Source organism: Rhincodon typus, chromosome 31 (assembly GCF_021869965.1).
Source record: "Rhincodon typus isolate 14 chromosome 31, sRhiTyp1.1, whole genome shotgun sequence".
NCBI classification, from domain to species: Eukaryota; Metazoa; Chordata; class Chondrichthyes; order Orectolobiformes; family Rhincodontidae; genus Rhincodon; species Rhincodon typus.
In genome coordinates, this window is record NC_063362.1 from 25,454,122 (window position 1) to 25,556,359 (window position 102,238).

General features: G+C 40.8%; 2 protein-coding genes across 2 annotated transcripts; one reads left to right on the forward strand and one right to left on the reverse strand.

The window, feature by feature from the left end:
* Positions 1–41,044: 41,044 nt before the first annotated feature.
* rcc2 (regulator of chromosome condensation 2) lies at positions 41,045–73,543 on the forward strand. The gene is made up of 13 exons (XM_020515746.2): positions 41,045–41,243; positions 41,771–41,932; positions 52,085–52,178; positions 54,620–54,763; positions 55,738–55,869; positions 58,819–58,907; positions 60,316–60,430; positions 64,264–64,430; positions 65,705–65,885; positions 66,876–66,981; positions 68,725–68,797; positions 70,965–71,042; positions 72,252–73,543. Exons 2-13 carry the CDS (start codon positions 41,771–41,773, stop codon positions 72,354–72,356), a joined length of 1,446 nt encoding a protein of 481 aa, XP_020371335.1. The 5' UTR covers positions 41,045–41,243; the 3' UTR covers positions 72,357–73,543.
* Positions 73,544–79,508: 5,965 nt separating this feature from the next.
* Positions 79,509–95,937, reverse strand: LOC109916045 (chymotrypsin-C-like). Its single transcript, XM_020515748.2, has 8 exons — positions 95,831–95,937; positions 94,623–94,711; positions 89,623–89,720; positions 87,143–87,277; positions 84,478–84,614; positions 83,168–83,313; positions 82,142–82,294; positions 79,509–79,638 (listed from the first exon to the last, which is right to left on the reverse strand). Exons 1-8 carry the CDS (start codon positions 95,871–95,873, stop codon positions 79,621–79,623), a joined length of 819 nt encoding a protein of 272 aa, XP_020371337.2. The 5' UTR covers positions 95,874–95,937; the 3' UTR covers positions 79,509–79,620.
* Positions 95,938–102,238: the final 6,301 nt, after the last annotated feature.

The window sequence follows — 102,238 nt, forward strand, 5'->3', positions numbered from 1 at the left end:
ACCCTTCTTCATTTCTGAAGAAGGGTCCAGACCCAAAACATCAGCTTTCCTGCTCCTCTGATGCTGCTTGGCCTGCTGTGTTCATCCAGCTCTACACCTCATTATCTCAGATTCTCCAGCATCAGCAGTTCCCACCATCTCGGAATCAAAAACTCTAAAGAGCTTTAAACTACAACTGCCTTTACCTTCCTGTCTGAGCTGGATACCGCACCCTCACCTTGTTTTGTAAGATCATTACCACACCCCAAACCCCAGCTTCTTTGTGTGCTCATTATCTGCGTTTTGTGCATTGTTGTGATTTTTTTTTGACAGTAGTATTAGGTAATAAAACTGCTCTCCCTTTCAGTCAGGAAAACCTTGGAATTAATTCTCCTTCATTTTTAACCTGGTTAACTCACTTTCATTGAAATCTGGCAGCTACGTGCTAAAAATGAATTCAAAAATTTGTTGCGACTGACCAAGTGGAGGTTAAAAAAGACAGGAACCATAATCCTCCTTACCTGCACAGAAAAATTAATAAATTGTCATGGGGACTGATGTCATTCAGAGCTGTGTAAAGTTGAGCAGCTCCAACAGAGACAGAAGAATGAACAAGTTGTATTTAATTGAAAGAAATGAAATTGTTGAAGAAAGTTTATTCTTCAATAGATTAGGAATGAAGTCTTAATAACATGAATAATTCCTTACTCTATCCTGGCATCCAACTCTCCATCTGGCCTTGTCCATTTAAGTTGTGCTTTTCTTTCTTTCATATCATGTACAGATGGGAGTCATAGCAATGGTTTGCTAGTCAGGCCAGAAACAGCTGTCTTCTTTCACGTTGCTCCTGCATTCCTGAACTCCTCTAGTCACTATTTGGCTACCACTCTTGACCCTTTAGGAAATTAACCCCTCAATGAAATAACACCATGAAGGCCATCACCATCTCATCACCAAGTCACCCTTTATTTATACGTGCATAGTATATGACGCTGACCAAGCTAGCACAGAGCTGGCCCCTAGAGTGAGCAAAACCCCTGACACTCCTGTTTATATCTGTCAGCCAGGACTCCCTGATTGGATTATGTTAACAGCCTCAGTCAGAGAACTCATATTCTATGGATCCACCTGGCCTACATCGTTCCAATCACTACGCTCCCATTGCCAAAATTGTAAAGTCTGTCTACTTCTCAGTGAAGGCTGGATCACAAACAAGAAATGAACTCACTCAAAATTGGAGAGTCAAGTTTGCTCCTTTACACAACTACAAGTATATTTTGGATTTGATTTTGATTTGTGGAAGGCTTTTAAGGTATTTCAAAACTGTAAAAAGACCTCAAACTCACAAGTCCCATACATAAAACAGTTATAAAAACCTTCTGATGAATTGAGGTTGCAATGCACTTCTCTTTAAATACCTGATTGTACTGTATTTAGTATTTTCATTGGCATTGGCACTAGAAGACTGCATGATCAACAAAGTCAAGTTACACAAGCAGCCTTATATGAATATTTCAAGGTTGTGCGTTCCATAATTTTGTCAACAGGTCATCAATCACAAAGTTCTTTCACAAAACAGTGGCTTTGGCCCAAATCTTTAAAGTGCTAATGTTGCTGTAATTTACTTTTTCATTTTGCCTTCATTAGCTCTTTTAATTTATTTTATGTTCTTTGGACTAGAGAAACGTAATGGCATATGCATTATTTTGTTCAGTGCTGAGCAATGAACCTTTGCCATGCATGTCTCTTTTTGATTAAACTATTTATTCTGCTAACATACAAACTGTACTCTAGATATTACATTCCTCTGCTGGATGTGTTTTTGGTGGTGGTGGAGGAGGGTGAGTGGGATGTAATGTTGTTTGGGGAGCTAGGCCATCACCTTTCCATCCACAACCCACAGACTTACCCCATGTTACAGAAGGTGGGTAAGCACCTACCATATGCAAGTTAACTACCAAATGTAAACAAATAACTAAGGGTCAATTGAGCTTTTTAAAAGTGGTTGGGTGTGGGATTCCCTTTATTTTAAGTGTGGTGGGAGGAAGCATGTCCTGTCTTCTTAAGGAGGTTTACAAAATAATGAGGTGTAGTGATAAGGTGAATGGCAGGTGTCTTTTACCTAGCGTGGGGGATTTCAAGACTAGGGGGCATATTTTTAAGGTGAGAGGAGAAAGATTTAAAAAGGCATGAGGGGCAATTCTTTTACACAGAGAGTGGTTCGTGCGTGGAATGAATTTCCAGACGAAGTGGTGGATGCGGGTACAGTTACAATGTTCAAAAACATTTGGTTAAGTACATGTATAAGAAAGGTTTTGGAGGGATATGGGCCAAGGACAGGCAGGTTTAGTTTGGGAACATGGTTGGCATGGACTGATGGATCGAAGGGTCTGTTTCCATGCTGTATGACTCTATGAGAATGGTACTGATGGGCAAAGGGGGCAAAGATGGCACAACCTTCCTTCATGCCTGCATGTACTTTAAAAACCAGCTCGCAATCCCACTTTAGTCCCTCCTGAGAGTAACAACCCCATCCATAGCCTCATGCACTCGCCCGCAACCCCTGATTTCCTTATTGTGAAATCCATCAGGCTTGCTGCTTGCCTGCCTGATATCCTGGCAACATTCACTATCGGGCTCTGGCTCTGCCAGGACTGCTAGAGCTGCCTGTCGTTCGGAGTGGCCGGGAGCTCCAGACAGTGGGGAGCACTGAGGAGCAGAAATTTCACTATCATTCCTCCCCCCATCCCCCCGTAATATGCTGCCATCTATTTCAAACATCATTAAATTCAATCAGAAAACAGGATAGCACAGTGGCTCAGTGGTCAGCCATACTGCCTCACAGTGCCAGGGACCTGTGTTCAATTTCAGCTTTGGGTGACTGTCTGTGTGGAGGTTGCACATTCTCCCTGTAGCTGTGTGGGTTTCTGCTGGGTGCGCCGGTTTCCTCCCACAGTCCATAGATATGAAGGTTAGGTGGGTTAGCTGTGGTTTAGCGGGGTGGGTCTGGGTGGGATGCTTTTTGAAAGGTTGGTGCAGACTTAATGGGCCAAATGGCTCTTTCTGTACTGTAGGGATTCTAAATTACATTTTTTTCTATATGGTTACATTATCCATTAAAATTTCTAAAGGTACATTCCATAACAGTTCAAATTTAAATAAAACTGAAAGAACTGCAGATGCTGTAAATCAGGAACAAAAACAAAATTGCTGGAAAAGCTCAGCAGGTCTGGCAGCATCTGTGAAGGAAAAAACAGAATTAACGTTTCGGGTCCGGTGAACCTGTTCTGAGGAAGGGTCACCGGATCCGAAACATTAACTCTGTTTTTCCCTTCACAGATGCTGCCAGACCTGCTGAGCTTTTCCAGCAACTTTGTTTTTCTAGTTCAAATTTAACTCCGCAAAAACTGCAAAACAGACTTGTTTTTCATATGGCATGTGGCACTGTGAGGTACCTCATTGCACATACAATTTCAGATTATATTAACAATCTGTATTTCATGTCAAACGTACAGCCCGAGGGGTTTTGCACGGTTTCCAGTCTCTCAGGTGTACTGTGGCCTAAGATAGTGGCCTTCTCCAATGAGCTCTTGTGGTGGCTGCCCCAAGCCTTTGTGTGTCACTCAACACCCTTTCCTGGACCTTGGAATGTACCAGGTGCAATACTCTATCATCAACAGGCCTTTGCACTGGAAGACCAGCAGGTTTCAGGCAGACCAAGTGTTTTTCACCAAGTTAACGGTCTTCCAGCAGCAGCTGATGGTTGTCTCCCAGTGTGACCCTGCATAAAGTTCTACCTTATGAAACCGCTCAGGTTTAACTTTGATAAGAACCACTGAATCTCCTTCCAGGCCTACTTTGCAAAGGAACATTGCAGAAGGATATGAGGGATGGTTTCTTCCCCACTGTATCTGCCTCGAGGGCAGCAAGTGGAGAGGATGAGACTCATGATGTGTGGTAGATATTTTTGCAGATTTACCCATGAGGGACAGGCAATGCAGTACAGACCAAGTGACTGAAGAATTCCAATATATGGCCAGATACATCCTTTGCCACAATGGAGATATCTAGAATGTTAATACGTGGTGACACTTTATGCTCACATACTGAGCGTCTATAGACAACATCACAAGCATCTAAATTTACATTTAGATATCAAGACTATTTTCCATCTTGTGTTATTCTCCCAACCCCTTCCTTTGGATATCCCTGCTTACATACAACATCTGGGTAAAGAGAACTGGTTGGCATAAATTTTGCTTTGAAATTGCCCTCTGGTTCTTGGTCAGAGCAGCACAGCTTATCATTGCTTTCTGCCATTGATGCTTCTGGAGAAGAATCTAAAGACTGCTCATGGGCTCTCTTTTATTTAAGACTGAGATCAGGAATTCAGAATAATACACAATGAATCTCCAGAATTATTTGTTGTTTCAACATCAATTATTTTGTGACCTCCTTGGAACTGTTTGCTGATTTGCTTTCCCACGTCGAGGCTTTCTGTAAAACATGCAGAAAAGAAAGGCTTGCATTTATATACTGCTTTTCATAACCATAAAACATAATGCTTTACAGTGCTATTTTCTGAAGTATAGTCACTGAAACAATGCAGGCAACATGGCAGCCAAATTGCCCACAGCAAGCTCTCATAAACAATAATGTGATCATTTGTTTTTGTGATGTTGATTGAGGAATGAATGTTGGTCAGGATATTAGAAACAATCCCTGATCAACTTCAAAAGAGTACCATGTGATCTGAGATTTTCACGAGACCCAGCAGGTGGGGTCTCAATTTAACAGCTCAATTAAAAGACAGCATCTTGAACAGTGCAGTACACTCTCTGTCCTGGTTGGGGGTGCTACCAACTTAGCCACAGAAAAAATGTAATTATTCAACACGGATAATAAGCAATCTTCAAATGGAGTCATTCACTATTGCTGGAAAACAAACGGGAGCAATCCAACATGGTATTTTGTCTTAATTATTACCCAGTTATTCCATGTCACACCCCGCCCCCAACATCAACCTTTTCCGATCTCACATTTGAAAAATTGCAGTTGCATAAGTCTCAAATCTGGGCACCAGCAAGTTCTCACTTTGCCCAACATGGTCAAAGGTTCTGCCAATACTAACATATTGAGTATGAAGATTGGCCACTTGGCTAAGGTACTAACGGGTGCCTGTTAAAGGCATCTATTAAAGTGATATTTAGGACAACCAGTAGCTTTGGAAGATAATGGCAGAGTTAAATGCCAATGCAACAATGTCAAACAAAAGAAAAATGACAAACAGCTTGTGGGCTCTTATCTGAGACTTGGAATGTAATTTGAAATCCTTTCCCATTGCCAACTTGTTTATATTTAAGCAAACCCAACCTCCCTTACAGGATGCATCTAAATAATAGAGTTGAGAACTTTGGATTGTTTTGTGAATGCATCACCGAGTGAGTTGCTGGCATTAGATACAGATCTCCTTTTGTTTGGCAGCCGTTTCGATATCAAGTGCAACAGATGTCTCTTTTCTGATACCACACAAGTTGCGTGTTCCTCACCTTGTCAGCCTTCAGTACTGATATCTAGTTACAGTTAATCTTCCCTTCTAGAATGCTTAGGCTGTTCCAAAACACAGCCAGGGAAGTAACAGTGGAAGACAGCCTGAAGTTGGGAAACAAATTTAAAGTATGCAAATATCTATATTTGCAGACCCCACTGTGCGCCATCAGGAGAACAATCCAAGCATGCTGAAATGCTTATTGAAGGCTTCTAATTGCCACAGAGTACTAGCATGTGGTTTATGAGACTTTGATTTTCACACATAATGGGCAACCACTTCTAGCGATGGCATCAAACCATTATCCCACCTCCCCTCAACCGTATATGGGAAGACACATGGAATTGTTAAATCGTTGAGCAGGAAGTTGGTACACGGCAATATTTTTATTCTGCGAGGGGGAGAAAAAATTCAGGGAGTGTGATATGGTCGGTGGTTTGCATATTCCAGTCACAGAAGCCAGAGGAGGGAAATAATAAATGGCTAATATATTTTTTTTAAAATGCCCTGGTCAGTGAGTAAACATACTTCCTGATATATGAGGCTGAGATACTCCAAGATGGTCCTTGTTCTCATCTTGAAATCTCTTTATGGCCTCACCTACCTTATCCTGATAATCTCCTCCAGTTTTATTCTGCCTCCAGCACCTTTCATTTCTCCAGCTCAGGTCAGTTGAGCTACTGTTCTACCATTCATGTGGATGGGATGATAAAATTCACGGGGCTGAAAAGCCTCCACTTACATAAGGAATAGAAGCAGAAGTAGGCCATTCAACCCCTCAAGCCTGCCCTACCATCCAACAAGATCATGGCTGATCTGCCCCAGGGCTCAACTTCTCTTTCCTGTGAGCCCAACACAGCCCTAATATTTCAAATTATTTCTATCTAAACTCTCTCTAAATATCTAGCCTCCACAACTCTTTGGGGTAGAGAATTCTAACAATCATTACATTCTGCAATTCAACAGCTATGAATTAATGATACAAAATGTAACATTTCTCTCAGAGGCTGATGAATGAAAACTCTTCATTTCTTCCTTTTGATGCTCCCATGCTCTGATGTGGCTGAAAATTAATTGACACTTCTAAATAAATATTATTTGAGTTATCAGTCATAAAAAGAATCTCATTGATGCAGCATTTCTTATTGGGTGCGTGGTTATGGGGAAAAGACAGGAAATTGGTGCTAAGTTAAAATGCTCTGGGAGCCAGTACAGACACAATGGGCCCAGTGACTTCCTTCTGTCCTGTAACAGTTGTGATTCTGATTTTGCAAGCTACCAGCAGAGATAGCATTCTGGCTAATAGATCCTCTCCCCCACAATTCTTGAGTCTGAGAATAAGAAGCCCTAATCTGACAATGGGCTGATTGATACAGCTGGATGTTGCATTCATGCTGCTTTTCATTTTGCTCATTTCAGGCTGCCCAGCATGTGGAGGGCAATGAAAAGACTTGAATCTGAGTTTATTCTTTTCACTTGTTATTTCGTCTCCCAGTGTGCAAGTGGAAATTATTAAAAGGCTGTTAAATTTAAGACTAAGCTTTACCATAGAATCCCTACAGTGCAGAAAGAGGCCATTCAGCCCATTATGTTTTCACTGACTGTCCAAAGAGCATCCCACCCTCCTATCCTCATTTTATCATTGCTATTCCACCTACCCTGCACACTACATGACAAATTTGCATGGCCAATCCACCTAATCTGCACATCTTTGGGCTGTGGAAGGAAGCCGGAGCACAAAGAGGAAACCCATGCAGATAAGAGGAGAACATGCAAATTCCAAACAGACAGTTACCCAAAAATAGAATCAAACCCAAGTCCCTGGTGCTGTGAGGCAGCTGTGTTAACCACTGTGCCACCGTGCCATACCAGCAACAACTCAAACACTGAGACTGAGGGCATGATTGAATTCCCTGCCATATACCCACCCATCTCTTGACCAGTTTGAACTTGGAAAAAGTTGACAACTGTTGTGGCATGTTCAGGAGAAAAGTTTGTATTCTTGCTCATTATGCAGTGGCCCATTGTAGAAAGTGTATGAACTTGGGGTAGGGACAGGATTGGGCTTGGCTATGCTACTCCTTGCATTATAAGCACCTGCTAATTTTTATTAAAAATGCACTCAGTTAAGGTGCTAGAATATAAGCAGTGCTTGAGGAACATAACCTAGCAAAGAATAAATATCCTCCGGAAACAAAGGGAAATAACTGGCAAAAATGGACCCACCTGTTCACATAACACTAAAATGGTGATACAGAACTTAAAATGCAGTTGAGATTAGACCCAGGAGTGCTTGTTTTGGAGAACTGAGATTTGTCACCAAGACGTCAGGAATAGTTAACTGAACTAATCAGTGTACACGCTGTTGCACCCACTCACGCCTCCACAAATGGTTGTGAACCAGCTTTGCTAACTGGATAATGGGTAATTAGAAATGGTTATGAGTATAGCATAATCAAAGTGAGCATGAATTCAGACACACACAATCAGACAGAGAACAAATGAATATTATATCAGTACATCCAGCATAAAAATTCCTGACAGAACATAAAAAGGAGATAGTATTCAGGCAGGGATGGTCTGTGACAAATGACACTGTAGTGGGTGCATTTGTGCACACTGCCTTAAAACACATGGCTAAAGATTCAAGTCTTTTCATTGCCCTCCACATGCTGGGCAGCCTGAAATGAGCAAAATGAAAAGCAGCATGAATGCAACATCCAGCTGTATCAATCAGCCCATTGTCAGATTAGGGCTTCTTATTCTCAGACTCAGGAATTGTGGGGGAGAGGATCTATTAGCCAGAATGCTATCTCTGCTGGTAGCTTGCAAAATCAGAATCACAACTGTTACAGGACAGAAGGAAGTCACTGGGCCCATTGTGTCTGTACTGGCTCCCAGAGCATTTTAACTTAGCACCAATTTCCTGTCTTTTCCCCATAACCACGCACCCAATAAGAAATGCTGCATCAATGAGATTCTTTTTATGACTGATAACTCAAATAATATTTATTTAGAAGTGTCAATTCATTTTCAGCCACATCAGAGCATGGGAGCATCAAAAGGAAGAAATGAAGAGTTTTCATCCATCAGCCTCTGAGGGAAATGTTACATTTTGTATCATTAATTCATAGCTGTTGAATTGCAGATTTGCGAACAACAAGATGTTGTTTGTCCAAATACAAAGAATGCCAGAGAAACTTGACAGGTCTGGCAGCAGCTGCAGAGAGAGATACAGAACTAACGTTTGTTTCAGATTTCCAGCATCTGCAGTATTTTACCTTCATTTGAGAGATTATGTTGGTAACTCTGGTGAGAAAATACATTTGAGTTATGTGTTCAGTAATATTACACTTCGACATCCACTTTCTGAAACTGAAGGTGACAATATTGTTGAGGGGATATAGCGTTTGCTATGCATTGGGACGGTGATTATTTTTGTCCTGAAAGGAAAAAATGGCACTTTTTCTAGTCTTTGGTTGGGGAGAAGTAGTTCCATTGCCAACCTCACAGCCATCTCACCCTCATACTCAATTCTAAGGGCCAGTAGTTCATTCTAATTATTTATGGAACTTTAAATCTGTCTTTTGCACCATTCAGTATAATTGTTTAATTCAACTGCAATCAGTTGTTAGTTTCTAGTTTAGCAACTTATTTATAGTGGGCTCCTGCACAAAGCCTGCTAATAGATTCAATACAAGGGACAAGCTAAAAACTAACAGGAGAAAACAGTAAACAGCACTGCCATATACTATGAAGTATATAAATACAACATAGTTCAGGGGTCTTACTGGAACTAGAATAATCATATCACAAGCTACAGAATCAATATGATGCTGCTCATGAAATGAAAACAAGTCAATTTGCTATAGGTCCATTGTAAATTTCAGTGCATTCCTAAACTTGATCAGATGCCAGGACCCTAGCAAAAAGTATTTTGAACATTCTGTGTGCAGACTAAAACTGCTGTAATTTGGCACCAATTTGGGATTTTCAGTCAGAGGCCCCAGTGTGGTTGTTATTTCCAATTACAGTAATGAATGTTGCTGTAAATGAGTAAAATCACGAAGCAGAAATAGTGTAGAGGGAGCTGTATGCTACATCTAAACAGTGCTGCACTTGACCAAAGAGTGTGGGCTCCTGGCACAGATTACAAGAAATGGGAAATTTGGTTCCATTCTTTAAAATGATGAATACAATCAAGTTTTCCTTTGACAAAAGTGGAGCTGGGCTGCTGTCTCATTAGACAAAGGTGATTAGTGGTGGTTTAACCTGAGGGTCATCATGCCGCAGGTGAGGGGTGAGATTGAGCAGGTGAGACCTTCATGGTAACTTCAGCTGGTGTGAAAAATGAACCTATGCTGTTGGTGTCATTCTGACTGCAAACCAGCTGTCCAGCCAACTGAGCTAACTGAAATCCCCACCAACAAAGCACAAAGGTTGAGATAACTGTATTAAGGCTGTGTTGGTATTACTGACCTAGACATCACTTTAAAGTTTCAAGTTTTAATTTTCATTTTACAGCTTCTCAGCTGTAGTCAAGTGCAATACTGTGACTGGCTGTTCTGTCTTCTTTTGCAAAGCAATATTGAAAGCATCCTTCACAACTATGTACAGTTGACTAAGAACAGTAAAATGCTTGAATAAGCGGCCTTATTTCCATTTGCACTGATGGTACTCTGATCTGCAGACTGTCCACTTCAATGCTTATTGCCATTACCTTCTCCAATATCCTTAAAATCTGTCTTGGACTAAACGAGGGAAATTCCAAAGCTTTTAGACGTTTTCCACTGCCTACTATGTACTGTACACATCACTGAACAGTTTTCAAACTTTAAATATTCATTTGCTAATCATGTTTTCCTTTTAGTTTCACCGCATTTTATTTTTAAAAATATTTTTAAACACTAAATTCCTATGTAACACAAATATCTATTTCTTTCAGGCTGGTATCATATTTCAGCTGCTTGTGAATTTCTGTATAGTGCCAGAGGCCCAGAGTTATTTATAATGAATCTGAGACAAATCCAGATGGTTGGTACTTATCAGACCTCTTAAAATTTCAGTTAGGTGTGCCAACTTTTCAAAATTGTCCTTGATTCTTAAGATATTAAAGGTTTGTTTTTTAGACCCAGCTGAGAGTAGCCAACATCATAATGATTGTAGAAAACAAAAATATGTTATCTTTTCACTGTCCTTGAATACATTCATTTATTAGTTATAAAAGTATAGGGGACTGGAAAAGGCTGATTGACCGAGTGGAGCAATTGAGTAGGAGGTCATGTGTTGAAACCTTTGGGAATGTGTCCAAGCAGAGTTATAATGAGAACACCATTTATCAAATTAACTTTGTACATTTGGTTTTTTTTAATCAGTCTCAACTTTTAAGGAGCATCATAAATTCTCACCCATTAATGTCTTTGTATTGGCAAATTGAGCACTGCAGCATGCTTCAAGAATCTGTCGATATATATTACAGTGGACATTGTGGGCTTCAAATACCATTTTGTTGACTCCAAATCCTGAATAGGTATTTCCTTGTTCATTTTCTGTCCTTCTCTCCTTACAGTGCTAATGATTTGCTCAGGTGGAGCTCCGCACATGTCAATCATCCTTCAATACCTTAGCCAGACAAACATTCTTTTCTGTGTAGGATGAAGACCAAACTTTCCTGGATGCAGAGGGCAGAAGGAGCTGTCTGAGATTGATACATTCAACATCACAATAGTCCCATTGTAATATCTACTGAGATTCCTTACAAAAGGTGCAATTTTATCATCTGTGAAGTGACCAATGTAACAATTATAACTTTGTGTTCCCTTGACCATAAAAGGATTGCCATCTTCATTATCACCAGGTGAATAGACTGTGACAAAATATACTTGTCCACTTGTAGCCCTGGTATTATCCAGCAATATGTCAGGGTTAACAGACAGCACTTTCCAAATCCATGATCACTTCCATCTAGACGGACAAGGGCAGTAGTTATATGGGAACACCACCACATTCAAGTTCCCCTCCAAATCACTCACCATCCTGAAATATATCGCCATTCCTTCACTGTCACTGGGTTAAAATCCTGGAATTCCCTCGCTAATGGCATTGTAGGTCAACCCACAGCACGTGCGCTGCAGCAGTTCAAGAAGGCAACTCACCACCAACTTCTCAAGGGCAACTAGGAGCAGGCAATAAATGCTGGCCCAGCCAGCGACGCCCACATCCCATAAAAATGAATTTTAGAAAAGGCAATCTTACCATCAAGAGTAAAATCCCCCTGGACGACAGTTCATAGAATTAGTACAGTGTGGAAGCAGGCCATTTGACCCATTGAGTTCACACCGCCCTCCAAAGAGTATCCTACCCAGACCCACCCTAATCCCTGCATTTCCCATAGTTAATCCACCTACCCTGAACATCCCTGGATACCATAGGCAATTTAGCATAGCCAATCCACCTAACCTACACATCTTTGGAATGTGGGAGGAAACCAGCGCACCCACAGGAAACCCACACAGACACAGGGAGAATGTTCAAACTCCACACAGTTGCTGGAGGGTGGAATCAAACCCAGGTCCCTCGCACTGCAAGGCAGCAGCAGTGCTAACTACTGAGCCACCATTCTGCCCATTAGAATATATGAGCAAAACCATAAAATCTCTATTCAGCTCCTTAATATTTGTATCTAATGTTCCCAGTCGGGGAACACTTCAGCGGTAAGGGGCATTCAGCCTCAGATCTTCAGTTAAGCATCCTCCAAGGTGGCCTTCGAGATACACAACAACGCAGAATTGCCAAGCAGAACCTAATAGCCACGTTCCGTACCCATGAAGTCGGCATCAACCATGATCTTGTGTTCATGTCGTGCTGTATGTAACCCCACCATACTGTTCTGTATCTGTAAAGTCTTCTTTACTGTCCTATTTTAACACTATCACCTTGATAACTTGTTACAATCTCTCTACCTTAATTAGCTTGTACAATTTTGGATTACTTGTTACTGTGGATCGTCCCTTGGCATGTGACTCTTATACCTATTGTGTTATTCCAGCCTTTGGTTTGTCTCAAGCGCTACCTTATTTTAATTTTTTTGCAATTATCTCACTGCCTCAATTAATCGGATTATAGGTCATCCCTGTTGACACATAACTCACACCATCTGACACTTTTGATCACCTACAGAGACTTATTATTCAGCCTGTCGACACTCTACTCATGCCATTTCTATGATTTTTTGATCTCTCTGCCTATAAATTCTGTGCCTGTGGGCCTCTGTTCACTTCATCTGACAAAGGAGCTGCACTCCAAAAGCTTGTGATTTCAAATAAACTGGTTGTACTATCACCTGTCGGTGTGTGACTTCTGACTGTGTCTAATGTAAACATCGTTCATGCTCTGTTCCTATCAGCTTTCTCAAGCTTCATTGGTCCACCACTTAATTGAGGAGGGCTAAGGTTTAAGAGATTCCAATCATTATCAAAAACACATATGAAAACACTAACTTCAATTTACAGGCCATTTTATACATTGGGCACCACTGCACTAAATGCAGCCTCTCCTGATTGCCAGTACTTTGGTTCCTGGACTCCATCTGCGCTCCACTTTCCACTTCGGGTTCACCTACTGGGATATTCAGTGACTATTGTTATATTTAGTGATGTTTTTACCCAGTAAGTCATTGGAATGGCAGATCTGTTTTCTCTGGCTGTTAGGCCACTACGTCATGCTCAGTCACACTGTTACACCTAGCAATAATGCTCCAACATGCTATGCAGGAACTGACATCACCAATTTAAATTAGAACTATATGATGAAATGCACGTTTATAATATTATTATGTATGTAACACCCATGAAATTTCCTAGACTGGGTTTGATTGCCTTAGAATATAAAAGTGGAACTTTAGAGAGGTTTCTTTCTTATGGTCCTTGTATTTTTCTCTTTTATTGGCCTCTCCCACAATATTACATGATTGTAGGAATGAATGGGAGGTTTAGTCGTAATGTTCCAACCATCGAATATATGTGAGTAGTCTTAATAGATCAGCTTCAATTTTCTTGCCCATTTGTTTTGTTTGTGGTACCTTCTCCCAGGGATGCACCTCAATCCTTCGTCACTTTGCTCTGATGTGATTTTGCCTCCAGCAAGGTATTTCACTTGTTGCGGCAATGCCTGTGTTATCCCTCGTAGTATAAGAAATCGGGAGTGGACAACATGGTATTGAAGAAGCCAACAGCTATTATTACAGTTACGGTTATATACAAACATTAGATTCGTCAGACACGAGGTCTGGATTCATATTAAGGGTTATAACAAAACAGAATATTTTCACTAGCGTGTCATGGTTTGGATAATCTGAGTTGTGATGGAGTATGTGATCTTTATACAGTTAGGTCATATGCCACAATGTAGTGATTATATCCTGAGCATGTCTTTTAAAGGAATACTGACGTACTTACTATGAGACATAACAAAAGCATCACCCTTCAAAGACAAAACTTATCTCAGTGGATGTACACATGTTGTCTGTACAATAATTACAGAAACAGGGAAAACAGGGTATGCAAAATGAACATTTCAAATTTCAATGCAAAGAAGTTTGACAACTTATCTGACCATATGACCACCTACAGAGGTATATATTGTTCTCTTTTCTATTTGTTTGACAACTTGGTTATGTTGCTCAACATCATTGCACAATCATCATCAGAATTTTGCTACATTCTCTGTGATGATGGTATGTTGTATATTGGTCTGAGCTGACATCTGTTCCTTCACAATGTTGCACGATGATCAAGTAATGACTTCTTATGATCTGGGCTGGTAGCAAAACTAGAAACTATCGATGGTATCCCAAGTATTTGTATTTATTTTTCAAACTAGCACTCTCAGCCAAGTGCCTAGTATTAGTCATTCTCTATGTCGTGATGACGGATCAGAAATCCAAAGTACTATGGGTGTTTTTAACTTGTAATTCCAAAATGTGTTTTCTAAAAGAGGACAATACAGGAAAAAAGAAGACTTGGTTCATGCCTGGCCAGTACATAGATTCACATGCTAGCCAACTTCGGTGTTCAATACCCATGTAACCCTAGTGTAACAAGGACATGAAACCTTGATGCAATGCTTTTGGTATTCGTATTTGTTTGTCTTGAAGGTTACAGAAATACCAACTTATCTCTGTCTGGCCAAAGTGAACAAATTGTCTTAGGTGCTTCTTAAGTATTGTCAGGTCAAGCATCCCTGGATAATGATTTTTTTTTGCAAATCTTGTGGTTTCTCATCTTTGGCACTTACTGACTCACACTGGCTCTGGCCAAAGTGTAAACAATCAACCTTGAGAACATGTTAAACTTCATTCTCTACAGCATCGCATAGGTCAAAAGGAATATCTTGGCCTTTGCGTAGGTTTGGTAAACTGCTCAGCACATCAGACATAATCATCTTAGTATTGATGGTATCTGATTTCAAAGTCATATCTTTGGAGAACTTTGACTGATTAAAGCAAATCATTTGTCATCTGTTCTGCCACAACAGATGTGTTTTAAATTTCATGAATATTTAGTATTTTGAGATCTGTACATATTGCTGTTCCAAAACATAGCTCTAACAACTTTATGTACACAGATTTAATTTCTCAGACACTGAGCGTCTGGGCTAATATTAAGTTAATAGGTCATGACAGAGCAGCTTGACATGCTTCAAGTGATCGGTGTTTAGATGGATTTTGTGATTTTTATATCTTCAGGTCACCTCTATGATGCAGTGATATCATGAGCATGTCTCTTAAAGGTATAATGATGTACTGACTGTGAGGTGTAACACAACACGCTCCTCAGCTTGCAGAGCTATGCAAATACATAAAGTCATCATCTTATTCAGCCTCCTGTAAGAACCGAAGAGAAAGAAAGGCTTGCATCTATGTAATAATTTTCACAACCACCAGCTAACTCAAATGCGTTAGTACCAATAAACAACTTTTGAAAAGTAGTTGCTGTTGTAATGCAAGACAATATGACAGCCAATTTGCACACAACTAGCTCTCACAAACAGCAATGTGACAAAAACAGATAAGCTGTTTTTTTACATTGGATTGAGGAGATAAATGTTGGTCAAGACAATAGAGGTAATGTCTGTTTTCCTATAAAATAATGCCAGGGGATCTTTTACATCCAGCCAAGCTAGCAAGTGAGGCTTTGGTTTAATGTCTCACGCTAATGCCAACATGTCCAACATTATAGCACTCAATCAGTACTGCATTGCAACGTTGGCCTGGACTTTTGCACTCCAACCCTGGAATGGAATATAAACTCGAAGTTTTGCAATTTACAAGTAACAGTGCCAGCAAAAGAGCCACAGCTGATATGAAAGGTTGTAGAATATTGGGCTAAAAGAACTCTTGGCATTATTTACTACACTAGGACTCCAACCCAGGAATCCAGGAACATACAGTCACAGAGATATACAGCGCGGAAACAGACCCGTCGATCCAACTCGTCCATGCCGACCAGATATCCTATATAAATCTAGTCCCATTTGGCCCATATCCCCCTAAACCCTTCCTATCCATTTACCCATCCAGATGCCTTTTAAATGTTGTAATTGTACCAGCCTCCACCACTTCCTCTGGCAGCTCATTCCATATATGCACCACTCTCTGCGTGAAAAAGTTGCCCGTTAGGTCCCTTTTATATCTTACCCCTCTCACCTTAAACCTATGCCCTATAGTTTTGGACTTGCCCACCCTGGGGAATATACCCTATCAATGCCCCTGATGATTTTATAAACCTCTATAACGTCACCCCTCAGCCTCCAATGCCTTATTCGCTTTCTTCATGAACCTTCATGATCTGTATGATTCAATTCCACCTGTCACTTCACCTGATGAAGGGGCAACGCTCTGAAAGCTTGCGTTTTCAAATAAACCTGTTGGACTACAACCTGGTGTTGCGTGGTTTCTGGCCTTGACTAGTTATGAAAGAAGTTTATGTATCAAGATTCCCAACCCTTGAGAACTACAGTCAAAGCCATTAACGTGATTTGAACATTACAGAACTCTCACTTTCACAGTGTATCAAGAATTCAGCCACTTAGAAACAGAAACTGTTGAAAACCTTCAGATGGTTGAGATGCATCTGTAAAAAGATGAGATGAGTTAACATTTCAGTTAAAGGCCTTTCATCAAAAATTATGAGTATTTCCAGCATTTTTGTTCCTTTTTAATTGTCTCTTTCATAATAGTTTCTTATGGACAAGTCAACACTGAATTTCCAGTTCTATTTTTATTACTCTTCTTTTTGTAGACAAGCATATTACTCCTACCTGCCTGTTACTGGGAATAAACTTCAAATAACCTGGAGTTTTCTGTACATTTTTCCTGAAGAGATACGTAAATTACTTGGCTTAAAAGATTGCAGAATTTTGTGCAACTGAATTTTTAGGCACATAGGTCAATTGAACCAAGCACAGATAGGTTGATCAGGGAGAATAGAAGCCACCACCACTTGTATGAATGCAGGGAGGCATTTATGTTATAATAGCAACAACACTATAAAAAGACTGGAGAATCAGATAGGATGCAGCACTAGAGGAGCCTGCATCCAGTTCACAGACAGCCATGGTCAGATGTGTGCAGTCTCACCTGACATTACTGGGGATTTCAGAAGAGTTGATGGTGACCCACTGTATTGCACAAAGGATGCCATCAGATGATAGTGACCAAAATGAGAAGTCACATTCCACATGCTGCAGAGTATCACTAGTAGAAATTGAAGGTGACTACGTCCCTCAACTTTACAGACCTGGATCCTTCTGTAGAGAAATCTATGCAGGTCGAATCAAATGACAATGAAGGATCCATCCATAATTAGCCATAGCCTCGGCCCTAGGCATCTGTTGCAGTGCAATTCTGTGTGCTACGATCATTGCTCTTTCTGTCCAGCTTCTGATGCTGTGCACCATTCCAGTCCTACCTTAACCTGGCCTGTTTTTCAGAAATCATACCTTCTCAACTTCTACTCTTCACTTCAGCTAAAAGCCTGCAAGATGTTGGAGCTCCAACTTTCCTGCAAAAAATTAATCGGGTCAGTGCTGAGACCAGATGATTGTAAGGACCCTTGGCAAAGTCATATTTCAGGAGCTGTAATCCTCTTCTAATCAGCTTTCTAACATCTTCACCCATCCAGCACCTTGCTCCTATCGAGGATTTTGTTAATTATATTTTCAAGTGCAGGCCAATTTGTGTGCTTACCATACTCCATTCACCTGATGAGTTGCATAATAGGTAATTGCTATCCTTGTTCTGATTTCAGCGCTACTATTCTATTTATAGTCACTTTCAATCTCATAAATTGAAAATGATTCATGTTCACTATGGTTGCACAGTGAATTGTTGCAAAGCTCTCACCATGAATTAACGAGTATATTGTGCTTACAAGAAATATCACTGTGACTGAAATGAACAAATTTTTCCTAGAGCGCTCATGAACAAAGCTAGTGCCCAGGACCCCATCAGGAGCACGGACTTACCTCTCGGAGAAGCAGACTTCCTTCACTGACGCCCGACGTCGGCTAGGAGGAGCCACCTGCCCAGGGAGACGTGCTGGACTTCAAGTGAGACTGAAACTTCAGGTTTCAAGTCTGCCCTGCCCAGCATACTCCTGGCCAACATCCAAGTCGTTGAGAACAAAATGGATGAACTCAAAGCTAGACTCATCTTCCAAAGGGAATTGAGAGACTGCTAACGTGCTCTGTTTTACAGAGACATGGCTCATTCCTGCTACACCTGACTGTGCTTTACAACCTGAAGTTTTCTCGGTCCATCGAATGGACCGCTAGGCGTCCTCGGGAAAGGCAAGAGGCGAGGAGGTCTGCATCCTAATCAACAGGCTACAAAGGAAAGTTGAACAGAATCATGGTCAACAGTACATCCCTACCTAACAAGCTCAATGCAGTCTACACTTGCTTTGAACAGGAGATCAGTGAACGATGTCACATCCCAACAGCCTCAGATGTACTTGTACCCACGGTCACCATCACTGATATCAGATCAGCCTTCTTGAGACTGAACCCACAGAAAGCAACTAGCCCGGACGGAGTTCCTGTCCATGCAAAGATTTTGTGCGGACCAGCTGATGGGAGTATTCACAGACATCTTTAACCTCTTCTTACCACAATCTGAAGTCCCCACCTGCTTCAAGAAGACCAGCATCACCCCAGTGCCAAAGGAAAATCATGCAGTGTGCCTTAATGATTACCAGCTAGTGGCTCTGACTTCCAAAATTATGAAATGCTTCAAGAGGTTAGTCATGGCTCACATCAATTCCAGCCTACTAAATTGCCTTGATCCTTTGCAATTTGCCTACAGATGCAACAGGTCTACAGCCAACGCCATCTCCCTGGCCCTAGACTCATTCCTAGAACATCTGGAAAACAAGAATACGTACGGCAGGCTCCTACTTATTGACTACAGTTCCACCTTCAACATCATAATTCCAAACAAACTTATCTCTGAACTCCGAGACCTCAGTCTCGGGTCCCCCTCTCTAACTGGATCCTCGACTTCCTGGTCCATAGACGCAATCAGTAAGAATAGACGACAACACCTCCTCCACCATAGTCCTTATCACCTGTGCCCCTCAAGGCTGCGTACTCAGCCACCTACTTTAATTCTTGTAGACTCACGAGTGTGTAGCCAAATTCTGCCCCAACTTCATTTACAGGTTTGCTGATGACACTACCATTGTAGGCTGGATCTTAAAAAAAGACGAGACAGAATACAAGAAAGAGACTGAGCACTTAGCGGCATGGTGTAAAGACAACAACCCCTCATTCAATATCAGCAAAATGAAGGAACTGATCATTGACTTGAGGAAGCGGAGTGGAGGGGACGCCCCTGTCTGCATCAATGGTGCTGAGGTGGAGATGGTCGAGAGCATCAAGTTCCTGGGAAGGATGATCACCAACAATCTGTCCTGGTCCACCCACGTCGATATGATGGCCAAGAAAGGACAACATCTCCCCTTCCTCAGGAGGCTAAGGAAATTTGACATGTCTGCAAGGACTCTCACAAATTTTTATGGATGCATCATAGAAAGCATTCTATCTGGATGCATCACAGCGTGGTATGACAATTGCTCTTCCCAAGTCTGCAAGAAACTACAGAGAGTTGTGTTCACAGCCGAGTCCATCATGCTTATCAGCCTTCTATCCACTGATTCCATCTATTCTTCTCGCTGCCTCGGGAAAGCAACCAACATGATCAAAGACCCTTCCCACTCTGGTTACACTCTCTTCCACCTTCTTCCATCAGGCAGAAGATAAAAAAGTTTGAATACATGTACAAATAAATTCAAGAACAGCTTCTTCCCCACTGTTATCAGACTTTTGAATAGACCACTTACCACAACACTTCTCACTGCATCTCGGTAAATGTGACAACAATAAATCAATCAAGCAAGCTTTATAAAAAGCTATAAATAAGAGTTCAAACAATGTAAATGTTAAATAATTGCTTGGCAGCGCATAACTTAAACAATGCTAAAAGATGACAAGACGTCAGAAGTTTTCATCTTGTACACATCAGGACTAGGACACAAGGAACAAACTTGGGAAAAAGGGACATCTATTGATGCAGCATGAGCAGAGGGTGCTGATTGGCTACACCATCATTGGCATTGAGATAAAGCAGTAACAATTAACCATTAATCTTAGTTCTCAAGTCAGGCAGGGAGACTCTGATTAGTCAGTGTGGGACCATGGGAGTACAGTGGAGATTGGCACTCTCCATTACACCCTTATTCCCCAATGAAAAAAATTAAATGTATGTACAAATTCCTTTTGCCTAGATAAACCAAGATCCTGCATGTTAACACACGTAGCCTTTAGCACAGGCAAATGCATCACATTGCAAGCCTAACTGATAATCTTAAATTGGTAAACATTTGAATTGAATGCAAAATGTTGGTAGCTTTCAAAGATTCAAAAAAGATTTAACATTTTCATCCATGGTTCTTTTCAACTTTACAGACAAAAATGGGATGGTAGCTTAACGTCTGGCTATCAACTTCTCTTTAGATAGCACAGGAGGAGAGATTCCCACAAGGAATTCCCCTACTCCAATGAGGTACCTTACTTGGCTGCCACATCAAGAGGAACTCTGCAACCAGCCGACCCCTGCACTGCCTACAAGGTGATGTAGATTGGTTCAAGCTTAGATCATGCTAGTGGGATCCCATTCATGATGTTTAGAAACATCTGTGTTACATCAGGATGCAATTACCAAAGCCCCAGCATTAAAATCCAGAGCTGTCACATACAGCTTTCCAGGATGGTTTTTTGTGGTGTTGAGCTTGATTTTTGGGCTGCTATAAGCCCACTGCATTTAGCAAAGGCAAAAAGGCCAGAGCTTCTGCCAAAATGCATATGGTCAGCTGAGGTTGTCGCGATGAGGGACAATGCATGTCGCAGGGTGGCTATGGCCAGAAGTCTTTTTTTATGGACAGCGGAAATGCATTCTTGCTTATTTGAGGCCCACAATAAATAATTTAATACTTAGTGGTTCTGGGCCTATTGTCATCCTGTGGAACAATGATAAGTTTCTCCGTTAAGAAATGTAATTTTGATGTTATATACGTCCTAGGACCCTGATTACCATATTAAAATGGATCTGTCATCTGAACTAAGCCGATGATATCCTGAGGTTTTGAAATAGTGCTAGCTGCATATTCCACTATTAACAGGGCAACAAGACTGCTGACTCTGTTTTAAGGTCATTTGCAGCCTACTAACATCAGACAAAGATGAGTGAAAATTGACCTTGAAGTTTGTGCCTTTATCAGGTCATGGCTCCTGACTCCAATATCATGGTCTCCTGACAGAAGAACTTGCTAGATGCCAAAAACAGCATTCAACTGTTGGATTGGTTCTTGCCTCTGCACTGGTCTGTGTAATGCTACTGATTAGAGCAAACTTCACACGACACCAGGTTATGGTCTAACAGGTTTATTTGAAAATACAAGCTTTCAAAGCTCAGCTCCTTCCTCAGGCGTAGTGTGAGAGAGCGTATAAGACACAGAATTTATAAGTGGGAAGGTAACAACTCTAAAACTAGCCGCCTCTTGTTGAATCTTTAATCAGTTAGGAAGGAGACTACTGATTGAAATGCAAAATGCAGATTCCTTCAATCAGTAGTCTCCTTCCTAACTGATTAAAGATTCAACAAGAGTCAGCTAGTTTTAGGGTTGTTACCTTTCTGCTTCTAAATTCTGAGCTCTGAAAGCTTGCATTTTCAAATAAGCCTGTTAGACTATATCCTGGTGTGGTGTGATTTTTGACCTTGTCCACCCCAGTCCAACACCAGCATCTCCACATCACAACAGCAAACTTGGTAAGATTCTCTTTGTTCCTGCTGATGAAGCCCTAGGTCATGATGCCCCTTTAATGCAACTTCTCATGCTTGCAGCTGTCAAGTCAGTTTCCACTGATTCATGGCCACCTCCTGGCTTCTCTTGCTACGCCCTCCACTTCCTGAGTTTTGCTCCCTTGCCCACAACTGGATTCAGATGTCCACGAATTCACCCAAATTAGTTGTCAGAGCATCTCAATTAATTTTAGATGACAAGCTTTACTCCTATTGTTTCCTATATAACGTAAAGACATTAAGGTACTAGCACGTGTAATGTATGTTGGCTGAATTTTCACAAGTTATCCTCAACAAACTGAATGAAAGACAACATATTTGACATAAAATATGCAATATTGTCCAATTGCTTTTAATTATTAATTGCACAGATTTAATCTGATGGACTCTAAATGTCAGAATTCTTACTTTAGTAGTCCTTGTACCTTTGGTGCTGATACAACAGTAAAGTAATAAGAAATGAGTAAACGCCCTCTAGCTGCAAAATGAATACTGAAACTGTACAGAATTTAGTTAAGCACAGTAAAGGCAGGTCATTTGGCCCACCTAGCAACCTAATATTCCCTACTACAGCATCTCTCCTTAGAGATTTTATTTCCACTATCTTATAATTCCATACATTGATTAATTCCATATATTTCGATGAAGTTGTTCTCTGACATCAATCCTAAAAACTTAGCTTAACTGATTGATGTCAATATCTCTTTATCCTGTAGATTTTTTTTTACTGCAAAGTGTTTAGGATGACTCCTTCTGTTTATTTTTAATCCAGACTTTTCTCATGTATCCTGATGTGATGTTACGAAGTGATATCATCAATGATTGGTCTACTATCACTGAACCTCTCAATCTTTCTCATGGTTTGTTCAACAATGGAGACTAAAGCACAGAAAGGAATGTAAATCATATTAGACTGAAATTACAAAAACAAGTTGCATTTATATGCTGCTTTTAATGTAATAATGCACAGACAAGAGAGAAGAAAATTTGTCACCAAGCCACATTACAGAGGGTTGAATGTGGGAGGCCAGCCAAGTTAGAACGGTCAACTCCAGAGGTAACAAAGGCATGTACGACAGTTTCAGCTGTGGTTGAGCTGGTGCAGAGGTGGAATTGATTGATGTTCTCACACCCTTAGGAGTGCATTCGACATCCTAATCACTTGTCGCATCTTCCTTAACGGTTTTGTTTTATTTGTGGGATGTAGATGTCACTGGTTGAGCAGCATTTACCGTCCATCCCTATTTGTTATTGAGAAAGTAGGAGTGAGCTGTCTTCTTGAACTGCTGCAGTCCATTTGGTGTAGGTGGACCCACAATATTGTTAGAGAGGGAGTTCCAAGATTTCAACCCAGAGACACTGAAGGAACAGCTATATATTTTCAACCCAGAGTAATGAGTAGCTTGTAGGTTGTGGTGTTTCCATGTATCTTCCATCCTTGTCCTTTTAGATCGTAGTGGTTATGGATTTGGAAGGTGCTATCCAAAGAGCCTAGGTGAATTTATTATATTAATAGGCAACACATGACCAAGCTTGCATTATGATATCCCTAATCTGCATCAGCTGTTCGGCTAAAATGTCATGGTCAACTCTGGAAATACACAGAATATTGGGCCCCTCATACTGTGCCTAATTTATAAGTTGACTGGCTACACCTTGCAAAGATAGGAAAGTAGCTTAGTTACAAAAACAGTGAGTGCTGGAGAAATACAGCAGGTCTGGCATCTTTTGAGAGAAATATAGCTAATGTTTCAAGTCCAGTGACCCTTCATCAGAACTGACCACAGCTCATGTAAATTGACAGATTTAGACGGTCATTTGGTATAGTGGTAGTACCCCTTCTTCCGGGCCGAAGGTCTGGGTTGACGTCTTACCTGCTCCAGGGGTCTCAAAACAGATCTGGACAGGTTGATTTTAAAAAAGTTGCAACCGCCCAGTTCTGATGAAGAGTCACAGGACTTGAAACATTAACACTGTTTTTCTTAACATGCTGCAGTTCTTCCAGCACAATGTTTTTCTTCCAGATTTCAAGAGTCTGCAGTTCTTTGTGCTATCAAAATATCTTAGTTAGCTCATTGCTTCTCAAGACTAGGCAGTAGTATCGAAGCTTGTGGGTGGCATGATGGCTCAGTGGTTAGCACTGCTGCCTCACAATGCCAGGGACCCAGATTTGATCCCAGCCTTGGATGACTGTCTATGTGGAGTTTGCACAGTCCACGTGTCTGAGTGATCCAGTTTCCTTTCACAGTCCAGATGTGCAGGTTAGGTAGTTGGCCATACTAAATTGCCCCATAGTGTCCAGGGATGTGCAGCCATGGTAAATATGGGATAATAGGGATAAGGAGGATGCTGGGTCTGGGTGGGATGATGTTCGGAGGATTGATACAGAAAAGATGGGCCAAATGCCCTCTTTCTGCACAGTAGGGATTCTATGATTCTAAAGGTAGCTTATGAAATTAAATCTAAATAAAACCGAAAAGAACTGCAGATGCTGGAAGTCACAAACAAAAACAGAAATTGCTGGAAAAGCTCAGCAAGTCTGGCAGCATCTAAAGAGAAATCAGAGTTAACCTTTCAGGTCCAGTGATCTTTCCTCAGAATTGATCGTAGCTAGGAAAATGTCAAGCTTTTATGCAGAAGGCAGGGTGAGGAAGGGGAGGGTAAAGAGTAAACGACAGGTGGAGACAGAGCCTAGAGACAGAGAAGAACAGTTTAACAGACAAAGGAGTTGATAACGATCAGGCTTGGAGGGCGAATAGCTTTAATGGGGAGTCTTAGTAGCTAACAATGGGTTGTGTGTAATAGCAGACAATGTGACAAGGCCTGGTGTGTGGGGGGGTAGGGATAAGGACATGGGATATCTCAAGCCCTAAAGTTGGTGAACTCGAGATTAAGTCCAGAAGGCTGCAGGATCTCCAAGCCAAAAATTAGGTGCTGTTCTTTCAGCTTTGCTGAGCTTCACTGGAGTACTGCAGCAGGCCTGAGACAGAGATTTTGGCCAGGGAACAAGGTGGTGTTTTGAAGTGGCAGGCAACTGGAAGGTCAGGGTCTTTTTTGTGGACAGAATGTAGGTGTTCTGCAAAGCGATCTTCCAGCCTACGCTTTGTTTCCCCAATGTATACAAAATCACATTGTGAGCAGTGATGCAGTAGACGGGATTGAGTGAAGTACAGGTAAAGTGCTGCTTCACCTGGAAGGTGTGCTTGGGCCTTTGGATACTGAGGAGGGAGAAAGTAAACAGACAGGTGTTACACCTTCTGCGATTGCAGGGGAAGGTGCTATGGTGCTTGTTGGCTGGTTGTTGGGAGTGAAGGAGGAAAGTAAATCTATTGATCTTTGAATTACAGGTGGAGAGCTACAGCAATCTTTGTTTGAACTGGCATTTTTGATAAACCGATAAATATTATTTACCTCAAATACTGGTTTACTGTAGTGTCGTGATCTCTGCAGTGTCAAGTAGTCAATTGAGAGTGCAAGTGAGAAGGCTCTGTGCTGGGAAGTTTTATTTAAGACAAAGATGCATTATTATTTAGGTGATTTATGCTGTAAATAAAATATAACAGTGTTGTATATGACCCCTGCATTACATTTCTATTACTTAGTGTGCATTTTTGCATTGATTATTAGGACCACAATATTTGACGAACCAGCAAACCCCTCATCCCATGGGTGCCAATTAATAAAAAAATTTGCTGTATGTTTATAAAACAACAATGTTTGTAAGCAAAATTATTTTTTAGAAAGATGATGTCTGTAGCTCTCACTTTTAATTTTTGTATTGATAACACTTAGAGTCATAGAGATGTACAGCATGGAAACAGACCTTTGGTCCAATTTTTTTGTGTCAACCAGATATCCTAAATTAATCTAGACCTTTTGCTAGCATTTCGCTCATTTCCCTCTACTTATGTGCCCATCCAGATGCCTTTTAAGTGTTGTCATTGTACCAGCCTCCACCAATTCCTCTGACAGCTCGTTCCTTACATGCACCACCCTCTTTGTGAAAAAGGTTGTCCTTCAGGTCCCCTTTATATCTTTCCCTTCTCACCTTAAACATATGCCCTCTAGTTTTGGATTCCCCTACCCTGGGAAAAAGACTCTGGCTATTCACCCTACCCATGCCCCTTATGATTTTGTACACCTCTATTAGGTCACCCCTCAGCCTCCGATGCTCCAGGGAAAATAGCCCCAGTCTATTCAGCCTCTCTCTATAGCTCAAACTCTCCAAACCCAGAAACATCTGTGTACATCTTCTCTGAACCCTTTCATGCTTTACAACATTTTTCCTATAGCAGGGAAACCAGAATTGAATGCAGTATTCCAAAAGTGGCCTCACCAATTTTCCTAAAATGTTAGAAATAGCAATCTCTCATGACGTATGTAGGTGATGTAGCTAGGATCCATTAGCAATCCAAGAAGAAAAACTGCATCAACACATACAGGTACGCACTGAAGCCCAGTCAGATTTCTTCTTCGGGCAAGAAGGAGTATGCAGCATTTCTTCCAGACTTTCTGATAAAGAGAAATAAAAGCACTGTACAAAAACTGATTGATGCAGAGCACTCCTGCTAGTGCGAGAGTGCCATTGGGCCATCACTCAACAGGAAACAGTTTATGTTAAGAAACCGATGCACATAGAACTGGGAACAAACACAGCCCTTCTCTTCCTTACCATACAAACAAGGAATTCAACTGGAGGCGATAGTTGGGCTCAGAATAGGTTGAAGTCATACTTAAACACTGATCCTGCTAAGTTACCACAGAGTCAGCCTCATGGGGATAGTCACTTTTCAAAAGCTACATAAGCGAAAGGCATAAATAATATAACTCAACTGAAGGCCTGTATCCTCAAAGTATAGAAGAGTTGGAGGTGAAACATAAAAGATCCTGATGAAACTTGACCTGGTGAATGTGGAAAGAATGCTTAATGCACAGTTCCAAACTAATCTAGAGTTATAGTCAGGAAAAAGCTGATGGAAAATGGCTCCTTTGTGAGTAACTGGGAGGCTATTAAGTATTTGGAACCACACGCAAACAAAACTTAGCACATCCAGAAATGGGAAGAAAACTCAGCTTAAAGTGATTCCATCTTGCATGGCACAAGATTAAAGCCAATGTTGATACTGAAGTACAAAGCTCTCTCCCAAAGAGAAATTTCAGAAATGCATTATCATCCATGTTCATGGGAAAAGCTGGATGGATTAAGGCAGTTGCAAGAAATGGGTGAAAGAAGTGTGGAGACCTGTTTGACACACCAATATTGATATGTTGAATTAGGCATCAACAGACTTTCAGAGATTTATAAAAATTTTATTTTAAATCTATCACATAGTACAAACAATAGTTTACATCCTTCCGTTCCAGAGCCTTTCCCTGTCCAGAAACCAAAACTCCATCAGGAGAAACTCTGCTAATGTTTCTAATTAATAAATACAATCACCCAATCACCATTTCAACAACTGAATAAATAACAAATATGCCTAGAAGGGGCAGTGTAACAAGAACAAAAAGTCAAAAAGGCAGCAGGAAACAAGGGAAACGACTATATCAAAATGATGTTGGAGGAGGATATAGCTTCCATGGCACTCAACTAATAATTAGTTTTATTAAATCAATCTGTTCGAACCAGTTACAACACCCCTGAAGCGAGTAGGACTTCAAACCAGTCCTTCTGGCTCAGAAGCAGGGTACTACCACAAGACTGTATAAAGTTTTCAATTTTCACATGCTACAGGCTGATTTTGGGAGTGAAACAATCTAATGAATTGTATTTTTCTCATTAAAACCATCAGAAGTGTATATACATTTTAATCAACCTGCTGGAATATGTTATAATACACCACCAAAGCAGGAGGGACTTGAACTTGATCTTCTAGCCCAGTGGGAAGGACACTATCACTGCACTATAAAACCCTTAAGAATTCAACTCTTTCTTTTTTGAAAACCCTACGACGAAATTAACCAATTAGCTAATGAAACAAACAACAGTTAACAAGCAATGCAACAATAACAAAATGAAGGAATGGTAGGAAAAGAGGGAGGGAACTAAATCAAAATGGAATTGGTGGGGAAGGAACTAAATCAAAATGGAATTGGTGGGGGAGATAATGCACTCCAGTCCCCATGGTGCCCACCACTCTCTAAAGATTTCTACGGTGCAGGTGGATACTGTGTGCTCCCTCTCTAAGGATACCCAGGCACAAATGTAGCCGCAGAAGAGAGGCAGACAATCGGCACTGACAACCCTTTCCGTGGCCTGCTGCCTGAACTTGTTGATGGCTACTTTAGCCAGGCCCAGGAACAAGCCCATGTGGATGCCCTCCAACTTGCTGTGCCCCCTTTGCACCAGGTATCCAAAGATCAAGAGCTTTGGGTTAAAGTGCAAGCAAACAACAAAGATTTTTCAAATAACTAAGCAGGGGGTGTAGAGAATTCAACTTTTTTTTTGAAGATGCACCACTGAATAACCTAATTAGCAAATTAAATAAGTCATGAATTACAATTACTGCATCAGTACCGCCAGCGTAGTGCAACCATAATAGAATACCACCTGCTCTCAATCAGGTCTGCAGCTGATCTGTTTTAGCCGTAAAGGGACTGCACTTCCAGCTCAGACCAATGTAAAGATTTGCCCATCTGGGACGTAATCAAATCCTGCCTTGTCAGCAATCAGGTTCATGATGTTAGATCAACCAATACAGATATGGCAGCTATTCCTGACCGTCTTATCAGAGTACCCTTGGATGTGTGCTTAAGTAAACCACTCAAGGACATTATGCAAGGCCAACTGAATGTTGGAAGATGAACAGTGATTATTTAAAGGTGAAAAAATGTAAGTGTTTCACTAGCAACATTGAGCCATGGGTCATATTTGCATGAAATCAACTTAATCCTGGTACTGTCAAAAAATAATTTCCAATAAATGGAATATCAGATAGATTCAATGGCATTGAAGCCAATTACTTATGAAATTATAAGGTCAAAGTTAACAGTAGTACCAATGATGATGTTGATGAGATAAGGAAGATTCTAATGATGATGTTGTATAACCAGTCACTGAGATGAATTGTTCAGTGAATCAGACGGTGATCAGGATGATTTTGAAGGGTGTCAGCATAAAGTATTGATGTTAATTCCTTATGGAGTCTATTGATATTGCTGGATTAAATGTATATTGCTTGTAATATTATAAAATAACCCTTAGGACTAAGCTGAATATGGCTGCATCTCGTATATGGCTGCGAAATAAAGGAGACTTACAGCCACAATGAGAAGAAGCTCAATCATTTTCATCTTCAATGTCTGCAGCAGTATATAGGAATATCCTGGCAGAACAAAATCAAGAATGTGGCAGCTCTTTCAAAAGCGTAGCTTTGAAGTGTGTTGGTACTAATCAAATGTGTGATGGGCACATTTACCAGACATAAGACGGTCACATAACCAAAGAATTTCTGTATGGTGAGGTAGCCGGAGCAGATGACCAGCTGAGTGCCCATGAATATTTCAAGGATACATGTACCTTTGTTCCAAAAGCCAAACATATCACCCAGAATGCCTAGGCATCACTAGCTGGCTAAAGTGGAAAATGGCAATACCTCCTGTCAGCTGGTGTGCAACCGATAGCAAGGGAACTTGGCAATAGGCACCAATGCCAAAACCAATAACCTGCAATGTCATTTGACAGCTTCATGAGTGGGCTTATGACAGATCCTGCCTCTCAAGGATTGGTCTTGACAGCTTCAGCAAAGGTGCATCACATGATGATACCCTATCTGAATGGATTGTCGCTGCATGTCTATCATCTGTCATGTATGGGAAGGAAGCCAACATTAAACAAATAAATGTCAGAGAGTTAATATCAATTCTCTAGAGTTTGTTGGTTTTTACTTTATTCTTAGCCATAGAAGAGAGGGTAGTTCTCAAGGGTTGTTTTTCTAACTGGTGATCCGTGACCAGTGGTGCTGGGACGAAAATGTTAGCGATCAAATTGTAAGTTTGCAAATGACACGAAAATTGGTGGAGTTGTGGATAGTGAGGAAAGATATCAAAGGATGCAGCCGGATATAGGGCAGCTGGAAAGTTTGGCGGAGAAATGGCAAATGGACTTTAATTCAGATAAGTTTGAGATGCTGCATTTTGGGAGGTCAAACGCAAGAGGAAAGTAAACTTTTAATGGCCAGACCTTTAGCAGCATTGATATACAGAGAGATCTTGGGGCAACAGGTAGATAAGGTGATAAAGAAGGCATACTGCATGCTTGCCTTCATCCGTCGGGGCACTGATTATACAAGTTGGCAAGTCGTGTTGCAGCTGTATATGAATTTGGTTAGGCCATATTTGGAGTAGTGTGCAGTTCTAGTTGCCATACTATAGGAAGGATGTGGAGGCTTTGGAGAGAGTGCAAAATAGGTTTACCAGGATGTGTGTATTAGTTATAAGGAGAGGTTGTACAAACTTGGATTGTTTTTGTTACAGCACCAGAGGATGAAGGATGACCCGATAGAAAAATATCAGATTATGAGAGACATGGATAGGATGGATAGTTGGAGTCTCTTTCCAAGGATGAAAATGTCAAATACTAGGGGCCATAGGTTTAAGGTGAGAGGGGGAAAGTTAAAAGAGATGCATGGGGAAAATCTTTTACACAAAGGATGGTAGGTGTTTAGAACATGCTGCAGGGTTTGTGCTATATATACATGCTTCCTCATTTGTCTACCTCCAATTATCAGCTCACTCCCATTCACCAACACTACCACACCCACCCACGACCATAATCTTCCTCTGCTGAAACCCACAATATATACAAATCAATTGTAATCCCTGGAATGATGTTAAATCATGCAAGTTCCTCACGCAAGGTCTTGTTCTGCTGATTGTCAACGTATAGATTTCTTACAGTGAGAAACACCAGCATGATAAATTCACCAGGTTTTGTTTCTTTGATACTGTTGGCCAAAAGCTCAAATCTGTATTATGGGGTGACCGTTGTTGGTCTGTGTGGTCATCAGTCTTTCTTAACAACCATGTTGTGTTTATATCATAATACAACATCATAACAATGCTACTTCCCCTAGCTGAACATTAATATGCACTCAGCTTGCATCTTGGACTGGTTCACAGAGAGATCACTTACAATATCAGAACTTAAAAGTCCTGGCCTGCAAAACGCAACTGTTCACTAATCAGAAGGTCTCAGGTTTCATTGCTCACCTGCACCAAATAACCAGACAAGATCAAGGTGGCAAAAGACGTATTGAAATTGCCATCACTGTCCCTTATCTAAAGTAAAGAGCATGGAATTCAACCAGAATTTCAATCTGAGCAACATCCAGTGACTCAATGCTGAAAATTGTGTGTGTTTGAACATCAAGCGAGACTAGGATATGGGCTAAACCATGGTTCATTAGCCTGGCATGACTCACTACATAGTCTCACAGATGAAGAATGGCCACTTGAGCCAGATTTTGAACTGCTGCCAGGGAGAAAGAAATTCGAGTTAGAAGAAAATGGAGGTAAACTGGGAAATAAAGCTGCAGTTGCATAATGCAGAGTTTCAGCTGGAAGAAAAATACCAAAGAGTTTCACAGATTGCTTTTACAATGAATTTCTAACTTTTTGCATAATACAGCGTAAGCAGTTCTTTTTAGCATAATTAGTAGGGCTTCCCTTTACACACATGACTGCATTTGAAGTCAGATGTTTTGACTGTAATTAATGCAACGTAGAAAGTCCTTTGGAAGAAAGCTCTGGCTCTTCTGCATGGTGTACATGTTTAGCTCACAGCAAGGAAGAAAACATTGAACCTTCATTGTTTACATCTCCCTGGCCCTACATTCCCTGAAACACTTTGAATAACAAGGACCTATGTTAGAATCCTATTTATTGACTCCGCCTTTAACACCATAATACCAACAAAACTCATCTCCAAACTCTGAGACCTAGGACTCTGCTCCCCCCTGTGCAACTGGCTCCTCAACTTCCTGACCCACAGACTGCAATCAGTAAAAATAGGCGACAACACCTCCTCCATAATAATCCTCAACACCGGTGCCCCGTAAACTTGCGTACTCCGCTTCTGACTACACTCCTTATACACTTAGAGTTACAAAGATATTCAGCACGGAAACAGACCCTTCGATCCAACTCGTCCATGCTGACCAGATATCCTAAATAAATCTAGTCCCATTTGCCAGCATTCAGTCCATATCCCTCGAAACCCTTCCTATTCATATACGCATCAGATGCCTTTTAAATGATGACATTATATCAGTCTCCACCACTTCCACTGGCAGTTCATTCCACACACGCACCACACTCTGCACAAAAAAGTTGCCACTTAGATCCCTTTTAAATCGTTCTCCTGTCACCTTAAACCTATGCCGTCTACTTCTGTACTCCACCACCCTGAGAAAAGACCTTATCTTATTTACCCTATTTATGCACCTCATGATTTTATAAACCTCTATAAGGTCATCCCTCAGCCTCCGACGCTCCTGGGAAAATAACTCCAGTCTATTCAACCTCTCCCGAGAGCACAAACCCTCCAACCCTGACAACACCCTTGTACATCTTTTCTGAACACTTTCAAGTTTCACAACATCCTTACTACAGCAGGGAGACCAGAATTCCACACAGTATTTCAAATGTCCTGTACAGCTGCAACATGACCTCCCAACTCCTACACTCAATGCATGGAGCAATAAAGGCAAGAATACCAAACGTTTCTTCACTATCCTATCTACCTGTGACTCCACTTTCAAGGAACTATGAACCTGCACTCCAAGGTCTTATTGTTCAGCAACACTCCCCAAGACCATATCATTAAGTGTATAGGTCCTGCCCTGATACGCCTTACCAAAATGCAGCACCTCACATTTTTCTAAATTAAACTCCATCTGCCACTCCTTGGCCCATTGGCCCATCTGATCAAGATCCCATTGTACTCTGAGGTAACTGTCTTCGCTGTCCACTACACTTCTAATTTTGATGTCATCCGCAAACTTACTAACCATACCACCTGTGTTCACATCCAAATCATTTATATAAATGACAAAAAATAGTGGACCTAGCACTGATCCTTGTGGCACACCGCTGGTCACAGGCCTCCAGTCTGAAAAGCAACCCTCCACCCCACCACCCTCTGTCTTCTACCTTTGAGCCAGTTCTGTATCCAAATAGCTAGTTCTCCCTCTAGTTTGTGTGATCTAACCTTGCTAACCAGTCTACCATGAAGAATGCCTTACTGAAGTCCATACAGATCTCATCCACCACTCCGCCCTCATCAATCCTCTTTGTTACTTCTTCAAAAACGTAATCAAGTTCATGAGACACCATTTCCTATGCACAAAGCCATGTTGACTATCCCTATCAGTCCTTGCCTTTCCAAATACATGTAAATCCTGTCCCTCAGGATTCCCTCCAACAACTTGCCCATCACTGATGTCAGGGTCACTGGTCTATAATTCCCTGGCTTTTCCTTACCACCTTTCTTAAGAAGTGGCACCACATTAGTTTCTAGCATCCTGCCTATGGCCATCGTGGTATAAATATCTCAGCAAGGGATCAGCAATCTCTTCCCTAGCTTCCCACAGAGTTCGAGGTTACACCCGATCCGGTCCCAGGATTTATCCACCTTTATGCGGTTTAAGACGTCCAGCACGTCCTCCTTTGTAATACGGACATTTTTCAAATGTCGCTAATTATTTCCCACTTTCTCTATATTCCATATCCTCCTCCACAATAAACACTTATTAAAAATACTCGTTTAGTATCTCACCATCTCCTGCGGTTCCACACATAGGTGGCCTTGCTGATCATTAAGGGGCCCTGTTCTCTCCCCAGTTACCCTTTTGTCCTTAATGTATTTGTAGAATCCCTTTTGATTCTCCTTAACCCTATTTGCCAAAGCTATTTCATGTCCCCTTTTTGCCCTCCTGATTTCCATCTTAAGTATACTCCTACTGCCTTTATACGCTTCTAGAAATTCACTCAATCTCTGCTGTCTATACCTGACATATGCTTCCTTCTTATTCTTGACCAAAACCTCAATTTCTCTAGTCATCCAGCATTCCCTACACCTACCAGCCTTGCCCTTCATCCGGAGAGGCACATACTATCTCTGGAATCACGTTATCTCATTTTTGAAGGCTTCCCATTTTCCAGCCGTCCCTTCACCTGCAAAAGTCTGCCCCCAATCTACTTTTGAAAGTTCCTGTCTTATACCATCAAAATTGGCCTAGCTCCAATTTAGAACTTTAACTTTTAGATCCAGTCTATCCTTTTACATCACTATTTTAAAACTACAGAATTATGGTCACTAGCCCCAAAGTGCTCCCACACTGACACCTCAGTCATCTGCCCTACCTTATTTCCCAAGAGTAGGTCGGGTTTTGCACATTCTCCAGTAAGTACATCGACATACTGAATCAGAAAAATTTTTTGTACACACTTAACAAATTTCCCTCCATCCAAGCCCTTAACGCTACGGCAGTCCCAGTCGATGTTTGGAAAGTTAAAATCCCCGACCACAACCACCCTATTATTCTTATAGAAAACTGAGATCTCCTTATAAATTTGTTTCTCAATTTCCCGCTGACTATTGGGGGTTTATGGTACAATCCCAATAAGGTTATCATCCTTTTGGTATTTCTCAGTTCCATCCAAATAACTTCCCTAGATATATTCACAGGAATATCTTCCCTAAATACAGCTGTTAAAGTTATCCCTAATCAAAAAGCTACTCCTTCTCCTCTCTGGCCCTCCTTTTGATCCTTCCTATAGCATCTACTACCTGGAACATTAAGCTGCCAGTCCTGTCCATCCCTGAGCCATGTCTTTGTAATTGCTATGATATCCCAGTCCCATGTTTCTAACCATGCCCTGAGATCATCTACCTTACCTGTTAGGCCTTGCTCTCTACCTTGTTCCTGCCTAACCTGTCTGAGTTAGTCTTTTTCCCAACTCTACCAGTCTCAAGCTGATCACTTTCCCCCCTGTCTCCCTGGGTCCCACCCCCCTTCCCATCCCCGCCTTACTAGCCTAAATCCTCCCAAGCAGCTCGAGCAAGGGGGCAGGAATATTAGTCCCCTTGCAAGTCAGGTTCAAACTGTCCTTCTTATACAGGTCACTTTTACCCTCGAAGACATTCAATGATCCAAAAATGTGAACCCTTCTCCCCTGCATCAACTCCTCAGCCACACATTCATCTGCTTTATCCTCCTATTTCTACCCTCGCTAGCTCAAGACACTAGGAGTAATCCAGATATTACTACCTTCAAGGACCTACTTTTTAAATTCCTGCCTAACTTCCCATATTCTGTCCTCAGAATCTTGTCCTTTTCGCTTCCTATGTCATTAGTTCCAATATGTACAATGATCTCCTGCTGGTCCTGTTCCCCTTTGAGAATATTTTGCACCCTCTCCGAGATATCTTTGATCCTCCCTCCTGGGAGGGAGCACACCGTTCTGATGTCTTGCTGTCACCCACATAAATGTCTGTCTGTGTCTCTAACTTGAGGGTTCCCTATCATAATCGATAACTTGGAACCTGGCGTACCCCTCGTTACATTATAGCCTGCCTTAGTCCCGGAAACCTAGCTGTCAGTGCTACATTCCCCTGAGAGTCCATCACCCCCTACATTTTCCACAACAGCATACTGGTTTGAGATGGGGATTGCCACAGGAAACTGCTGCACTACCTGCCAGCCTCTCCTACGTTTCCTGGAGGTAACCCATCTACCTGACTGTATCTTCTGCTTATCTTCCTTCCTGCAACTGCCATCCATCACACCCCCTAGCTCCGGTAAATTCCTCTAACTGCCACTCCAATCGATCCATGCAATCCAATAGGATTTGCAAACAAATACATTTCCTGCAGACATATCATCAGTAACTTGGAAACTCTCCCTAATCTTCCACATCCGACAGGAAGAGCACATCACTCAGTTAAAGGTCATCTTTGCACCTTAACAATCTATAGACCCAAAAAATAGCACAGTCTTGCTACTCTAAAAACAACGCTCCAGGCTGGCTTACTGCTTATGCTTTTATATTTTTAGAGTTTAGTCAAGAGACAGATCTCAATAACAACATATAAAAAAAACCCATTCTACTCAATATTTTAGATTTACAAAAGAAAACCAGTAAGGTTACACTTTAAAAAGCCACTTAGCTGCACCCCTGCTATGAGATCCCACACACAGGTTTCTCCAAGGTTGGCTGTGAATTTTGCTGTTTGTTTATTTTTCTTAGAATGAACTCCAAGGTCCAAAGATACTTGAAAACAGACAGCAAAGGCAGCAACTGTGTAGATTACTGCTGTGGCCAAATTTAGTTCTAACTCCATTTACAAATTTGCTGATGACGCCACCGTAGATGGTTGGATCTCAAACAATGACGAGACTGAGTATAGGAAAGAGATAGAGTCTTTAGCGGCAAGGTGTAAAGACAACAATCTCTCCCTCAATGTCGGCAAAATGAATGGGCTGGTCATCGACTTCAGGAAGCGGAGTAGAGGACACGCCCTTGTCTGTAAAACTGGTGGTGAGGTGGAGGTGGTCGTGGACTTAAATTTCTTCGGAGTGAATATCACCAACGATGTATCCTGGTTTATCAATATTGTCGCTACAGTCAAGAAAACACAATTACGCTTCTACTCCCTCAGAAAGCTAAGGAAATTTGGCAAGTCCACAATGACTGTTACAAATTTTTATTGATGCACCATGAAAAGCATCATGTATCACAGCTTGGTATGGCAACTGCTCTGCCCAAGACCACAAGAAAAGAGTTGCAGAGAATTGTGAATGCAGACCAGTCCATCACAAAAACTAGCCTTCCTTCCACTGACTCTGTCTACTCTTCCCGATGCCTCAGGAAAGAAGCCAACATAATCAAAGAGCCCTCCCACTCCGCTTATACTCTCTTCCACCCTCTTCCATTGGACAAAAGATACAAAAGTTTGAAAACAGATTTAAGAACAGCTTCTGGCTCACTTTTATCAGAGTTATGAATGTACCTCTCACATATTAGAGTTGATCTTTCTCTGCACCTTCTCTGTAGCTGCAGCAGTATATTTTGCATTCTGTTCTATTATCCTGATGCACTTATGTAAGGTATAATTTGTGCGGTCAGCACGCAAAACAATACTTTTCATTGTATCTCAGTACATGTGACAATAATAATAAATACATCAAGTTTCAAACCAGAAGAAAGGCTTAAAATGAACCAAGGGAAGAGGCAAAAAACACGACTAAAAGTACAAGTATAACATTTGGAAATGCTGAAAGAAAATGGATAAAGACTTAAAATGTGAAAGCTAATGTATGGAAGATAAAAGAAAGTCATAGGAACTGAGAAAATGTAAATGCAGAAAGGCTAGAGAAGGAATATATCATACAAGAATTCTAACAGAAGGAAGTCAAAACTTTTGGAATAAAATTTCAGCAAAAAAGTGGGATTGATTTCATAAAATTATCATCAGAAGGATTTTCAACAGCTTTATTCTTTCTTTATTATAAAAACATGAAAATTACAGTACTGGTTCATTAATTCTAGGATATAAATGATTGCACTAGAGAAGGCTGTTACGACCAGATCTGAGTGAGGTGCCTCAAGTCATTACAGTTCCAGATGAATATCAGAATCTGTTAAGCTCCCAGGTGAGGAGGGATAAACTTGCTCCCCTTCTTTATTCATCTGGCCCTTCACTTTGTCCTAACAAGGTTAATTTAAAAAGGATCACACCTTTTATGGCTAGCTTTCTCCCAGATGAACTGAAGTTGTTTTAAAAGGAGCCAATTTAACCAGGTTCTCTTAAGTTAATTAAAGAATTAGTTTATTGGTTATTAAGCTTGAAAACAAAAAATAATGCAAGACATATACCCACAACAGGAATAAGTACTTGCTTTTAAAAGTCAGTAGACATAGGGGTCAGCCTCTCTGGGTGGTTCATGAAGAGTAGATACTTGAACATTGATAGTTAAACAGTCAATTTTGGGATTCTGGGCTTTGCAGTTACTTATCCTTTTGTCCTGTTTCCTCTTGATGGTTGTTGCTTGGTGGATCTCAGAGCAAGAGAGTCTTCTTGTCTTGTTTAATTTGAACAGGCTTGCTGACTAGTTGGTTTCTAGCATTCAGAGCAAGGGAGACCATTTACCTGGAATACATGGGTGAGAACTGTTGGCCCTCAGACTGTGACCTTCACTGTGCACTAGTGCTAGAACCCAGGTTAGGGTATTCATAAATACCCCAGTTCATTAGCTCATTTTCTTCCACTAACACATACAAATCAGATTACAGTCAGTTTTTAACACCTTTCTTGTGCATTCCTGGAAGGGCAAAACACAAAAACCGTTTGCAATGTGGCTTTCTGCTGAGAGGGGAGAGACAGGCAATCGGTACCTCTTCTTGTTATATCTCTCAATTTAAAATTTCCTTGTGCAACAATCCATGGCTCCCCTCAGGACTTTGCCTGACAGCATTGAATTTACATTCATAGTCTTTTTTTTGTCTATATAGTCTTCTGTTAAAGAGCACATTTTGGAATTAAAAATTAAAATGTCCGTAGTATTTGGGGTTCTGATCCGTGGTCACGACAAGATACACATGATGCTTGCAACGTTATTGTCAGGAATGAAGAATTTAGCTAAGTGGAAAGATTAGATAGGCTGAGGGGTTTTTTTTTGAAATAGAAGGGGGTGAACAAACATGTAATGTAGACGTATATGATAATCAGGTGCCTAAAGAAAGTAGCTAAGAAGAACCTATTTCCCTTAGCAGAGAGAGATCAATAACTATGGGGAAATTGGCAGAAGGATCAGTGGAAAGTTGAGGAGAAATTATTTTCACACAGAGGGTCTGCTTCAAGGCTGAAACCTCATCACATTTAATAAATACTTGAATATGGTCTTGAAGTGCCAAACCCATTAGCGTTATTTCCCAGAGCTGGGACATGTGATTAACCTGGATAGCTTTTTTTCAACCAGTACTGACAGGATGTTGACCATTGGCATGCAAAGATATTACATAAAGTCATATGCCTAGACCCCTGAACATATCTTTCAATAACCCTCTTCAAAAATCCTAACATTTCCTTCAACGTGAAGAAAGATATTATGCAGGATAGCTCCAAAGTACAAACCACTTTAATATACCTAATGTCCAAGTCAAATGCCATTTATCTGGCTACTCATCATTAAGTACTCATGAGAACAGCTTTGACAAAAAGATGCATCTCCTGTAGGATGATTTCCCACCAGAATGATCAATGAGTTTCATCTAATTCTGACTCTCATCACTTCAACAAGCTCTCTTCTTACAATAAATCTCCCTCATAGCTGGATGCTGGAACTCACAATGAGTGGAGGGACTGCTAAACAACATCTATCTATGGACCATCCATGATGAAAAAGCCTTTAACTATACAGTTTTATTTTGTAACTCTCTCATTAAAATCTCTCCACCACTTCCTCTCCTTTAAAAGACTTCTCAAAACCGATCTCTATGTTTAAACTTTGATCTCTCCACTTCATCCCTCTCTTCATTGAGTTCAGCATCTAATTCCCTATGCTTAGTTGTTAATTACCTTGGGACAGGTTTTATTTTAAAGATGTTACATGCTGGGTTCATTTATTAGATGTCACAGATGTACTCTTCATTACACCTTTGGTTATCATTGAAAAAAAGAGGACCAAATGCATTCTTCAATCACATTTCAGCACTGTCCTGAAATACCATATCCAGGTTAAATTTGCATCCACAATACATATTGAAATGAATTAAAAACAGGGGCATATATCCCTTTTTACAAATCAATTGCTTGGGCAATGCAAAGTTATAACACATTTATAGAGCACCCAGAATCATATTTTACAAATCAGGTCTCATATCTAGGGCTCTGTGTCTAAAACAATTTGATTACAGTGCAGGACAAGAAGTGGCCACTAAAAATCTAACAACTCTTTTTTTTAATTCACTCATGGGATTGGGGCTTCTCTGGCTAGGCTAGCATTGATTGCCCATTCCCAATTGCCCAGACAGCAGGAAAGAATCAACCACATCGCTGTGGGTCTGGAGACACTTGTAGGCCAGATCAGGTAAGGACAGCAGATTTCTTTCCCCAAACCAGATGGGTATAGATGACCAGATGAAACCACTAGGGTATACAACTTGTCTATGTTGTAGTCAAGAGGTGGCAAAAGAACATCAGTAACAGAAATCCACCACTCAACCCTTTGTGCCTGGACCATCATTTGATATGATGATGGCTGATGTCCACCTCAGGTGCACTTTCCTGATCAACTTATCTTTGTCTGCCTAAGAATCCATCAATCCCTAAGTTCAGTGACACATTATCATTTTTTGATGAGTTATTACCACAAGTAAATTGATGGTACCTGTTTGCTGAATACTGAAAGTGCAACTCAAGCTTATCAGTTATCTAATGACCTCACAAGAGTTGGGTGAATTGGATTCAAGAAAACATTGTTTGTGCAACTGACTTGCACAGATTTAGTGGAATCATCTCCAGCTCTGAATCCTAATACCCAATTTCACTCACTCTGACTTTTCTGGACTCCAAGGATTTTGGCCCACCATGTTAAAAAAGCTTTTAACCACCTAGTTTTATTCTGGAACTCTCTCCTTAAATCTCTCCACTAACCTTCCTTTCCTTTAAAAGATTTCTGAAAATTTATCTCTATGTCTACACTTTAATCTCTCCTCATCATTGGGTTCAGCATGTATTTCCTTATAATTAATTGTGAATTACCTTGGGGCAGTGTTTACATTAAAGATCCTACATAAATACAAGTTGTTGCATGAGGAGGTGCAAAGGTTAAAAAACAACTATCTTTGCTTCACTCTGCAGCTCAAGACTGAAAACTCTACTTTCCTTGTCCATGGTGCACACTTCATATCTCCCACCAAATTTCAATGCAAATATAATTACAACCAAAAAGGTTATTTGCTGTGAACCGAAATAAAAGCAATTTATCCAGATTTGAGTAAGCCAGGAAAATTATGTTTAAAGGGCCTCTCCCTGCCAGCAGATGTCAATGTCTGAGGAGTTTTCAGGGATTTCCTTTGTAAAAACTGCTTTTCCATCCTGAGATGACTGATTGTGAATAGAGAGCTGTCACATCATGTCACAGACACAGGGGCAGATTTACATTTTAACCTAACGGCGGGTGGGCTGGAATATATATTTAAAAAAAAGACCCGAGTAGAAAAACAACTCAGCCTCCCTCCCCCATAACACATTTGCAACAATCACATCATTTCTTCCCAATTAAACGAATCCAGGTACTTAAAGTTGATCTGAGAACGGGACGGAAAGGAGGAGGAGGAAGAGAGGGGAAAGAATAAAAAGCAACGCAGTTTGTGGCATGGTTTGGAGAAGGAAGGGGAAGGCGGAAGTTTGATGCTTTAATTATTTAGAATATATATAAATATATATAGATAAAAGAGGCAGACAGATGTGAGGCGGGTCCACGTGGTTTGTTTCAGACACAGATCTATTGTTCAGATCAATAAAAAGGCAGAGTCTGAGAGGGGGGGGGGGAAGAAAGGGGAAAGAAAGAAAGGAGACAAACCTAAAGGGTTTAAAACCCGGCAGGAGGAGGGGAAAAAGAAAGCAGATACGATTGAGTGACTTTCCATCAAGTTGAGCGGATATTTAATTACTTGGAGCGGCGGATTAAAGGAAAGGAATTAATTTGGCGATCTTCCTACTTTTTTTTTAAAAGAATTGGGGATTTTCTTTCTTTCTTTCTTCCTTTCCCCCCCACCCCCCCCTCCCCAACCACAACCTCCTCGTTGCCTCGGACAAGATGCCTCGCAAGAAGGTGGACAAAAAGAAAACGAAAGGTGGAAGGAAAAGGGAACGAGACTTCAGCGATGAAGAGGACCTGGAGCTGGAGCATCCCGGCAAGAAGATGGGCAAACCCGTCCTTCAGACCGTCAATGAACCGGAGGAGACCAAGGAAAAAATAGTAAGAAAGCTCGGGGCTTTGTGGCGGGGAGGGGACGGAGGGCAACTTCTTTCCACACCCACCCCCCCCCCCCCTCCCCAACATCTCTCGTCTTTCTTTTTTTTTTAAAAAAAAATCATTTAAATCAATCCTTCGACCTGTTTTAATCCTTCAAACAAAGCCCTTTTTTAAAAAAGAAAAATCATACAAATTAAAAGGGAAGCGGTTTCTCAAAAAAGTACCCACTTCCCCCCTTTCGAAAAGTTTATTTTTGAAGAAATTCTCTCCAACGTTTTAAACTTTAAAAGTGCAACTTTTCTTTTTAAAAAAAAAACTTTGTTTTTAAAAAAAAATGTTTCGATGCGCGAACAAAGAAGCCAGGCCCCGCAGAGCGACTCCTTTTTTTTTTCTTAATTGTTTTCATTTTTATTTTGAAGCGAGAGAGAGAGAGAGAAGCCGGTCTGAGTTTCTTTCCATTCTGTGGCTCGGCGTTTTTGTTTTTTTTTCCCCCACGCTGTCTATTATTTTTCGACTTTTAAAAGGAAGGATTGGAGGGTTTAGATTATTTCCACCCGCCGCACACTGACTTTTTTTAAATAAAAAGTGCCAAGACACTGTGTGTTTTGATTTTAAGTTTCTTTTCCCCCTCGAAAAGAATCTGTCTGTGAGGAGGGTTTTGTTTTGTGCGCGAGGGAGAGCCGCGGCCCAGGCAGGCTCCATCGAACGGCCGAGACGGCCTGCGGGAGGGATAATTTTTAAATGATGGAGAGTTTATACAAGTCTAAGCTCCGTTCTCCCTTTTTGGTGTTTGATGGGCGAAGGTTTTTTTTCTGTGGAGGTTTTTTTCGGGGCGGCAGGTGGTGCGGGGACCGAAGCTCTCGACTCGGCCGGGACTCGGGCTTCTGCCTCCGGACTAGGCCGCACGCCGAGCCCGTCTCCTCACCGTGCGGCACTTGTCCCACAACCCGACCTCGGCTTCTCCCCCGGGGGGGGGAGGAAACAAGCGTTGGGTGGGGGAAAATTACACTTATCACCGACGTATTTTCAATTCAAACTTCATTATTTTCCTTTTTGTTAATAAAAAAACTTCTCGCCATAGACGCTTTCTGGTTTTTCTACCTCTTCTAAAATTTTTTTCTTTCTAAAATCCGATGTCGCGGTGAAGAGGTTTGTTTGATTTAACTTACTTTCTTTTTATTTTGAAATTTAAATTTTTTTTTCGTCCGTTTCCGCTGCTCCAATTTCCCGCCATTTCGCGAGCGGCGGGGGCCGGTCACTGCGCGTGCGCCAGTCTCGCCTGTCAATCATCCCTGGATCCCCTGCGGTAGACCGGAGGTGCAAACTGGTGGTGGGAGAGAGAAAATTAGTGTTTAAAAAAAATCCTCCACTAGAAATGCAAAACCTTTGCAACGTTTTAAAGAATGGTGATAAAAGTTGAAATCTCCCAAGGCACGTGGTTAAACTTGAACTCGAGATGCTTTGTGTATATTTCACAAATCGTTGTCTGTCGTCCTTTGTGTACGGTGGAGAATTGCCTCTTTATTGCTAATAATACTGTTCATAATGATTCATGAAACTCTGTTTTACTACAGACCGGGTAGGACAGGAGACATGACACCAGCACTGTCTTTATGTAAACATGACTTATTAAATGTGTATTTGTCCAAACCGTGATTTAGGAACAGAGAGGAGTGGTAAGACTAGCCTACGGGAGGAAGGTGAAACTAGGAAGGTATGAAGCTCTGGTTCCGAAGCCCTGCAAGGTGTAATTTTAAAGCTTGAGATGGTGTAATGGTTTTCAGTATTTCAACACAGTGTGATTGTGGAGGACTGAACTTGGGAATTCAGGGATTGTTCGGCTCAGTTGACTGGATGACTGGTTTACGATGTAGTGTGGTCATGAAGATTCCTTCTTCTCAACCTCTCCATTTGCCTGAGGTGGGGTGACCCTCCGGTTAAACCACCACCAGTCATTTCTGAGAGCAGCCTCATGGCCCTCCTGGGAATGTAGTGCTTTTACGGTCCTGGAGAAGAGGAATATTGAGATGAAAGGTGTATATCTTGGGATTTGGATTTCAAAATAGTGGCAGAAGAATGTGGATAAGTTCTGTGAAGGTAATTATTTTTAAACCAGGACAGGAAGTAATTTGAACACTGACTCAAGCAAACCAGTTCCAAGAGGGCCCCTGACTGCATTCAAGTTCCTGGGAGAAACCCTGTAGTGTTTATGGATAAATATGTTATACTGTTGAGATTATGACTGACAGACTAAATGGACCAGAAAACTATTAGAATTAGTTTTGATTTCAGAACAGAAGGTTCATGGTTTCAGTTCAGAAGAGCCAGGAATTCAAGTCAGTTCCTCAGCATGAAAATTGACTCCCTTTTAAGGGAGTCAGTTATCTCAGCTGAGGAGGTTTCTAGCCTGGAGTTCCCAAACTGGGAAATCTTGGTTTGGAGCTTTTTTTAAATTGTTCAAACTCAAAGGGAGAGAATATTTTTCTGGGATTGAATCTCTGTAACAGGCTGTGTTGGGAAATGGGTTGAAACTTTTTATTTTGATGTTCTTTTTATTAAGTAACATTCACACGAAGCTACGCATATTTGTGACTAACAGTTGTTAACCAACAGCAAAAGTTAAACATGATATATAAACCCAGGCTTCATTCTGGGATTTGCTTTGTCCATTTTTTCATTTGCTGGGATCCTAACATTCACATGCTTTGTTTTTGGAACTTAGGTTGGCTAACAAAAGTTTAAGAGCAATGAAGCAAATCTTGGAGGGAAACAGGATTTCATTGCATAGCCTTGAGCTCTGCATCATCTTTGTGTGTATGTCTGTGAAGCATAGAATTAAAATGTACTCATCTTCCAAAACAGTTGTGTTGTGCAATTCTTCTTGGTAATTAAATATGTTTCCTTGCGAGGTAACAGAATTGATTGGCATAAGGAAAGCATCATTAAACATCTGCCCCTTGTTCAGTATCTTTGACCAACAATTGGGCAAAAGTAGTGAAATGACACAATATAGAGTTATATAGCACGAAAGCAAACCTTTCAGTCCAACCAGTCCATGCCGAACATAATTCCAAACTAAACTAGTCCCACCTGCCTGCTCCTGGCCCATCTCTCCAAACCTTTCCTATTCATATATCCATCCAAATGTCTTTTAAACATTGTAATTTAATTGCTTCCACCACTTCATCAAGTTCTTTCCACATGCAAACTACCCTGTTTTTAAAAAAAAATTGCCTCTTGTGTCTTTTCATTTAAATCTCTCTCCTCTTAAATGTGCCCCCAGTCTTGAAATTCCCCATCTTGGGGAAAAGGCAATTAACATCAACTCTATCCATACCTCTCATTATTTTATAAACTTCTACAAGGTCGCCTGTCTAAGCACCAGTGGAAAAAGTCCCAGCCTATCCAGCCGTTTCTTATAACTCAAACCTTCCATACGTGGCAACATCCTAATAAATCTCTTCAGCTTGTTAATATCCTTCCTATAACTGGGCTCAATATTACAGAAGAGACCTTGCCAACATCCAGTACAACCTCAACATAATGTCCTAACTCCTATACTCAAAAGGACAGAGCAATGAAGGCAAGCGTGCCAAATACCTTTTTAACCATCCTGTCCATATGTGATGCAAACTTCAAAAAATTATGTACCTGCATCTCTAGGTCCTTTGTTCTACAACACTACCCAAGGCCCTACCATTAACTGCATAAACCCTATCCTTGTTGTACCAAAATGTAATACCTTGTATTTATCCAGATTGAACTCTGAACTCTGTCATTTTTCAGCCAATTGACCATTTGATTAAGATCCCTTTGTAGTCTTAGAAAAACTTCTCCACTGTCTACAATGCCATCAATTTTGTTTTCAACTGCAAATTTACTAACCATGCCTTCAATATTCTCATCCAAATCATTTATATAAATGATCAAACAGAAGAGGATCCAGAAAAAATCGCAGTGGAGCACCACTGGTCACAGGCCTCAGTCCAAAAAACAATCCTCCATCGTTACTTTCTGTTTCCTGCCGTTAAGCTAATTATGTATCCATTTGGCAAACTCACCCTGAATCCCATGTGCCCTAACTTTACTAAATAATCTATCATGCGGAACCTTGTCAAATCCAAATAAACAATGTCTACTGCTCTGTCATCAATCTTTTTGGTAACTTTCTCAAAAAACTCAATCAAGTTTGTGAGATATGACTTTCTTCCTACAAAACCATGTTGACTATCCCTAATCAATTTTTGCCTCTAAATGTCCACAAATCCTATCTTTTCTCATCACCTCCAACAATTTACCGTTAACCAAAGTCAGACTCGCAGGTTTGTCCTTCCCCAGTTTCTCCAACATTGGACATTTTCCAGTCATCAGACATCTCACCTGTAGTTATAGATGATGCAAATATTTCTGCAAGGGACCTCGTAATTTCCTCCCTTACTTTCTCAACATGCTGAGATACATCAGATCGGGTCCCAAAGGTTTATCCACTTTTATATTTTGAGACACCTCAAACTTCCTCTTCTGTAATGTGAACTGTTTTAAAGACGAAGTTTAGTTTATTTCAATGTATTTTCTAGACTCCATTTATTTCTCCATGTCAGTTTTTACTGTAATATTCATTTAGTATCGCTCCCATCTCCTGGGGTTCAATGCAGTCCTTAATCCTTAAGAGGCCCACCCCTCTCTCTAGTTATCCTCTTGCTCTTAATGTATTTGTGAAACATCTTTATTATCCTTACCCCTATCTGCCAGTGTGATCTCAGATCCCTCTTTGCCTTCCTGATCTCTGTATTGAATGCCTCTACACTCTTTTTATATTGATTTAAGAGATTCAATTGAACCAAGTTATCTATATCTTTAAAAAACTTCTCTTTATTCTTGACAGCAACCTCTTTTTCTTTATTCATCCATTGTTCCTTAATCTTACTAGCGCTTTCACTCTAACAGGAGCAAAATGCTTCTGACCTCTCGAATGCTTCCCACTTGTCAGACATCCTTTTACTTGTGAACGGTCTACTCCAAACAACTTTTGAAAGTTCTTGTCTCATATCATTCATGTTTGCCTTACTCCAATTAAAAACTTCAGCCTTTATGGAAGACTTATCCTTTCCATAACTATTTTGAAACTAATACAATTCTAATAGCTAGACCCAAAGTGCTCCCCCACTTCTGTCACCTGCCCTGCTTTATTGCTCAAAAGTAGGTCTAGTTTTTGTGCCTTTTCTAGTAGGAGCATCCAAGTATTGATAAAGAAAATTTTCTTGAGTGCATTTGACAAATTCTTCATCACCCAAACCTTAACACTATGGTAGTCCCAGTCAATGTTTGGTTGGAAAATTTAAACCCCCACCCCCATTATTACAACCATATTATTCTTGCATATGCCTGAGATTTCCCTACATATTTGTTTCTCCATTTCTCTCTCCCCTTTGGGGAGCCTTTAGTACAATCCCATCAAAGTGATCTTTCCTTCCTTATTTGTAACTTCTGCCCATATATTTTCACTGGGTAACTTGTTTTTTCAGAATCAAGTCTTCCCTAGTGATAACAGTAATGTATTCCTTAATCAAAAACACCACAAACTGAGTCCGTCACCCACCCCACAACTCCTTTTTACATCCTTCCTATAACATCTAAAACCAGGAACATTGATCTGCTAGTCTTCTCCATCTCAGCCAAGTTTCTGTAATAGCTATATTGTCCCAATCCTGTGTTGTTTTTTTTTAAAAAATGTCCTGAATTCATTCACCTTATCAGTAAGACCCCTTGCATTGAAGTAAATGCAGTTTAGTTCTCCAGAGTTACTACATACCCTGACTCTCTTGTCTTTTCTAATTGATGTGCTTTCCTCCATTCAGAACCTACCCCATCAATTCTTCCATTTACACTACTACTTAGAATTCTTCCACTCGCCTTCTCTATCAGTGTGAAAGTCTCCCTTGATAGAATGAGCAAATCTGCCTGCTAAGATATTGGTCCCTTTTACAGTTCAGGTTAGACCCATCCTTTTTGAACAGGTCTTTTCTGTCCCAAAAGACATTCCAATTGTCCAAAAACTCGAATCCCTGAACAATACACCAGCTCTTCAGTCATTGAATTATTTCCTTTTTAACCTTTTGTTCCTGCCCTCATTAGAGTTTAGCATTGAGAGTAAATCTGAAATTACTAGTTTTAAGTTTTTTTTATATAAACTCTACCTAACTTCTTAAATTCACTATACTGCTTTAATCTTTTCCCTAAAAATGTCATTCCTACCAATGTGTACAATAATTTCTGGCTTCTCAATCTCGCCTTTAATAATATGCTTGAAATGTTTAGAAATGTCCTTATCTGGGTCCTTTGTGTCGTAAGTCTCTGGATCTGATCTCAGAAATCTGAGGAAGCAGCTTCCTTTGCTTCTAATGGATGGCAGTACAAAATGGCCTCTTTGCAAGGCCATTGATCCTGGACTACTGTTGTGCCATTTAAACTTTAATTTTGTAGTTTGTAAAATGGGACAGTGCCTTTCAGCAAAACGTTTCAGTGGAGACTTTACTGCTTGAATTTGCTGTTTGTGATGTTGCACTGCTAAGTCCTTTTGGTACTGGAAGTGAGACATAAGCCCAACAAGTACAGAAGTTATAAACACTCATACTTTTTGACACTTCATGTTTTGTGTTTCTCCAAATTTCTTCATTCTGGATGCAGTGATTGCTTCTGGTGTCTAATGCTAATTTGTCTAAGTGCTGATAGTGAATGCCAGGAGGATTTGAATCTGATTTTCCTGTATTCATATTCAAGAGTCTGGATTTGAACTAGAGGTTTTCTTTAGTTTGTACAGGACAGAATGAGTCAATTTTACTTGTTAGGTTGACTATAACACTCATTTTTTTTCGTTTTGTTGGAATATGTACTGTTTAAATATGGCTAAGCCCTGCATGTCACAAAAAGCTCTTGCAAGGTGAAAAACAAATATGTTGGTATAGCAGTTGCCTTCAACATTGTTCTTTTTTAAGTTTGTGACAGTTCTTCCATAAAAATGCAACGATGGGTAGTCTTCATTATTTTAAAGCTGCCTATCATGTGCTTTCGTGTCTCTTTTCTACCTATTTTGTTTTGAGTATATCAAAAGCCTTCAACATTCAAACTTTGCACTCCATCCTGGGATGATATGTGTATTATTCCTCTTAATGATGATATAGCCACAGAAACAAAAGGTGTTTTGTGAAAGATATTCAGTCATATTGACCTTTTTTTTTGTGGTAATCTCAAACTAGTTGCTTTTATAGGGCAAGGTAAACACTCGGCTAGCAATTTTTTGCACTTTTGTCAAGGTGAGATTTGTGCAAGATTTGAGGTTGATCCTCTTTGATTACCCTGCAAGTGAGGGACATGAGCATTCCTCTTGGTCTCAAGAGGGTGATGAGCACAATTTGAGAAACCTCGAGCTTTCAGTGTTGTTTGGAGTAAGCGTTAAAGATCTGAGGTGTATCTGTAGAGTATCTTTGCACGTTGATGAAATTGGTCTGTTAGATTTTTATGGTGTAAAATCAGCAGGGTCTTGATTGAAATTCTCCATCTTGGAGATGGCAGAAGCAGATGTACTGGATGAAGTGACCTAACTTTCCAGATTCCAGAACTGATACAGAATCTGTACATCTTGGCAGTGAGATGATGGATCACTATGGCACAGCCTAATCATCAGAACTGTGGGGAAAATGTGTGCTGTCAATCAGATCAAATGACCTGTTGCTGGACAAATAGACCAAGATGTAGGAAGAACTATTCTGCAGGCCTGCCTCCAAGGCATTGCACCAAGCTTCCATACCCAAAGAGATGAGTGTCTCTCTCTGAAGCCTCAAAGCCAATCTGATAAACAACCCCACTCCACATGTTCTGTCTACCCCACTGGGCCTGGATTCTCTGCACTTTCAAAGAATGAGAGGTGATCTTACTGAAACTTCCAAAATACTTCGAGATAATCAGTCAGGCTAGATGCAGGTAAGATGTTTTCTGTGCTTGGTGAGTCAAAAGTGGAGTGGGATGGGTGCAGTTTTTTTTTAAAAAAAAAAAAAGTGGGATGCCATTTGGGTGCAATCTGAGATTTTTGTTTTTGTTTTAAGAGTTGTGAACCTTGTTGAATTCTCTGCCATAGCTGACTGTAGAAGCTCAGTCTTTGAGAATGTTTCGGGTAGCAATTGATATAATTTTTGACGAGTGGCATACAGGGTTATGGGGATAATATGGGTAAAAGGTATTGAAGTGTTCAATCGGCTGTGATTATATTGCATGGTAAGCTAGGCCTGATGTCTGAATGGCCTTTACTGTCCCTGTGTCACTGAATCGCTCACTCTCTCTCTTTGTAGAAGATTGTACGTGACTGTGTCTGTGTCTGTGTCTCCATCTGCAAATATGATGTGGTCTGCATCCTTTCCTGCAAGTCATGCAGAAGACTCGTTGGCTGGGTGGAGTTAGTTAACATGGCAAAGGAAGGACTAAATTAAAATAAGTGCTTTCAATACTTGGAATTTTTTGTTTTTTGATTTGTAGCCAGATGAAGACTGCGTTGCTATTTGCTAATGATGAGCCATGTGATTCCATTCTGTCACAACATATTGCAAAGCCACTCCTGATGACCAGCATTGCTGATGCTAGAGATCCAAAATTAAACTAACTATCACTTAGGAATGTGCAATTTTCCAGCACCATCCCTTCCATTGATGTCTCGATGCTTTTGTCTAAAAAGCCATTTTGCTTATAGGGGTTTTGTGTATCAAATAGATCACAGATGTGTTGAATCTAACTTTGCACATCTAGCTACTGGTCTCAGGAGATTTGAGAACCAGCTAGAAATGGAAAGGCCCATTGAAGACTTGTCATCACTTGATCCCCAGTAATGTGGCTAGCTACATGGACCAGACTGTTAGAAAATGGGAACACTCGGTATTATTATTGTTTTCCAAAAAAGAGCTAAAATGCAACACTTATAGGACCCCTCTTTATCTTGTTATTTTGATCACTCCTAGATTTGTGACTGTAAAACCTGTTGTCTTTAAGACGTGCCTTTGTGTCTTAGTCTGTGGAGCTAGCCATGGGAGCACTGACTCATGGAAGGCTTTTGTTACTGTTTTGAAGCAGATGCTCCAAAAAAACCCACAGAAACGGGCCGTTCCATAATTTAGATTTTTCTTTTGATGGGGCTGTTTTGGAAAGTGTTTTTTTAACATGCGCTTGTCACGAAGGTTTTGACGTGTGATGAAGTCATAAATCAGAGGTTTGTGGGTGGTTCCATCATGCCAATTCTGTGAAGAGTTTTCTGGTGCACTCTGCAAGCCTATGAACTAAATGGGCTTTTGATCTCTCAACTTGGGCTTGTCTGCAGCCTTGGCATGCAGAAGATTGTGGTTTGCTGATTTGTCTTAAGTCAGATGACTAAGTTGCTCTTAATTATCGAAATGCCATCAAAAAGTGTTCAGACAAGATGCTGGAAACACTTTCTAGGTCAGTAGAGTTTGTCGATTTTCCTCAGATTTGTATCATCCGGCGTTCTTCTTTGTAATAAGTAGCAATACTGAAATAAAGTCAGAAAATGCTGGGATAACTCCGGAAGAGTAGCTGTATCTATGTAAAGAGAAGTGAGATTAAAATTTTCGGTCTGATCTTTCATCTGTTTCTCTCTCCACAGTCCTGCTGAATGTTTCTAGCATTCTTTGTTTTTATTTCAGATTTCCAGGCTCCGCAGTATTTAACTAGCGATATTGCTGGGTAGGAGGAGGCCTATGTGGAACACAAGTACCAGCATAGGCCAGTTGATCCAAATGACCTGTTTCTGTGCCGTAAATTCTATGTAATTCTGCTGTCTTCAGGATTTCTACTGTGTGTGTGGGTGTGTGTTTATGTCAGTTTTGTTTTAGATTTATGGTGTGGGGATGCACAAAGAGTTGTTTCTGTTATAGGTGTTTCATCTAATATACTGATGTAATTGGACCAGGAAGCCATTGTGTATGTCTGCCACAACTGTCTTTTTTTTAAATTTTAAAAGCCAGCAGCTCAAATTTTCATGTGACGGAAAATGGGAAATGATTGTCGTCATGTTTCTGCTGCCATATAATTTAATGACCCTTTCTCTTTTGCATATCTCTCCGCCTAAGTGTTTCTCTCAATGCTTTCCCACAGAAACTAGAAGGATCCAAGTGCAAAGGTCAGCTTCTCATCTGTGGAGCCACAAACTGGGACTTGATTGGTCGTAAAGAAGTTCCTAAGCAACAAGGTAGGTTATTGCGCTTCCTAATGTGTAGCTGTGTCTTTACCCTTTCCAGTTGGCACTGGTATCTGTGAGTGTGAAAATGAGGTTCAGCAATCAGTTTTATTAGAGTCAATGTTTTAGGTTTGAGTTCAAAAGATGGTGGGGGTGTGCACACTTGTGGGTGAATTGCACTCAACACTGAGGAGGGTGTAAGTGGTATGTTGCACATTGCACAACCTTCCTATTTTGAGGAGATTGCTTGTAGTAGTTACTCAATGAGTTGCTGAGGAGGAAGGAGGAAACCAACACACAGCTCTGCAAAAAGGCAATCAATGAAGAACTCATCCAAGAGCAATACCAAGAACTATAACCCAATTTCCCATGAGCAAATAGTCCTGCATCTTGCCTGCCCTCTGCTACTGGCTATCACAGGATCCAGCCACCATGCAGAAATCAAAGCCAGCACAAAATCAATGTTACAGACCAAATTTATAAATGAAAACGCATTGCATTGATAATTCCATAATAGCTCTTGTGCATTACCTTAATGCCGGTCTTGTGTCAGTGGCAGTCTGAGTGCTTCTATGGCTTTGGACTTCGTTACACTAAATGGGCCTGAACTGGCTGATGGGCAACAGCAAAGATGTTGAGAGTTGAGCTGCTGCCAGTGCACCACCCAGAATCTAATTCAGCTATTGTAGTAACCTGTTAGAGAACGGATATTTGAATTGACGTGACGTCCTCGATGTCTCTTTGCACAGAAATCCCCAACCATAACAGCAGTCTGAGCTTGCATGATAGTTAGATGATCCTTGCCTGACAGCAGCCAGGAGGATGAATATATTCTCAATGATTTCATCCCCACTTTTTTTTTGTTGCAACAATTTCAGACTCCATAAAAGTCATTGCCATTTCCTTTCTTTAGGGGTTAGGGCATGCCGGTTCACTTACCCCACCTCTTCAGTTACTTTCTGTTTGTGCATTGCCTTCCCCTAAAAGAGCGGGGGAAGGGTACTGTGCAGTCTGTTTAGCCAACAATGACTGACTGTCTTGATTGAATAGTTAATGTGTGGTGTAGATGTGAAGGTTTGAGTATATAGTCAAACATATACAAATGTCAGGTATGAGCCTTGATTTAATAAAGGTTATTAGCTGTAAAATGGTGGCGACATGGTGCAATGAGCAGTTCCTGAGTTCATTGGTACAGGTGATTAGAATATGACATTTGAAGATTCATTCACTAACCTTAACCAGCCCTCTTATTGTTGATCTTGTGGCACCGCTTTGAGATTAGATTTCTGGCCTTGACCAATTTGCCCCCACAGTCTTCTGAGCCTGTCTGCAGGAAGTTCATCTCTTCTCCTCCCCTAATCCTCCAAATCATCAACTAAGATTTCCAAGGCAGCATACAGAAATCTTGGAGCAATCTTGTGCCATTCTTCAATGATTCCCAGGTGACATTCACTTCTGGAATGACTGACTATTTGCTGACCACCAATAAATGTTAGTGTTACGTAGTGCTAGCCCTTGCACTAGTGACCCCCTGTAGCCAGCCAATAGCCAGGCTTGGACCAAACACTGAAAATAGTGGAAAAAGTCTAGGTCTGACAGCATCTGTGGAAAGAATAAGAGTTAATGTTAGTCCGGTCTGACTTCTTCAGACTCCTCTTCAGTTCTGAAGAAGTCACATCAGATTAAACATTCATGCTTGTTATTCTCTCCACAGATGCTGCCAGACCTGCTGAGTTTCTCCACTGTTCTGTCTTTGTTTCAGATTTCCATTATCAGCCATATTTTGCTTTTATAATAGCTTGGGTCGATTTTTGTTTTGTGTTGAAATTATTGAAATGAGCAGGCAGAAAGCATTGGCAAGATGCCTGTATTGCAATCGATGGGTAGGGGCTAATTGTTCAAAGTGATCCCTTTGGCTGTTTCCAGGGCTGTTCAATTTGGTCCTCCATATGTTCTTAATTTTATCACCTCAAATTTCTCCCCTTTTGCAGTTCACTTTAAAACTGTAACTGTATGAATGACAAGCTTCCTATGTCTTCTGATTTCTGCCTGTGATGAGGTTTGTGTGAGGCCATTTCATTAAATAGTTCTATTTGAATTGCTATCTGTTTACTCAAAACATCACTGGTGTTTTGAGACTTAAAATGTTGTGGAGTAGACTTGACACTCCACTTCCATTTGGCTGTTAGTAGTTCAACTGGTTTTTAACCTGTTTTCATTAGATATTCATTTTATTTGCTGTATACACTTTGAGAATCACTTGCCTGTTTTATTTGAGGAGCAACTTGGGTGGTCACACTGTTTGCACACATCTGGTAATTACAGTACAGTAATCCCAGAACCAACAATTTTCTGTTTGTGACGGGTGAATGACAGTGTCAGACAACTATGTGGTATTGTTATTTTGGACATTTGTTGGTGGGCTATCGCTAAACTTGCTTTATTTATTTCAGCTGCATACCGCAACCTGGGGCAGAATCTGTGGGGTCCAAATCGTTACGGGTGTCTCTCAGGAATACGAGTGCGGACAGTGTCGTCAGGATCTTGTGCTGCTCATAATCTCATCATTACAACAGAAGGGAAGATCTGGAGCTGGGGTAGGTAGCTGGAAACTGTAAGAAGTGCAGCTGGATTGAGTTTGAGAACTTTGTGAATCCTGATAATCTCCCATTACTTTTATCTCTTTAATCATCTGTCAGTTACTGACTGACGAAAATTTGCTTATCAAGTTTGCACGCAAATACTCTTGAATGCACTTCAAAACTTGATTAACCACCTAAAAAGCCGAAAGTTGTTTGTCCTCTTGTTGAGGGAAGACTTGACTCGTTATTCAATTTCATCCCGCCGTCTTTCTTGGGAGAAGGTGAATTACTGATTCCTTTTCCATCCTGCTGTTCAACCTGCCATGTATTTGAGTGATTTGCTGTGATGGAAATGTAATTTACAGCATTGAAATCGGTCATGTAACCCAATTCGTGCATTCTGATGTTTATACCCTTCCCACTCCTTCAATTAACTCCTTCATTTCTCACATGCTAATCCAGCATTCCCCTAAATTAATCTATGCCATTGTTCTAAACTGCTTGTTGTAGTGAGTTCCAAGTTTAACCAATTTCTAGGTAAAGAAATTTCCCCTGCATTTCCTTGTTTAATTTTACTTTGCATTTACATCCACTAGTTTATTTTCTTTGTTCTCCCCTGCCTCAAGTGGAAACACATTTTCTATGTCTATCCTAATGAACTCTTTAATAATCTGATTTGATACACCTGACATCAGGAAGAAAGGGTCCACCAATAACCATTCACCTTCACTCATTATATGTCAAGGATCATCATTGACCAGAGGCCTGGATCCATGTAGCTACCAAGAATGGGGCCGTCACTCCTGGGATCCAGGGGAATGCTTGATGCTGTCCTGTTAAGTAGTTGATTGATGATTAATTTGGAAGGCCTGAAACAGAAAATGTAGGCCTTGCCACTCTCGTATGAGGTATAGCTCTTAGTGTCCATGAGTGGCAATTTTTAAAACATTCTTTTTCCCGTTTTTTTTTTTTTCTTTTCACCTTTTTAGGTCGTGGGGAGAAAGGGCAACTTGGACATGGAGACACAAAGCGAGGGGAGGTCCCCAAGCTCATTGAGGCCCTCAAAGACCAGACAATAGTTGCAGGAGCTTGTGGACGTAATCATAGCCTCTGTTTAACAGGTAACTGCCAAAGTGTGCAGGAGGCCTGAAACTATGTTTTTATTGTGACTTTATAATGAACAATGATTGTGTTTCGTAATAAGGTGCAAACAGAACTTGGTTTAGTCGGTTCCCTTTTTGGGAAGATTGCATATTTCAGATAAAGCTAATACTGAACATATGCTTAAAAACTGGTGTTCTATTAGCATTTGAATAGCTCCACTGTTTAAACCAGTTACCCTTTTGAAATAAGTTGATGAATATTGGAAGTTTAGTTTTGCACTGAACTGTAAATAAGTGTCTATATATACTATGTTATAACCAACAGAGAGACAATGTTAAGATACAACGTGAGGTACAGTACTGTCTTAGCTGAAAAGTAGCAACTAAATTGTCTAGCATTAATGCGTGCAGTAACAACATATGCGTGGGATTGCAGAACATTCTGAGCAGTGGCAGTTGTTCCTCATCCAACAAGGCCAAGTAGCTCGTAGCGGTATCAATGAACAATTTTGCTCCTTCTACCTGCAGTTTGGTTAGTTCCAGCTTGATGTTACAATGCAAGGTAGGACCTTAGACCAGGGCTTCCAGAACTCCAGGTGGTGAAACCTGTGGTGTTGGCAGATGTACTTTTGGGGATGTGAACACAGAGGCAGCACTGTCTGCTGTGGATCTCTGACCAAATGTAACAATTTCATGATCTCTCTTAAATCTTTCAGTTTTCTTTAATAGTGCCTGTGGCCTAACTGGCTGATTTTTGTTTTTGAGACCTGAATTCTGTCCTGAAAAATTCAGTGGAAAGAGGTTTTTGTTTAAACTTTGGAACTGCACTCACTGAATGGTGTGGGCCCCCACACCATGCCTACTCCAACTCCTCCTGGGTTTCTTAATATCCTGCCCCGTCGGAAATCTCATTCAGGCCTGCAGTCACCAAAATGGGGCAGAACTTGGGAAACGTTGTTTTGAACTGTCCCTTCTGGATACCCATGTTCACAAAAATTTTGTGTGTGATGCTCTTCTAAGAATAAAGACTTAATGGAGCCGATTTTAGCCTTGAGGTAGTGGGAGAATTCGGTGTTGAGATAATTCTAAACAGGCTTCTAATTGGTGGTTTACATATGTAGTACTATTCGCAAAGACTGAGTCTTTTTTTTTCCAACTTCTGCATGGTGAACTGCTGTCTAATCCGATTCGATTGAATTTAAATCTTGTGGGTTTAAAAACCTTCCAGGGGAGCTTGTAGTTGAAAGGCTTCAGCATGGAGCTCAATGATGTCCATTTCATTGGAGAGGAAGTAAAACCGAGCACTTGATGTGGGGGTCCCTTGGCTGATTGTTGCCAGATACGTGTATTTAATTTCCTGTTCATTTGAAGTAGCTGACTGTCTGTCTTCTGGGTGTAGTGCAAGCCTTCGTCTATAAATTTTCCTGCAAGCAACACTTTTGACATCTGATGTGGAGCATTAAACATCTGAAGTACTTCTACTGAACGTGCCTACTTAGTTACCTTCTGTTGAGGTTCGCGCTGTGCTTGCGCATGCTGTCTTTTGTTTTGCCCTTGTTACAACGTTTAGTTTCCAGTTTTCAGAATTCTGTTGGAGTGAAATAATTGTGCAAATTAGAACACTTGCCTTTCATTTAGTCCAAAAAGATCGCAGTTTGGATCCCTGCACTCTGAATAAGTTAAGAGTTGCAATGATTGATCTCTATGTCCTTGGGTAAGGTATTAGGAAAAAAATTTGACTACTCCTCAGGGATGCATGTAATTGACTGCTGAAAAGTGCATGCTGGTCAGGTGGGTCTCACTGTGACTATTGGGAACGCTCTGAGCCACTAGGGAGTGAAGAAGTTCATATGAAAAAAGGCAAATTTGTCCATTGCGCACACAAAAGCAAGATAGTGTTTTCAACACCACAAATAATGCTGCAGGAGTTATCCTTGTAAATCTTTCTTAATCTATACTGGACAATATGTAACTTGGGGAAGGTTTTGGTTTTCAAAACGCTTGCCAGTTAACACTGTTGCATAAATTAGTATCTATCCTAATCGCATAACCTTGGATCAAAATAACTCCATTGTTTAATTGTATTTGTAACTTTATGGTTACTCCCCTGCTGGCAGAGCGAAAAATGGAGTTACTGTGATCAGGCTGCAATAGAATATGTTCAAAAACAGATCGCCCTGTTGCTGCAAAAGAAGGCTGTTTTTCCTCTAATTTCATTTTCTCCCCTCTCCCTGAAGGAACAATCCATATGTTGGCATGTTGTTCTATTGCTATTTATATTTCAGTACTTCGCCCATGAGCTTCACGACAGTTGAATAAAGATTGACTGTTCAGCTAACCTCCTTTTTGTTTTACCTGATATCATACAGCTGTTGCCAGCAGAATTTACTGGCCAAATCTATCTTAAGCAGGAACCTTGCATTCTTATTGCTCCTCCTGCATTGAAATTGTGTAGATTGAGTTACAATTATCAATCACTGATTCACCAGATTCAAACTAGGGACCAGACTGGAGACTGGCCCCAATTTTAGCTTCGTGTAGGACAAATGCCAAACCCTTGCCTCCCCATGGCTTTTCAGCCTGAAGTCCAGGCAGTTGAGTCCGAGCCCCCATTCTACCTGCATGAAACAGGCAAATTTTCTCTATGATCGGAAGCTATTGGCTGACACCAGAGGGAAGTTTCCTGACAAGAAATGAAATTGTAGGAGAGAAGATCTAATAAAACTCATCTTAAACAAGACATCAATGTCATCATTGTTAACATTGGCATTTTAAGTGATTAACATTTGTACCAGCTCTCAATAATCTGACTGTCCTGTAGATGACTATTCATAAATGCCCATCATGATGTCTGTTGTAATTCTGTTAATCTCCTTCATTGAAGACTCACTCTTGCTCTGTAGTTTGTAGACTTTTTGTAATTAGAAAATCTAATTACTATGTTGTCTTAACTTTAACTGTGTGTAGAAAATGGAACCGTTTATGCATTTGGTGAGAATAAAATGGGGCAGCTTGGCCTCGGAAACCAGACTGAAGCGGAACCCTGCCCTTCACAGGTAAACTGAATCCCGTCAATCTGACAAACCATTATCTTGATGAATATTTCGCATTCATCTACCAGCCCCTTCCCTGCTCACTATTTCCACTTTTCTCTCTTCTATAATAACAGGCCTGCATAGCTTTCCCTGGGTGTTAGAAGCTCTATTGAAACTTGCCCAAGTGAGCCACTTTTCATGTGTTCACACGTTACAGAGTCATACAGCATGGAAACAGACCCATCTTGTCCATGCCAACCGTACATCCTATTCTAACCTCGTCCCATTTGCCAGTATTTGACCCATATCCCTCTTAAACCCTTATTCATGTACCCAGCCAGAAACTATTGAATCTATATCCAACCCCCTTTTTCAAATCGCAACATAATGTTGTTGTGTAAACAAAAAGAAAATTCTACTCCAGTCCTTTAGCTAGTTATTTTAATTCAGTATATTGTTCAGCTGTCATGGCACTACAAGGAGATATTACAGCTGTGTCTGATGTTGTTCTCTCCATGTTCCCGTATACACTTTTTTTCCAGCAAATTACTCAATCACTCTCTTGTGTTATAGTCTATCTGCATTTTTCTCCCCTTCCCCTCTTTCAGATGTTGCGTTTCTATTTTACATAGTTTGTTTGAAGAGTGCAGGAGCAGCAATGCAATGCCTTCTGAACGTATGTGCTGATATACTATTTCATGTCCCATTACATTAGGTTAATGAACAGTAAAACCAGTAGATTAACAATTTTCTGCCATTAATGCTAATATTGATATGCTATTAGATTGAAAGTACAAAACTGGCTGCAGTCCTTTGTATTTGAAAAATCATTTCTGTACACCTTGCTAGGCAACAGTGCATACGTGATCTTTATGACGTCTTTTTCTGCTGAAGCCAGTTAACGTTGATTTGGTGCTTGGCAAAACAGTATCCTATGTTAAAATTACAACCACTCAAATTTTTTTAAAAAGCTTCTCTTTTGGCCGCCTTGCATTTTGTCTTGATTTCCAGCTGTTTTTGGTTGCTTCTAAGTACATGTTTTCTGCTCCCCCACCCCACCACTCCATATTTATTATTGATTGTTCTTTGAAAGCTCCAGAGAGAGGGTGAGTGGCAGTTTACATGTATTTGTGTCATAGCAGTTTATGCTATATATTAGATAATCTTGATAAGGGAGTGACTGAACTTGCAGGTACTGCGGCATCTGTTAAATTTTATTTGTTTCTCCTAAAGTAGCCTGATCCACAGCCATTTAGACTATGGAGAGCATAGAATAATGAATTATTATGTTGACTGCAATTTAAAACCATACTTTTTAATGTTACTTTATATATAAAAGTTTTTCTTTATGGAGAGTTATAAAATCGTTCAGTGGGTTGATCAATTACTTTTGTTCTGTACTCTCTTTTCACTTTTTTTATTCCCCTAGATAATGTACAATGGCCAGCCGATTGTAAAAATTGCCTGTGGTGCAGAATTCAGTATGATTGCTGACTGCAAAGGGAACCTGTACTCTTTTGGCCATCCAGAGTACGGGCAGCTCGGTATGTATACATGTTTTAAAGTTGAACCAATGTCTTCTGCCACTGGATTTTTTTTCTTCCAAAACTCCATTCTCCTGTCCGCTAAGCTAAGGACATCTCCCAAAGTCCTGGCTCACCTGTGACCCTCAACCCGCTTCAGTGTGGAAGCCAGCACAGTGATTAAGCAATCTTTATTTCTTAATTTAGTTGCATGTTGTTGGTATATGCATGTTTAACTGAAGAGGAAACCAAATACCAGTCCTGCTCTCATTTGAGGGGCTTATTGCACATTGAACAACAAACTCTCAAAGGAGCCATTACTGCTTTTAATGAGTGTTTCACACATGAAAAGTATGAGAACAGTGGTAGATTAAGGCCATTGGAGTCATTAGCTGGTGTTAATGTTTATCTCCTTGATCTGTGTTGATCTGACGTTCTTGAAGGTGCACTTTAATGAGCTGGAACACAATTCCATTTGAATTTGAGCTTGTAGTGCTAATAGTTAGCATTCTCATGTCAAAAAGACCAGGGGAGTCTGAAAGATTGTCTCTGCTCCCATCCCTCCCACTCCTTCACTTGCCAGTACTTTCCTGGAGAGAGCATTTGATAGAAATGAGAACACAAGTGTCCTTTTTAAACATCCGCAGACCTCTGGGTACTTTGTTTTTTTTTCTGCCTGTTATTGGTGCATGTGTATGGCTTGCCAGTAGGCTGAGCCCTCTGCCTGATTGTGAAAATGAGCTTATACTGTTTCCAATCACTGGCATGGACCAAACTGCCTTTGAAAGTAGCAGAAAAGCTCCAGTTGGTTTTTCTGCCAGTGTTCTGCTTTCTACTGTGGCTGCAATTTCACAACGTTTAATGCATCAACTCGCTGCAATGCAAGAGACAAGATCTGCAAGAGACAAGATCAGCAAAAGCTGCCCAGAATTATGGAATGATTACAGCAAAGAAGTTGGCCATTCCGGCCTGACATGTATGTGCTAGTTCTCCAAAAGGAGCAATTCCTCGAGACAGACTCCTGTTGTTTCTGTGAAACTTTGCACATTATTCCCTTTTCAGATAATAATTCAACTTCCTCATGAATGCCTCGATTGAGCCTGCCTCTATGTCACTCTTGAGCAGTGAAATCCAGATCCTAATTGCTTGCTGCATGCAAGTTTGCCTCATGTTGCTATTGCTTCCTTTTCCACTGTTTGAAATTTTTTTTTAATCAGCGCCCTGTTTTGTTCTCGATCCTTCCTCCTAAGGGGAGCTGTTTTTCACCACCAACTCCGTCTAGACCCTTGTAATTGTGAATTTTTCTATCAAATGCCCCTCAAATGTATTTTCTCCAAACAGTCCCAACTTCTCCAATCTATGTGACAGAAGTTCCACATCCCTGGAACTTTGCACACTTTTACATGAGTGGATTATTGGAGTGGACGATGGTTTGCTTGCAGCATACATACTGCTCTACCTATTAGGTGCCTGGGTTTTATTTTGATTTTTGAATGCACCTATTAATCAGGAAGCACTTTATCCACGTGGTGAAATTTGACACCCCAAAATACTGATGCCTGTACAATTTCAGCTTTCAAGACTTCAATCATTGTGAACAATTTTGGGCCGCAAATCTCAGGATGTACGGGCCTTGGAGTGGGTCCAGAGAAGGTTCACAAGAATGATCCCAGGAATGAAAGGCTTAACATATGAGGAATGTTTGAGGACTCTGGGTCTATATTGGATGGCATTTAGAAGGATGTAGGAGGATCTAATTGAAACTTGCAGAATACTGAAAGGTCTGGATAGAGTGAAAGTTGGGAAGATGCTTCCATTGGCAGGAGAGACTAGGACCCGAGAGCATAGCCTTAGAGTAAAGGGGAGACACTTTAGAATGGAGATGAGGAGAAACTTCTTCAGCCAGAGAGTGGTGAATCTATGGAATTCACTACCACAGAAGACTGTGGGGGCCAGGTCATTGAGTACATTTAAGACAGGTAGATAGGTTCTTGATTCTCAAGGGGATCAAAGGTTACTGGGAGATAGGTTTCTCAACCCCAGTCAGCCATGACTGAATGGCAGAGCAGACTCGATAGGCCGAATGGCCTAATTTCTGCTCCTATGCATTATGATCTGAGAGATTAGCTTTACCTAATAAAACCATCCAGCTTAGTTGCCAGGCTTATTCTTAGGATGTTGCCACTTGCTGAGCCAGCATTTATTACCCATTCTTAGTTATCATTGAGAAGCTGCAGTAGTCTTTGTGGTGTAGGTGTGTCCACAGTCCTGTTGGGGACAATGTTCCTTCATTGCTGCAAATCCCTGGAACAATGGTTTAGTTTGAATTTAGGACGCTGTGTTGTACAGTATGTGACTGTTGCTGGCATTTGTTGCCCATGAATATGTTAATTCTCTAGGCCATTTCAGAGGACCATTAACATTGTGTGTAGAGTGATGTAGCAGATTTCTTTCCGAGGTGAACCAGGTGGGTTTTTACAACAAGTGACAATTTGAGTTTTGAGCCCACATCCCCAGAAGATTAGCCTGTGTCTCTGGATTACTCATCAAGTAACATTACCACTACAGCACCACTGCCCTTGTTGTGATTGTTGTGTCCCCACATATCTGCTGCTCTTGTCCGTTTAGCAGGTAGGGGTCACAGGTTTGGAGGGTGCTGTTGAGAAAGGCTTGGCATGCAGCTGCAGAGTATCCTGTGGATGGTATGAAGTGAAGGTAGAAAAATGGGGGCTGTTGTGCAGATCAACGATGATATAATTGAATGGCAGAATCTGAAAACCTTTCATGTGAGAGTAGGGGACAAATATATTTCATGCAGGATCCAGAGGTGCTGACATGGGTTTCTCTGGTCTTATGCAATATAAAGACAGTGAACACAGATTCTCTGACACAGCTGGTAAAATGTGGTCTGTAACCATAGAGACTAGACAGTCTTTAGCATGGTCCCTAATGAATTAACTAATCTCTACTGCAGTTTCAGTAGGTGCACTCTCATCGTCCTCCCTGCCTGTGGACATAGAGATGAGATGGGATATTTTTCACTGATCACCATTTTGGTACCTGCTGCTGGAAAAAAAAGTATGTGATGTTAGAGTGAGATGGGTTGTGATCTTTCCAACATTTGCTGTATGAGCCCCTGTGTGAAGGATCGCTATATGGGTGAGGCAGACAAAGATCCCCTTGTGACAGTACTCTGGCATATATCTCGACTTCTGCCAAAGAAGAAAATGGGGGTGGATACAAAGTGACTATCTGAGCCCCTCTGATTTAAAAATGATTTTTTTCCTGCTTTCTTTCATATCTCATGCTGTCAAATTGAAAGATGAAGAAACAATTAAAACTACATGTTCTTACAGTGTCTGAAATGAACAGTTTTTCCTTAATTCCTGCTGTTTCTCTAATTTAATTTCCCCACGATTTAACATGTACAGTACTTGGCACCCCATGTTGGTGGTCCTTGTGTGTTCTTTTGAAAAAGTTCACAGAAAACTGTGTGCCAACTTCCGAAGACACTACTATTTCAATGAGACACTGCCTGTAAATAGCTGTAAAGGAGATGTTTGTATTGCGAACTCCAAAATTGAGCACCGCAAATAGTAGACAGTTAATCGACCCTTTAAGAAATCGAAGAGAAATCCTTTTCCCAAAGAATGGTGAGAATGTGGAAATTATTGCCATGTGGAATGGTGAGGCAATTAGTTTCCCTTTAAAATACATTTATACTAAATCAGAACTGACTTTAGGCATGCTGTTGGGGAAGGTGAAATAAAGTTGGAGGTGGTATGTGTTGTGCCAGCACAGACCTGTTAAGCCGAATGGAACATTATACCATGTTAATTACTGTTTTCAAACAGGACACAACTCTGATGGGAAGTTCATTGCCCGGGCCCAGAGAATTGAATTTGATTGCGAAGTGGTGCCGCGGCGTGTAGCAATCTTCCTGGAGAAGACAAAAGATGGTCAGATCTTACCAGTGCCAAATGTTGTTGTCCGTGAAGTGGCCTGTGGAGCGAATCACACGGTACAAAGCTGATTTGTGCTTGGGATTGTCTTGCTAAATAACTATTGTGTAACCTAACCTCTCTGCCCCTGAATCCTCATTCTCCCGGTCATTGGATTTGTGTCTTTTAGAAAGAAAATTATTTATGCAGAGGGTGGAATAAAGGGTGACGTATTTTCTGCTTTTCTCTTTCATCAGTGAAAGACCTTGTAGAAAATATTTTGTAGTGTGGTTTTTTTTATTTTGTAATACAGCTTTCCATTAAATTTTTGCAAAGAGCCAATTTGTTGTCCTGCCTTCTACGCAGTTGCCCATCTTTCCCCTCCAATCCAGGTAGCGCATCCCTAAATCTGTGGCCACTGTTTTGGAAGGACGAGCTAGCTGGCACTTGGGAACTAACTAAGATCCCCATCAGACCACCTGCTATCCAGATTTCAATTGTATTGACGCTGCTTCATCATTTCGCAGTTGCAATCCTGAAAATACAAGTATCTCTGTGGGAATGACTTCACTGCATGGATTGGAGTGGTTCAGGAAGAATGCCAACAGTCTCAAGTCTAGTTTGGATTGGCGATGCCCTTGGCATGTCATTAAGCCTCAGTTTGCTGCAGTTAATTGGATCTATTCCCTAACATAAAACTAAGTACTTCAGATGCTGGAGATCTGAAATAAAAACAAATTCATGGAGGTACTCTGCACATCTGTCCACATGTGCAGAGAGAGAAAGTTTTAACATTTCAAGGCTGATATGACTCTGCTTTGGAATCCGAGAAGAGTTGTCTGCCTCAAAGTTAACTTGGATCTGTCCCTACCTGTCCATCCCTACTGTTCTAATTGAAGGGGATCTATTTTCGATTCATTATTTCTTTCCTGCAAATTTTGACCAGGCTTCCTTCCTGTTTAGCTGTTCCTGGCTGCATTCTAGCATTCTGTTGGAATTCTCATTGCCCTTTTCTGAACACAGTGATCCCTGAACAAAAACAAAAACTGATGCTGCTGTCCATCTGAACTAAAGCAGGAAGTACTAGAGAAACTGTGTGTCTCGTAGCCCCTGTGAAGAGAGAAACAGTCTTTAAAGCTTTTTGAGTTGAATATAATGTTTGTCAATATAATGACACCTGATTTTTTTGTTTTTGACTGACTGGTTTGGCTTTAGCCCATGTCAGTCATTACTACAGGTGACCATCCTGAAGATTGGTCGAGTATACGTTCCAGAATAAATTAAATGGAGCTGCTCCTGCAGCCTTTCAAATGTTGAAGAATGGCTCTCTTTCATTTGTTTTTGCATTTCCTAGATTGCTCTTGATTCGCAGAAGAGGGTGTTTACCTGGGGATTTGGAGGATATGGTCGCCTAGGACACTCTGAACAGAAAGATGAAATGGTTCCACGCCTTGTTAAGCTGTTTGATTTCCCTGGTCGAGGTGCTGTACAGATTTGTGCGGGGAACACCTGCTCATTTGCAGTGAATGAAATGGGTTAGTAATGCACAATGTTTTCATTATTCCTATGGACTGATTGTGAAATGTGAATTGCTTCTGTATGGTGGCGAAATATCAATTTGGTGGGGCCTTCTGTGGAGCATAAACATCAGCATACACTAATTGGGTCAAATGCCCTTTTTCTATGTTGTATGTTCTATGTAATTCTGTGAGCAGGGCATTACTGCTGTCTGTACAGCTTGGCTATTGATCTTACTGATTTCTTGTTCCAACGTCATTCTGGAGCTCATTCATCTTTTTGTTGCAAAATGGGTGGGGGGAGAAAAATGTGACTGCTAGTAGGTGGGTTATCCAATTTCAACTCCTTAAAGTAGAGCGACTTGTAATGATGAAACTTGCTTTTTGGAAAGTGTACAATTTACACCGTACCATTCCTCGTAATTGTAGGTATTGTGCATTGAAGTATCTTTGCAGTCCAGTTTAGGTAGGCTCAGTGGTGGCACGCGTAACCTGAGTCAAGATTTGGTGGTTCAAATTCCATTCAGGACACATTTAAACTGACATATTACTTCTTAGTGCTATACTGAAGTGTAGTTGGAAGTGGTGTACTTTATACCAGTGTCCCCTTTGAGTGGAGGGGTGACAGCAATATTTGAAGAGCAATGTTTTCTGATATCCTCCACTAAACATTGAGTTAGATTAATTGATCATTCTAATCTCACTTGCTGTTTTAGGTTTGTTTTGTGTACAGATTGGCTGCAGTGTTAACCTACACAGTGATTACTAATTGCTGTGATGTCTCTCTAGCAAACAGTGCAGCACAAGTACAAGTTTACTTTTCCACTAATTTCTGTTTCTGAGATGCTTGAGCAAGACAAGCTCTTCCTGACACCCATGAGGCAGAGACAGTGTATGTAATAAACAGGCTTGTTTTGTCAAATTTGGACTGGGTCACTTGTGGCAATGCGTGCCTTTTTAGATTTAATTGGTCAGTAATTCCAGTCACTTTCCCCTGTTTGTTATCAGGTGGCTTGTTTTTCTGGGGTGCTACTAACACTTCCCGTGACTCTACGATGTATCCCAAAGTGGTGCAGGACCTGTGTGGGTGGAAGGTTCGAAGCCTGTCCAGCGGGTGAGTAAATGGCTGCAGAATTGCAGTGTGAAATATAGGACTGCTAGTTATGTTTCCTTGACTCCATTGCCTTGGCTGAGCCCCACAGACCTGGAACTGTTGTCTACCTTGCTATTTCTGATGAATAGATGAACAAGCTGGGGATAGGGGTGGGGGAAGAAGACAGTGAATGTATATAAGTTGAATATAATGTCCTGTGTTAGATTTGGAAGCTTTTTAAAATACCATGTTATTAATTTACAAGATGAACGTTAGTTGCCCTTGAATGTAATGATGAACCGCAGCAGTCCATATTAAGAAGATCTGTAATGTTTGAAAGAATGGCCCAGAATTCTGAATAGGCAATATATTCCCAAGTTAGGGTGGTATGTGAATTTGAAGGTGGTAGTTTTCCTATACCTCTGCTGTCCTGGGTGGTAAACATCACAGGTTTGGAATTTGCTGCAGTACAGCTCGTTGATAGCGTACACTGGTGCTAAATTGAGTGACTGTGTTTTAAGATGATGGGTGGAGTGCCAATCAAGTGGTTGCTCTGTTCTGGATAGTCTTAAGCTGCTTGAGTGTTTTTGTGCTGTCAATCATTCAGTCAAGTGGAGAGTATTCTGTCACATTCCTGACTTATGCTTTGTTTTCAGGAATCAGCAGTTGAGACATTTCCTGCCTTTGACTTGATGTTGTAACCACTATTTATTTGACTGATCCAGTTAAATTTCTGTTTGTTTGGCATCTCCATCCACAGCCTCTATGCACTGTTGTTATGCTCGTACGTATCCTCTCCTGAGGATGCCAACCTTATGACCCTAGACAATAAGCAAATGCATTTTTGGATCCCACCCAAAATACAATCAACTGCATCAGCCTTATTTGATTTTATTTAATCTCCCTCCTCCAAAGTGGTTCAGACCTTGTGCACTGCCCATACTCTTTGTCCTGCACAAGACCAGGAACGTGCAAAATTTAAAACCGGGATTTTCTACAAAAACAGAACACTGTAGATTCTGCAAATCTGAAATAAAAACAGAAAATGTGGAAATAGTCAACAAGTTTGGTAGTATCTAAAGGAAAAACAACTGTTAACACATCAGATTGGTGATCTTTCATCAGAACATTAATCACCTGTTCTGTTGGAAGGTCATTGACCTGAAATGTTAGCTCTGTTTCTATCTGTTCCACAGGTCTGGCAGCGTTCTATATACTTCCAGTCTTTTCTGATTCAACTACCTGGGATCTTCTGGTCTGTCTTAGTGCACAATGCACTGCCTGTGCCCATTTAATAGAAGTGTTGATTTTTGCTCAGTTTGATGGCTTTGGTGTGTTTAATCAAAGGTCACAAGTGACCTGGAGACAAATATTAAGAATATATTGGGCTCCACTGTATAGCTATCCTCGCAGCGGTACAACTTAGTTGCAAATATAGAATTTGGTTTCCTTCCTGTTGAAGATGGTGCTACAAATGAGAGATTTGCAAGGAATTTCAACTTTTAAACTTTGCATGCTCATCAAATGCAAATAAAATCTAATGGGTAGGGGTTTAGAATGGAAATTTGAAGAAAACAATAAATGCTGGTAGCTTTTTATAACCAGTTGAGCAGCATTTACAAGGAGAATGGGCCTGTTGTGGTATTTTGGGTGTGTACCCAAGATCAGGTCTCTGGCTTGATAATAACACTTGGCAAAAACCTCTGGCTGAAAGTGGGATATTTCTGAATCAAATTGTCTTTTATTTCTCTCTCTCGTGCTCAGGAAAAGCAGCATAATTGTGGCAGCTGACGAGAGCACAATCAGCTGGGGACCTTCACCTACCTTTGGAGAATTGGTAAGAACTGTATTGGGAGGTAAGGTAATAGCAAGACTGAGCTTCATCACGTGCATGGAAGTTGGTGCATGTCACCCTCGAATTTAAAAAGTCACAGAATTAATGTCACCAAGAAGCAATGCTGTTGGTGGATTTCGAGGACAGCAGAATTGAAAAATGTATCTACTCTAAATGTTCACAGTTAAAAGATAAGTTTGATGTTTGCATATGTATAACAGTTTTGTAGACTTCTCTCATCAATTTAACATTAAAGTGAAGTTGGGATTTTCTTTTGAGTCAAGAAAAGGATTTGAACCAAAGATTTCCTGGGCTGCTTAAATATATTTGATGTATTATTGTCTACGTTTGGCATTTGTTCAGAATCATTCTAATTTTCCACCCATGAATAACAAATTTGGAGAATAGCAACCTTGGAGTTAAGATCTAATCTGATTGGAAATTGATATAGAGTGAGACTCCCACTGCCAGGAAACTTGATTGAAGTCTTTGCTGCAGTGCCCATTTTAACCTTAGTCCTGGACACCGGAAACATTTATTTAACTTTACTGTCAGAATAAAAGTAGTTTTACATGGCTGCAGAGTTTGGTTTAAACAACTCCGTTGCTGAGGCAATTCATAGCCACATTGTGTGGTCTAAAAGTTGCAAGGGACCTTGAGCCGGCTTCTACCTGTTTTTAAAAAGGTCTCTTGAGTCTTCATTCCCAGTTTGTTCAAAGTTAATTTGAGGTTGGTGACTATTATATCCCATAAAGTTTCACAGCAAACTTTGGTTAGCTTCTTTTGGGATAGCCAGACCAAGTGCATGTAGGTAAAGCAGGGTGGTGAATAGAGTTATAGTCATAGAGATGTACAGCACGGAAATAGACGCTGCAGTCCAACTCGTCCACACCCCAACCAGATATCCTAATTTCATGTAGGCCCATATGCCCTCAAACCTTTCCAATTCATATACCCATCCAGATGCCTTTTAAATGTTATAATTGTACCAGCCTCCACCACTCCGTCTAACAGTTCATTCCATACATGCACCACCCTTTTGGGAAGACCTTGGGCAAAAGGTCAGTGTTCCTGCTTTTTGTTTGGGAGGGTTAGGGGAGCAGGGAGAAGGAGTGAGAGAGGGCTAAAATAGAAGTTGTTGGAAAAGCTCAGCAGGTCTGGCAGCATCTGTGGAGAAAAAAGTCAGAGCTAACATTTCAGGTCCAGTGACCCTTCCTCACAAAAGGTTCTGAAATATTAACTCTGATCTCTTTTTTTTCTTTTTTTTCTTCACAGATGCTGCCAGACCTGAGCTTCTGTTTTTTGTTCCTGATCTACAGCATCAGCAGTTCTTTTGGTTTTTAGTGAGAGAGGGCTGACAGGTTGTTGTGGGATGGGGGGGGGTTGTAGTTTTTGCCGCAGAGTGAAGGGAGAAGGCTGTGAGAATCATCTTGTGTGAGAGTAATGTTCAGCAGCAATGTTAAACGTGGTCACTGTCATCCCTGCATGCACTGTTTATAGGAATAAGATTTTTCACTGAGGCTGTGTATTTCAAGAGGTCCAGAGAATTCCATGGAGGGGTTTTTGGTATTGACCTATCAAATCTGTTCCATTGACATACTGCAAAAAGGAGGGAGCTGAAATGTTCAGTTCAGAGCAGGGAAAGGTTGCTGATCTTAGGACACCTGCTGGCAATTTCTGAAAGTGCAGGCCAATTCACTTAACTGCATAGTGCTACTTTTTAAACTATTGTCAGAGATGGATTTATCATTGGAAGCTGTCACTTGCATTGCCACCTACAGACACAACTAGCTCTGTAACCAGGCATTCAGCTAACCAAAATATGGTGGATGCTTTAGATCTGAAGTCAAAACAGCAGGTCTAGCAGCATCTATGAAGTTCTGAATAAATGTATGTGGGACTCAATGCTAACTCTGTTTGTTTCTTTCTCTCCCTGACCTGCTGAGTTTTTTCCAGCACTTTTATTTTGTATTAACCCATTTAAAATGGATTTTGCCATTGGCTGACTGAGGCAGGCAAGATTCATTATTAGATTTTAAAATGTAATGTTGCGACCTGTTTTTAAATGCACCTTAATAAAACAACAATGTTCCTGCCACATGGGCCTATGTACAGCAGTGTTAAAGCTGCAGGCTGTTGGTATGAATTTTAACCGTAACTGATGTTACAGGGATATGGAGACAACAAACCTAAATCCTCCACCACTGCACAGGAGATAAAGACCTTGGATGGAGTTTATATTGAGCAGGTGAGAGTGAGCTGTTCTCATTCCTTTTCCATTTTGAGCTATAGTGTATTCAAGATCCCATTTCTTCAGTATAGCTCTCTGCAGTGATTTTTGTCTGGGATCTTATCGCTTCTGTTGAAATTCCAGCGTAGAATTGCATTCTCTCGAGTGAAATTGAAATATTTTCTCCCCTCTACCCCACCTTACAGGATGGTGGATGTATAACGAGACTTCTAGAAGTCTTAATTCTGGATTGGTAACACTCAGTGAAGGGATTGAATCGATATTTGTTGTAAGGGGATCAAAACTGTAGCAATGTTGTTTGACTCTGGTGTTAGTGGGATTGCCCAGCTTCAACTCTGGCTATAAAGGACTCCGGTCTGAATCCCAATGTTTTGGATTCAAATCACACTCCAGAAATTTGAAAACACAGCACAATATAATAGCTCACTCGGAGATAGTAAGAACTGCCGATGGTGGAGTCAAGTGTGGAGCTGGAGGACCATAGCAGGCTGGGTCCTGATCCAAAACGTCAACTTTCCTGCTCCTCTGATGCGCTCCTCCAACTCCACAATGTGTTATCTCACAATATAATAGCTGATGCTACAATGTTGAACACAGTGCTACAATTTCATAGAATCCCTACAGTGTGGAAACAGGCCATTTGGCCTACCAAGTCCACACTGGCCCTCCAAAAGTCATCCCACCTCATCTCTGTAACCCTGCATTTTCCATGGCTAATCCACCTAACCTACACATCTTTGGGAGGAAACCGGAGAAGACATATGCAGACATGGTAAAAAAATGTGCAAACTCCACACAATCGCCTGAGGGCGGAATTGAACCTGGTCCCTGGTGCTGTGCGGCAGCAGTGCTAACCACTGAGCCACCGTGCCATCCTGTTTACATTGGGTAAATGTAAAGATCCTGTGGCTTTGTTTTTATGGGGACAGTTCTTCCCTCTATCCTGATTTTAATATCAATATTTATTCTTCAACCAAGATTACTAACTTCAAAAAAAAACCTGGTCATTATCACTTTGCTGCTTTTTGGGAATATGGTATCTATAAACTGCTGTATTTTCTATACTTCAGTGTGTATTGCCCCACAGCATTTTACAGTCATTCTGACACAAGATAAATGCACATCTCTTTATAGACCTCTTCGACTCAACACCTTTATGCCCAGTGATGCTTTGTAGGGAAAGAATTTTATTTTTTTTTCCTGCAGGTTTCTATGGGCCATGCTCATTCGTTGATGATAGCGAGAGATGAAAGTGATGCAGAGAAAGAGAGGATTAAGAAGTTGCCCGAATATAACCCGCGGATTATCTGATGCTGTGTAGCCTGAGCAACCATACATGAAAGCTTCACTTGAACAAAGGCAGCTGAAGTTTACAGTGCACTGGTCAACAAGATTCAAAAAAAAAAAAAAAATTCCACACTGAACAGGCAATGGACAACATCTTATAACGAACTTTTTCCAATTCATTACAAAAAAATGTTAGTGGTACTTTCATGATCGCGATTACATATGCAGCTCGTAGTAGTGTTTCCAAAGCAATTGATTTAAACAATGCACGCAGATAGTTAATTTTAGTTGTGTTGTATGGCCATTGTGTTACCATTGCTTCAGTAATGGCCATTTCTTACTAATGTGTTGGGGCTCTCTGTATTTTCTTTTTAAGCCCAGATTTGGCTGTTTTAATTGGTCACCAAGAGCGGTGTAAACAAGCTGGATTGCTGGGAATCATGGTCTTCAAATGGCTACATTTAAACCATCACTCCGGTACAATTATTTCTAATTTTAGTTCTGATCTGGCCAAATGATATGGTCAATGGCGTATGTGTAAATTGTGAAATTAATACCCTTCGTCTGTCTGTTTCGGAAGTGTGCACAGATTTTTTTCCATCTGGTTCTGCTCACCAAGTCCTGAGGTGTCACTCAGCTTTAGTGAAGACCAAACGTTCCAGTAGTACAGGGCAGGACAGGACCTGAGTAGATTGGACTTCAACACTGCCTGATGTTTCAGAGAAGCAATGTTCCAGTAGAAAGAGATCTTCTTGAAAAACACATGCTCCCCTTTTTAGTGCAATCACATATCTCCAGCTTTATTTTGAGAGGTCTGTTGAAAGATGTTTGTGTTATTTGGTTTCTGACCTCTTCTTTAGATCCCATGAAGAATTCGGGTCCTTTGCGATTGTGGGTCATGTTAGATTGTTGTTGACAGCAAGAGGGTTGCTGTCAGCAGTACCCCATCAGTGTGAAAGTGCCTTATGATGTCCCACTCTGGCCAACTCATTGCCAATAATTTATTAAAATTTGTTTTAATGATTTCTTCTGCAGAGCCCTAATGGCAGTCACATTTCCATTTGCTACTCGTGGTCTGTATTAAGCTATGTGTTTGGTTCAGTTTTACACTTCTGATAAGCTAATGGAACTATTATCTGCTCTTTTTCACTCCTGCCCTGTCCTGTCCACTTTTGGATTTTTTAAAAAATAAAGTGATCTTTGTGCACTAACTTTATCAGCCCAAATTCTAACCATTTGGGATATTTCTTCTGCTTAGATTTTAAGGGTCAAGAGAGGTGCTTTTGAGACTTTTCAGTGTGGCACGGTCATTTATAAATGCAAGGCTTATGATAGTCCTTCGCTGCCTTTCCTATAACGGGAACAATGAAATTGGCATTACAATTGAGTACTGAGACCTAAAGGAACTGTGAGCAATGAATCTGCCACAGTGAAGGGGAGGTGGGACCTCAATTACCAGTGGCTTGTTGACTGTTCATTATTTGACTAACCATTTTGCTCTTCTAAAGATCAGGGTAAGTTTTTATTTCAGGTATTTTATTAGGAGCATAAGGCACAACAGGATTAGGTCCAGAACAGTTTACTAGACCAAGTAGTCTTTGAGCATTTGGAAAATTCATTGGTATTTTGTGTGATAACCCTGTTTTGATTCTTCCAGTAATATTAGTGAGCAGTTCACATTAGATACTTTACATTTTAACACCTGCATACTGCACCTTCATTACATTATATCCTAAATTCTAATATCCTTTTTGGTCAGATTTTCCATCTGTTAAGTTCTGGTACGTAGCAGATTTTCCATTACTTCTATTATTATAAATTTGAAACCAATATCCAAAATGTGTTCATTCCAAGCTATTAGTAATCAGTTGTAATCTTTATCCTCCACCTGCAACACTTCCATTGCTTCTTTGTGATCTGATTGACCATAACGTGTGCGGTATTGACAATTCCTCATTGGTGTCAATCTTATGCTACAGTGTGATCATTTGTAACTCACTCCAGTGGTGTGGCTTCTGCCATTCAGAAAGCCATGTTCCTGACTCTGGATGCATAACTGTGACCCTGTGATTACAAATCCAGTTTTGGCAGCCATCTTTTTTTTTAAAAAAAAACAGGACCTAAGTTACCCTTTAAATTTTTTTTTGAGATGAGAGGAACTGGAAAAATGCAGATTACTCTAAAATATTTCTCTCTTCTTGTCTTAGCTGCCTTGTTGAATCAAAATTGTAGTTGCCCTATTTTTCACCTCTTATTCCTTCAAATTCTTTGTCTGTCTAGATACATTTCAAATGAACTGAATTTTAAGAGTTTGGATGCCTTGGAACAATGTGCTGGAAGGACCCTTATGATTTGGCTCCCGTAATCAGTCTAAGCAGAACTACTGGTGAGGTGAAAGATGCTGACATGAGTAAACCAATAAATTTAACCATTTTAACAATCTAGTCATGGTTTTAAATACTGCAGTTTTGTGGGGCATAGAACTTTAGAATAAACTGATGGTGCATAGGTATTTCTGTGACTACCCTGTGTTGCATCCTCTTTCCACAAGGTGAAATTGCATTGGCATCTTGGTGCTGAAGGAGTTGAGAAATGGCTGGTTGCATTTTGTCTGACAAATTGCGCATTCTTTTAAAGAAGCTAGAAGAGATTGGCAGGCTGCAATTCAAACAGAATTTTGTATTCCAGTTAAATTTGCAGCTGTATTTGAGTGTGGTGGTTATGAATTTACAGTCCTGAAGTTTCCAGACTTTGGTCTGTGCTGGAGTGCAGGAATAAATTCAGTTCTGTAACATGTTAGATAAATATGCCTCCCTTTCTTTGGTTTTAATTTTTAAATTAATTTTTTCCCTCACTCTGATTTGCCAGCCAAACTGCCTACTTTCCATTCTGTAATTGGCAGTGCTGTGGTGTAATTATCAACAGCTACAAAAGCTAGGTTTGCTTGTACCTTCCCAATGTTTGTTTTTTTTTTGAGACCCTGGTAAGTTACTCGCCTGAAAACAACAGTATCAGTGTACTGAGATGTGTGTGCATTTTCTATTCTGATCCTTTTTTAAAAATCTGGTACACAAGTGACCCTGTGTGGCACTACAGTTACATTGGTGTCTCCCTGCAGCAACTGATGCTTAAGTGTCAAGTTAGCCCATGTTCTGCCCCTTTTTTTTTTCCCCTTTTCTCCTTCTGGTTTCAAAGGTGCAGGCTTTATGGAATTGGGTATGAATGTACCACAGAATTTTTCAGGTGCAAGTTGCGCTTATGGTATCTTGCATCAGTAGCTGTGAGTATGCACTCTTTTCTGTAAGTATTGCATGGAATTCAACCAGACTGTCTTGAAAATAAAGTAACTTGGATAACTTTGGACTCGTTGACATCTTTCAATGCTCGTGAATTTGTGTAATAAAATAAATAGCACAGTGAAACAGAGCATTAGATGGTGCTCTTCTGTGCAAATTTTTTATTTATTTAAATAATTTTTCTCCATAGTAAAAGGACAGCTACTGATATTACTTAAGACTATAAGTTAAGTGGCCTGTGATCACCTCCATTTGACACCAAGTGTGTTTCACGTGCCTGTGCAGATTACCTGTGGTTTCCAGCTCCAGATGTCTGGAATCTAAGCCTGCCAATTTTAATTTTCACAGTCTGAATGGGGAGTCAAGGTGGACTTCTCCTTTTTAAGCATCAGTTTTCTTTTTGTTAATTGCAAATGTCCAAATTTAGAAATACATATACTCTGATAAAGTGGAAAGTGGTTCACCTTGCTAAAAAGAACCTTCCTTCTTAAAAGTGGTTTATGATTTTTGGAAAGATGTGTTGACAAACACATGAAGCTGTTGTGGTACAAACTTCTTTTTTTGTTTGTTTTATCCACACACTGAAATCCCTCTTGGGGGAGAATTGGGAAGGATGGGAGAGCGAAGAGGGAAATTTCCTGCTTCTTGGCTGCTTTACCCCAAAGGAGAGAAAATCTTAAATGTTCATTGTAGCTGTGGTGCCTGGTGAAGTAATTCCACTATGTACAAATGCCATCCAGTTGTACTATTCATGGCTTCCCTGGTAATGCAAAACTAATAACGGAATTGAATATTTGCAATTTTCAACACTTCCCAAATGGAAGTGAGTTGTCGGCTTGTTTAGTGAGTTGTGTTGGGAGAGAGCATGTCTTTTCATGCTGGTTATTAATGACTAGTTTCTTGGCATCATTAGATTTAGTTAGTAATTTGTAGCTAATTAGCTGCCTGTTCAGTGCTGTAAACTTTTTTCTTTTTTTTTTTACTTTTGTACTTCTTGCAATAAATTGAATAATTTTTACCTTTCATTTCCGTGCATTGTGTGATACAGTTGACTTCAGAAATTACATCTGTTAATAGCTGTAGAATTTGGAGCATTGCTGGTTTAACATTCAGTGAGTTATCTCCATTGACTGTGACATTTTGCAGATGAATCACCAGTTTATTATCAGGTAAATGCTTTTCACTCAATTTGTGTCCCCAGTGTGAGTTTAAAAACAAAATTTTCAACCTAAAATTTTGAGAACTGTGTCCTCCTGTCCTGAATATTGACGGTATTGTTAACTTTTTTATGTTGCTGAAATTGGTTGTGGGATAAGAGGATCTTGGTGTCATCTGAAATTCCTTTCTCAGCCAACACCAGAAAACAGACTGTGCTTGTTAGCAAGTAGTTTGAAGGAGCTTGATGTGTTGAAATTGACTGCTCTGTTTCAACCATGATTGCATGTTAAAGTACTTCATTGGCTACAAGGTGCTCTGGAGTGATCTAATCTTGAGAATATCCTTTGTACTAGATATATTTTTATCCAAGTGGCATCTTCAGTTAATTGATAAGTAAATAACACAATGGGTAAAGTTATAGTCAACTACATTTAAAAGCTTTGTGTTGGCATCACAAACTGATGGTTGGATCTTCCTGGGAAAGTGATGGCCTAATAGTATTATCAGTTGACAATTAATCCAGCGACTCTGGTTCAAATCCTGCCAAAGCAGATGGTGGAATTTGAATTCAACAAATATCTGGAATTGGGAATCTAATAATGACCATGCAACTGTTGTCAATTGTCAGGAAAAACACATCTGGTTGACTAATGTCCTTACCTGGTCTGGCATACGCATAACTCCAGACTCTCAGTAATATGGTTGGTGTTTATCTGCCCGCTAGGCAGTTGGGAATAGGTAATAAATGTTGGCCTGGTCAGTGACACCCACATCACGTGGATTTTTTTTAAAAAAAAAAAAGTGTGGGGTTATAAACTCCAGTGGTAGCAATAGCCACTCTGTTGCTTGCACTGATCATAGGTTCTCCCCCACCCTAATCCATTCACTCAGTTCTTCAAGGGCTCATGACTGTTTTCAAACCTCAGGATGAACTTGCAGCAGAAAAGAGTTTGAGGAAACATCACTTTACGTAATGCAGTTAACAAATATACGTTTAACTTCCGATGAGCAAGGCAACGGTACGAGGGAGCAGAGAAGTCGTGAGTTGAAGGGAAGATGAAGGTTGAAATACCCAAGGATGAGCAGGTGCAAAGCTGGGGATGAGCAGGCAGTTTGCTACAAATAAATTGCGTGCAAACTTTGAGAGGATGAGACAAAGGGGCAAACAGAAAAAAATGAGGTGGGAGGAATAACCCAGAGGTACCTTTCTTTGTAGTACCAGTTTAAAGTGGGATGGGTATTGTAGGGCATCTAATAGGCTAGGGTTAATTTTGGAAGAGGCCAAGGAGTCATGAATAACATTTTTGACCCCAGTCTCCTTTTTATTTTGGGTGAAATGAATTGACTGGTGTTTGCAAGGCAAATAATGCTTTGATGTGGACAGTCATTGGGAAAGAGGTTTGAGAGATTAGTTTGTGGAGATATTTGCTGGGAAAAAGCTGAATCATTGCTGTAAAGCAAATAAGACAAAACAGGAGTAAAGAACAACAGGACTTGTTGAAGCATCAAAGCAATAAATGAAGACATGGCAAATGTGTTAGGGAAGCAACAGTTGGTCAATTAGGGAGTAGGGAACTAGGAAAGCATGTTGCAGGAAAGAAGAGTGAAATATGGCTGACAGTGCAGAGATTGGAATTCTATGCCAGGAAGTAATGTAGGTAATGGGAGCCCAGCTCAAACACCGAAGACAACACTCAGTTGGACACAGTAGTGGTAGTTAAAACAATATGCTGGAAATAATCAGCACAATGGCAACAACTGGTGAGAGAAAGGTTAATGTTTCGGTTAAGATTTCAGAACTGGCAGCAGTTTTAATTACTCGGAGGTGAAAAGCTAAAAGTTATCGATTTTTGCCTGTGCGAGGGGGAATCTAAGGAGCAACCTATTTTCATAAAAGCGAAATACTGTGCTGACAATCTGAAGTTAAAAACAGAAGTGCAGGAAAATCTCAGTAGGTCTGACAGCATATATGATGCAGAAATTGTTAATATTTAGAGTCAAATATGACATCTTTTGTTCTGCAGAGGACTCCTATTCCGCACAAAACATTAACTCTTATTTCAGTCTCCACAGACACCTCAACACCTACTGAGGATTTTCCCCAGCACTGTCCCCCACACGTTTCTACCAAGGTCAATCTATAGACACTTATTTCCTCTCCCGAGCTGATGTATTCTGCTACTAAGTGTATTGCTGCTTAATTGGACAACCCAACAATGATTGGGATTGAATGAGGGCGATACATCCTCAAAATCTGTTATTGAATTTTGAGCCATCAGTTCTAAATCTGCAGTCACTCTGTTGATGTTATCTAATTGAAATGCTCCTTCATTCATTTTAAGGGAAGAGTCTCGTGGCAGACAGTCTGATAACGTACATTGTTCTTCTATGATTAAATATTCTTAAAAGCAAAACTTTTAGTTTTAAACTGGCTGCATGACAGCACAGTTCTACAGCTGAAGAATAAAGCTTTGGTTTAGCTGACAATTACTTTCAACCATTTGAATGCTAGGCAGCTGCCACGAATGGATTAGCCTGCTGAACTGCACACTGTTTAAAAGTGTGGGGGCAGTGCTTTTGTGATTTGCATAGTATTAGGATTATAAGAATAGCAGTCTCATAGTTTTCTTTAGCTCAATCAGCATACATGGTAAAAACCCAGCTCCCATTTATACATAAAATATTCAATGAATGAAAAATGAACCAAAAAAAAACAAGTAAATAGAGGTAAAATGTTTTTATTCACTTGGCATGGATGAGTTGGACCAGAGGGTCTGTTTCTGTGCTGTATGACTTGTAGTAAAAGTCTGAATACTGCGCCTCTTTGTGACTGTTCAATTGTTCACCATTATCTGAGAATAAAACAGTTATGAGCATTGGGGTGATTTATAGCAAGATAGTTCCTTCATGAGTAATCTGCTTAAGAGTGTGGGATTGTTGCAGATCCTGTGACCTAGTCTTAAAGCCTACTGTGTCAGTGAGGTGGATTGAGAGTTTGGATATTCATCTTGTCAGCAATATAATTTGGAAAGCAACTCCCTGCAAGACTTTACCCTTTGGCTACAGCTAATTATCAGAACCTGCTTAAAAGTGCATTATTTCAAGTAACAGAAGTGGGGGAGAAATAAAAATCACAAGATTTCTGGTCCTGATTAAGTGATGCCTGTTGAAAGTAAATTGGGTCAACAATGGATGAAAATAGTACATGGCTTGATCTTAACTTGCTTTGTGGTTGAATAGACTATTGTTCACTATCCAGACTGATGGGACTTGGGAAAGGCACAAGTGGTTACTGTTTTTGTGAAAATATTCTCCAACAAGAGTGCTTTTACACCAGAAGAGAAAATGACAATAAATATGACTTAAATAAATATGACTTAAATCCATCTTTTTGATTTGGCAAATTGTTACCTCAAGCCTGAGAAGATTAAGGTCATTCAGCCCCTCGAGTGTTTTTCCTCTGTTCAATAAAATAATAGAATCCCTACAACGTGGAAGCAGGCCATTGGGTCTACACTGACCCCTCCCCAGGAACAGCATCCCACCCCATCCCTGTAACCTTGCACCTCCCATGGCTAATCCACTTAACCTGCACATCCCTGGACGCTATATGGGCAATTTAGCATAGCCAATTTATCTAACCCCCTTTGGACTGTGGGAGGAAACTGGAGCACCTGGAAGAAACTCGCGCAGATACAAGGTGCATGTGCAAACTTCAAAAAGACAGTCACCTGAGGGTGTAATCAAACCCAGGTCCCTGGCTCTGCGAGGCAGAAGTGCTAACCACTGAGCGGTCTGAATGGCTGATCTAATGATCTTCACCTTTGCTTTCCTTACTGTGCCCCCAAAACCCTACATTCCTTTTTTTTTAAATGATCAAAATGTCTGTCTCAGCTTTTGAATATCCTTAAGAACTAGCCCTCTGCTGTGGAATTCCTCAGATTCACTGCCTTCTGAGAAGAAATTCCTCCTTGCTTTTCTTGCACTGATATTGTCCTCTGCTTCTAAATTCTTCCCCAAGGGGAAATTACTCTGAGTTTACCATGACAAGCCCAGTTAAGAATTTTGTACATTTCAGTAAAATCTCTACTCACTGGAATTTAGAAGAATACGAATAGGCCCAATCATGCAACATAAGGAAATTCTTCCATACCTGGGATCAACCAAGTGAGCCTTCTCTGTTTTTTTTTGCCTCCAAATCCAGTATATCTTCCCTTTTCAAATAGGGGCAAATATTTCATAGTATTCCAGGTATTGTCTACTTACTGCCTTATGTTGTTTTATTAAGGCTTTCCTATTATTCTAATCCCCTTCCTTTTGAAATAAAGGCCAATATCCCATTTGCCTTTCCTATTACCTGCTGAAACCCAAAATCAGTGCTTCAGCTTTCTGCAGTCTTTCTCCATTTTTACATAATATTCACTCCTCTTTCTGACAGTACATTATCTCACATTTTTCTACATTATGTTCTGTTTGCCAAGTTTTTGCCCACACATGTAACCTGTCTTTATCCTGATGTGTCGCTCTCATTGCTTGCCTTATCCTAATTTTGCATCAACTGTGAACTTGATACTTCAAAAGCTGATTATTTCCATTTCTGCTATTAGTATTGATTACACTGTATATGCACTTCCCAACACCAGTGACCACCTTCCTCCAAAGCACTTATCTCACTCTACTAATTTATCTTGGGAACATAAGAACAGGAGTTGGCCATTCAGCCCTTTCGAGCCTGCTCGCTCATTCAATGAGGCCAGATCAGCCACTAACTCCATATACCTGCCTTTGCCCTATAATCCCTTGATGACTTTTGCTTAATAAAAATTTGTCTATCTCCGATTTTAAATTTAACAATTGAGTTGGCATTGACTGCTGTTTGAGGAAGAGAGTTCCAAGGCTCCACTTTGAATGTAGAAGTGTTTTCTAACATCTCTCCTGAATGGCCTGGCCCTAATTCTTGGACTATGCCCCTGGTTCTAGAATCTTTAACCAGTGAAAATAAATAGTTTATTTTATCTACCCTGCCTTTCCCTATTAATATAATGAAGACTTCCATATTGGAGTGTAGGAGGAAAAGCAGTTTCAGCATAAAGCTTAAACGCCCTCCGATGTAAAAACTGCCGATGCTGGAGTCTGACATAACACAATGTGGAGCTGGAGGAACACAGCAGGCCAGGTAGCATCAGAGGAGCAGGAAAGCTGCCGCTCCTGGTCGGGACCCTTCTTCAGCTGTGTTCCTCCAGCTTAAATGCCCTTGTTTGTGTTTTTTTTTTGTATCTGTCAGACAAATACAACAATGTTAATTTTAAACATGACTGCATAAAGAACATTTGCCAATCCTTCTCTCTAACGTACCTGAGCGATCCAATCATTGTAGGCAGAAACACGAGTGAAGACAGTAGGCTTTTTCTTGGCATTGCAGCCCAAACTGGATACAAAGCTTGCAATGCCATGGATTTCCCAGGTTCCATCAGTAGCCTGGCAGTTCAGAGGTCCACCAGAATCACCCTGTTAGGAAAGACACCAATTTTCTTTAAGAAAAGTCACACCTGAAGTCACCTGGCTGTTGGCTGCTGGAATGCTGTGTTAAATTAATTCCGCAAATATCAAAAAAAAAAAGCTCAGGAAACTTAGCAGGTATGGCAGCTTCTATGGAGAGAGTTAATATTTCAAAATCTGGTGTGACTTCTTCAGCAGTTTTGAATGCAATGCATGTTTGATGGCGTTGTTGCAAACTACATCCTGTAGTAACTTAAGAGAAATTTTAACTTCATAGTATTTGAGTAGGGAAATACCACTGAAATAAAACAGTACTTCCTCCCTTACAATAGCACATGGATGTCTTCAATCATCCAACAATTGACCAGTGTATTCTACTGGGGGATCTTGATATGTGAGGTATTATAAACATGCAGTGCAAAACCTTGTCAGGATATTAACTTGACTGAAAGACCTGTTGTGGCTGCCATTTCTAGCACAGATACAATGGATTGAATGGCTTCTGCCAGTGCTGTAGCATTCTGTGCTTCTATAATAAATTGAGATAAGTTAAAGAAAGGCTATTTTGGTTCCTCCCTTAATGCATTTACGGTTTTAATGGAATAAACATTGACAACGTATTCTCGTTTCTGATCATTGAGACAAACATATTCTAAAGGTCTCTCCTCTAGCTCTTGTTTCTCTGGATTGTAAACCTATCATACTTATTCAGTTGGCCTTCCTCTTCTACAGTCCTCTGTTGACAAACCCAAGCTTCGTGCTTTGTTCTACTGTTCACGTTTGTTTCTATCATGCATTGTGTTCTGTCCAAGTTTGTTAAAGACGGAAACTATTCTTAGAATTTTCATTGTGTGGTTGTAAATTATTTCCTAAATTACTCACATTACATCCAGCAACAATGCCATCTCCACCAGCACAAACCATCGTCTTTCTCACAGCATATCCCCACCAGTCGAGCTTGGAGCAAGTTGCATGATCTACAACTGGCATAAGGGCCTGCTGGAGATTGTCAGCGATGGGGCCATTTGCTGTAACGAAAAGCAAATAGATGGTTGAAGTCACTTGTCTTGGTAGAAGAAAACCCCCATTCATTTGTCTCCCCTTCTTCCCTAAAGATTTTCCAGTGCCTTAGTCAAGTTGCTTTCTTGAAGTGGCAATAGACTCCTATAGTACAGAAGAGCCCTTTGGCCCGTGGGGTCTAGTAATACTACACTAGGCCCACGTTTCAGCATTTGGCCTGTAGCCTTGTGTGACGTGACATTTCAAGTGCTCATCCGCATACCTTTTAAAGGTTATGAGGTTTCCTGGGTCTGTTGTCCTCCCAGGAACTATTTCAGATTGCTACCACCTTCTGAGTGGGGAAAAAAATGTTTCTTTTAAACCTCTTGCTCATCAGTTTTAAAATTATACCCCCTTGTTAATGACTCCTCAACAAAGAGGAGCAACTGCTTCCCATCTATTCTGTCCATGCCCTTGTAATCGTATACGTATCTATCAAGGTTTCTATCGATATGCTCCCCACTCACCTCGCCCTCTGCTTTAAAGAAAACTCTATCTAGGAGATAGCAAGAACTGCAGATACTGGAGTCGGAGTAAATAGTGTGGAGCTGGAGGAACACAACAGGTCAGGTAGCATCAGAAGTAGGAAAGTTGATGCTTCAGGTTCTGAAGAAGGGTCCCAACCTGAAATGTCGACTTCCCTACTCCTCTGATGCTATCTGACCTGCTGTGTTCCTCCAGCTCCACACTGTTGAGTCTATCTAGCCTCCCTGCATAAGCAGAAATGCTCGAACCCAATTCACATTCTGGTGAATCTTGTCTGCACTCATCCAGTGCAATGACCAGAACAGCACATAGTATTCCAGCAGTGATCTAACCAGAAGTGAACTTAAATCTCTCACTCACAAGTTGAGCAGTAATTTCTTGTCATAACAATCTAGTGCATTAGATTGTTGTCATATATTTGACACAATCTCCTTATTGTCAGTCAGTGCGATAATCAGTGATTTTTCAGGCTATGTAAAGCTGGAACATGTAACTGTAATGTGCACATTGAGAAAAGACTGTCACCCCTTCTAAGATCTGAAAATGAGGTAAAGGATACAGCAGAACATGTTGGATTTTAAAGACTATTCTTTGTACATATGTTAACATCAGATTTCTCCAAAGAAAACATTTTGAGTACCACTCACTGTAGAGCCGACCCCATCCTGTAACATAGCAGGAATAGTTGTTAGGGAGTATAGTATTAGGAGCAGGAATGCATCCCAGCTCTATTGAGTTGCTCAGAGCCACAGGGCTGGAAATCTTCATGAGAGCAATGTCATACCTGTTGAGATAAGAATGAAAAGTCACCGATCAACTCTGAGTTTGACAATAGGATACAAGGATACCACTTTTCAGAGAGCATTATTTGTGTGGAACACCACTTATGTGAAAGATTGGCCTCATCAGAGACTTTCAAGAACTTTGGTTTCCTAGAATAGCTTAATAGGAAAAGTTGACTCCATTATAATAGGGAGTATTTGGTGGAACTGGAATTACTGAATTAAACAGTCCCCTAAAAGATGGTGTTCCAGTTGCCTTTAGAGTGTCTAAACTAAACTGAAGTTTCCACTCCTGGCAAAGGTACTTGCTGCTTGTGTCTAGGTCGAAGCATGTGGAAACTCTCTCAAAAAGATACGATAGGATGTAACAACATTGCTTAAACTCAAATGATGAATATCAGGAAGAATTGGAAATTGCTGGCAAAACTGCTTTCTCTCCACTGATGCTGCCAGACCTGTTGGAATGTCATCTTGGTTTGCAAAACCAAAAGAATAATGGATGCTGGAAATCCGAAACAAAGGTAGAAATTGCTGGAAAAACTCAGCAGATCTGACAGCATCTGTGGAGAGAAGTCAGAGTTAATGTTTCTGGTCCAGTGACCCTTCATCAGAATTGATGGTAGCTAAGAAAGTTTTTTTCTTTTAGTGCAGATGATGGGGTGGGAGGAGGGGTGTAAGGAGTAAACAATAGGTGGGAATACAGCAGAGAGAGAGAAAATCAGTTGGACAGACAAAGATGTGGATAAATGTCAGCCTAGGAGAATGAACAGCTACTAATGGTGACTGTTAGTGGTTGACAATGGGTTATGTGTAATAGCAGACCATGTGATAACAAGGCCTGGTATGTAAGCCCTAAAATTGTTGAACTCAGTACTGAATCCAGAAGGCTGCAGAGTTCCCAAGTGGAAAATGAGGTGTTATTCTTCCAGCTTGAGCTGCATTGGAACACTGCAGCAAGTCTGAGACAGATGTTGGTGAAGGAATATGGTGTGTTGAATTGGAAGCTTAGGCTCTTTGCAGACAGAACAGAGGTGTTCTGTGAAGTGGTCACGCAGTCTAAGCTCAGCGCAAGTTGGATGAACAGCACCTCATTTTCTGCTTCGGAACTCTACAGCCTTCTGGATTCAATAGCGAGTTCAACAATTTTAGGGTTTGAGGTACGTTCTCCCAAGTCATTATCCCAACCACACACCAGACATTGTTAACACATGGTCTGCTATTACGGCCTAGCCATTAATAGTCCCCATTAATAGCTATTCATTTTCCTAGACTAACCGTTATCTACTCCTTTGTCCAATTGATTTTCTGTCTCTTTTGGCTCTATCTCCACCTATTGTTTTATTCATTACCTCTTCCCACACTATTTTCTGCATAAGAGGCAACTTTTTCCTAGGTACTGTCAGTTCTGAAAAAGGGTCTCTAGACCTAAAACATTAACTCTGATTTCTCTCCACAAATGCTGCCAGATGTGGTAAGTTTTTCTAGCAATTTCTATTTTTGTCATCTTGGTTTGGATGCCACATAGCTATTGACCCTTGCAGGACTATACCCTGACGTAATCCAATATGTGCCAGGAGTGGAAAATAGAATTAACAAAACTAAACTGCTATCGTGATTACAAATGATCTTCTCCTTGTAAGGACAATGCGGTCTTGTCAGTGTGACAATGTACATCTCCCAGTTTATGTAGAGTGGACTGAGTAGAATCTCATCAGTCTTGACTAGTTTTAACATGACTTGATCAAATTATACAACCATGAGTGTGTAAATGAACAGCACAACCTCCAAGATGTTAGCCCTGAGAGGGGAGAAAAGGGTATGTTTCAACTGGCTTGAACTTCCATCACCACCAGCCTGAAACTCAAGACAGTGTCCCATTAAACACAGACATTAAGCTGGCTTACTAATGGTTTTCTCCATATGTTTAAGAGTCTGCAACTCCAGCACCTAGGAGATTTATACCCATCTTATAGGGTTATTGGTTGGCTGTCTGTAATGAAATGCACACGCTCCTCCTGTATTTGCTTTAATTTGAAGAACTTCAATGTAGGTTGGCATTACAAAGGTCAAAATGTGATAAGATACTACCAGAGTTTAACCGTGCGCAGCATTGTGAATTGTGACTGCGTACACAGCTAAGACTATTATGTATAATAGTCAGACAGTTGAAATGATTTAAGCAATATCTTGTAAAATCATATACAATCTTTGGTGAATTGATGCCATCCAATTATTACTAAAATCCACCCTAGGACTGTGAGCCAGAAGCCTTGACACTCTTGAGACTATGACACCGACCCTTTTTAAGTTGGTTTGAATGAGCCTGAGTGAGAGTTCTAGCTGCTGCAAATTGTAACTGATCTTGTACAATAAACTCAAAGCTGTTAAGAATCTATTGGATTTTGAGGTGGTCATAGAGACTTGGAAGAATGGTGTGGAACTAGAATATCATGTTCACTGTGAGTTACCCGAAATTGGGGTTTCATACACTTTTTTTTTGGTTCAGAAAGTACAGTAAATTGGTACGCACCCAAGAGCAACAAGAATTGGATTCCATTTTTCATGGACAAATATGTTCTCTGGAGCAATTTCAACTGCCACTGATCCAGGCTCTGAAGCCTTGAGGTTATGCTTGCCAAGTACCACTCGATAGGTCCTGCTCTTGCTTAAAGAGAAAAATCAGAAATTTCAGTCTTCTGAATAGGTATTTCCCTAGTCAATAAACAGACTTTGGCCTGTAATGTGGTACCTACCAATGGCTGTAGCTAATGTCAAAAAGTGCAGGAGAGAAGATAAGATTAGTCATGCAGCAGTGGTTAGGGTTAGTCTGACATCATGATTATAGTAGTTTTAAAGGGTTTTAGATTGGAGGAAGGGGAGACAGTAGTGTTTTGCCGTTTTGAGGTCAAGGGGAGAATAAGTTAGTGTAGAAGATGGAATTACTTAGCAAAGAAAAATACCGTTTCGCTGGGTTTTTGACATTCCAAATAGCCCTATTTCCTGACTGTTGTTCACTCCCCATAGCCCTGTCCAATCACCATTAGATGGTTATTATTATCTCTTCCTCTGTCCTCATGATCAATGCTACCCTCATCATGACAAATATTGCCTCCTCTTCCTCATACCATTATCTAAGAGTGCAATGAAATAAAGGAAATGTGTAGGCCATTCAGCATATCATGTCTGCCCCACCATTCGATGAAATCATGGTTGATCCACTTTCCTTCCTTTTCCCCATAATATGATTATCTCAGCCTTGAATATACTTAATGACACAACCTCGACAGTCCTCTCCAAAACAAATTCCACAGATTCACTACCCTCAGAGAGAAAAAATTAATTCCTCCTCATCTCTGAGTTAACTGGGCCATCTGTATTCTGATTTTTACATGCTGTAATCCAAGACTGTTCTCCCACAAGGGGAAACAACCTCTCTTCTTCTACTCCTGTCAAGCCTCAAAAAATCATGCGTCTTTCAAAAGGTCTCCTCTCATTCTTCTAAACTCCAAAGAGTACAGACTCAACCCACCCAACCATTCCTCATTTAAACAAAACCCTCCATGCCCAGGATCAACCTAGTGAGCTTTCTCCAGGCTGCCTCCAATGCCAGTATACATTTCATTAGATAAGGGGACCAAAATTGTTCATAATATCACAAATGTGCTCTGGTACCTTTAACAAGGCCTCCCTATTTTTATTTTATATTCCATTCCATCTGAAATAAAGACCAACATCCCACTTTCCTTCTCTACTCCTGCTGGACTTGTACGCTAGCTTTTTGAGATATGTGCTGGAGGACTTCCCCCACTCCCCAGTCCATCTGTGCTGCAACTACCTGAAGAATTTTCCCCATTTAAATAATGTTTAATGCTGCTATATTTTCTGCCAAAGTGGAAAAACTTCACATTTTCCCGGATTATGTTCCAACTGTCAAGTTCTTGTTCATTCACTTAACCTTTTATGGGTCTATATCCTCTGTAGATTCTTTGTATCTTCCTAACTACTTGCCTTCCCACCAATTTTTGTGTCATCTGCAAACTTGGCTCTTGTACATTCATTTCCCTCATCCGTGTTATTAATGGGTATTGTAAATAATTGTGGCCTCAGCACTGATCTTTTTAGTACTCCACTAATTATAGGTTGCCACCTGAAAATGTTCCCTTTATCCCAACTCTCTATCTTCTATCTCTTAGCCACAATCCTCTATCTGTGCTAATGTATTACCCCCAACACCATGGGCTTTTATTAAAAAGTCCTGGTCTCCCTGGATATAGGAACGATATTGTGAAACGTGAAGGGGTTCAGAAAAGATTTACATTGATGTTGCCAGGGTTGGAGGTTTTGAGCTATTAGGGAGAGGCAGAATAGGCTGGGGCTATTTTCCCTGGAGCATCAGAAGCTGAGAGGTGACCTTATAGAGGTTTATAAAATCATGAAGGGCATGGATAGGGTAAATAGACAAGGTTTTTTTTTCCCCTGGGGTGGGGGAGTCCAAAATTAGAGGGCATAGGTTTAAGGTGAGAGGGGAAAGATTTAAAAGGGACCTAAGGGGCAACTTTTTCACGCAGAGGGTAGTGTGTGTATGGAATGAGCTGCCAGAGGAAGTGGCGGAGTTCAGTACAATGACAACATTTAAAAAGCATCTGGATGGGTATATGAATAGGAAGGGTTTAGAGGGATATGGTCCAAATGCTGGCAAATGGGACTAGATTAATTAAGGGTATCTGGTCGGCGTGGACGTGTTGGGACCGAAGGGTCTGTTTCCGTTTTGTACATCTCTATGACTCATTGTCACTTTTTTATCTGTCGCATTGTACTCATTCTGCTTAGTGTGTAGGATATTTTAATTACAGACTAGAGAAAGAACAGTGGAAAGGTTGGAAGACTGCTGAACAATAGCAGTATGAAAACAACATCAAAGCAAGTAAAAATGCGACTTTGGGGTGCAAGGTAGATCAGCTGCCAGATGAGAAGTGAAGGGTAGATGTCACATTATAGCGGCCAACTCACCTGATGCAGTGGGAAGCAGTCATTATCCAGTTGCTTGCGATGAGGGACCCTCCACAAGTATGAGCCCAGCTGTCATTTTTTAAGTACTGGAGTGAAACCTTGGTGAATTTAAAATAAACATAACAGAATCAAGTTGCAGGATTTGAAATATCAACCCCACCCCTCACCTCCTGCAGTCCGACGAAATGATTTTGTGACATGAATATTGATTCATCCAGTTACTTATAAATCCTGGGAGTTCTCACATCCGGGGGCATAGCCACAAAAAATGATAGCTTGCCCCTTCATCCAATTTTCAGCATGAGATTATCTTCTGGGTACAAGTGCTACAGGTGTGTGAAGATTACTGCATAAGGTCACCATTACTGATGTAGTTGGAAATATTGATAATGTTTAATAGTCACTCATGAGATGTGGGCTTGTTGGTTGGCCAGTATTTATTACCTGTCCCTAGTTGCTCTTGAGAAGGTGATGGTTGTACATTGACCCACAATGCCCTTTAGGGAGGGAGTTCCAGGATTTTGATCCAGCAACAGTGAAGAAACAGCAATATATTTCCAATTCAAGGTAGTGAGTGGCTTGGAGGGGACCTTGCAGGCGCTGATGTTCCCATATATCTGCTGCCCTTGACCTTCTAGTTGGAAGTGGTCATGAGTTTGTAAGGTGCTGTCTAAGAATCTTTGGTGAATTTCTGCAGTGCATCTTGTGTACTGAGTGTCGGTGGTGGATGGAGTTGGTGTTTATGGAGGTTGTGCCAATTAAATGGGATGCTTGGCCTGGATGGTGTCAAACTCCTTGAGTGTTATTGGAGCTGCTCCCACCCAGGCAAGTGAGGAGTGTTTGATCACTTTCGGCAATGGAACATTTTTGCTTCAGAATATAACTGTACCCCACCATGGATATTTCTCAATGTTCTTATGACCATCTTTATGGAGAAAAATGAATCTATTAAGGTGCCCCTAAAAGTTAGCGAGTTCATTAATGAATTTGCAAACAACAATTGCTGTGCACTGCCTTGGAGAAATTGAACCAAAGAGACATGCTAGAAATGGATTAAAAATCTCCTCATTTTCACCAACACCACTGTCTACATTATGGAGGTACTGATGACCAGTGGCTTAACTGGGTCAGGATCAACATCTTGGCAAAACAGGAGTTATGCAACAAATGGATCATTTCTGAAGTCCTCACACACTGCCGTTCGTCTACAAAGCTCAGGTCAGACATCTGCAGACACAAGAACACGTGTGAGGTTTGATGCCATCTAGACAGAGTAGGTCACTCGATCTGTAAACTGTGAGCTCAATGTCCTCATCCATATATACATACGAACATATGAATTAGGAGCAGAAGAGTTTTGGTTCCAGAGCCTTCTGTCATTCTAGTAGATCACGGTGGATGCGCATAAGTTTTGAATTCCATGTTCTCATTTATCCACAATAACTTTGGATTCCCTTGCTGAACAAAAATCTATTTCTGCCCTAAAAAATATTCAGTGACCCTGCTCCAATGCCCTCTGAAGCAAAGTTCCAAAGTTGCACAACTGAGAGGAAAAAAAATCCCAATCTCTGTCTTAGAAGTGTGACCCTTGATTTTTAACTCTTAAGAGAAAATATCCTTTCCATGTCTACCTTATCACTGTTTCATAATGTTACAAACTTCAATCAAGTCACCCTTTAGAAAAATAAGCTCTACTGGAAACAAGTCCAATCTATCCATCTGTTTAGCATAAAACAATGCATTGATACCTAGAATTAATCTAGAAAACCTCCTCTGAATTGCCTCCAGTGCTTTTACATCCTTTGTTAAATAAGGAGACCAACACTGCATGTGGTTTTCCAGAATGTGGTTTCACCAGTGGACTGTATGACTGATGCATAGCATTCTTGCATTTATGTCTATTCCTCTTGTCATAAAGGATATCATTTAGCCTTTTACTTGCTGGACCTGAATACTACCTTTTTGTGACTAGGACTCAGATCTGTTTCTACCTCAAAGTTCTGTAGTTTCTTGCATTACTGAAATGGCAGTGCTTTTTCTACTTTTGTCAATATGAACAATTTCACGCATTCCAATGTTACGTGCCATCTGCCAGATTTTTACCCACTCCCACTCAGTCAACTTATCTCTGTCTGCATCTTCCTTATGTCTTCTTCACAAATATACTTTCCTATCTGCCCTTGTGCCATCTGCAAATTTAGCTTCTGTGCCTTTGTTCCCCTCATCTAATGCTGGAGGTCCCAGCGCAGACTCATCACATCGTGCCAACGTGATCATGTCTGACAAGGTTCTGCGATACAGTGCAGTCCTACACCACCTTTTCAGGGCATTTGGGGTTGGGCAAACTATTGCCCTGAGCAGCATCACTCCCATCTTCAGAACAAATAACCCTCATAAATAGGGGATTTTACCCTTCTGAGGGAATGAGTAACTGCTTTGTAGCACTGTTCTGATACTGCAGGGGCATGTACGGACCAGGGGGTGGCAGTGTTTCCCACATATAGAATGGCTGCATTTATTTCAAAGCACTATGTGCAACAATTTGTACTTTGTGTGGAGGTTTCGACAAACTAAAACACCTCAAGGGTCTTCAAAGGGCTGTCTTCAAACAAAGTTAAGTATCACAACACACAAGACGATTTTAGCTTGGTCAGAGAGGCGATTTGATGGTGGGAAAAGTCATTTGGTTGTCTGTGATTGCGTTTCTGGATATAAATCGTAGAGTCGTTGAATCATACAGTACAAACAAGGCATTTGGTCCACTGAGTCTGTACCGCCAGAAAATATACTGCTACCTACACTAGTCCCACTTTCCTGCACTAAGACCATAGCCTTCAACATTATTACATTTCAAGCGACCTTCCAAGTACTTTTTGAAAGTTGTAAGGTTTCCTGCTTCAATTACCTTCCCAGGCAGTGCATTCCTGCCACCCTCCGGGTGAAAATGTTTCCCTCAAATAGAGTTATACAGCACGGAAACAGACCCTTTGGTCCAACTCATCCATGCCAACCAGATATCCTAAATAAATCTAGTCCCGTTTGCCAGCATTTGGCCCATATCCCTCTAACCCCTTCCTGTTCATGTACCCATCCAGATGCCTTTTAAATGTTGTCATTGTGCTTAACTCCACCACTTCCTCTGGCAGCTCATTCTATACACACACTACCCTCTGTGTTAAAATGTTGCCCCTTAGGTCCCTTTTAAAACTTTCTCCTCTCACCTTAAACCTATGCCCTCTAGTTTTGGACTCCCCTACCCAGGCGAAAAGACCTTGGCTATTCACCCTTTAAATGCCCCTCATGACTTTATAAATTTCTATATGGTTACCCCTGAGCCTTCGATGCTCCAGGGAAAATACCCCCAGCCTATTCAGCCTCTCCCTGTAGCTCAAACCCTCCAACCCTGGCAACATCCTTGTAAATCTTTTTTGAATCCTTTCAAATTTGACAACATCATTTCTATAGCAGAGAGACCAAAATTGAACACAGTAATCCAAAAGTGGCTTAACCAATGTCCTGTACAGCTTCAAAATGACCTTGAAAGAGTAGATGGTGAGAGTTTGTTTCCCCTAGGTGGGATCTAGGATACCGTCATATGATAAGGAAACAATCATTTAGGACTGAGATGATCAGGAACATTTTCACTTGAAGTGTTTGTTGGAACTCTCTATCCTCGAGGGTGTGGATGCTCTATTATTCAGGATAGTTAAGGCAGAGGTACGACCAATTTCCTAAGAAATCAAGGTGTGTGGAAACAGGTGGAAAGCAGAGTTGCAGAAGAAAATCAGCAATGTACCAGAAGGGGCAGCAGGCTTGAGGGGCTGAAAAATCTATTCCAACTCCTCTTTCATTTTTCTCCTTAGCACAATGACAGGAGAATTGGTGGAAAGGGCTATTTTGAAGTATTTTCTCCAGGATTGTATGAACCTGCAACTGGAGAAGCCTGACAGAAATCCAGAAGAGGGTGTTGTTTTGTACAATGGTGTAAAATAGCTGTTTAACGTTGGAGACGGTCACTCCTGTAAAATTGTGACCGTTCCAACATTACATATGTACAGTCCCCATGACACATACTGCCCCATTTAAAATGGTAAATTGATTAAAGTGGCCAAGTAGTGCAAACCAATTGCATAGCAAGAGTGTACCATCTACAAGATGCATTGCAGCAATTCAACAAGGTTCCTTTGACAGCATCTTCCACGGTCACAAAGGAAAAGGGAAAATCTCTACCCAGAAGTTCCTTTCCAACCACACACCATCCTCACTTGGAAATACTTGTTCCTGCAAAGTCACTGGGTCAAAATCCTGGAACTCTCACCCTAATAGCTTTGTGGGTCTTCCTACACCACATGGACAGTAGTTTTCAAGAAGGCAGCTCATCACCACGCATTCGAGGGCAACTAGGGATGTGTAATAAATGCTGACCCAGTCAGTGATGCCCCCATCCCATTAATAAATAAACAAAATTATAACTGCTGCTGCTGCTGCTTCACAGCTTATGTACCAGACATTTGGGGTACAACCAGGGCAATTCAATAATACCAGACCTCATTAAGGTTGAACAGCATTATATAATTAATAGTCACCAAGTGGCATCGGTTTATTGCTTGAACTGAAATCTTATGTAGAAATAATTAAGAAATGATCAAGAGGGTTCTGCAAGGAATGTGGATTCTTCCAATTAAACAGAATCTAAACGACAGAAGTTAATGCATTTCGTTTCCAAATGAGACAAAATTTCCAACCTATAATTGCAAAACAGGTAGGTCGCTTCTACCCTGAAACAAACGTGAACAACAAAGATTAACAATGTTAATAAGAAACATCAGTGGTAAAAGGATAAGGTAGCTGGAACTTCTCATCTAAGTTAGATGGGCCAGGTTACAGAGTGGAAAAAAATTGAAATCCAACAAATGTGGGGCATTGTGTCTGAAAGTCAGCCAACTGGCTTGCTGAGACCAAATTGTTTCAATTTTGGATTATGGAAAACGTTGTCTTACCTGCCACGGCCAAGAATGGGGTTGAGCATCCACGCCACCTACCACCCTGGAGCTTACAGGTGGAACAGTGGGCGAACCACATCCATTGGCTGCAAACACAAACAGCATTCATCTTCAATTGGCATTTTCAAACCATTACTCAGCTCTTTTGGTGGACCAATACCATTAGAAAATCAGGTGCTACAGAGGAGGCACTGAGTTGTTTATCCTACCTGCCTGCTCTTTTCCTACTTGTTTCTTCTCTTGAGACTATACCTTACATCCTTCACTGTTGCTGGGTCATAATGCTGAAACTCTCATGCCACTGCTACACTGCAGGAGTTCAAGAGGGCATCTTGCCACCACTTTCTCATGGGTAAAGGGTCCTAATCACTGGCATATGATGATTCTTACACCTCATGAGCGAATAGTGAAACAAAATCCCCCCTCCCATTTTGGATTGGACACATCCCACTGACCAGCTGGACTTTCCCTCTGTTCCTTCCATTCTGCACAGGGGCTGGAAATTACAAATCAAATCAGCAAGAGTTTTCACATTCTCCACCATGCCTACCAAGCCACTGCTTCCTTGGTCTGAAAGGCAATTGGGTGTGATATTTCCTAATCATCATCAATGTTATGATAAAACCTCTGGAGCAGTTGGGACTTGAACTCAGGCCTCCAGTCCAAGGGTAGGGACACTACCCCTGCACCACTGAGGTGTTTTTTATTGAACATATTTTTCTTATCAACCTGTTCAGAGATGTTATCACACACCATAGGAGCAGAAGGGCTTGAATCTTGGCCTCCCAGTCCAGGAGTAGGGACACTACCACTGTGCCATTAGAGGGCCCTTCCAATCAGATTTTTTTAAACCTATTTTTCCAATGAACTGTTCAGAGATGTTAGTACACACTTCTGAAGCAGGTGGGACTTGAATCCAGGACCTCCAGGTCCAGGGGTAGGAACACTACCACTGCACTACAAAAGGGTCCATCCAATCAGGTTTTAATTGACCTGCAAATCAGAGTCGGGTGTGATGCTTCCTGTTAAATAGCTCACTGACACAACCCATCTGGGTTTATACAAGGGGACTGGCCATGTAGGTGGGAAACCAGTTGGCTGGCAGTACCCAGGAGACTGTTCCACAGCACTGTCAGCAGTGATCAAAGAGGAAAGCAGTAAACCACAGAACCCCTGCTAGTTCTGCAAGAGCAAGTGATACTTACCACCACCGGCCAGGAGCAGAGCCGCAAACAGGAGTGAAATCATTTCTTTGCCACTGCTATTTGGTCCCTACTGCAGCAATATTTATACAGACAGGCTCAACCTTATCTTGGAGCTCTTATTGATCAAAGTGTCAAATTTGTCGCTGAGAATAAAGAGCACCACCACCTATATGAGGCAGGCATTTTGTCCCTGAGGTGGTAACAGGTGCTCAGATTTTCATCGGCATTCATTGACAATGGTGGCTTTTTAACGGTTGAAGAAGTGAGATGACAGGTCGTGATAACAGCAAGGCTGAGCAGATCAAAGTATGAATGAAGGAGGTCATCCAGTGCATCTGGACGTGTTTTTGGTTTATGCTCCGTACTATTCTAGACTGTCAGGGCTAGAGCCATGACTGGTGGGTTTGTCTACAAAATACAGCTCACAAACTCAATGGGATCAGGTTTCTTTCTTTAAACTTTAATGAAACCCAAACTACCTGAATTGTAAGATGTTACTGTTGGCTTAACACATCGTGAGTGACGTGAACAACAACTTGCAATTATATCTTGCGTCTGGTATGGCAAAACATCCCTAGGCAGAACATAAAACTAAGTATGGTATAGTGAGGGCTTAACTCCACAGCAACATATGAATAGGTCTTAAACAGTTGGTCAGAGACGGAAACAGAAGTTGAATGAATTTTATTTTATTTTATCCTATTGAGATGGGAGGAGCAGGCATACTGTTCCCAGCTCTACTGTTGACCAGTGAAGGTGCCCCTACCTCCTGTCACCTACTACCACCCTAATCTGCACCCAGTTGATTTATTTGAAGACTTCTGACATTGCAGCCAATCTAACATCAATCTCCCCAAACCAGTGACCTACCTCTAGACATCCATAACTTGCCAGTCATATTGAAGTGAGGCCCAAAGCCTCAGGTCAGTCTTAGGTCTCTGGTACTGGATATCCATTGGAACAAATGGAATGGTTTCACAGATATTAATTCTTAAACATGGATAGGAAGAGTTGGCAGGTTGTTTGATTTTCCACAATGACACCCAATGGCACAGAAACAAATCATAAATAACAATCTCACGAGCAGGATACCTGACTGATTTCCCTTTCGTTATCCTGAGCAGTTACAGTTCCCCTATAAATGATCACTGGCTGAAATTGTTTTATCAAAACATTGGCTATGGATTGAACCAAGAATCTCATAAGGCTCAGTTTTGAAGGAGCAAATTTTAAAAAAAGAACCTTAGGCCTTCCTGAATGAAAAGAATCCTCATGTGCTCATATGTCTATCGCTTTAAGAGTTAACAATAAAGTCAGTTGAGGTGTTTGCTACATGTTCCAATGTTAGCAACCTATAGCTGATGAAGGTATTCCACTCTTCAGGGCAAGATTCTGAAAATACAGAGATATTCCTTTGAAATCTTGACTCACATGGTTAATTCCTTTACTCTGGGGTAAGCCTGCATACATACTGTGTGAATTCAAGCAGGTGATTGGATGAAACTGGATACATATGTCAACATTGCACCTCCAATTTGAACTGACTCTTTCACCTTTCCGGATATGTGTTAAGTTTGAGGATCAATGTGAATCATTTCCCAAACCTCAGGCGCCTCTGCTCGCTGCGAGTAGACATTGACGTTGAAATCCAATATTGACTCCAATGTTCCAGAGCAACCTTTGGGCACCTGAGGAACAGAATATTCTAAGTCCAAAACCTCAAACCCAGCACCAAGCTCATAGTCTGCAGAGCAGCTTGGGTCCCTGTATACATCATGGATCATGTATAGCAGACATCTCAAAACCCTGCCTTCACAAAATCCTGCATATCCACTAGTAAGAAAGGTGTAGCGATGTGTGTCCTCTCCAAGGGCAATATCCCCAATATTAAGACACTGGTTACACAAGACCACATTGTCTACATGCCCAACACAAGACTGCGTAAACAATTGCTCTACTCTGAGCTCCATAATGGTAAGTGAGCATAGGACGGCAGAAGACATGCTACAAGGACACTCTGATGGCCTCCTTAACCAATGCAACATCCCACCCACACATTGGGGATTGCTCGCCCTGGACACACTGGAGAAAAAGCATCTATGAAGGCGCCATCTACATTGGAGCACGTGGAGGGTAAACACAAGCAGCAGAAAGAGTGCACAGAATCCAGAGCGCACCCCTCACATGCAACTCTTCAAATATGACATGCCCCACCACTGGCAGAGTCTGCAGCTCCAGCTACCCGAGACCACACTCAATACCACCAAAGTGAAACCAAGTCATCCTCGACCCCAATGGACTGCCAAAGCAAAGGAAATAAGTTGGAGGACTCCATTTGGAGTGTTTACTGTTTGAAAAACCATTATCACTGATTACATTTTAAAACTTGACTACTATATTCCATTTTGTATTTAAATGAAAATTGTATTTAGCTTCACAAGTATAATGAAAAATACAATAACCTACACACTGAGACTACCCTTCTGTTATTTCTCTTGCCTCCCCACTCCTGGTTAATCAGCTGTTTCTAGGGCTTCTCTCTAGGAGGGTACTTAAATGTGCATTCTACAAACATGAACAAAACCATCATATGCATCAAAATCAAATCCAATATTGTTCCCACCTAAGGACTGGTTAATCCAAGCCTGGAATAAACCACAGGGTGGCACAGTGGCTCAATGGTTAGCACCTGCTGCTTCACAGCACCAGGGACTTTGGTTGAATTCCACCCTCAAGTGACTGTCTGTGTGGAGTTTGCACATATTTCTCCCCAAATCTGCATGGGTTTCCTCCAGGTGCTCCAGTTTCCTCCCACAATACAAAGATGTGCAGGCTAGGTGGATTAGCCGTAGAAAATGCAGAGTTACAGGAATAGGGTAGAGTGAGTGGGTCTGCTTTCACACTATAGGAATTCTATGAAAATGTTCAAGAAATCCAGTCACCAACCACTATAAAACTAAAGATTCAAAAGCCAACCAACCAAACCATTTAAAAACCAATCTTATTCCACCTCTTTAAATTCTTGAGAAACTAAATGTCATACATCATTTTAAGAAAAATCTGTTTTCCTACTTTTCCTTCCAAAGTGAATAACCTCTATTTTCCCACATGAATCCTGAGCAAGACAAACCGACCATTCTGATTCTGACAAAACAATGCCAATTCAACCTAAATGTCATTAATAAAGTGATATAGTAGTTTGAAATTATCTTTTCTTTTAACAGAATCAACACAAGGTAGTGAAAGCCAGCAAATTGTTCTAAACCGTTCTAAACTATCAAAGGATATTCACATTTAATTTGCAATAGTAACATCTTTTCTAGCCAATACATAAATAGCTAGTGTGGTATAAAGGAAATTATAGGTTAATCTCTGTTCTGAATTAACTGGTCTCAGATGAGTTGACAATAAGTGTATGTCAATTCGCCATAGCATTCAAGCCAAGGTTTCTATTCCTGGCCAATAGCCAGTCTCCCTGATCAAAGAATACATGTAGGTAGAGGTTGAGCAGTGGGAAAAGTCAATATTGAGGGCAAAGATCTCCAACACCTGGCATTACACAGTTGGAGGAAACATTACAGTCAGGGAGCATCCAAGAGAGTTAACAGCCTTAATTTTAACTGGCCACTGGGTGACAAGAATGGAGACAAATGTGGAACTAATGTGGAATGAATAGCTGGACATTGTGTTACAATGGTGCCGAGTTTTCATAATTAAGCCCTTTATTGCAGCTCACTGAGTGGAGCTGCTATGCCCTTTCCCACATGAGGAACCTGTCAAAATCATGGAGTTGTAAGAGTTTGCTGTAACAGCTTGGGTCATTGGAACAAGAGGTTCATTGTCCAAAAGAAAGAGTCACAGGCAGGAAAGGCAATACCCTTGGAAGAAGGTTTTCTGAAATTACAAAGGCACTTTGATCAAATGGGTCAATGGGCTGAAAAATGGAGTTCAATCTAGATAAATGTGCGGTATTGAATTTTGGTACAACAAACAGGGGTAGGATTTAATGAGAGCCTTGGGTAGGGTTGTAGAACAGAAAGGCCTAGGGGTTCTGTTACATAATTCCTTGAAGTTTGCATCACATATAGACAGGGTGGTTAAAAGGGCATTTAGCGTGCTTGGCTTATTGCTCAGTCCTTTTACTACAGGAGTTGGGAAGTCATGTTGAGGTTGTGCAAGACATTGATGAGGCCTCTTCTGGAGTACTGTGTCCAGTTCCGTTTGCCCAGTTATAGGAAGGATATCATTAAACTGGATAGAGTTCAGTAGAGATTAACCAGGAAGTTGCTAGGTATGGAAGGTTTGAATTATAAAGAAAGACTGGATTAGCTGGGACTTTTTTAACTGAAGCATAGGAGGTTGAGATGTGACCTTGTAGAAGTTTATAAAGTCATAAGGGGTATAGATACGGTTAATGGTAGGTGTCATTTCCCAAGGAGGGGGGATTTTAAGACAAGGGGGCATATTTTTAAGGTGAGAGCAGAGACATTCAAAAAGACATGAGGGGCATTTTTTTTACACAGAGGGTGGTTCATGTGTGGAATTAACTTCCTGAGGAAGTGGTGGATGTGGGCACAATCACAACATTTAAAACACATGTAGATAAGTACATGAATAGGAAAGATTTGGAGGGATGTGGGCAAAGACCAGGCAAGTGGGATGTTCAGTTTGAGATTATGTTCGGCATGGATTGGTTGAACCGAAGGGTCTGTTTCCGTGCTGTATAAATCTATGACTCTATGACCCTTGGCCCCCAAAGGCCTCCACAGACAGGTGCCTCGTATAATTATTGAGCCCTTCCAACCTTGGCAATGCAGGATTTTAAAATGTCCTTACCTCTCTCTGGGAACATCTCCATTTTAAAGTAGATCCCAATGTCCTTGAGCAACCCAAGGTTTCAGCCTTCTGATAGGGCCAAGAGCATAGCCACCATTCCTAACTGGGCAGTGATCCGATGTCCAGTAAAATCACCAAGTATAGGTTCGAGTCCCCCACATGGTCCCCTTGCCATGATTTCAAAGCTAATCATAAAATTGAAACCAACGTTTCATACCAATGACCTGAGATTGTTGACTTGCATGGCAAGCAAGTCAACAACCTCACCCACAACCCAAGCTACAATTCTTTGCCAAAACTTTAAACACCTACAGGCTTAACACTCTAAAAATTGGCCGACAATGGGAAACCTTTGCCAACTTACTGAGCTCTACCCGCGAACAACTTCACTTTCTCCGCGAATGCCTCAGGAACCAGGTACTGCCCGGCAGCATGAAATACAATCCTCCACTCAACAACCCACAGGCTATAAAATAGCTGAACAGAGCGGATGCAGAATGCTACAAGCAATGATTAATGATGCCCATAACCAACTCCACAGGTACGAACGAGAAATTTCGCGCCAAAAATCACAGTATGTAAACACCATAGACCAGCAGTGGACCACAGCCCTAGAATAGGCCATCACCATCAACCAATACAAAACCAAAACTAAGAAGAGACACAAGCTACAGGAGAAACTCACCAAACTGATCCACCACAAAAGACAAGGACAACAACAAACCGGACAAATGGATAAGAAACCTATCCATCAGATAACTCACAGAAACTGAGAAAGCTGTGCTATTACACAGACTGAGCTATAACCACAAAGATGCGAACAGAACAGACTTCATGGCCGCCCTGAAGGCTACATTAAAAGACAACAGACTCACAGACAAAACACAACAAGCCATCCGACAAAGTATAATCCCCACACTACACAGAAGGAACAAAGGGGACAACCTGAACACATCAGAGAGAAAAGTACTGGATAAACTCAAGAAAGACAAGAACATCATAATCCTACCAGCAGACAAAGGGCGCATGACCGTCATTATGAACATACCAGACTACGTTAAGAAAGCACAGGCATTGCTTGCAGATACAACCATGAACAAGAACAAGCCAGCTTGGCGATCAAGTCAACAACCTCACCCACAACCCAAGCTACAGACCTTTACGGAAACTTTAAATATCAATGATCTATCGTCAGAACTGGGAAAATTCACATCCATGCAATTTCTGCACACAAAAATCACAGGCATTTCAAGGCTCAAATGTCCTCATTTGATGGAGGATTAATCCCATCTCTAGTAAGTGTTATACTTGAGTCATGCATTCTGTTGTACAAACCACCTACGAATACTGACAGCTTTTATAAACTTTGATGTGAAGTGGCTCCTAGTTTGTTCTAGTGTGTGATAAAATTATGGTGTGAACCTATCAAATTTGGGCCAAGAGACAGTAGGAACTGCCGATGCTGGAGAATCCGAGACAACAAGGTGCAGAGCTGGATGAACACAGCAGGCCAAGCAGCATCATAGGAGCAAAAAGGCTGATGTTTCGGGCCTAGACCCTTCATCAGAAAAT

What these genes read in the sequence shown, in the direction of transcription:
- rcc2 (XM_020515746.2), top strand. Translation starts at nt 41,771, where the DNA reads ATGCCTCGCAAGAAGGTGGACAAAAAGAAAACGAAAGGTGGAAGGAAA. An exon ending in CGGAACCCTGCCCTTCACAG is followed by an intron (nt 58,908 to 60,315) that starts GTAAACTGAATC and finishes TTATTCCCCTAG; the next exon opens with ATAATGTACAATGGCCAGCC. An exon ending in GTTCGAAGCCTGTCCAGCGG is followed by an intron (nt 66,982 to 68,724) that starts GTGAGTAAATGG and finishes TCTCGTGCTCAG; the next exon opens with GAAAAGCAGCATAATTGTGG.
- LOC109916045 (XM_020515748.2), bottom strand. Translation starts at nt 95,873, where the DNA reads ATGATTTCACTCCTGTTTGCGGCTCTGCTCCTGGCCGGTGGTG. An exon ending in AGGATGGGGTCGGCTCTACA is followed by an intron (nt 83,314 to 84,477) that starts GTGAGTGGTACT and finishes TTTTCGTTACAG; the next exon opens with CAAATGGCCCCATCGCTGAC. An exon ending in GCATTGTTGCTGGATGTAAT is followed by an intron (nt 82,295 to 83,167) that starts GTGAGTAATTTA and finishes CTTTCCTAACAG; the next exon opens with GGTGATTCTGGTGGACCTCT.